Source organism: Rhinopithecus roxellana, chromosome 7, assembly GCF_007565055.1.
Source record: "Rhinopithecus roxellana isolate Shanxi Qingling chromosome 7, ASM756505v1, whole genome shotgun sequence".
In the NCBI taxonomy this organism is placed as follows: Eukaryota; Metazoa; Chordata; class Mammalia; order Primates; family Cercopithecidae; genus Rhinopithecus; species Rhinopithecus roxellana.
The window spans coordinates 1,625,649-1,769,827 of record NC_044555.1 but is presented as its reverse complement, the minus strand read 5'-3'; the positions used below and the strand labels follow the sequence as shown (position 1 = coordinate 1,769,827).

Below are 144,179 nucleotides of genomic sequence, written 5' to 3'. Positions count from 1 at the left end.
AAAAAAAAATGTTACCATGAAGAGAGTATATGGAAGGGAGAAGGGCTTGTTGCATCTACCTGTTTTACTTTGATGATGGCACCCTGTAATAATAGTAATATTGATCACATATTGAAGGCAAGGCACTGTGCTAGACCTCGCACTTACACTATCCGATTTAATAATCACAACAACTCCATGAGGTAGACACTCTCGTTAGCTCCATTTTATAAATGAGAAAACTAAGACCCAGAGGATTTAAGTGACTTGCTCATGATCATCACACAGATGGAATATTGGGATAATGAAAGCACATAACTCATAAGGTTGGTGGACCATGAAATAAAATATTAGAATATTGTAGAAGCTTAATAAATATTAGCCATCAGGATGAGAAAGAAAAAGAGAAGAGAGCTGATCTGTAATGAGAGGAAAGTCCAGTCAATGCACAGAGAAAAGTGAAGATAAAATTCAGGGAGAGAAAAAGAAATATTGGCAATCACACCTCTGGTTCCAAATATTCCTGAGACCCAGGTACATCCTGGAACTATGTGAGCCAATAAATGCTCCTTTCTGATTGAGCTATACTTTGAGTAGTTTTCTGAAGTTCGCAACCAAATCCAAACCGTGCCTTCCCCTTCCTGCTTTCCTACCTGAGTGTAAACTCAATTCCAAAGACCATAGAAACGGCTCACTCAGGCCCGACGCCGTGGCTCATGCCTGTAATCCCAGCACTTTGGGAGGCTGAGGCGGGCAGATCACTTGAGGTCAGGAGTTTGAGACTAGCCTGGCCAACATGGTGAAACCCTGTCTCTACTAAAAATACAACAACTAGCTGGGCGTGGTGGCACACACCTGTAATCCTAGCTATTCAGGAGGCTGAGGCAGAGGAATCGCTTGAACCTGGGAGGCGGAGGTTGCAGTAAACCGAGATTGCCCCACTGCACTCCAGCCTGGGTAACAGAGTGAGACTATGTCTCAAAAAGGAAAAAAAAAAATGGGTCACTCATTTAGGATTTAAATAGAAGAAACTCATTAAATGGGCAAGAAACAAATATGTCTTTAAACCCCTAAGTTTACTTTTGGTATTAACTTGGTGATTATAGGCAAGAAACGTATTCTTTGTAGAGGATCCATCATTGTAAAAACTATTTGCATAAACCAAAACTGGGCAAAATAGATGTTTGAGCTTGGGTTTTCCTAAAAGTAGACCCCATGACAAGGATTTTAATATGAGTTGTTTATTTGGAAAGTGGTCCCAGGAAGCACATGTGAGGAATTGGGAAAAGTGAGAAAAGAAAGAGAAAAAAGCCTACAAAATATGTGTTCATAAGGTTGTCATTATAGGCAATTAGGGCTCAGTCCTGCTGAGAATTATCTGAGATATGTATGGAATGCCCCTCAAAATTGCCCCAGTGCAGGTTGAGGACGCTGAGGAATTTATGCTGCAACTCTTCTCTTCCCTTGCTTGAGAGTTGTCTCCAGGGCCATAAACTACTCTGCAGAAGTTGCGCCTACAGGAAGCTGAGCAAGCTTTTGCAGTGCCAGAGAAAGCCCTTGGCACAAGAGTAGAGATACCCAGATACTTTGCAGTGGGAAGTTGTTAGCTTGCTGGGAGTGTCCATAGCTTCAAGTGACCCAGGCAAGACAAAAAGATCTGGATCAGAATATGAATGGCATCTATTATTTTAGATACCCTCTCTTCCCTAATGGCTCCTGGAACTGTTTCAGTGTCTCCAAGGAAAGCTCTTTCATCCTTCCAAATTTAATTTATCCACATTTACTTATCTTTCTCAATAACTCAGGAAGGCCACAGTTAACTCCCACCCCCATGATTTTCTCCAGTAGACACCACACCTGAATTAGTAGAAAAGTATTTTTCTTTACATTTAAGGTCTTCTGGAGGAAATTTGAGTTTATGGCTTGAAAACTTAAATTTCCATTTCCAGCCATGGTGGAGTAAGTGGGGCTTAACATATTCTCCCACCATAAATAATTACAAAACTGCTCAAAGTATATGAGACAAATTGTAGATGTTGGACAACAGGCAGTACAGGACCATAAGGACGTAAGGATGGGGTGAGTTATACAATCACCCCAGTTTTCTGCTTAGAGACAATTTCCAAACCTTGAATCCCAAGCAGAGCAAGGAGGTGTTGATGAATTGAAGAGATGGCTATCAGTGCTCAGGAAGACTTAGATGACTGGAATTTATAGGATAAAGTACCAGGGAGGAGGGAGATGTGCAGAGAAATAGATCCAAAAATAAACGTAGAGATTCCCTTGAGTCTGTTGCTGAATACTAAGCTGCATGTGCATAGAGTGAACATGCTTGATGTTGGGCAAAAGATAAATTAGAGCTGTAATCTGAACAATCCCCAGAGACCACACAGGACTGTGCATTGGTTGAGTTCTGACTAATCAGAGAAGAAATTTCATGCTGAACATCCAGGCCTTCAGTGAAGAGCTCAGAGGATCACTCTTTATGAGAGAAGCTAAACTAGTCCTGGAGTAAAGGCTAATCTATACCCGCCCTTAAAAAGCTAGGAGAATGGGAAGTTACTGTTTGATGGGTACAGAGTTTTTGATGGAGACAATAAAAATGTTCTGAAATGGATAGTGGTGATGGTTGCACAACATTGTGAATGTACTCAATGCCACTGAATAGCAGACTTAAAAGTAGTTAAAAGGGTAGATTTTATGTTATGTATATTTTGCCACAATAAAAAAAAAAGTATCAGAAAATGAGAGACATGGGAAATACATTGAGAAATTACACAATACATCTGATAGGGTTACAGAAGAAGAAAAAGGGGAAATAACAAAAAGAGTAATATTTGAAGAAAGGTTTTTCCTGTATTAAAGAAGTAATAATTAATAATTGTCCTGTATTAAAGAATTCTCCTTCATTTTTTAAAGTACATCTTAAGCACCAAGCTCAATACATATAAATCCACAGATACATTGTGCTTAAAACTGCAAAACATCAAAAACTAAAAGAAAATCTTGGTTCTTGCCGGGCGCGGTGGCTCAAGCCTGTAATCCCAGCACTTTGGGAGGCCGAGACGGGCGGATCACGAGGTCAGGAGATCGAGACCATCCTGGCTAACACGGTGAAACCCCGTCTCTACTAAAAACTACAAAAAAAACTAGCCGGGCGAGGTGGCGGCGCCTGTAGTCCCAGCTACCCAGGAGGCTGAGACAGGAGAATGGCGTGAACCCGGGAGGCGGAGCTTGCAGTGAGCTGAGATCCGGCCACAGCACTCCAGCCTGGGTGACAGAGCAAGACTCCGTCTCAAAAAAAAAAAAAAAAAAAAAAAAAAAAAAAGAAAATCTTGGTTCTTACTCTCCTACTCAAGTAAAGCTAGATGCTGTAGCAGACAACACTCACATCTCAATGGCTTCACAAAATAAAAGGTGTATTTCTTGTTCATTTCACAGAGCTGTTGAGTACTTAAGAAAAGACTTCCACATGACTTTCCAAAGACCCAGCCTCTTTCTATTTTTCAGTCCTTGTGATCCTTGTGGTCTTCCACTGGAATCACTACATCCAGCCAGGAAACGAGGAAAGAGAGTGTGTGGGTGAGACATACACACCAGGAATATGTACACGATGGAATACTAGTCAGTTATAAAAAGAATGAAATTATGTCTTTTGCAGCAACATAGCTAGAACTAGAAGTCACTATCTTAAGTAAAACAAGCCAGGCATAGAAACACAAATATTATATATTCTCAGTCATAAGATTGTTTAGTGGATGCTAAAAATGTGTTCACATTGATGTAGAGAGTAGAATGATAAACGAAAGAGACTCAGAAGAGTGGGAGGGGGTAGGATGATGAGAGATTGGTTAATGGGTACAATGTACGTTATTTGGATGATGGATATGCTAAAAACCCTGACTTAACCACTACACAATCTATGCATGTAACAAAATTGCATATGTACCCCATAAATTTCTACAAATAAAAAGGAAAAACAAACACACACCAGCTCTCAACTGCCTTATATCAGAAGTGACACATTACTGCCATTTACATTACACTGGCATCAATAGCTGAATAAATAAATGATTTATGGTACGTCAAAAAAGTAGAATATGGTTCAAATATTTAAATTACCCAAAGCTATTAATATATATATGTGTGCACATATAAATCATAAAAACACAATATTAATAGAAAAAAGGAAGTTGCAGGACATGTACTTTATAATGATATTTCAATAAAGCTTTTAAAATGCAAAAACTATCAAATATTATATACATATAATATGCATAATACATTTATGTACATACATGTGTGGAGTGGTATTATATACATATTAAATATATGATTTTGGCAAATCTAACATTTTGGCAAGTTCAGGAAAGTAGTGAAGTGAACCTTAGGAAAGAGAGAGGAATCGGTTGGAGAGGGGTCAATACAGAGGGCTTTGTCTATCTCTGAAATGTTTTATTACTTAACAACTGTAGCAAATATGGCAAAATGTTAACATTTGATAAAGACGAGCATTAGGTACACGAATATTTCTCATTTTATTTTTTGTATCTTTGTGCGTTTGCAATATTTTATAAAATGTTTCTAGCACCTAGAAATCAGTTGATATTTCCTACTATAAATTTCCAGACATGTTCTATGTTCTATGTTGTTTTTAGACGGAGTCTCACTCCATTGCCCAGGCTGGAGTGCAGTGGCACAATCTCGGCTTACTGCAAACTCCGCCTCCTGGGTTCATGCCATTCTCCTGCCTCAGCCTCCCGAGTAGCTGGGACAACAGGCGCCCGCCACCACGCCCGGCTAATTTTTGTATTTTTAGTAGAGATGGGGTTTCACCTTGTTAGCCAGGATGGTCTCAATCTCCTGACCTCATGATCCGCCTGCCTCGGCCTCCCAAAGTGCTGGGATTACAGGCATGAGCCACTGCTCCCAGCTATAATTTTTAACCACTTACGTATTGTCATATATTTCATTGTTCCAGGTAGTATATTGTCATAATCAAAATAATAAATATTATTTTACACATGCCTTTCAATTATATGATTATATTCTTCTAAAACAATTCCTTAAAGTGAAGATGCTTGGATAAAAACGATATGCTTTTTAAAGTCTTGATACATATTGACAAGTTGGCCTTTTAAAAAATGTATTCAATTTTACCGTTTTAAGTGTGTCCAAGATTGTGTTTTTTTATATATATTTTAGTCTTTCCCGGTTTTAATCATCTTTATTTGTAGAGCTTTGAAAACCTGAACATCACAATTGACAGAGGGCAGCCAAGGCTGGTTCTCCATAAGCAGTTGTACGAAGAGAGCTGTATTTGCTTACATGTAAAATTTCTCAACAAACAATATACAATTATAATTTGCACATTGATGAGTGTTAGGAAATGTGACAAATCTTGGGAGAATACTATTCATACCCTTGAGGTCAGCGCCATACATTATAGGTATTTTGTACTCTGTAGACAGTGTACAGTTTTACTTCAACTGTTGACTTGTCGTAAAGTCTAATTACCCTAATTGGATGGGGATATTAAAAGGCTGAGAAAAATAATCAAGAGCAAGGGTTTTCTTTTTTAAATTTCATTGGCAATTTCCTCCTCTTTCCTGAAATTGCCCTGAATACCCAAAGAAAGGAGCTTCCCCTTTCATGTCTAACAACAGACCATTGACAATTAAAATCGTGTTTCAGGTTTTGATAAATGTGGGCCTTGCCCTTCCAGTTTCTGGTTTGACAAGCACCATTGGGATGCAACAAAACAAAACAAAACATAACCTTAACTAGGATAATGTGGTGTCATGTGAAAAGACACAGAGAAGAGGTCACCTTGGAGAAGGTTATTAAAGGTAACCCTTATTACAAACTTATTGCATAAGAATTGCTTAACTAAAGTAATAAGTTTTAAAATATTTTAAGTAAAAAAAAAAAAAGCATATGTAAAACATGTCCTTGTTACATTATACAATTGACCTAAATTAGGCCTCTGTAACCACTAATGAACACAGTTTAGAGGACATTATGAATCCGTATTTTGAATCTGGTGAGTGAGATTGAAACAGCCTGCTCAGATTTCAGCTGACACCCAGAAAGTTTCCTTTACTCATCTTTCATAATCCAAAGCAACTGCTTATAATTTTATAATTTTATTAAGCCTCTTAAATTGCATTCCTGATCAGGCTTTCACATAGTATCATTATTTTTATGGACATTTCTCTAATTCAGCCCAAAGTACAGACCTATTGGTCTGCTGATCAATGAATTTAAATTCAGCGTCTGCTCCTACTTGAAAAACTATATGTGTGAGACTGTGCAGACAATATTTCACATAGGCATGAGCGGCCACTAATATACTCATTTATAATTTTTGCCAATAATCTATTAAGAAATATGAGTCAATTGCAGGTCTAATTGAATTGATTGCTCCTTAACCATTCACTGACAGATATGAATAACAATTCTGTGATCTCAATATGGACCACTTATTATTCATACTTACTAGACCCATAGCCTCAGCACTGTTGTGAGACTTGGGGTCTGTCCTAATGGCCCCCTAACAGATAAATCAAAAAAATTCTAAAAAATTTTAGATACAGGCTCCAGCTTTGTTGTCCAGCCTGGCCCTGAACTCCTGAGTTCAAAGGATCCTCCCTTCTCAGCCTCCAAAGTAGGTGGGACTACAGGCATGAGCCACTGCCCCCAGCCAATCAATGATGGGATTTTTTGTTTTGTTTTTGGCTTAGAACAACACAGATTTATTCTCTTAAAGGTCTGGAGGTCAGACAATCAATGGTTTAAAGTGATGTAATATAAGACTGCATTCTACCTCCCTTCCCTTGCCTCGTATCTTGACTATTTGCAAACCTTTTAGATAACTTAGAATCATACCTTCTCACTTTAACTCCCATTGTAGAATAGAAAGATCAGTATTTTTTTTATCGACATGAACTGGCAGCAATATCAATAGGCAGTTCTGTTATCTAATTATCAGAAATACAGTAAATACTTCTTAAGATCAGTTACTCTAAAACACCACAATTATTTTGGGCAAATAATCCTATTTCATGATTAGGATTGGCTGTGAGTGACAAAACCCCAAAGTAACATTAGCTTAAAGCCAATTGAAGTTTATTTCTCTTTCACCTAAGTGGAGTCCTAAGCAATCTTGAGCTGGCAGGGAGACTATTATCAGGGACCTGTGCTCTGTGTAATTTGCTGTTTGACCATCCTTAAAACAAGCTACCACATTTATGGCTCAAGACAGTTGCTTCAGCTTCAGCTTCAGTCTTCACATCCACTTTCCAGGCAGCAGAAGAATTGAAGGTATTTACTCTCCCCTTTATAATGGCGCTTAAACTTGTAGTCTGTTGACCAGAACTTAGTCAAAAGTTCACCTAACTGCAAATGAGGCTGAGAAATTTAGTCTTTATTTCAGACATCCATGTGCCTCCCTAAAAATTGTTGTAGGTTCTATTAGTAAAGAGGAAGTAGAGAGTAGATATCAATGTACAGTCATGTGACATTTTCGTCAATGATGGGCCACATATTCTACAGTAGTCCCATCAGATTATAATGGAATTGAGAACTTCCTATCACCTGGTGACTTCTCAGCTTTCATAACACATTGCTCATGTATTTGCGGTGATGCTGCTGTAAGCAAACCTGCGTACCAGTCTTATAAAAGCATAGCACATACAATGATGTACAACACGTAACACTTGATAATGATAATAAATGACTATGTAACTGGGTTATGTGCTTACTTGTTATTATTATTTTACAGTGTGTTCTTTCTACTTGTGAAAAAAATAGTCACTGTAAAACAGCCTCAGGAAAGTCCTTCAGGAGGTAGTACAGAAGAAGGCATTGTTATCATAGGGGATGACAGCTCCCTGCATGTTAATTGCCTCTGAAGAATTTCCAGTGGGACAAGATGTGGAGGTGGAAGAGAGTGATATTAATTATCCTGATCCTGTGTAGGCCTAGGTTAATGTGTGTGCTGTGTCTTGGTCTTTAACAAAAAAGTTTAAGAAGTAAAAATTAAAAAAATTTAAAATAGAAATAGCTTGTAGAATAAGGGTATAAAGAAAATATTTTTGCACAGCTGTACAATGTGTTTGTATTTTAAGCTAAGTGTTTTACAAAAGAGTCAAAAAGTTTTTAAAAATTAAGTTTATAAAGTAAAAAATGTTTCATAAATTTAGTGTAGCCTAAGTGTGCAGTATTTATAAAGTCTGTAGTCATGTACGGTGATGTCCTAAACCTTCACATTTCCTCACCACTCACTCACTGTCTCACCCAGAGCAACTCCAGTCCTGCTAGCTCCATTCATGGTAAGTATCCTATACCGGGGTACTATTTTTTATCTTTTATACTGTGTTTCTACTATACCTTTTCTATGTTTAGATACAAAAACACTTACCATTGTGTTATAACTGACTACAGTATTCAGTACAGTCACATGCCATGGAGGTGTGTAGCCTGTGAGCAATAGGCCGTACCATATAACCTAGGTGTGTAGTAGACTGTACTATCTAGGTTTGTGTAAGTACACTAATCACCTTACAACACATTTATCAGAATATGTCCACATTGTTAAGTGACACATGACTGTATAATCTTCAAATACATACATACACACACACACACACACACGTATACACACACCCTCTCTAAGAAAGATAAATCCAAAGTCCTATCCAGTTATTGCATCCACCTCATAGTCTTGGGGATCATATCTGTCTTGGCATAAATTCCATACTATATCTTTTTCCACCACCAACACCTCCAGTGCCACCGGGTGGACTGGATCTGTAGGGCTGATTGCACTGTACCCTGGTCTACATAGCCCTTTCAGGCTCTAGATTCACTCCAAGTTGGTAGTGTTTTGTGTCACCCAGTACATGCCTAAAATGCTATTCCTAGGGATGAAAAGTATTGTCTCCAGAACCCAAAGAGATCACCAGATGTTATGATTTCATTTCTTCTTTGTGGGAGGGATATAAGATGCAACAATTAGTTTGCTTTACGGAGGATGTCCCAGCGTGCCCAAGCACTGGACCCTTAAAAATTTTACTGAAGTATAAAATTCCAGCTGGCCACCTCTTCCTCACTTTTCTCAATCAGCATAATGTCATCAATATAATGGATCAGTGTGATATTCTGTGGGACTGCCCAGATCTCTTTGGTCTATGTTATGACAGAGGACAGGTAAGTTAAGAAAGCCTTGTGGCAAAACTGTGACTGCATAGTTTGTACATTCCAGATAAATGAGAACTGTTTCTGATCCTCTTTCCTGACTGGGATAGAAAAGAAAACACATGCCAAACCAATGACTGCCTATCATTTACCTGAAGCCACATTAATCTGTTCTAACATGGACACCATGTTCGGTCTGGCAGCTGTGGATGGGCTTATTGCTTGGAACAATCTGTGATCATGCCCCAGGATCCATTCAGTTCCTGCAGAGGCCACACTAGCAAATAAAATAATTCATGAGATCTTTTTAGATTCTTAAGGGCAGCACTAATTCTTGCAACCCCCCGGGATGTGATATTATTTTTGAGTTACTGCCTTGGTAGGTTGGGGGTTGGGGTAAGTGATAGAGAAAGAGGTATGTTTCATCCACTTGGCCGTCCCTACTATGATAGCTGTTGGCCCTACACAGGCCAAGTACCCAATGTGGGGGTTAAATCAATTGCCAAGTATATCCATCCCAATTACACAGAGACTAGGAAAATAACCACCAGGTGAGTCAAAAAAATCAGTAAGCTAGACTTTGGCTCCCATATGCCTCCACTCTAACAGGGGGCCACGATGATGCTTAGTGTGTCTAGACCTCAATGTCAACTAGGATCCAATAGTCCTCAAATTGTCTACATATTTCCCTTTCCCCAATGTAACAGTCATCTAAGTTAATAACAGTCCCTTTGGGAAAGGACTGGGGGAATTGTCACACTCTACACTGTCATAGTGTTTCAGTATCCTTCCTCCTGGGGACCTGGAGACCTGGTTCCCTGATCATCTCTTTAGTCAATGGGTTTTGGTCCTAAAATCTGGCTCAGACCCAGGAGGTCTACCAACTTGGAGTGAAATGGGCAATGTGTCAGGATTTTCTATTGAATCGGCACTCTAAGCCTTCTGTGCGTACATTTTTGCATCCTTTTGATTAACCAGCATCCTGGTCGTATGCTCATTGGTTTTGCCCTTAGGGAGCTATAGTTTTTAACCCTCTTCACAGTTCTCTGCTAGTTAAGGCCCTTTGGCAGTCATTTCAGTCTCTCTAGTCATAATGATAATTGCACCCCCATGGCTTCTGGTGATTAAAGCCACCATCACCTGGCCTCTATTGCTTTTGAGTCCCATCATCCCTATTGCTATCAACAAACCAAGTTTTGTGACAGACTCCCTGATTTAACCCAGGCCGGCATGCAGCAGAAGCCACCACTAAATGTCTTAATGATGCTGATGGATGACCATCTCACCAGCACATTTCTGATGGCCTTGGCAAGTAGTGTGTCCTCTGGGCATTTCCATGGGCATAATCCACTGGTGGACCTTTTGGCCTTGCATAATATATGCATTCCTGTCTGCCTACTTATCTCAGACTCTATTCCTTGCTCTACAGTTTGTTATAGCAATTTAGATACTTCAATTTTGCTCAATTTAGGCTGCCACTTTCTCTGGAACCACCCAGCAGTAAATTTACCCCATGCCCGAGGTCCTTGCCAGCATGTCCCAAGAAAGTACCATCAAGTCAATAAACCCTCCCTTATCCAGTCATAGTTTTCAGCCCCATTAATCAATTACCCTCAAAATCCAGCCGATTGGTAAGTACTTCCCCAGCTCTTGTCAGTGCATGCTTAACAGGTCTTGCATGGTCTTACCCCTTTGGGGTAAATTCCCTTTCCTCCCTTATCAGACTCAGCACTTTCCCAATGGAGACATAACATAATCCTAGTTATTGCCATGGCAATCAGGAGATACAGTGGAGACAGATCCTGAGAGCAGCCTCTACAGCCTTGTGGGGAAGAAGATAGTGCTGGTGTATTTTTCTACACTGGAGGGTAAGAGGGAGCATGCTAGCTTGTAATAGGGAAAGGTGGGCCCCTGTGAAGGTTCTCAGAGTTTAAAGAGACTGGGGAGCCAAAATCATCAAGAGCATTCACCCACATGTCCTGATCCCATGTACCAGAGTCCAAGTTTGCCCCAAACAGGGCTCCAACTTTTGTATAATAAACTCCCTCAGCTGAACACTCAATCATTTCTGAAGGTCAATGAATATAACTATTAATTATTGAGTTTTGTCCTCAGCTTTTTCTGCTATCCCACCCCTGGACGTAAGGGCCTCTTTGTAAACTACCAAAGAGGACTTCTTGCCTTCACACCTGTTTTTCAATTATTTACTAAGTTCCCTTAGTATTTCATCATCTCTCTGTAGGGTGTCATTGAATATCAATAACAACCAGGCAATTTCACTGTTCTTATATGTATTACGACCCCACACCTCCACTTCTACCTCCCCACACCATGGAATTTTCAATCCTTACACCAGCCAGAGCATTTCCCTCCATCAGATTTTTTTTCTCAAATCACTACCAGTGGAAGTTATAGCAATTAGACTGCAAGATTAGGCCAGGGTCCATCATGCCTCCCAGCATGGGTTCCTCATTGCCAATCAGGTGGTGAGTGACTCAGTCACAATTCCCCATCTTTTCTCCTGATTTCTCAGACCACTTCCAGTACCAACTGCATCTGTTCAGGTCCCCTGGGAAGTAAATGGTAAGATGGAATGAGGAGTGCAAAAAGTTTGTTGAGGGGTTTAACAGAAAAAAAATGAAGAAGTAGAAAGCAGGATAAACATACAAAGCCTTAAGATGGTGATGCAAATCTGACATCTATCCAAAAAAAAAAAGTGAGAGAGGAAGTAGAAATAGGCAGAGAAAGCCTCAGACTGCAATGCAGATCTGACAAAGACTCAGCCAACCCAGTGGGGAGCTCTGAAAAAAGATTGCCTGTTAATGAAGACCTATGTTCGGCAGAAATGGCCACGTCATTGTGGCCACATTATGCTTGCCCAGGAAGAGCAGGGCCTCACAATTACATGCTGAGGCAGATCCTGAAGACACTGTAGTTGGGGACTGTCAGATAACTGCACTCTGCAGCTGATTAACAAGTTTTCTTCTTTAAAGAAGATGCAAATGGCATACCTTGTTTGCCACAGCAGGCAAAAACAACAGATGTCCACCTCATTTTCATCAGTAGTATGAATCTCTTCTATACTAAACAAATAAGTCACAGAGACTTTAATTCTCATAGTTTATTTTTAAAGATAACTGCTTCACCTACAATCTCCACTGAGAGAAAAGCAGATAAAAAGTATAATCACTACTATTTATTAAACACCTGCTATTTTTAGAGACGAAACAAGGAGGCTGGGATAAATTATCTTTAACCTTTACACTATTCACTGTCCAAGGATAACCTTAATCTTCAAGGGTAGGCCATCCCACACCACTGGCAACACTGAATAGTACAAAAGCTGCCACATTCTGTGACTCAAGTTCACATTTCATCTTCGTCTCCTTTCTCTTAGCATTTTAGTTTTTGAACTCCAAACTTGTGTGTGACTTTGGCTGACACATGTTCTTGGCTTTATCTCTGGGTTTCTTCTCCTTTTGACTCCTCTTTAGATTTGCTACTCCTTTTTACTTTGTTTTCTTTCAAGGTTTCTCATCCCCAGATATGGTGACCTAGGCTCTGGTGCCTGACCCGAGGATCCAAAGGTTTCTACTCCTAGTCACGAGTGTAAAAGTTACCCAACTCCAACTACCCAGGGGTTATCTCTACTTAGTCTCCCATTAGTTGGAGAGTAAGAAACGATAATCAGGCAAGGCAGATATTATTATCTCGATTTTACAGATGAAGAAATTGAGTCCCAGAGAAATTAGGTAATTGTTCAAAAGCTAGTATATTGCATAGTTAGATATCCTAGCTATTGTTAAGATACATATTTAAAACTTGTGAAATAAGGGAGGAAATTGGATTATATGACATTTTAATGTCACCCTGCAGTATTGACAGGATTACCTAAGCATTATTTAATTTTCAAGGGAGATGTATCTGTGGGCAACTTTGCCATTTACTATTAATTAAGGGCTCAGACTCTGTAGTTATATGTTAATTTTTATGTCCAGTAGAAAATATAACCCCAAAGGAACGGTTTCATTGCTGTTTGGATATTAACACATTTTGTCTCTAACTTAGTACATTTATTTCAAAGTGGCTTTCCCCGTGACTATAAATATGCCAGTAGCAAAAATGCTCTTTGAACCACCCCTGGGAGTGGGTACAAAATTGTAATACCTTGGACTGTGAGTATCCTTTGCTGAGAAATTTACTTAAAACTGATCTTGAATTTATGAAATTTGCAAAGCCAGAGCAAAGACAAATGTTAAACCATCCAATTATAACACCTCCTCAACCCAGGGCACACAGAGGACACTCATAGAAGTTAATTTCCACAAAATAGCATTTTGGTTAACTTATCATCTTATTGATTCCCTCATTCATGAATTGAATAAAATCTCTGACATATTTCCATTTTGTATTTGTATGAGAGTCATGTTTTTAACTTTTGAAAATCACTCTTTGGTGCTATAATGTTTGACTTCAAAGCCCTTGGTCTTTTCCTATACTAGATTACCTTTCAAGATGAGCATGCCAATATATATGGGACTAGGAGAAGAGCCATGCTCCCTGAGATTAATTTTCTCTGGAATTGGGAAAGAAATTTTATGCTGTGTCTCTCCTTGTGTTAAGGCTATGCCTCCATCTTGGGCCATGTTTTGGGGAAGAGTTTTCCTCTTGCCAAGACTTCTGGTGAAAGGAACAGCTCAGGTAGATTGACCATGAAATCTGCCTAAAAAAATTATTCCAGAGATTGTTGAAATCTTGAAACAAAGCCTAAGTGCTTGAAACAGAGGCTAAAATTCTTCTTTGAGGGCTCTTTTGCTTTGGGAGGCCTGAATGGACTCTGCATAATGTGAAAAATTGTTTTCATTGTGGGCAGGGTGACATGCTGAGAGTTTACAGTGCTTTAACTCACAGTAATTATTGTTGTCTGGAAAGATGTTAAAGTTCCTTTTACTCCTACCTCAGTGAAAGGCTAGATAAGGCTGAGGTGGGAGGACTGCTTGAGCCCAGGAATTTGAGAACAGCCTGGGCAACATGGTAAAACTCTGTCTCTCTCTCTCTATACACACACACACACAATAAATATATATATACACATACACATATATATACATGTATATACACATATATACATACACACACACACATATATATGTGTATATATATATGTATATGCATGGTGGCACGTGTCTATGGTCCCAGCTACTCAGGAGGCTGAGATAGGAGGATCACTTGAGCCCGGGAGGTCAAAGCTGCAATGAGCCGTGATTGCACTATGACACTCCAGCCTGGGCAACAGAGTGAGACCATATCCCAAAGAAAAAAAGAAAAGAAAAATGAAAGAAAGACATGCTAGATAAGTGATATGAAAAAATACTCTAAAACATAGTTGAGCTCAAAAGCAAATCTGCAGGGGTCAAAGCAGTGAGAAGGAATTGAGGTCAGACGGCTTTTGTAGTATTGGCCCTAGATATGCACCTCAAGGTGCACAGGTTTCTAACATAAGAATAGCACTGGAATTCAGGCTAAAGGAACAAGTCAAACCGGAAAACTGGACCTAGGTTCTCTAAATAAATGTAGGCACTAGGAAGGGGTTTCCCTGTCCTTTGTCAAAGAGTAGAAGTAGAATGCACACAAGTAGTGTACCCACGCTGGGCCATTGGCAAAAATAGAACTACCTGCAAGAAATTGGAACCCTGAATATGATCTCTGCCTGGGAGTGGGTACATATTTGTAATACCTTGGACGGTGAATATCCTTTGCTGAGAAATTTACTTAAAACTGATCTTGAATTTATGAAATTTGCAAGGCCAGAGCAAAGGCAAATGTTAAACCATCCAATTATAACACCTCCTCAACCCAGGACACACAGAGGACTCTCATAGAAGTTAATTTTCATGGAAGATGAGTTCACAGCAAAAAATCACAAAGCACATGAGGATATTTTCTTCCCTGAGTATTAGCAGACGCTGTTAATCAGCGAATCCATTGCAGGGAACCACCAAAGAAATCTAATAGGTGTAGGAGGAACAATCCTTTCCCTTTTCCCTTATTCTTCTTAAAAAAAAAAAAAAAAAAAAAGACAAAAACAAAAAAACCTTTGCATCTTTACAAACATTAAGAAGAATTGTGCCTTAGTTTGATGTAGACTCTGAGATAAGAATTCAAGTACAAGTAGTTCTTTGGGAGGTAAAGAAATCACCTGTGTGTGGGAGTAGGGGTAGGGGGAGTAATGCAGAGAAGGAAAGGCAGATATGTTATTAAGCCAACTACTATGGGCACCTGGAACTTGACCGCACAGGACAACCCCATGGAGGAAAAGTGTAAAATATACACACATCAGAATTATACTACCCAAGGGGTGAAGGATCTGGGGTATTAATAATGAGATATGATTTATAATGGGTGATAATAACTATAATAAGAGTTTTTGGCTGAGGACTGCCCTCAGAGAGTTGATTCCCTGGCACTCCTAATCTGCTGCACCAAAGAGAGTAGTCCTACTGGAGGGAGAAGGGCTTGTAGGTCCAGAGATGCAGGTACTGGCCAGCAGAAATCACAGAGAACACGTTGAAATGATGAAGGTCAAGGGGCCATGGATGGGGCACTGAGAGTGTCTGCTACAAGCAACTTTTGACTGTGTCTCTGCCCTTTCATTCTCTTTGCCATACTCACAGTCCAAGGTATTACAAATTTGTACTCACTCCCAGGCAGAGATCATATTCAGGGTTCCAATTTCTTGCAGGTAGCTCTATTTTTGCCAATGGCCCAGGGTGGGTACACTACTTGTGTGCGTTCTACTTCTACTCTTTGACAAAGGACAGAAAAAAACCCTTCCTAGTTCCCACCTTTATTTAGAGAACCTAAGTGGGGGTAGAGAGAGTGCATGCAGAGAATCGAGCCCCTTCTTAGGAACACATTTATAGGGTTCTTTTTCCCATGAGTCTCCTCTCTGCTAGTCCTGGGAAAACTTTATATAGCTTTAGGCAGCTATGATTGAGCTGGTCTTTTTCCAGATCTTTCTGTGTCTACCCTGAAGCCTTCAGGACCTTGGGTTTTGATACTCAAACTACTCAGGCCCCAAAACCTTTTCTTTCATAAATATAAGTTCCACAAAGAGCTTCAAAAGCCTATTTTGTAGCACAAAAGTAAATGATTCTCTTTTCTTTCTGTTCATTTTAATAAGGGGAGGGCTGTGGGGGTAAAAAGTAATTACCAATAATGAAAAACACATTGGTTTATATTGCAAAATACTATTCTGCTATATCACACATATAGGAAATATGGTATTGCTTTGTTTTCTATAAATCACCTTAAATTCTGTTTTGGGTCTCTATTCCCACTGGGCAGATGATCCCAATCATTACTAGCCTAGCTCCTCTCTCATTGTTATATCAGAATCCAAGAGTCTTACAGAAAAAGGGGAAAGGAAGGGTCCTGTGTAGTAAGGAATTTGGCCTTGCTCAAAGAGTGTTCTGGCCTTTGTCCTGGCTTTTGAAGGTAACCACTAAAGCCTTGGAATTTTTGGAGAAATGGGACTGTCTTTGTTATCCATGGTCAGCCACTTGGACCACACCCAACAGTGCATGCTAAGGGGATGACTCAGGGTGGGGCAAGCCACACTAGATAGTCTTTTGGTGGAGGCTAGACATACCAGAAAGGTTAATTATGTGATGGGGGTGGGAGCTGGAGATTGAATTCAACCACAACTCAAGCCTACACAATGAAGCCCCAATAAAAACTCTGGATATAAAAGCTGAAGTGAGCTTCCTCGGTTGACAGTTTGCACAGAATATTGTTGGCAATCCTTTGTGGGTATTGTTACACATTGATGTCATGAGAGTAATGCATCCTGAGAACAATGGGAGCTTCACATTTGGAATCCTTGGGAATCCTTCCACACTCTGCCCTATGCATCTTTTCCTGATTTTAATATATCCACAGTAGCACTATCTATAATAGTCCCAAAGCAGAAATGATGTTCCTCAAAAATAGAATAGATAAGTAAATTGTGGTTGCTATGGTTTGAATGTCCCCTCCAAAACACAGATTGAAATTTAATTGCTATTATAACACAGGTGGGACTTTTAAGAGGTGATTAGGCCATGAGGGCTCTGCCTTTGTAAACCATAAAGTATCTGAGACAAGTTTCAATCAATTTGGAAGTTTATTTTGCCAAGGTTAAGGGCATACCCATGACACAGCCTCAGGAGGTCTGAGAACATGTGCCCAAGATGGTGGGGTTACAGCTTGATTTTATACATTTTAGGGGGATAGGAGTTACAGGCAGACATCAATCAATGCATGTATAGCTTACTTGGTTTGGTGTGGAAAGGTGAGATAACTTGAAGGGGAGGTGCAGTGGGTGGGGGTGAGGGGGTTCTAGGTCATAAGTAGATTCCAAGATTTTCTGATTGGCAAATGGTTGAGTTCACCTGAAGGCCTGGAATCAATAAAAAGGAATGTCAGGGTTGTGGTAAGGAGTTATGGAGATCAAGGTTCTTATTATGCAGATGAAGCCTCCAGGTAGCAGGCTTCAGAGAGAGAACATGGTAAATGTTTCTTATCAGACTTAAAGAGGTGCCAGACTCTTTTTTAATCTCTCCTGGGTCAGGAAAAGACCTGGAAAGGGAAGGGGACTCTCTACAGAATGTAGATTTTCCCCACAACAGACAGCTTTGCAGAACCATTTTTAAATACGTCAAAGAAATATATTTCAGGGTAAAATACTTTGATTTATTTCAGATCCTCTATCTGTCATGTATGTATCTTATCGCTACAGTCTGTTTGGTCAGTCTCAAGATCTCTGTTTTAATGGTAGCGCTGGTCAGTTGTGCCTCAATTCCAAAGGGAGGAGGGTATAATATGCCTGACCCTCACTTCCCATCATGGCCTGAATTAGATCTTCACATTTACTTTGGAATGTTCTTGGCCAAGGGGGTGGGGGGTGGTCATTTGTAGAGCTTAGAATTTTATTTTGGGTTTATACATCCATGAATGGATTACTGCTGTTATCGTGGAAGTGGGTTAGTTATCATGAGACTGAATTTGTTACAAAAGCAAGTTTGGCCTGATTTCCTTTCTCTCATATGCTTGCTTGCCCTTCTGCCATGATATGACACAGCAAGAAGGCCCTCACCAGAAGCAGCCCCTTAATCTTGGACTTCCAGCCTCCAGAACTGTGAGCCAAACAGACTTGTTTTCTTTATAAATTATCTAGTCTGTGACATTCTATTATAGTAGCAGAAAAGGATTAAGAGTGTGATATGGTCATATAATGGGATATATATAACAATAAGAATTGACCAAACTAGATAACATACAACAACATGGATGAATCTCACAAACATAATGTTGAATGAAAGAAACTGGAAATGAGATTGTAAATTGTATGTTTCCATTGAAATAAATTTTAAAACCAGGTAAAACTAATCTAAAATGTTTTAAGTAAGGATAATGGTTATTCAAGGAGGTGGTGACTAAAAGAAAAGAGGGTTTCAGGGATCCTGAAAATATTCTCTTTCTTGATCTGGATATTATATGTGTGTTTACTTGGTGAAAATTTGTAGAACTGCACACTTACGATTTGTGCATTTTAAATTTGTATGTTATATTTCAATAAGAAATTTACACAAACATGGTATTCCTCTCCCCATTTACCTTTAAGGGCACCTCTCCTCAATGAGCTCAGGGTTTAGAAAAAAATTCAGATGGGAAGGATCTCGTACATGACTTCTGCTTAGGGCAACCAACTTGTCCTGGCTTGCCTGGGACTTTCCTGGTTTCAGTACCGAAAGTCTCATGTGCTAGGAACTGTTCCCCTCTCAAACCCCCCTACAAACCCTGAGCAAACTGGGATAGTTAGTTACCCTATTTCTGCCTACAAATAAAATACAAATTATCCTCTGGGAAGGTGCACAAAAAAAATTACTAACTTTCTGGAATGAAGGAGGAAAAAATAAGAAAAAAGAACATACATTATGATCTCAATACATTATCCTGCCACAATATTTATAGTTTACTCATTATCACAATCAACAAAAGTTCTTTCTGTTTGGGAAATCAAAGACACACTATATTACCTTGAAAAGTCAGAATCTATATTAACCTAAAAGCTCAAGGCACACATGCACGCTCGCGCACGCACAACCATCTGAACCTAGATCCAGAGGGAGATACTCAGTTGGAAAGTTTACTTTCTAAAAGGTCAAATTATTCTCCCTGAAGTTCCTGTAGACAAGTGATTTTAGAGATAGAGGCCCCTTGAGATCTAAAGGAAATGCTATGATAATACAAATAAACCTTCTTGCAACCCAGCTGTGACATTTGATACCAGAGGGAATATGACTGAAAATACACAGTGCCACTCTGACTTTTCTCAAATGAAAAGGGAATTGTCAGAGACAAGTATAACTTGCAAAAACAAAAACCAAAACATGAGAATTCCCATTTATAGTTCAAAGGATGAAGATGCTAAAGGGAGTGGCAATGGTGGGCTGTAGAATAACTACCAAAAAGAAATAAAATATTGAGCTCAACCTTGGCCAAACATTTCCAAAATGGAAAGCGAAAGAGAAGACGACGACCAGTTTAAATTAACTTCCCAGTCAATAAGTCTCTTAAAGTGTTGTTCCTTTAAAGTCTTCTATTACACAGTGATTAAATGTGCTCCTACTCTGATTAAAAACATTTTGTGGGGCTCATTTCTCCTATTCTAGTTCTATAGCACTTAATGTTCCCTCCAAAATTGTTTTGGGGAAAGCAATCTCATGTCAGGGAAATGAATTCCAAAGTGCTTCCCTATAAGGCCTGAAGGAAATTCACACCTTCAGTGCACAACTTGGAAAATAGCAGGCTTTAGATTGCTTTTGGAAGTTCAAAAAATAAATTCAAGAAATCTGATGTTGAGTGAAGTAATCTTTAGACAGTTCACATACACATTTAGTCCTTAGAACTATTATTACCAATATTCTTCAGCAGAATATACTTGTTATCCAAGTGAACTATTTTAACAGCATGTTTTGTAAGCATGAGCTTTTATAAAATATCTCCTTTTCAGAGATGATACTTTAACCTTTTGCCTTTCCAACTTTTGGACACACTATGTATTTAAACAATGAACATGCATAACTTAGATTTAGCCACAGACTAGAAGGGCCCCCTATGCAGCTTTCTGGATCTTTTCTGTCTTGCCTTCTTCCCTCCAGTCCTTTCCCCAATATACATATCTCCCTCCACTGGACAATCCTTCTGGACTCATGACCAATGATGTATGTTGGGACAGCTTGCTTGGCCTTGGGTCCACTTGGGAACAGACCCTTCAAAGCCTCTTTCACACATGGCTCTGTTATTCTTTCCTCCAAATGGATCCTCTAGCAAAAGCCATAGCTTAACACAATTCCAGTGAATACCATTCACGTATATGATAGAGGGATGCCACTCAACTAGAGTTGTGTGATGTCCAGACTCTGTCTCACCCCTCAGTCCTTATTTTTCTTCACCTGAAATAAGTACTGGTCACTTGTTCACATTCCCCCTAAAGCTGTGGTCTCCATGCCTTGTTTACTGTTTACCCTGTGAATGAATAAGATTTTTGATGACACTTTCCAACATATATGCATACCTTTATTTATAAAATATATACATCTGCATATACATACACAGATACAATATATACATACTCACACATTAAAAAAACTTTTAAAAGTTTGTAATACAAACTAAATATGAAAAGAACTTCTGATAATTTTCGAGATCATCAGATTGGATGAAAAAGCAAGACCCAAATATGCTGCTTACAAGAAATCCACTTTGAATTTAAAGATGTAAATAAGGTTAAAAATAAAAGCGTGGGAAAATATATACCACACTAACACTAGTAAAAATAAAGCTGGAGTGGCTATACTAACATGAAAGTAGATTTCAGAGCAAAGAATATAAGGGATACAGATGGTCATTCCATAATGATAAAGGGGTCAATTCATGAGGAGTACATAATAATGCTAAGTATTTATAAACTTAATAACAGAGCTTCAAAATACATGAAACAAAAACTGATAGAACTGAAAGGGGAATAGATAATTCCACATTTACAGTTGGAGATTGAAACAGCCCTCTCAATAATCAATCCAGAGTAAACAGAAAAAACAAGTAAACAGAAAATCAGCAAGTATGTAGGCAACTTGAATAATACTATGAACTAAAGTGACCTAATTAACATTTATAAAACATTCTGTGTACCAAGAGCAGAATACACATTCTTTTCTATTACATATGGAATATTTAGCAAGATAGACCATATTTTGGGCCACAAAGCAAGTCCCAATGAATTTAAAAGGATCCAAATTTTGTGATGTGTTCTATAACCACAATGAAATTAAATTAGAAAACAATAACAGAAACATCTCTGGAAAATCCTCAAATAACAACTTTAAATAACTTACAGATCAAAGGAGAAATTAGAAAGAATTTTTAATTATATAAAAACAAAACTATAACAAATTAAAATTTGTGTGATGTACCTAAAGCAGTGCCTAGAAGAAAAGTTACAGCACTGAACACCTATTCGAGAAAAAAGCAAAGATCTCAAATCAATGATCTCAGCTTGCATGATAAACTAGGAAGTTAAATGGTAACTTAAATGGTATATAAGCCATTGGGATTCCTCTCCCTCTGATTTCCCTTTTTGGAGGTTTTTTGCTCAGAATCTTTTATTTAGAGATGGAGTCTTGCTCTGTCACCCAGGCTGGAGTGCAGTGGCATGATCTTGGCTCACTGATACCTCCACCTCCCAGGTTCAAGCGATCCTCGTGCCTCAGCCTCACCTGGCTAATTTTTGTATTTTTAGTAGAGACGGGGTTTTACCATGTTGGCCAGGCTGGTCTCGAACTCCTGACCTCAAGTAATACACCGGCCTCCCAAAGTGCTGGGATTACAGGGGTAAGCCACCATGCCCAGCCTTACTCATGACCTCTTTCTGTGACTGGTGATGACAAATGGGCCATATTCCTTCTTTTCCTCACTCATTCAGCTAAGAAAAAGACCTCTACTCCTACTTATACCCCTTAGACACTTGAGCAGAAAGTAAGTTTGGGCTCAGGAGAAAGAACACATAGGAAAGGCCCCTTAGGCTAGTTTCCAGTCTAGGCAAAAACAGTGCTCAATACCATACCAATCCAGTCTATGTTACCTGGGCTGAGATGTCCACTTGGAGTTTTGGAGGGCCATCACTAAATACTCACATCATGCTGTCTCCTCTTTAGACTTGAAAAGACCTAATTCTCTTTTGACTACTTTAGTTAAATATTTCCAGTGTATTTTAGAATTATTAAAAGGAAATTCATTGATTTCAATGTATTAATTCAATAAATATTTATTGAGTGTGCACCAAGTACTGTTCTGGGCACCAGGTATGTAGCAGTGAACAAATAGGCAAAATTTCTTATATTTCTATTGGTATAAAAAACTATAGCAATATGCATTTCTCAAAGTCTATTGGCTTTGTCCCAGAACTTCTTAGAATAGCCATTATTCCCATTTTTAAATAAAATTGATATTTAATTTGTATTTTGACAGTGCAAACTAATGAAGGTATTTTTTGTGCTAGAAATGAGGGAATCTGGAGTGCAGTTATCAGATGAAATGAACATCAAGAAAATGACATAATAAATAATATGAACATGCTGAGAAGAGAAGGAAAAATCTCTGTGACAATCATTAAATTTTTATTCTCTTTAAAGGTTTATTTTATAACGTAAGAAGGAAAGAAATATCATGAGGTATTTAGAATATGTTATAAGCTCCAAATCAACATTGAATATTTCTAAAAGGAAACAAAAGAATTTCAGAAGTAACTTCAGCAATCCGACAACCATATTGAAAAAATTATAATAGTGCATGGCTTTTCTCACCTTTATAGCTTTTAAAATCAGCAGGTAGCTGTTTTGTTAGACTTTCAAAATTAAGTTCTTTTTTATTTAGTTTTTGACATGACCCAGAAAGTCAGGATTTGCTAGTTATGAGATAATCTTTAGGCATCTATATCAGTCATATCAAAACTAGCAAAAATTTAGCCACAATTTTTTGTTTTGGTGAGGAGGAGGCTGTCTGGGTTTCCTTTTTACAGTGAGTCCTTTCATGCTGTATTGTATGGCAATCTGAGGGTGCCAGCTTTCTATTTTATTGGCCCCATGCCTTCTGCAAGTTGCTGACTCACTTTATGAAATGAAATTAAGAACCTGTCCAAATCAATAGGCATTTGTGTGAGCATGCAAGTTCTTCCCCAATATCCATTTTCTCTTTCTTCCATGGAAATAGAAATTTTAGCTAGGAACAGTATTAACAAAGGTCAGCAAGATCTTAGAAGATAACTCATGAGCATAGCAAGCAATGGCATTGGGGTAAATGATAAGAAAGATTCCAAATGTTGGAGGAGTGTATGCTGTATCTGAGTACTTCCAACAACATCCTATAGAGTGATGGACCCCGGTGAGAGTTAGACAGAAAGCAACAAAAAATGGAAGGGAACATAGCTCTGTCAAGAGTATGTTCTTTGCCCGTGGCCTGCAATTTCAGAGTCCTACGCGATTGAAAAAGCCATCTGCTTTCTGCAACTTCACAGTAAAGCAGCTTAAAGAGGCTGCAGATAAAGGAAGACTTGGCAGGAAATAATATTGTGGCTCCTCACACATCTTCCTCTTGACCAGTAAATCAGAACCAGAGCAGAGGTAGAGATCATGTTAAGTATGTCAACTTCTCATACAAACCTATTAAGAAGAACCTAAGGAAACAACTATTAAGTTCAATGAGAGGAGGATGAATCAGCACAGAGAACAGTGACAGCAAAAGAATTTACCTGGAAGAGATCTTAGACTATGGTTACTTCTTCTTTTTTTTTTTTTTTTTTTTTTTTTTGAGACGGAGTCTCGTTCTGTAGCCCAGGCTGGAGTGCAGTGGCATGATCTTGGCTCACTGCAAGCTCCACCTCCCAGGTTCATGCCATTCTCCTGCCTCAGCTTCCCGAGTAGCTGGGACTACAGGCACTCGCCACCATGCCCAGCTAATTTTTTGTGTGTGTTTTTAGTAGAGACGGGGTTTCACCATGTTAGCCAGGATGGTCTTGATCTCCTGACCTTGTGATCCACCCGCTTCAGCCTCCCAAAGTGCTGGGATTACAGGCATGAGCCACCGCGCCCGGCCAACTATGGTTACTTCTATATGTAATTGGCAAGTAGCAAATAGACCAGAATCCTATTGAGTAGTAGAGGGAATCCAAAAGCCACAGAAACCAAAAGGCTGGTTTGCAAATGCCTATCATGATTAGAGCCCTCATGTAGTGTTAGGAACCCCCAAACTTCTCAGTAGGAAACAGGCTGTGAAAGCTGAGCAATCCCCAAGAACCACCCACTGCAAATGTGGCCATAATAATCAATGAAAATGAACCTTCCAGAGAGCAGAGACAAGGTCCATAAAGGACAATGGACAAGGAATTTTCTTAAGAGAGCAGACCTAAGGGCTGTCAGATGAGCTAACTAAGAAATTCAATCCAATGTTAGGACAAGGAGCTTTTGCATTTCCAAGCCAGTAGGACTTAATAATTACCATGAACTAATAATGACTGCTGAGTGGTTCCCCTTTTCCCTTTCCAACATCAGTGTTTCTGTTCTTATTACCTTGTTCCTAGTCCACCATTATGTTGTGAATGGGGCACATAACTTGTCTTGCTTTTTATAAATCACAGGATCACAAGGAGACACATTTGAGTCTGATATAGAGGATCACACATCAGCACATCATTCAGAGATCCTGGACTTTGAGATGTATGTGTTAACAGGCTTGTATTTTGGAGTTTTCTTCATTGGTAACTGGTGAGTTTGTTCTATGTGTGGCTGGAAAGTCCAAGATCAAGGAGCTGCCATTTGGTGCCTGGTGAGGGCCTTTTTGCTACATCCTCACATGGCAGAAGAGCAGAAGGGCAAAAAGGACAAACGTTCCCCACTCACATGGCAAAAGAGATAGATAAGCAAAAGCTAGCTAGTTCACTACAGCCCTTTCATAAAGCTGATAATCCCATTCATGAGGGCTCTGTCTTCATGACTTAATCATCTCCTAAAAACTCCACTTCTTAATACTACCACATTGGAGTTTAAGTCCCAACATGAATTTTGAAGGGGACACAAATATCCAAACTATAGCAATGGTACAGGCAGAAGATTGGAGAGACTGGAGAGCAAGAGGGAAGAGTTTGCAGTATTTTTCTCCCTCTTTTTCTGATTCTTAAAGCATCTCTTCCATGGATTTAGCTTTTGCCAAACCAAACCTCCCTTGATGGTCCAAGCTACTACTGGACAATTCTGACCAGGCAGACATAGCCATGGTTCAGGTTCCCTTTAAATTGCCCTGGATTCTGGGATCTGGTAAAACCACCTCCTCCAAATAAATGTTTCCCATCCCTAGGGATGGCAGCATCTTTCTGCTGTTGCCAATCTCAGGGTAGTTTCATCACTGACTTCTCAGCTTCTTCATTATTTGTGAAATCAATTTTCTCTTTAATTTTTCCTTTTTTGACAGTATTACAGTGGTTTCTGTGCTTATTGCTGTACCCTGTCTTAATATACAGACAATATAACCCTCTTAGAAACAAGAGCAATAATGATAGTCATATATGTTGACTCGATTTTTTAATCTGAAAAAAGTGGCTTTGGAAAATAATATAAAAGAAATAAAATATTTGCATAAAGATGTCCATTTTAGCATGACATATAACAGCAGAAAATTGGAAACCACTTAAATGTCCAATATTTTTAAATGGCTTAAAAAATTAAAAAAATTAAATGCTATGGTAACAGATGATTCCCAAATTTCAGTGATTTATCACAGATTTATTTCTCACTCACATTACCTACCCTTTGCAGGTTAGCTATAGCTCTGCTTCATCCTAGGACCCAGTTGGAAGGACCAGTCCCCATGTTGGTCTCATGGCAGTGGACAAAGAGTACGGACAGAATAATAGCTCTTAAAGCTTATGTTCAGATGTGGAATATTTCATTTCTGTACAAATTCCACTGGCCAAAGAAAGTCACATGACCAAGCCTGCTATCAATGGGACAGATACTACTCTTTCAGGGAGGCCCCTCCCCCGGAAGAGGTTCTATAGAGATGGACCCAGAGGAGAAGGGAAGGAAATTTGTTGAAGAATAATAAAACTTACCACATTAATGAAGACTATGAAGAAACATGGAAAATGTTTGATATGAAGAAAAGTAAAGTAAGAATCTACAAAAAGAGTTTACATATACCATCATGGTGAATTCTGGTAACTGTTCACCAAAATCCATTCTAACCTGCTTCCTAGGCATATAAAGTTAGATGTAGTCATATGATTAAGTCCCAGTCAATGAGATATGAGTAGAAGGGATGTTTAATACTACCTGGCCAGGTGCCTCCTTTACACATTTTTTGTCGTCTACTAGCTGATGTCTGTTTGTGGCAATCCAACCTCAACCTTGTAGGTAACAAGCCTATAGAAGTTATAGAGGCACAAAGCAAGAGGACCCTGGGTCCCTAGATCACCATGTGGAGGAGAACACCTGTCAACCTACAATACCTGACCTAGACTGTTATGTTAGGGAGAAATAATTGTGTTCTTTAAGTCACTAAACTTTGAGGATTTATTTTGGGTTCTATTAGCCTACTCTAACTGATACAAGTATTACTGCATTTGTAAAAGTAAATGATCCTGTCACTTCCTTCAATTTAGATGTCATTGTCTCCATGAAGCCTTTCATGGGTCCCTCAGTCCAAATTAGGTATCTCTACTAGGTGCTCCTCATATCTACCCTTATTATACTTTATTGTACTTGTTTGTGTATCCATCCCTTTAAATGGAAAGCTATAACCACAGATCTTTGTTCACTGCTATGATTCTGGCTTCTAGCATAAGACATAACATCACAGAGCCTCCTTATATATTTGCTGAATGAATGAATGAGTAAAAAGGAAAGTAATTGTTTTATAATAATAGAATTACAGACAATTAAATGTAATATTTTAAATAATTATCCACTGACTTTTGACTATAAGTTAATATGCTTTATTTATAATTTTCTAATCAAATATGCCAAATTAAGTATTATCAATGATTATTCCTCAGCATGTCTTTTGGACATTACACACATGAATCATAATACGAACTAGTGGGGTTTTTTCATTTTTTGGAATTTCATTTTGAGACAGGGTCTTGCTCTGTTACCCAGGCTGGAGTGTAGTGGCATGACCATGACTCACTATGGCCTCAGCCTCCCAACCTCAACCTTCCATCTCAGTCACCCAAATAGCTGGGACCACAGGTAAGTGCCGCCATGGCTTCATTTGCTACATTCCATTATGTTTATTTGTTTAAGTGACATTCTTTCTAATAGGCTGCAAATACCTTGAAGCCATGGACTTTGTCTTATTCATCTCGGTATCCTCAGAACATGGCTCAATAAATGTATGTTGAACGATGAATTAATCCCTAAGGCTGTGAATAAATGACACTTACTGTTTCTGGTGTTCCTGGCAGAGAGCTCATTGCATTTGCGAAGGGAAGGGCTGAATTCCCATCTTGGCTGGACCAGTTACCTATTACCTTAGGCAATTCTCTTAACCTCAGTTTTCATCTGTCAAATGTCTCTTTGTACTATTACATGTTTACTATGAAAAGGAAACTCTGTGGTTCAGGAAAACCTCAAAACCGTCAGGAAAAAAAGCTGCTAAAACAAGCTATTTTTTATGTGTATTGAAGGGTAGTCTATAGTCTTCCCAAAAGCCAAGAACACTCTCAGCTACAATATTTTGTAAGCAGTATTAATTCATAAATCACTTACTTTGGGTGGGGAGGGGTTTAAATCCTGCCCCTGTCCACTCACTGTGTCACCTTAGGTTCTCCAGGTGTGTTTCCTTTTGTAGAATCACAATTAATCTAACACATGCTTATTGAGCACTTATGTCTTGCGTATTTATTACATGTTGAGCCCTAAGCAATAGGCAAAAATTGGATTCATTTTATTGAAACACCATAAATATTTTTGGTCACTTTGCTTTCTGTATTAGTCCATTTCCAGGCTGCTAATAAAGAGATACCCAAGACTGAGCAATTTACAAAAGAAAGAGGTTTATTGGACTTACCGGTCCACATCACTATGGAGGCCTCACAATCATGGTGGAAGGTAAAAGGCACATCTCACATGGTGGCGGCAAGAGAGAGAATGAGAGCCAAGCGAAACGGTTTCCCCTTATCAAACCATCAGATCTCGGAAGACTTGTTCACTACCAAGAATACAGTATGGGGGAAACCGCCCCCATGATTCAATGATCTCCCACTGGGTCCCTCCCATAACACGTGGGAATTATAGTAGTACAATTCAAGATGAGATTTGGGTGGGGACATCGAGCCAAACCTTATCACCTTCCCTATACTCAGTCACGATCTTGAGTATTCAAACCATTCATTTCTTAAACTCATTCATTCATGATATATTCATTCAGAATCTTTTCTTTGCAAGTGACAGAAAACATATCTCAAACAGGCTTATGCAAAAGGAAAAGAGATCATGTAACTAATAGTATAGAAGATAGGACTGGTTTTAAGTACTGCCTGATGCAGGAGTACAAATGATATCCCCCAAACCTAGTTCTTCTGTCTCTCTCTTTATCCCTCAGTTCATTACCTTTGGGTTGGTACTGTTCTTTAGACAGAGTCCCCACTATAGTCATGATATAGAACTAATTAATAATTTTATATTCCCTCTTTCAGTGTCTTGGTATAAGAGGGCTCAATTCAGTTGTTTCTTGTGCTTATGATAGGGAAAATTAGAGTAGATTGCTCTTAATTCTTCTAGCAAGCTCAGAAGGCATTCTGACACTTGTTATTTAAGGTGCTGGCCAGTACAGGGGCAAGTACTAAATGAAGGTTAGGTGGGAAGCAGAGTAGGGGGTAGAATATACAGAAAAAACTTAGATTATGAGAAACCCCTTTTCCATTGAGAATCACTAAATCACAAAGTAAAAATCAAGGGGTCTACACAGAACATTAACATAGTTTAAATAGGGTATTTTAGTACAAAGAGCAGATTTGTCTAAATGTGATCCTGAGAACTCATGTTGGGTTACAGGCAAAAAGCTAACTGGAACCAGGGATCTGCCCTTTTACCAAAGAGAAAAGCTGCACCCAATTTCAGCTTCCCATAGGACTTCTTCCCCTCATAGAAGAATTGTAATATCTAATTAACCCCAAGGTCCCAGACAATGCCTATAAACAGTTGGCACTGCAACTTCAGATTGCCTGGCATCAAGCAGCCTGAGTAGTCCATCACTGACAAGGCTCCTCTTAGACTTGCACTATAAGAAGGGAAAGCAAAGGGGCAAGGGATTCTCTCAACTGAACCCAGTGTTACCCTTCAGGCCCAGCAAGGGCTCCCTCTTACCAAGGCTCAATTAGCTATTACTGGCCTGATCTACCAGCAGCGGAGATCAACAGTGAGCCCAGGATACAGCACCATTTCTCAAGGAGACCAGCCACTTTGGCAGATTGATTACTTTGGATCCTTTCCACATGGGGTGTGGGGCATGCAGTTCATTCTTGCCAGAGCTGATTCATACTCTGAATATGAGTTTGGCTTACCTATCCACAGTTTTCCCATGAGCACCACCATTCAGGAGTTTACAAATGGTCATCTAGTAACATGGTATCCCACAAAGTATTGCCTTAAACCAATGGACCCATTTTACTGCAAAGGAGTTGCACATGACAATGAGAACTGCTGGTATCATATACCTCATCATGTAAAAGCAGACAGCCTCATGAAATGGTCCATGAAAGGCCCAACTAACTTTTTAGCTTTTAGACCATACCTTGTGGAGTTGGGAGTGACACCGAATGTCGTTGGTCCCATGAATAGCCTCTATTCTTTTTACCATGAGTGACCCCATGTGAGACCAGAAGAAAAACTGCCCAGCTGAGCCCACCCCAATTTGTTGACCCACAGCATAATGAGCAAATAACATGATTATTATTTTAGACTATTTATGTTTTGAAGTGGTTTGTTGCAGGACAATAGAATATTGATACAACAGGTGAGGCCAAAAATATCTGAAATGGTACATAAAATGTGTCTGATACATGTGAAAAGAATGCATACTAAGTACTATCACATTCCAAAGAGAGCTCCTAGGCACTTCTCTACAGGACTCACCAAGAGGTGACAAAACCGGTTCTATGACCTCGCTCAAACACTTCCTCCAGCCTAAATAAGAGAAGACTACAAGGGAGAAGTTTATTAGTTACTACCTTCGATGGGGTGTTGTAGATTTTCTCTCCCACTGAAAAGGGGGAAGCCAATGAGGAAAATGAGAGTGAGGTGGCCTCTGAGAGCTGATTAAGAATGTCTTCAAGACATATCACCCTCCAGATGCTTGGTCACTGAACTGAAGCTATCTGTAGGTCCAACCCAGAGAGAAAGTTTTAGGGAGAGCCTGCTATGTATCCCTGGAGTTTGGAGGCCCATGTCAGTGTAGACACTGACACTGCCTCTTGTCAGAATTCTAAAGGCAGAAAACTTGCTGGAGCAGCAATGACAAGGCAGCATGTCTGTTGTTCAGTATGGCAAGGACATGTGAACTTCTCATGGATCAGGTGAGTGTCTCAGAAGGCAAAATAGCTTGAGCCATTTGCTTGTGCCTGTCAAAGGGCTTGCCAGTTGTTGAAGTAATACTGGCAGTAAGAAACTATGGGTATTCCACAAGAGACAGGGGCTGAGGAGAAGTTTAAAAGGATTGAGTCCATATTTAAGAAATGTGTAGTGAAGGGGGTCCTGAACAATCATACTCACCCTATGAGAGCCAGCATTCGGATGCCAGTCACATAGAAGGCATTGACAACCAAGAGAGGACTTACAGCAGCACTGAAAAGTAAGAGAGACAAAGGGCTGAGAAGAGAGAGGCTAGATGGAAGAAAGAGCTTCATTTGTGTCCTGACAGGTACTCCTGAATCTTCCGAGTGGGACCCTAAGAAGAAGTCACAGAAGAAATCAACAGAGAGCCAATTTTCAGCATTTGCCATGTCCAGAAAGGACAAAGCCATGTTATGAAAGGATCAGTAAAGCAACACCTTGCCACCTCTATTTCTATCACCCCCAGAGGAGATACAGCTATGGTTAGCAAGATGGGGTAGAAGAAGTAGAAGCCTAAGGGACAGAAAGAGAAGGGTTACACCTGCTTCCTTGACTCGAAGCCCCTCATCGGTGGCAGGATCCAACTGGGAGAGAGGACAAGATATAACTTCAAATAAGGTCCGAGTTTTGATTATTGTATGGGTCTTCTGGTTGTCCCCTCAATGTTTTTTCCAAAGTCATGGAATGTTTACCTAGTTACAGGACTGCTTAGAATAAGATCATGTTTCACAGTCTCCCTTGCAGGTAGATGCAGTAACGTGATTAAGTTCTGACCAATGGGTTGTGAACATAAGTTGATGCTAACAACTTCTGGGTCATGCCCTTAAAGGAAATGGGTAGGCTTTCTCCCCCTTGGTGACTGAAATGTGATGTGGTGCTGAGCCATTCTGGACCATGTAGACTAAGACAACAGTCTAGGAATGGTGGAGCAAGAAGACATAGGGAGACTAAACCATCGCTCAGTTTGTAGAACAGAGCTGCCGTGTTAGTCCACTTTTGCCACGTAATAAGCAAAAATCTCAGTGCCATGCTACAATAAGCATTTATTTCTCACTCATGGTTTTGTGAGTTGGCTGGGGCTGCTCTCCTTGGTCCGAAACCTGAACTTGTTTTCTACAAATGTTTCAGCACATTGGGCCCCACTGTGTGGGGTGTGTGATAGGAGTGAATGAACCCCTTTCTGACCACATCCAGCTTCCAAAATGAGTGGCTCTTGACACTGCAGCTGCTCTACTTCAGGATGTGGGTCAAATTCAGCTCCAGTCCAGCTGTTACATTCTCATCCCCAGGCTAGAGGGAGATTGGAAGCTCCCAGAGGGACAGGAGAACTTCCTTCCCATAGCAGCAGTTGGATCGTTTGCAGTTTGCCCACACTTGCAGAGGCAACGCCTTGAGCCCTACCCAGAGACATAACACCAGCGGATGCTGCTCCTTTCTCAGAGGTCTGAGTTTTACCTCCACAAGGCAACTCCTCTAAACGTATAAATTGTAATAATCCCAACCTCTTCCCTTCCTCCTTCTAGCTCTAGGCATAGTAGCTGCTTCCTGCAGTTGCTACCTCTGTGGTACATTAACAGTTCTCTCTGACCTTATCAGTTGCCTAATAATCAATTCTTGATATTAAATTCCATTGGTTGAAATAATTGGGGTGGTTTGTTTCCTGCTATCACCCCAAGTGATTCACTGGACTAAATCCTATACCTGTTAGACACCTCTCAAGAATTATCTCTTTGGCTGGGCGCGGTGGCTCACCACCTGTAATCCCAGCACTTTGGGAGGCCGAGGCGGGCGGATCACCTGAGGTCAGGAGTTCGAGACCAGTCTGGTCAACATGGTGAAACCCTGTCTCTACCAAAACTAATCAGCTGGACTACAGGTACACACCTGTAGTCCCAGCTACTCAGGAGGCTGAGGCACGAGAATCGCTTGAACCCGGGAGGCGGAGGTTGGAGTGAGCCGAGATCACACTGCTGCACTCCAGCCTGGGCAACAGAGGAAGACTCGGTCTCAAAAAAAAAAGGGATTTCCTCTTTGATGTATTTTATGATATCCTCCCCCCATATCTGTCACTCCTCTCTGTACTCATTTCTATCACAGAACTTACTGTGCTAAAGTGTCATCATTGTTTTTTCTCATTCATCTCCATCCCAGGCCAATAGCTCCCTGAGGTTACTCAGTAGCTGGCACATAGGAAACTGAACAACACACGTTTGAATGAATGAGCAAGAAAAAATAAAATAGGAAAAAGAGTTATTCGTATCAGATGGCTCATGTAGCACCAAAAATGAAAGAGAAAGTTAGATGGTGATGGTGGGAAACAGGACTGTGGCTGCCAGCTGTGAGGCCATCTGCAAGCACACAGCAAGAAGCTCTTGATCAATAATGTGAACTCATAACAGGATGAAGAAGGTGCAGCTGAGGCTTTGCAAAGACTACTCGGTGACAGAACCCATAAGGACAAGCAAAGGGTTGGAAGATTCCCGAGGACGCAAAAGTGTGTTGGCCATTCGGGCTCCTGAGGGATGACCAAGCCTTAAGGGACGCCTCTCACTTGGTGCCTGGTCCTGCCAAGCCCTTTACTGGGTTTCTTGACTGGGTTTCATTACCCCGCCCCGCGCCACTAGTGGAAACAGGTAAAACCTGGAGAACCAGGTCCTACTTTAGGGGCCGTTCCGGGCATGCGTCATTACCCGCGCACGCAGGCGCAGTAACTTCCTCGGTAACTGGTACTGCCCATGTCCGATATGGGAAGTGTTTGCTCAGGCTTCCCTAATTTATCACCTTTCCTTTGGGCCCCCGCCCTCCTGTTCCTGTGGGGGAAGCCTCGCGAGATCGCCCTTGGCCGTACCCAGCGGCGCCATCTTTGTACCTGGCGAACGACGGCGCCCGACGGAAGCCCTGAAGCCAGAGCTTGCTTGCCAAGCTCTCGCTCAGACCGGATCTAGGAAATACGAGGCGGGCCTCGGTGGGAGGGACGCACTGAGGGAGGAGGGAGGAAAGGGGGCGGCGGCGGCGGCGGCTCACACCGGATCCCGGCCCCGCACGGCGCGCACCCTGGGGGTTCGGGCGGGGAAGCGGCGCCGGCCCGGACCCCCCGCGGGAGCAGGCAACGGGCGTGAGGGCGAGGCGGCGGCGGCGGCGACCAGAGAGCAGCAGCCGCCTGGTGAGTGTCCGCGGGGAGGCCCGGCACCTGCCGGAGCTGGGACGTCGGAGGCGCCCCCGGGATCGTCCCAGTGACCCTGTGCCTGAGACGGTGGGCGTGTGCGCAACTGCTGGTGTCCCGGGGACTCAGCTCGGCCCGGGACTGCGGCTGACAGCGGGAACTGCGGGGCTGCGGGAGGTTTGCGCAGGGCCTGGCGCGTCCGCGCCCGCCCCAGACGCCCTGAGAGGCCGAGGGGAGAGGGAGTGGCTGGGGTGGGGTGTCGACTTGATTGGCCTTGGTCCCCCCAACGGAGGGGAAGATGCCCTTCCTCGCCGGACCCTAGGCATTGCGGAGAGTGAGCCTCTGTGGACCGGCTTTAAGCCCCCAGTAAGGTGTTTGAGGATGAGGACTAGCAGCACCAGCGTAGGGGCCGTTGAGGGTGTTGAGAGATGTGAAGGTTAGTAGCAGTATAGTAATAATTGTTGGAGAGGAGGTTTACAGATGGCTGTTGGTAGGTGTTGAGTAAGGAGAAAATATTGCTTTCCTTTAAAGATCACACAAGCAGTCCTCTGAGGTCCAACATCAGATTTCCCCGTTGGAGTTCTGTAGCTTACTACCGTGTGCCAGCTCATAAAGTGCGTAAAATCAGGATTTGAAGGGTGAGGGACAGGTGAGGCATAAAGTAAGCTGCAGTAAAAAAATCTGAAGTTTGTTAATGTGTTAAAATTAACACTGTTAATGTGTTAAAATGTAAAGCCTTCTGTTTCTACTGAAATGTAACTTCCTTGAATTATTTAAGAAAACTTGCCACCTTTGGTCCAGACCGGGCTTGTCAGTTCGGTGTGTTTCTTCAGTGACGTTTGTCAATCAGGCAGTCATTTTGGCATACAGTATATTTACTTCTGGTTTCTAAAAGAACAAGAATGAATGAAAAAAGGGAGCGGTTTGGCAAACTGAGCTTTCTTTGCGCACTTTTTCATTTTGAAAGGATAAGAGAATTTACTTTTTTCTTTGCTTTAGCAATGATTTGCAGTAGTATACAAGAACACGTGGAAGAAGAAAGAAAGGGTTTTTTGAGATGAGAGTTTAATTTTGCACAGTGTTAAATTATAAAGGGCCTCATCACCCATGGTAAATTTTGTGATGGTGTGTTTTTATGAACACCGGAAGAATGCAGGCACATACATATACATGCTTTTTAGTCAGTGTGTGATATGAATCTTTACAACCTTAGGGACAGCCCCCGCCCCCATTTGCTTACAACTGGCTTAATCAAGGGAAAGTTAGACTTCAGTGAAGGTAAATATTAAATGTGTGATTTTCATCTTCACATCTGAAAGAACATAATTTGCATTCAATCACCCTGAATTTTCTTCCATATGTTTATTTGATGGAGTCTTCTCCTCAATTATAGATACCACATTGTGTACAGTTTGTTGGAGCAAACAGAGCTAAAGTCGATTATATTCAGGCACTGGAGATCCTCACAGCCACCCCTTGCTAAAAAGATAATGTTATCCCGATTGCACAGAACAATACTAACCTCGAATATTCTTTGGTGACTTCCCTGAGGAGATTATATAGCCCTTAAATTGCAGAGCTAGAACTCAAACCCATGTAGGTCTGATTCTAGAGCGTGTGTTCTTTCACCGTACTGTGCGTAAGTTTTTGTGCTGACTGATACAAACTTTATGAAAATGGAAATTTGTGTTACAAAGAAACCTTTCAGTTCTGTTGGTAATCTTGAAAGCTTTCAGTGTCCTTGGCTCCAGATAATCTCAAGGTTTTTTTTTTTTTTTTCTTTTCAGATGTGTCCATTTTCTAGCCAGAGGTAATATTTGAGTTAGAAGTCTGCTAATCTGTAAAGATTCCTAATAGCTGGTAGTGACCTATCTGAATTTCAGATATTTTCAGCAACTTTGCCTCTTGCGTCAGCATGCCCAAGATACTTCAAAGAACAAATATTTTGTTTATTCTGGTCCTGAATAGTATTTCAAATTACATTATTAAAATGGCAACTATCTATAGGGATTTGAATTTGCTTTATCAGAGCTTGGAGGTACACATACACACCCCTGCCTTCTCCAGCAAGTGGAGTACTTGACAGCTGATCCTGTTTTTCTTCTCTCTAATAATTTGATACAAAGGTTTTGGACCCTATTCATGATTTGCAGAAAAGACGGCAGCTCTTCTGGGATCCACCATAATCTGCTATGGGGCAAGGGAATGAAAGACCTTAACAGGTTCCCAGGCAGTATCTGAGGTGTTGGTGAAACAGTGTGAACATCTTGCCAGTGGTCACTTTTATCTCCCACTGTCTCTGCTGTTGCATTTCTTATGTGCTGCAGAGCCTGCCATCCTGGCCCTTATCTCTGCTCAAGAGAAGGGCTCCACATCTGAGTAGAGTTGAAGTGGAAGAACAGCCACAGAAATCATAAACAAAGAGAAAAAGATACTAAATATCTGGTACTCATCCTCCACCAAGTCATTTGGTCAGGTTTAGCTGCCTAGTTAATTATCTCTGGCTGAAAGTTCTAGAAAAGTTATGAAATTTGGGATTTGCTGCTTCATCTTTTAAGAAGTACATTGTTCGGGGGCCTTCAGTTAAGTAGTCCTGTCTTCATGGAAACAAAAAGAAGTCTTGTGTTCCTCAGTACACATCAGCATGTGTGTGTATTATGTGGCTTTAGAGACTGTTTTAAATAATCCCTTGGCATCTTGATGGGCAATCTTTGATCTGAATAAGTTTTTAAATATAGTTATACTCCCAAGAAAGAGTTAAATAAAATATACTTCCTTACTTGTGAAAGTAATTACTCATGGTATTTGGGCTGTTTATTAGGGCGAAAAAAATCAACAAATGATAATGTAACTGAATGCTTACCAAGTAAACAAAGCCTTTCTGAAATGATTTATATTGCCACTATATAAAGATAAAACACTGGGAAATTACCTCATATCTACTTATAAGTTTATTTTCATACCTTCTATATAGTAAACCTCAAATTATTACTATGGCCACAAATATTTATTTCTCTAAAAGTGAAATGGACCTGACGAACTATTTGGAACTATCAAACCGAATTAATCCTAAATAAGAACATTTATTATAGTTTAATTCATGGACAGTTCTATTTGTCCAACTCTAACATCCTACTTCCCTCCCTGCTTCAAATTTCTCTCTTTCCGTCCTCTCCTTCTGATGCTGTTCCTGCCATTTACCTGGCACCCTTAGTTTTCCGTTGACATTGAAGTCTTTGATAGGGTGGATACTAACAAGGAAGGCACCAAAACTCCTCCAAGTCCCTTCTCCACATTCCCGTGCTCTAGGAGGTCAAGGGGGATGTGGATAAGACCTCTTAACCCACCCTGTTCTTTCTTGAAAAGGAGAACGAGAATAGCCAGAGTGAGGGAGGCACTGTCAAGATCCTCCAATGGTTTCTCCTCCTCTTCCCTCTCCTTAAGCGTCAAGGAGGAAAGTTGGTAAAAGCCCACGTGCTGCAGGAACAGGCACTGTACACTCATCCTCTTCAGCAGCCCACCATCTTCACACTGTTTCCTCACTCCTTTCAGCTGCCATCTCCCCCTCCATGCTTCTTTCCCAGTTGTTCTTGCCTTCCTCATCCCTGGATCTCCTCCCACCCCAGCTCTGCCTTTTTGCCCTCCTTCATAGTGGAAGCCGAAGTCTGTGGTCCTAGAGAACCTCAGACTTCAGTTGCGGGAGGGAAGATTTCCTTTTTCTACCTCCAGGGCTAAATGGGTCAGGAGTAGTTGCTGTTATCCTAAGTTGGAATGCTAAATTGATTTTCCTGTAGAAACATTGCCCACACAGGTTCTGTGTTTTGTTATACTTCTGTAACCTTTTGGACATTTAGGCTTTTGTGAGCCGGCTTGGAAACCTAGCATATTGATTACTGTCTCTTGGAAAGGCAAAGTCTGAGTTTCAAATAGATGATTTTAAAAATCAGCTTGTGCTCCAGAAATTGTTGAGGGTTGCCTGCTTTTTGTTAATTATTCACTGAAATGGTAGGTATTAATAGTACACCTTTAGCTGTCCGGAATTAGATTTATGTGGATCAGATGACTCTTCTGGGAGATAAACTGATAGGCTTTTTAGATTGTCGATGAAGAATTTCTAAATTTAGGCACATGTTTTGAAATAAAATTTAAGTTAGTCCATCTCAGCCTAATATTGTCATTAAAGCAGGCAGATCTTGAAGTTTTGTTGAAAGAGCATAGTTTTGGTTTTTCATAAAAGGAATATCTCGTTCCCACCATGAATTACTGCTGATTTGAAACTTTTCAAAGGTATTGGATCTCTTGCAGTTATTTTACCCTCGTTTATTTAGTGAGTAAATAACATGGGACAGTGTGTTTGTTTTACTTCAAGATTTTAAAATAAAGAGTGTGTTGAGGTTACATACTGTACCACTGTTTGTGATGTTCAGACAATTAAGTGAGGGATTTGAAGGTGATAAAAACAAAACTAAGTACATTTTAAATTTGTTTTCCATAAATGTGTTCAGTCTTATCTTGGTTGAAGGAAATACTCCTAATAAAAGGCAAGATGGGTTTTTTTTTTAGTTTCCAAACCACTCTTTCGTTTGAAAAATGACTTTCAGTAAGCATGCTCTGTTCATTTTAAGAGTTTACCAAGTTATTTAATTACACACAGAGTGCAGAGGTTAAAAATATGATCTCTAGCGGTAAAATGCTCAAATATTCAGATCTGACACTAACTAGCTCTGTGTTCGTGGGCAAATTACTTAATCTTTGACCTGTTCCCCCATTTTTGAAGTGAGGATAATGTGGTATCTACCTCTTATAAGGATTAAATGAGCCAGAGGATGCATCATATTTAAAACATGCCTAGCAATGGTGAATATTCAAAAAGAGTTAGTTCTTATTATTACATTGTCATCATCATTACTACTATTACTGTTATTACTTTAGCTGCTTTCTAAGATGATACGCCTTCTTCGATGTGGGCATGAAAGATACATTTGTTTACCTGGTAGCAGTTTTTTAATGCAGAGTTTATTTGAGAGGTTCAGGGAGAGAGCAGTATGTTAACTGCTGGATACATCCACAATTGGCCATAGTGCAGGAAATTCATAGAATATTAAGCTTATTTTTTTTTCAGTAACACCATTCCTTTTGTTAGGTATAAAGAACTATGCCTTTTTGATGTTTGAGCAAAACTAGATTATTTGAGTAATTGCAATGTCTTTATTAAAATTCAGTTATCTTGGTATCTACAGGCTAGAGTCTGTGCAGGGGGAGCCTCAATTTCTAAATGATCCATTGGTAAGAGTTTTTTTAAGCAGCACCATTTTCCCACAGAAAAATGTCACATAATAGTGTTCAGATTCCCAAGCCAGCCCAACATATCTGAATTTGAATACTGATAGTATTATAAAAATTAACTTTTATGTATAACAGTGTCTCAGCAGGAACATGCACTGAATACATCAAGTACTGAAAGATTATGACCACAATCTTGCATATATGGCAGTAGGGCTATCTTCCTTTGCAGTTCTAGCAAGGACCGTCAAGCCTTGGGAAGAGAACTCTTTCCTCTGGTAGAGGCCGAGGGTAAGTAGTGGAGACTGGTCTCTAGAAGGCAGTAGCTTTTTTCTGGCTTGGCTCCTCAAAAGGCTGTATAGTATAGTGGTTAAGCACATGGACTGTCCACTCAGAGTGCTTATCTTCAAATCTCTGTTCCATTACTTACAGAACTTCTCATCTGTAAAATGTAGATAAAAGTAGTGCCTCCCTTATGGGGTTCTTCAGAGGATTAAATGTGTTAATATGTGTGTAGCGCTTAAAATAGCACCTGACCCATAAGTGAGTGCATAAGAAATGTTATGTATTTTTTAATTATTAAGCTCTACTGGTCTAGGATCTCTAGAATACCTTCGTCTGCTTGGCTGTCCACTGCCCACATCTTTTGCACTAAACAGGATTATTCTCTTTCCTTTCCACTTTGGAATGGTTTCAGACTTTTCATTCCTGCCTGAAGTATTTTTTAAGGAGTTTTGGGGGATTTATTTTATTTTTTAATGTTGGAGAAATAGCATTTAAAGAGTCCCTTCTGAGAACCCACTCCGTTTCCCCATTTAGGCCTTGTGTTGATGGAGACCATTATTTTAAGAAAGATATTGACTGTGGGCATTTAATTGAGTCAGAATTGAGTTACAAATTTCTCAACTTTTAGTAGTTTTTGCTAAGTCATTTCTTTTTAAATAAGCTTTTTATTTTGCAATAATTTAAGACTTACAATGAAGTTGCAAAGATTGTACAGAATTCCCATATACCCAAGTATATATAACCCTGGTACATTTGTCTCAACTAAGACATTAACGTTGGTACATTATTGTTAGCGAAACCGTAGATTTTACTCGATTTTACCAGAATCTCACTAATGTCCTTTTTCTGTTCCAGAATACCATGTTGCGCTTAGTTATTTTTAATTATTTGTATTTATATCATGGAGACCGCCAGTTCTTCAGTGAATAGATTTCTGTGGCTATAAAACCATTTTCTGTTTTAGTTTGAAGTTTTCTGCACATACTCGACGGCTAGGTGTTTCCTCTAGGGATGGCAAGTCCAGGGATTTATCTTGGCACTGAACTTTATAGGTTGAAATAAAAGGAGAGAGTCCTATTATAGTGGAAAGAACACTATGGTGATGGAGTTTAGGCTAAAGCATTTTTATAATTTAAAACTGTGTTTTCATGGGACTAAATGAGTTTGTTTATGCACTATTCACTTTTGATGGATTTGATTTCAAAATGACGAGTCATTCTTCCTATTAAAAGTGTTAAGCATACTTCTTGGATATAGAAGCTAATTGAAATGAATTGGAGAATTTAATTTTTTAGTACTCATCATAGTTGTGATTGACTTAATAAATTAATATTAAGTTAGTATAATTAAATTTCAGTAATTTAGAACATTTGTTTATATGTGCTTTTAGAAAATCCTTGGTTTCAATTTGTGGTAACAATAGAGTCTTTTTGTTTTTTTCAGGGATACCGTATGTAATAGGTGCCATTGTTACTCTAACTTTTCGCACATGCCTTCAGTTTGATGTCAAAGTCATCATTTAGTGTAAACAGCAAGTTATCTGTTAGGCTGCACATCATGAACTTTACTTTTAGAAAGTCTTATCTTTTATGCCACAGAAATAGCATTTGGCTATTAGTCATGGATGGCAAAGAAATTAATTTTGAGTTGTTTGGATAAAAATGTTTCAGTTGACTATAGTGTGTATTGAGGGACACTGCCAGTAAACAAACTCTCTTGGTAGGTGGAAATCCCCTAGAAGTTACAGAAAATTGGGAGGAGGTTAACTTAATTAAATAACTTGAATTGTTTAGATGTATTCAGAGCATCTTATGACCTTGAACATATCACCCAACTTCAAAGGACCTTGGTTTCTTCATTTGTAAAATTAGGGAGTTTGACTAGATGTATAAATCTAGTTGTTAGTTAACTTCTAAGATGTAAAAACCCTCTTGTTTAACAAAAACCTGCAAGATCAAGTTGCTTATCTGAAATCTTTATGAATCAACACGAGTCACTAAGTCTAGATATAAGTCAGTTTATCAGTTGGGTTCAAATAGTTTCAAACCAATATTACTGTAAGTTTGAGAGTCACTAGTTGGTTTGACATCTCTTATATATTTTTGGTAATTAGTATATTGCCTTTTAAAATTTTGTTATCTGATTTTTGTACTTTACCCTGAAGCAATGAACTTCAAACTTTTTTGTTCTCATATTCCCTAAACAATTGTGAAAAATGTACTCCTTTACACTTAAAACAAACCCAAATAACCTTTTACTGAAGTTTAATATGCAGAAAGTACACAGAAAGTATGGTAGTGAACAACTCAGTGAATTTTCACCAACTGAGCACACTTGTGTACTAGCACCCAGATCAAGAAATTCTTACCACCTTACCCCCCTCCAGCCCCACCCCCGCATATTTTCCTAACTTTTAACACCACAGGTTAGTTTTGCCTACTTTTATACTTTATCTAAATGGACTCTTTTGTCTCTGACTTCCTTTATGCAACATTGTGAATTTGAGATGTATTTATATTGTATGTAGTTACAGACTGTTCATTCTCATTACTGTATACCATTCCACTGTATGAATAGATCATTATATATCATTGTTGATGGATATGTAGGTAGATCTCAGTTTGTGGAGAATGTCTTTGTGACCTTGGAGTAGGCAAAGATTTCTTCAACAGGACTTTTCAAGAGTAATTATTTCTTTTACAGTTTAGATTGGATAAGGAATGGGAGAACTGGTTTATTGAAATATGAGCAGTTAAATTTTTTTTTTTTTAATGTTAATGTATAGTTAAAAATACTCTCTAAATCTCAGGGAGAATGTTAGTATTTTTAACTAAATCTTCCAGGTAACAGGCTTGTGCTTTCATGACTATTTTGAGAGGAATTCCTTCAAAAATGTGTCATGTACTTCCTTGTCTTTTTGACTTGCCGATTTGTAGGAGTTTTTTACTATATGCTGGAAATGAGCCCTTGCTGGTTGTAAATATCTTCTCCCACTGTGTGGCATGCTTTTTCTATTTCATGGTATTCTCATAAGATTACCTTCAAGGTATTCTCTCATCTTCTAGAAGCTTTATTGTTTTGGCTTTCACATATAGATCTAGCATATACCTGAAATTGATTTTGGTATATTGTGTGAGGTAGGGGATAATACTGTTTTTTCTTATATGGATAGCTAATTGTCCCAGCACACTATTTCCCTGCTATTGTCAGGAATCGAATGTCCATATATCTGTGGTTCTGTTTCTGTGCTCTCTGTTCTGTTCCTTTGGTCTGTTTGTCTCTACTTGTACTGATGCCACATAGTTTTATCATAAAACTTGATATCTAGTAGAACAAGTTCTTCCACATTGTCCTTCGAAAGCATCTTCGCTATTCTTGACCCTTCGCACATTTCTTTGGTTTTAGTGTCATCTTGTCATTTTCCACACACACCCACAAAACCTGTTGCTACTCTGATTGGAGCTGCATGGAATCTAGAGAGCAATTTGGGAAGAACTGACATCTTTATCATTTTCTGATTCATGAACATGATACACTACTCCATTTATTTAGGTCTTTAATTTCTTCCAGTAATGGGTGTGATTTTCTCCAGAAGATTGTTCACAACTTTTGAGAGTTTTATTTGTAGATATTTGATATTTTTTGATATTGTAAATGTTTATAGCCATTATTTTGTTTGTTTATATCTTTATAGTGACCTTGTATCTAACAGTTTTGCTAAACTTTTAGTTATATATCTTTAGAGTATGTATTGGATCTTTTACTATGTATTCAGTCTTATCTGCAAATAAAGTCTTGTTTCTTCCTTTCAAAATGTTATACTTTTGTTTCTTATCTTACTGTGCTGGCTAGTATTTCGATTATAATGTTGAAGAGAAGTAGTAATAGTGGCGCTATTGTCTTGTTTCCTTTCTTGAAAGGAAAACTTTGAACATTTCTCCATTAAATATGATGTTTAATTTAATTTTTTTCTAGCTATCATCAGATTAAGGAAGTTTCATTCTGTCCTTAGTTTGTTAGGAGCTTACATCATGAATAGATACTGGATTTTATCAAATGTTTTTCCTACTGTTAATATAACCATAGGATATTCCTCAAGTCACATTATATTGATTGATTTCTTAATGCTAAATAAACTGCATTCCAGAAATAAACCCAGCATGGTCAACATCACATTTTCCTCTAATTTTACTTTGGAATTTTAGATCTTTGTTCGTGAGTAGGGTTGGCCTGAAATTTTGTTTTTCTTGTGCTGTCCTTGTCAGGCTTTAGTAGCCTTGTAAAATGAGCTAAGGAAGATACCTGCTTTTTGATTCTCTGGAAGAGTTTAGGTTAAATTTGGTTTTATTTTTTCTTTAAATGAATGATAGAATTTAGCAGTGAAGCCATTTAGGCCTAGAATTTTCTTTGTGGGAAAGCTTTTAATTACAGATGCAGTTTAAAAAATACTAATAGTATTCTTCAAGTGTTTCTATTTTGCTAATCTCTGCCTTTATATTCATTATATTTTATATACCTTTTTAGGAATTATTTTGCTCTTTTTCTAACTTCTTGAGATGGGTAGGTAGGTGTTTATACCCTTGTTTCCTTCCTGACATACATATTTAAAGCTATACATTTCATTTTCAAGTATTGCTTTACCTGCATCCCATCATTTTTGAGATGTAATATTTTAATTATTTGACAGTATTTTTAAATTCTCACTGTAATTTCTTTTTTGATCCATGGGTTTTTTAAAAGTATATTTCTTAATTTCCAGTAATATGAGAATTTTCTGTGTATTTTTTGTATTTTGTTTCTGGCTTTAACACATTTTCCTTAGAGAATTTTCTTTGAGTGATTTCAATCTTTTAAAATGCCCTGGGACTTACTTTATGGTTCAGCATGAGGTCAGATTTTGCAAATATGTAAGCACTTGAAAAGTATATATTCTGCAGTTATTGGATATAGCATTCTATATATGCCCATTGATCAAGTTTGGTAATCATATTTTATCTCTGTCCCTACTAACTTTTTTGGTCTGCTTATTCTTTTAACTACTGAGAGAGATATCCTTTCTTTCTTTCTTTTTTTTTTTTTTTTTTTTTTTTGAGATGGAGTCTTGCCCTGTTGCCCAGGCTGGAGTGTGCAGTGGTGCAATCTCAGCTCACTGCAACCTCTGCCTCCTGGATTCAAGCAATTCTCCTGCCTCAGCCTCCCACATAGCTGGGACTACAGGCACACACCACCACTCCTGGCTAGTTTTTGTAATTTTTGTATTTTTAGTAGAGACGGGGTTTCACCATGTTGACCAGACTGGTCTCGAACTCCTGACCTCAAGTGATTCACCTGCCTTGGCCTCCCAAAGTGCTGGGATTACAGGCGTGAGCCACCACGCCCAGCCAAGAGATATCTTAAAATTTACCCCTGAGATACTAATGCATGTCTAATTCTCTGAGAAGTTTTGTCAACTTTTGCTTTATATATAATTTGAGTCCATGTTATCAAGTGCATACAAATTTAGTTCTTTATATTGTTCTGGTGAATTAAGCATTTTATCACTATGAAGGGACTCTTTTGAACTCTAGTGATCCTTTTTCTTTGATTCTGTTTTGTCTGAAACGAATACAGCAACACCATCTTTAATATAGCAATACCATCTTTATTTTAGCTAATGTTTGCATGATATATGTTTATCCTTTTACTTTTAACCTTTCTATATTCTCATGTTTTAGATGGGTCTCTTGAAAGCAACATATATTTGTAGATTTATTTTTTAACCCAATCTGATAATCGTTCTTTTTTGAAACATTTGATTCATTTATACTTAATATAATTATTGACATTTTGGGGTTAAGTACAGCATCGCATTTTTATTCTACTAACTCTGTATTTCTTTTTCCCCCTGTATTTTTCTTTTATTTGACTGATTATTTTTATATCGTTTTTCCTTTATTACTTCAGATATCACTTATTCATTTGTATTTTTTGTGATTACCCTAGCATTTATAGCATGTATTCTTCACTTATCAAAGTCTAGTGTTAACTGATACTTCTACCTTCCTTCTAGTTGAAGCAAGAATATTAAAGCACCTTAGTTCCATTTACCTACCTTGTGACATACATATTGTTGTCCTGTAATTTAATTTTCTGTATGTATTTTAAACCTTACAAGACATTATTATTTTATACAGTCAATATTCCTTTAGATTTCACATGCTTATTTGAACTTCATGGGTCTTCATTCCTTTCTCTATCTGTGACCTTCCATCCTGAGGCAGTTTTCTTTTGCTTCATTCGTAGTGAGGGTTTGCTGGAGATGAACTCTGTTTTTATTTGTCTGAGCCTGTATTTTAATTTTTTTCTTGAAGGATATTTTCTCCTATACTAGGTTGGCAGTTGTTTTCTTCATGCTCCTTGGAGATACACAGTCTTTTAGCTGCCATTTTTGTTGTTGAAAATTAAGCTGTCAATCTAACTGTTGCTTCTTTGAAAGTAATCTCCCCACCCCTGCCCCCGCTGCCCCTCCATCAGGATGCTTTAAAACTTTCCTTTGTCTGGTGGGAATTCATTAAAATTGTTACACATGTAGTTTGACAGGTTTCATCATTTTTGGAACATTTATTCAAATATTGCCTCTGCCCCATTCTGTCTCTTTTCCTTCTGAGATTCTGATTAACTCTTGGATATTAGACCTTTCTCACTGTATCTTCCAGGTTTATTACCCTATCTTCATTCTGAGCCTTTTATTTTCCCCGACCTATCTTTTGGTTCACTGTCTCAACGGTGTCTATTGGCTGTTAGACCTGTTTATTGAATTCTTAATTTTGGTTTTTGCATTTCTCAGTAATAAAATTATTCTTTGCTTCTTTTAAAAATCTGCTGTGTAGCCCGGGCAACATGGCAAAACCCCATGTCTACAAAAAAAAAAAAAATACAAAAATGAGCTGGGCATGCTGGTGCATGCCTGTAGTCTCAGCTACTCAGGAGAATGAGGTGGGAAGATCACCTGAGCCCCGGAGGTCAAGGCTGCAGTGAACTGTGATCACGCCACCACATTCTAGCCTGGGTGACAGAGTGAGACCTGGTCTCAAAAACACCCAAATTCTGCTGTGTCACATTTTATGATTTCTGGGTCATTGCTGAGGTTTTTAAGTTTGGCTTTCATCTCCTTGAACATAGCAAGCACAATTTAAAATCCATGTCTGATAATTCCAATACTTGGAGTCCTTCTGAATCTGTTGTGGTCATCTTATCTTGTTTCCTCGTGTACCTGATTGTCTTTAATTGCATGCTGGGCATTGTATTTGAAAAATTATTTGAAAAATCATTTGAGACCAAGGATGATAATTTTTCAGGAAGGAGTACATGTGTGTGTGTACATCTGCTTAAGGGAATCCAGAAAATCCAGAGTTGCTTAATCAAATCTCAGCTTTGGAGACCTTCCTAGGCCAACCAGATGACTCAAGGCCACACTGCATTCAGTGTATGAATTGATTTATTGTGGTTCACCCTTATTTATAAGGTGTAGCCCTTCAGGGTCCCAGCCCGAAAGTGGATGAAGAGGATTTTCCCTTTTGTCCTTCTGTTTTAGCTCTTTGACACTTTTAAGAAAGCCATTTCTTATATTTTAACCAACCCTATTACTTGCCTTCAGATAGGGAGGGGTTTTGTTGGCTCTTTATGGGCAGTATTTTCTTAGAAGTGGCAGAGAGTATCATTTTCTCTAAGACTTCAGACTCAGCCCTAGTTCTGTTTAAGCTTTGTTTTATATAGCTGTACTCACTTGTATAATTATATACATTTTTAAATTGAAAGGTTACATTGTATGTGCGTAAATATAAGTAAATTGTTTACTAAACACTCAACAATATTTTAAGTCTCTTCAACCTTGGTCAGTTGCTAGACCTTGACAATGGACAGGTTTATTTAAATTTCAGCTATGTCTGGAATGACTCAAAATATGAAATCCCTCTTAATTGCTATTGAAATTAGCATGCATAATACCAACAAAAGTTTTTTTCCTGTCATGGAAGAGAATACTTTTCTAGTTACACTTTTGCAATCACAACTTCTGTCTTAGCATACCGATATATAGGTATAATATATATCTGCCTTATGAAATAGGGAAAAAAAAAAAAGGCAGTTCTGCTGAGATTCTTAGATTTCTGCCATATAAGAACCCTCAAACAACCTAATCAGTGAACATTGTGTTTTACAAACTTTTTTCCTTCTATGTAAATTAATAACCCACAGCAGCCTTGTGAGGTAAATATGTGATAGTTAAGTGTGATATTAAGCAAAGGGTTAGGAAACAGGGCCCAAGAGGTTAAGTAACTTGTCTGTAGTCCCACACCTGGTGAATGGCATATGTTCTTTGTCTGTTACTATTACAACATTGTGTTTCAGCTATAATGGCCAGGTAACTCTTGCCTGCAGATTTTCACTGACTTCCCAGTTTTATCATGTTATGCTTTCTTCTTTCTGTAAGTCATATAATATCCTGACCCCATGACTAATGTCCTGAAGATTGAGACAATTAGGAGATTACTCCTTCATATCTCATCCTCACCGCCTCCCACCCCATTTCTAGAACATGGTACCACCAGCTCTGAAATTTGCCAACCTCTCTGCCCTGTAAGAAAGCTTGCTGTGTCACTAGTCCTTTCTCATCCCTACACATACAGTCCCTTTATCTCTTTTTAGACATGCCTCAATTTTTCCAGTTCTAAAAGAGATGCGTCTTTGCTTTCCAGTTCATTTGCCATCTTTCTTGGCACTCAAGGCTTCCTTTGTTGCTTCTCTAGTCACTCTTGATGAAATCCTAACCAGGCTTGTTTGCCTTATCCTTCTGAATCTTAAGAAGGGCAAAAAGCTTATCTGCCTTGTACTTCTTTCCCAGCAATAGAGTCAGTGCTCCTATACTTCTAGTGGTGATTCTGCTTCTGAATCCCCCTCATATCTCATTTTCAAATCATTGTTTTCAGCATCCAGCAACATCCTTGCTACTCACTTATAATGATAACCTTGAACAATTATCTTATGTTAGGCCTGTGAATGTCAAATACCCTTGTTCATTTGTAGGTACTTGACATTTGAACGTTTTATTTGAACATTTCTAAATGTACACAAATGAAAAGTCCAATGAACCTCTGATGCTACAGTTATGTACGTTTTACCATACTAGTTTCATCTCCTTACTCCTCTTTTTTCCAAGAATTTAAGGCATAGCCAAGACATAATTTCACTCCTCAATAATTTAACATCTCTAACACAACACATTTTCTTACATAGCTACAATGTTATTATCTTATACAGCACACCTAATAAGAATTCTTAATAGCATATACAATACAGTTGACCCATGAACAAAGCCAAAATTAGGAGTGCTGACTGCCTGCAGAGCCAAAAATCCACCTGCACTTTTGTTGTTGTTGTTATTTTGAGACAGGGTCTCACTTTGTCCCCCAGGCTGGAGTGCAGTGGCATGATCATGGTTCACTGCAGCCTCAATCCCCTGGGCTCAAGTGATCCTTCCACCTCAGCCTCCTGAATAGCTGGGACCATGAGCATGCACCACCACACCTGACTACTTTTTTATATTGTTTTGTGGAGATACGGTCTCCTCATGTTGCCCAGGCCAGTCTTGAACTCCTGGGATCAAGGGATCCTCCCGCCTTGCCTTCCCAAAGTGCTAGGATTACCGGCGTGAGCTTCTTTTGACTCCCCCAAAACTTAACTACTACTAGCCTACTGTTGAACAGAAGCCTTATCAGTAATATAAACAATTAACACATGTTTTGTATGTTACATAGATTACTGTATTCTTACAATAAAGTAAGCTAGAGAAAAGAAAATGTTAAAAATCATAGAAAAATATCTTTCCTACTCATTAAGTGGAAGTAGATCATCATAAAGGTCTTCATCGTTGTCATTTTCATGTTGAAGAGGCTGAGGAGGTGGAAGAAAAGGAGGGGTTGGTCTTGCTGTCTCAGGCATGGCAGAGGCAGAAAAAGGGGAGGAGGTGGAAGGAGAGGCAGGCACACTTGATGTAACTTTTTTTATTGAAAAAAATCCACATATAAGTAGACCCACATACTTCAAACCTGTGCCGTTCAATGGCCACCTGTACTTAGCCCATCCTTAAATTTCCCTAATTGTCTAAAAAAAATTCTTTTTTTATAGTTGGTTTCTTTGCAACAGGATCTACTCATTGTATTTGGTTATGCCCCTTAAGTCTCTTAATTCTCTTATAATTTATAACAATCCTGTCTGCTTTTTTTCATCCTCAGACTATCCCATTCTGGTGAGGTATTGTTTAACTTGTTTCTTTATCCTCTTATTTCATATGGACTGGAAATTAGATCTATGTACTTAATTAGGTTCAGAATATATTTTCTTGGAGGGCTGGGCAAGAGTGCTTATGGTCATTTCATATTCCATTACATCTGGAGGCATATATTGTCTGGTCATTTCACCTTAAGTGTTGTGAAGGTTCATCAGAGGGTTCAAGTGGTGACAGGTTGATCCCTTTGTGAAGCCCAACCTTTTACCTAATGCTTTTACCATCCATTGATTACCAGTGCTTGAATTTAGTTATGTAATTAAAGGTTGCAAAATTGTGATTGTTCAATTTGGTCACTTCTGCTATTATTAGCTGAAATATTTATATATGGACAAACTGTTTTCTCATTCACAAGAGCTATTTGATTAACCTGAAATATGTAGTCATTTATTGAGTTGTTAAATGTATAGCTCTATTATTTTACTAAGGCTTATGATAACTTGATAACTTGAAGAAGTTAAAGCTATTCCTGAGTGTTAGATTAGTGATTTTTGTGGGTTTGGTCATGGGGAAGGCCTTCCAATCCTGAGTGAACAGTTATAATCCTATTGAGAAGAGGTAAGGTAACAGGGAAAAACAAACAACCAACAAAACAGAAGAAAAGATTGTATACTCTGGTCATTGTTGTGGGCTTGCAGTGCGAGTGTGGTGCTTACTTGGGGTGTGGGAATTTTAAAAAGTTCCTTTACTTTACCAGAGACTAAATCAGACTCACCACGGAGTCCTTTAAATTTTAAAGACCTATGGCCCTAAAAGGGCCTCAGCACAGTTTTGCAATCAAATTCATTTAATTTTAATGACTAGTACATCTTGGGAAGCTGCAGGGACTCCTGATGGTTTTCCAGGGATGCAGCTAAAGCTCTTCTTGCTAGCTTTCTCTGAAGCTAAAATCTCAGGAAAGCTTTGTTCATCCCCTCTGCTGTTGTAAAGCTCTGCCTTAGGCACTCCAGGTGATGAGAGAGGAGCAGGGTGGCTCAGACAGTCAGGAAAACGATCTCTTAGTATCAATTAAACATAAATTTCATTCACTGAAATTTCATGTAGTAAAATGGCTGCCTGCTTTTTCATGACCTTTTATTCATACACTATATCACTCGCTCACACTGTTGTATTTAAAGCTTTCACAGTTTGAATCTTACCTCATTAGCCTTTTATTTTTTAGGATACTGTCTTCAGCCTTTTCTTCAAGTTTCTAACCGTGAATTGTGTTGTGTCAAACTGGATGAATTATCTTAGTTGAATTTTCACCAGTTGAAAATTGGAGGTAAGGAGTATATTTCTTTTTTGAAATTGAATCTATATTACTGTTAACATGTTTACACCCTCCCCTCCATTTATATTCCGTGTCCTTTGTGTATTTAAGAGCAGGGATGACAAAAGATGTCCAAGTGATTTCATGTGCTTAGATTTAGGCCCTAAGTCAAGACCCTAAGAGCAGCAGCTGCTATTGCTACTACTAGTGCTAATACTACTACTACTGCTAGTGGGAGTTACAAATTCTTTGGACAATTCATTTGCTATTAGAAACCTCACCAGAAAATAGAAGGGTAATTTAGCAGTTTATTTTGAATAAAAGGGGCTAATCCTACTCAGGTGCCAGATCCCCAGCATTAGAGCTGGTGGAGATTGAAAGATCTGCCCCAAGAAATAACTAGATGTGTGTGGGATATACAAATCTTCCAACTTCCTAGTTTTTGTAATCTTTCTTATTCTCAAATCCATGTTGAATAACTGAATTAAGCAGATGGTAAATACAGTATTATGAACAAATAAGGGTATACTTTTGTTAGTGGTATTGTAACCATAATTCTTGCTTTGAACCATTGGTAGATCTGTATCAGGAAAGACTACATAACAATATCAGTTGTGATTTCTAGACAGTTTATCTTTCTACCTTATGAAAATGTTCCCACTTTTTTAAACATCTGTTTCCTAGTATAATAACACACATGGGTACGTGCTGTGAATTAAATACTTAGGCAAGATGTTGTGACACCTGTTTAATAATCTTGGCTTTTAACAAGTTTTAAAATCCCTCCAGCCTTTAGTTATCTTCTTGTGTGAACTGTTTGTATTTGGGTTGAGTTCAGGGTTTCTCGGATTTGGCACTATTGGCATCTTGGGCTGGATAATTTTCTGTTGTCAGGGGCTGTCCTGTGCAGTGTAGGATGTTTAGCAGCATCTCTGGACTCTGCCTGTCAGATGTCAATAGCACCTTTCCTCAGTATGACAACCAAAAATATCTTCAGATGTTGCCAAATGTCCCTTGCAGAGCAAAGTCACCCCTGGTTGGGAACTACTGGGTTAGATGATGTGGAGTTTCTTCCAGCTTTATAATTCTATAGTTTTTATTTTAAACAAAAAAACCTATTTTTTGTAATCAAGCTTAAATGTCATCTCTTCCCTGAAGCTTTCCTCAGCTCTCCTTCTCTTTGTTCTACCTTCATTGTTTCTTTTTCTGACTACTAATTATGGAACTCACCCCACCCTGTTATAACTGCCAGTGTGTTTCTCTCACTACGAGGACATGGGTCTTCAGTATTGCCAAGCTTAGATTGTATTAAATGAATGGGCAATGCATTATAAATTGTTTGGTTAATGATTATAAATGGCATTTCTGTTAATCTTTCAAACTCTTCCACTAGGAAATTCCCATAGTTGTGATCTTGGATTTCAGGGTTAATGGGACTGATTATTCATTTTTTAAAAAATCTTTTAAATATATTATAAGGCAGGAGCCTCCTATATGTATGTGAGGATGCTACATGAACACATCTAGGCTGCACTTGAGAGAAATCACACAGAAATTCATAATGTGAAGAGTTAAGTCATTTCAACTTTCATATCTAGAGGGTTTCTCCAGTACCTCCACTTTGCTTCTTAATCAGAAAGCTTCCATCTATCCAGAAAAAGGTAACAAGGAAAGTAGTAATATTTTTCCTTATATAACCTAAAATATATCACCATATTTGAAGTTACTGTTTCTCAAACCCGCAGTAAGAAATACATTTTAATCGTGATCTAGTACATATGCACATACCTGAAACAAGTTTTTTGAATTAGTATTTGCCATTACTGTGTGTGAAACACTTCGATATTTTCTGTTCTTTTTCTTTTCCCCTGATAGTCATCACCTAGTACATTTGTTATACAATTCATTAATAGGTCAAAACCCACCATTTAAAAAACACTGTTCTAAGTAATCTAAGTAATAAAATGTGCAGATGATCTGCCTCTGGCATATGTCACCAATAGGTTGTTCTGTCTTTCTTTTAAAATAACGTCATTTAGGAATTGATGCAACCAAGACCTTAAAACACCTTAACCAGAGCATATTAGATTTCCAGTTATTTTCAAGGCCTATATTTTCTCATTTATATTGAATATTTAGTGTGTACAAGGCACTGGAGCCAAAAGAGCATGTTTGGTTCTTGTTCTCAAGATTTATAGTGAAAAATCCTAGAGGAGACTAAAAAGTTAATATACTAAATGTTGAAAGTGATAATCCACACACGGTGACTTTTATAGGCATTTACGAAAGGGAGAAAACTTTATAGGCATGTAGGAAGGGGTTAACATAAATGTGGGATGGCAAAAAACAAACAAAAGGCCGGGCGCAGTGGCTCACGCCTGTAATCCCAGGGCTTTGGGAGGCCAAGGTGGGCAGATCACCTGAGGTCAGGAGTTTAAGACCAGCCTGGCCAAAATGGTGAAACCCCATCTCTACAAAAATACAAAAATTAGCCAGGCATCATGGAGGGTGCCTGTAATCCCAGCCACTCGGGAGGCTGAGGCAGGAGAATCGCTTGAACCCGGGAGGCGGAGGTTGCAGTGAGTGGAGATCGCACCACTGCACTCCAGCCTGGGCAACAGAGTGAAACTCCGTCTCAAAGGGGAAAAAAAAAAAAAAAATGTGTTGTTGTATCAGAAAGTAGAAAAAATATTACACATGGTAGAAGCAGCATTCATGTCAGTGCACAGTGCTTCTTGCTCATACTTGAAGTTCATTTTTTTTTTTTTTTTGGATAATCAAAGTAACTGAGAAATTAAAAAATAAGAAAGTTTGGTAAACTGCTAAATTAAATATATGATATAAACAGTGTATGTTATTTTAGCTCTACTGTGTTTGTAAAATGAAGTTTACTCAGGAGATCAATTAGAAACTTGTGTGTATGATAGCTCTGATAAAAGCCAATATATGCCCTAAAATGATAATATTAACATTGAATTACTAGGTTTACTGAGAATGCAGATAATCTCTAAATGGGGAGAGTGCTTATCTGTCAAAATAAGTGAATAAGGTTACTATTTCTCTCTCTCTCTCTCTCTCTCTCTCTCTCTATATATATATATATATATATATATATGTAATATATATATATATATATATATGTAGTTTTTCACAGACCAGAAACAGGATTTATAATAGAGGTAGCAGTTTTCAAAAAGTTATATACACTGTATGCTATGCAATTAAAAATCATATAGGCTGGGCATGGTGGCTCACACCTGTAATGCCAACACCTGGGATTACAGGCCCAGGTGGGCGGATTGCTTGAGCCCAGGAGTTTGAGACCAGCTTGGGCAATATGGTGAAACCCTGTCTCTATGAAAAATAAAAAAATTAGCCAGGTGTGGTGGTGCACACCTATAGTCCCAGCCACTTGGGCAGCTGAGATGGGAGGATCACTTGAGCTTGGGAGGTCGAGGCTGCAGTAAGCCGTGAGTTTGCCACTATACTCTAGCCTGTCTCAAAAAAAAAAAAAAAAAAAAAAAATTATATGCACCCTTCATAGGCCTGGGCTTAATCCTCTCTTTTCTAAATAGAATGGAGGCTCAGGATGCTGAGTCAGAACCAGGTGTTGACTTAAGAAAATAAGTAGTGGACTTGTTTTTCTTTTTGAACTTCTGCTGTCTTCTGTGGGATAATGTAGAATTTACTTGCTGTAGAAGATATTTAAAGAAAAGAAGATTCAGCTTGTAAGGATACTTGGGAAAGAGCCAACCTGCCCTGAAAGTGTGGTCTAGCATCCTGTCTGCTGTTACTTTGAGGCACCAGAAGTCTACTAGTTTTTGTTACTTTCTATATTGAGTTGGGAAGTTAGCAAAAAGATAACCATCTTTTCGTTTTCTCAGATTTCTAGACTGCTGAAAAGAAGTTGCTTTCAGAGCTGGAGATGTGAATAAAATTTCTGTGCCAGGGTTGATCAACCATCTTGAGGTATATTTTTTTTTCTATTTTTAAATAACTATATTTTTTAGAACAGTTTTAGTTTTACGGAAAAATTGAGAAGATGGTACAGGGAGTCCCTATATACCCTGCACTCCATTTCCCCTATTATTAACAGCTTACATTAGCATGGTACATTTGTTACAATTAGTGAACCAATATTGAAACATTATTATTAACTGAAGTCTGTACTTTATTCAGATTTCCTTAACTTTTACTGAACATGTTTTTTTCTCTTTCAGGATTCCATCCAGGAAACCCCATCACAGTTGGTTGTTATGTCTCCTTAGACTCCTCTTGGCTGTGACAGTTTCTCAGACTTTTGTTTTTGAGGAGTACTGATGAGGTATTTTGTAGACTATCACTCAATTGGGACGTGTCAGATGGTTTTCTCGTGGGTAGAATGGGGTTATGGGTTTTGAGGAGGAAGACCACAAAGATAAAGTGCCACTCTCACATTCTCATCACACCATGCAAACAGTCCATACTATCAACATGACTTATCACTGTTGATGTTGACCTTGATCACCTGGCTGAGAACGTGTTTGTTAGGTTTCTTCACTGTAATCTTTTTTTTTTTTTTTTTTTAAACACCTCTTTCCTGTATTGTGCTCTTTGGAAAGCAGTCACTGTGTGCAGTCCACACTGAAGAGGTGGGAGGTTATGCTCCACCTCCTTGAGGTGAATTATCTATGTAAATTGTTTGGGATTTCTGCGTGGGAGGCTCCCCCCAACCCTCATTTATTTATCATTCATTCATTTATTCAGTCATTTCTTTATATCAGCATGGGCTCATGGCTATTTATTTTATATGTTGGGTTATAATACAATACTATATTTTGGTGTTCAAAATTTTCCAGCTTTGACCATTGGGAGCTCCTTCAGTTGGCTCCTGTGTCATTTTGACATGCCCTCATCGTCATGGGATTTTGATTTTTTAGTACTTCCTTACTTTCTGGTACTACAAGATGCTCCAGGCTCATCCTATATATTCCCTGCCCCAGTTTTAGAATCATCCATTTCTCCACAGGGCCTTGGTTCCCTTTATTCAAGAGAGAATGCAATTAGAAATCAAGATCTAGATGCTGGGTGTGCTCATTACTCCTGGGGTATTATTGCCTCTGTGTCCTCTCAGCTGAAATTTCTGCGTATGTAGTCTCTATATATTTATGCATATTTATAAATATTCTTGCGTATAAGTTTAATGTGGCAGCTAACAAACATTCTTGGGGGTGTTAAGTTTAAATTAAATATGAATATATTGTTTCTGGAGGCCATATTTAAATTGAAAATGTTTTTGAGGATTATTTTATTTTTTTTTTTTTTTTTTTTTTTTTTTTTTTTTTATTATACTTTAAGTTCTAGGGTACATGTGCATAACGTGCAGGTTTGTTACATATGTATACTTATACCATGTTGGTGTGCTGCACCCATCAACTCGTCAGCACCCATCAATTCATCATTTATATCATGTATAACTCCCCAATGCAATCCCTCCCTCCTCCCCCCTCCCCCCTCCCCCCTCCCCATGATAGACCCCAGTGTGTGATGTTCCCCTTCCCGAGTCCAAGTGATCTCATTGTTCAGTTCCCACCTATGAGTGAGAACATGCGGTGTTTGGTTTTCTCTTCTTGTGATAGTTTGCTAAGAATGATGGTTTCCAGCTGCATCCATGTCCCTACAAAGGACGCAAACTCATCCTTTTTTATGGCTGCATAGTATTCCATGGTGTATATGTGCCACATTTTCTTAATCCAGTCTGTCACAGATGGACATTTGGGTTGATTCCAAGTCTTTGCTATTGTGAATAGTGCCGCAATAAACATACGTGTACATGTGTCTTTGTAGTAGACTAATTTATAATCCTTTGGGTATATACCCAGTAGTGGGATGGCTGGGTCATATGGTACATCTAGTTCTAGATCCTTGAGGAATTGCCATACTCTATTCCATAATGGTTGAACTAGTTTACAATCCCACCAACAGTGTAAAAGTGTTCCTATTTCTCCACATCCTCTCCAACACCTGTTGTTTCCTGACTTCTTAATGATTGCCATTCTAACTGGTGTGAGATGGTATCTCATTGTGGTTTTGATTTGCATTTCTCTGATGGCCAGTGATGATGAGCATTTTTTCATGTGTCTGTTGGCTGTATGAATATCTTCTTTTGAGAAATGTCTGTTCATATCCTTTCCCCACTTTTTGATGGGGTTGTTTGTTTTTTTCTCGTGTATTTGTTTGAGTTCTTTGTAGATTCTGGATATTAGCCCTTTGTCAGATGAGTAGGTTGCAAAAATTTTCTCCCATTCTGTAGGTTGCCTGTTCACTCTGATGGTAGTTTCTTTTGCTGTGCAGAAGCTCTTTAGTTTAATTAGATCCCATTTGTCAATTATGGCTTTTGCTGCCGTTGCTTTTGGTGTTTTAGACATGAAGTCCTTGCCCATGCCTATGTCCTGAATGGTACTACCTAGATTTTCTTCTAGGGTTTTTATGGTATTAGGTCTAACATTTAAGTCTCTAATCCATCTTGAATTAATCTTCGTATAAGGGGTAAGGAAAGGATCCAGTTTCAGCTTTCTACTTATGGCTAGCCAATTTTCCCAGCACCATTTATTAAATAGGGAATCCTTTCCCCATTTCTTGTTTCTCTCAGGTTTGTCAAAGATCAGATGGCTGTAGATGTGCGGTATTATTTCTGAGGACTCTGTTCTGTTCCATTGGTCTATATCTCTGTTTTGGTACCAGTACCATGCTGTTTTGGTTACTGTAGCCTTGTAGTATAGTTTGAAGTCAGGTAGCGTGACGCCTCCAGCTTTGTCCTTTTGACTTAGGATTGTCTTGGCAATGCGGGCTCTTTTTTGGTTCCATATGAACTTTAAAGCAGTTTTTTCCAATTCTGTGAAGAAAGTCATTGGTAGCTTGATGGGGATGGCATTGAATCTATAAATAACCTTGGGGAGTATGGCCATTTTCACGATATTGATTCTTCCTATCCATGAGCATGGTATGTTCTTCCATTTGTTTGTGTCCTCTTTGATTTCACTGAGCAGTGGTTTGTAGTTCTCCTTGAAGAGGTCCTTTACATCCCTTGTAAGCTGGATTCCTAGGTATTTTATTCTCTTTGAAGCAATTGTGAATGGAAGTTCATTCCTGATTTGGCTCTCTGCTTGTCTGTTGCTGGTGTATAAGAATGCTTGTGATTTTTGCACATTAATTTTGTATCCTGAGACTTTGCTGAAGTTGCTTATCAGCTTAAGGAGATTTTGGGCTGAGACGATGGGGTTTTCTAAATATACAATCATGTCATCTGCAAACAGGGACAATTTGACTTCTTCTTTTCCTAACTGGATACCCTTGATTTCTTTCTCTTGCCTGATTGCCCTAGCCAGAACTTCCAACACTATGTTGAATAGGAGTGGTGAGAGAGGGCATCCCTGTCTTGTGCCAGTTTTCAAAGGGAATTTTTCCAGTTTTTGCCCATTCAGTATGATATTAGCTGTGGGTTTGTCATAAATAGCTCTTATTATTTTGAGGTACGTTCCATCAATACCGAATTTATTGAGCGTTTTTAGCATGAAGGGCTGTTGAATTTTGTCAAAAGCCTTTTCTGCATCTATTGAGACAATCATGTGGTTCTTGTCTTTGGTTCTGTTTATATGCTGGATTACGTTTATTGATTTGCGAATGTTGAACCAGCCTTGCATCCCAGGGATGAAGCCCACTTGATCATGGTGGATAAGCTTTTTGATGTGCTGCTGAATCCGGTTTGCCAGTATTTTATTGAGGATTTTTGCATCAATGTTCATCAGGGATATTGGTCTAAAATTCTCTTTTTTTGTTGTGTCTCTGCCAGGCTTTGGTATCAGGATGATGTTGGCCTCATAAAATGAGTTAGGGAGGATTCCCTCTTTTTCTATTGATTGGAATAGTTTCAGAAGGAATGGTACCAGCTCCTCCTTGTACCTCTGGTAGAATTCAGCTGTGAATCCATCTGGTCCTGGACTTTTTTTGGTGGGTAGGCTATTAATTGTTGCCTCAATTTCAGAGCCTGCTATTGGTCTATTCAGGGATTCAACTTCTTCCTGGTTTAGCCTTGGGAGAGTGTAAGTGTCCAGGAAATTATCCATTTCTTCTAGATTTTCTAGTTGATTTGCGTAGAGGCGTTTATAGTATTCTCTGATGGTAGTTTGTATTTCTGTGGGGTCAGTGGTGATATCCCCTTTATCATTTTTTATTGCATCTATTTGATTCCTCTCTCTTTTTTTCTTTATTAGCCTTGCTAGCGGTCTGTCAATTTTGTTGATCTTTTCAAAAAACCAACTCCTGGATTCATTGATTTTTTGGAGGGTTTTTTGTGTCTCTATCTCCTTCAGTTCTGCTCTGATCTTAGTTATTTCTTGCCTTCTGCTAGCTTTTGAATGTGTTTGCTCTTGCCTCTCTAGTTCTTTTAATTGTGATGTTAGAGTGTCAATTTTAGATCTTTCCTGCTTTCTCTTGTGGGCATTTAGTGCTATAAATTTCCCTCTACACACTGCTTTAAATGTGTCCCAGAGATTCTGGTATGTTGTATCTTTGTTCTCATTGGTTTCAAAGAACATCTTTATTTCCGCTTTCATTTCGTTATGTACCCAGTAGTCATTCAGGAGCAGGTTGTTCAGTTTCCATGTAGTTGAGCGGTTTTGATTGAGTTTCTTAGTCCTGAGTTCTAGTTTGATTGCACTGTGGTCTGAGAGACAGTTTGTTATAATTTCTGTTCTTTTACATTTGCTGAGGAGTGCTTTACTTCCAATTATGTGGTCAATTTTGGAATAAGTGCGATGTGGTGCTGAGAAGAATGTATATTCTGTTGATTTGGGGTGGAGAGTTCTATAGATGTCTATTAGGTCCGCTTGGTGCAGAGATGAGTTCAATTCCTGGATATCCTTGTTAACTTTCTGTCTCGTTGATCTGTCTAATGTTGACAGCGGAGTGTTGAAGTCCCCCATTATTATTGTATGGGAGTCTAAGTCTCTTTGTAAGTCTCTAAGGACTTGCTTTATGAATCTGGGTGCTCCTGTATTGGGTGCATATATATTTAGGATAGTTAGCTCTTCCTGTTGAATTGATCCCTTTACCATTATGTAATGGCCTTCTTTGTCTCTTTTGATCTTTGATGGTTTAAAGTCTGTTTTATCAGAGACTAGGATTGCAACCCCTGCTTTTTTTTGTTCTCCATTTGCTTGGTAGATCTTCCTCCATCCCTTTATTTTGAGCCTATGTATGTCTCTGCATGTGAGATGGGTCTCCTGAATACAGCAGACTGATGGGTCTTGACTCTTTATCCAGTTTGCCAGTCTGTGTCTTTTAATTGGAGCATTTAGTCCATTAACATTTAAGGTTAATATTGTTATGTGTGAACTTGATCCTGCCATTATGATATTAACTGGTTATTTTGCTCGTTAGTTGATGCAGTTTCTTCCTAGCCTCAATGGTCTTTACATTTTGCCAAGTTTTTGCGATGGCTGGTACCGGTTGTTCCTTTCCATGTTTAGGGCTTCCTTCAGGGTCTCTTGTAAGGCAGGCCTGGTGGTGACAAAATCTCTAAGCATTTGCTTATCTGTAAAGGATTTTATTTCTCCTTCACTTATGAAACTTAGTTTGGCTGGATATGAAATTCTGGGTTGAAAATTCTTTTCTTTAAGAACGTTGAATATTGGTCCCCACTCTCTTCTGGCTTGTAGAGTTTCTGCCGAGAGATCTGCTGTTAGTCTGATGGGCTTCCCTTTGTGGGTGACCCGACCTTTCTCTCTGGCTGCCCTTAAGATTTTTTCCTTCATTTCAACTTTGGTGAATCTGGCAATTATGTGTCTTGGAGTTGCTCTTCTCGAGGAGTATCTTTGTGGCGTTCTCTGTATTTCCTGAATTTGAATGTTGGCCTGCCCTACTAGGTTGGGGAAGTTCTCCTGGATGATATCCTGAAGAGTGTTTTCCAACTTGGTTCCATTTTCCCCCTCACTTTCAGGCACCCCAATCAGACGTAGATTTGGTCTTTTTACGTAATCCCATACTTCTTGCAGGCTTTGCTCATTTTTTTTTCTTCTTTTTTCTTTTGGTTTCTCTTCTCGCTTCATTTCATTCATTTGATCTTCAATCGCTGATACTCTTTCTTCCAGTTGATCGAGTCGGTTACTGAAGCTTGTGCATTTGTCACGTATTTCTCGTGTCATGGTTTTCATCTCTGTCATTTCGTTTATGATCTTCTCTGCATTAATGAGTCTAGCTGTCAATTCTTCCACTCTTTTTTCAAGATTTTTAGTTTCTTTGCGCTGGGTACGTAATTCCTCCTTTAGCTCTGATAAGTTTGATGGACTGAAGCCTTCTTCTCTCCTCTCGTCCAAGTCATTCTCTGACCAGCTTTGATCCGTTGCTGGTGATGGGCTGCGCTCCTTTGCAGGGGGAGATGCGCTCTTATTTTTTGAATTTCCAGCTTTTCTGCCCTGCTTCTTCCCCATCTTTGTGGTTTTATCTGTCTCTGGTCTTTGATGGTGGTGACGAACTGATGGGGTTTTGGTATAGGTGTCCTTCCTGTTTGATAGTTTTCCTTCTGACAGTCAGAAGGACTCTCTGTTGGTCTGTTGGAGATTGCTTGAGGTCCACTCCAGACCCTGTTTGCCTGGGTATCAGCAGCAGAGGTTGCCGAAGATAGAATATTGCTGAACAGCGAGTGTACCTGTCTGATTCTTCCCTTGGAAGTGTCCTCTCAGGGGTGTACTCCACCCTGTGAGGTGTGGGGTGTCAGACTGCCCCTAGTGGGGGATTTCTCCCAGCTAGGCTACTCAGGGGTCAGGGACACACCTGAGCAGGCAGTCTGTCCGTTCTCAGATCTCAACCTCCGCGTTGGGAGATCCGCGGCTCTCCCCAAAGCTGTCAGACAGAGTCGTTCGCGTCTGCACCGGCTCCCGCTACTTCCCCTGTTGGTCTTCAGCTGTGCGCTGTCCCCAGAGGTGGAGACTACAGAGACAGGCAGGCTTCCTTGAGCTGCTGTGAGCTCCACCCAGTTCGAGCTTCCCAGCGGCTTTGTTTACCTACTTAAGCCTCAGCAATGGCGGGCGCCCCTCCCCCAGCCTCGCTGCTGCCTTGCGGATAGATCGCGGCAGACTGCTGTGTTAGCAGTGAGGGAGGCTTCGTGGGCGTGGGACCCTCCCGGCCAGGTGTGGGATATATTCTCCTGGAATGCCTGTATGCTTACAGCGCAGTATTGGGGTGGGAGTTACCCGATTTTCCAGGTGTTGTGTGTCTCAGTTCCCCTGGCTAGGAAAACGGATCCCCTTCCCCCTTGCGCTTCCAGGTGAGGCGATGCCTCGCCCTGCTTCAGCTCTCGCTGGTCAGGCTGCAGCAGCTGACCAGCACCGATTGTCCGGCACTCCCTAGTGAGATGACCCCAGTACCTCAGTTGAAAATGCAGAAATCACCGGTCTTCTGTGTCGCTCGCGCTGGGAGTTGGAGACTGGAGTTGTTCCTATTCCGCCATCTTGCTCCGCCCCTCGAGGATTATTTTAATATAAATATTTCAGTCTCATAGTATATCTCTTGAGACTATAACAGAATATGAGATAGATGCAGTGAATATGTGACTATTTCAAAATGGTTTCTATTGTAATAAAAATCCTATAGGATGACTGTTTCATAAATTATTTAGAAGGCTTAATTTAGGGGAAATAATAACTATTGTATTCCTCTCTCCCTTGTTATTTGGTAGCACCTTTACATATATGCTTTAAAAATCTTGAAAAATGGAACTCTTGTCTCTGCCAGTAAAATATCATTTGTTATGCCTCAATATCAGCCACTTTTTATTACTGTTTAACTTGAATAATTCACACTCTAGTATAAAAACTCTTCTGTTTTAAAAGCAAGGTTTGGTTTAAACTGTTGTTAAGAGTTATGACATCATCATAGTCTTACCAGGTAGCCAGTAGTATGGAAGAATAATGGTTAAGAGCATAACCTTAAATTTGTATCTTAGTTTTGCTACTGGCTGACTGTGTAACCACAGGCAATTTATTTGCCCTCTCTGAACTTCAAGTTTACTTATTTGTAAAATGTGGATGATAATATTACCCTCTCATGGAAGTATTTTGGGGATTAAATGAGGTAAAGCACTTAGCACAGTACTTGGTACACAGATACGGCTCAATAAATATGATCTAAAATCAAAACCTCCAAAGCAGCAAAAAAATGGGTGAAAGCTTGAAAGCTTTATACTCATATAGGTACTGTGTTTTGTTCAACAATTATTACTGGGCCAGACCAACCAGAAAAATTAATGATTCTTTTATTTTGCAATCCTAAAATTCCTCTCAAGACAAGGCTAACTTTCCTTCAAACTTGGGAAATGCTCACTCACCTCACTACCTTAATATGCTAGCAGTGGCTGTCAGCCCAAGAAAGTGTTGCCTCTCTAGAGGCCACTTGGGGGTGCTACTGAGATTTTATGGGAGGGGCCAGGATGCTAAATACCTTTCATTGCCTGGAATAGTCTTGCATGACAAGGAATTCTTGTGCCCCAAATTATTGTATCAATAGTATGCCGTTGAGACACACTAGAGTACACTGATACTTACTATTGTATCTTTAAACCTTTCTGCAGAACACATTTTGGGTGTCACAAACCCAGGAGATACCTAGATGAGTGAAGCAAGGCCAGGCTGCAGTGCTTGGGACCAGCTAGGGAGTATAGGAACTAGGCAAACTGTCCTTTCTAAAAGGGGAGTGGTACCTTAGCTTCAGCCAGTTGTTGCCTGCAGTTGCTAGATCATGTGATTTTTCAGAGAAAAGCTAGATATGTAAATTTTTATGTGAAATCTCCCAGCTTTTTTTTTTTGAGATGGAGTCTCGCTTGTTGCCCAGGCTGGAGTGCAGTGGCCAGATATCGGCTCACTGCAAGCTCCGCCTCCCGGGTTTATGCCATTCTCCTGCCTCAGCCTCCCGAGTAGCTGGGACTACAGGCGCCCGCCACCTCACCCGGCTAGTTTTTTTTTTTTTTTTTGTATTTTTTAGTAGAGACGGGGTTTCATCGTGTTAGCCAGGATGGTCTCGATCTCCTGACCTTGTGATCTGCCCGTCTCGGCCTCCCAAAGTGCTGGGATTACAAGCTTGAGCCACCGCGCCGGGCCAGTCTCCCAGTTTTAAATGTAGCTCAACTTAAAACAAAACAACACTGCGGCGGCCAAACCAGGCAAATCTGTAGGCTGAATTCATTGCACAGACCATTGGTTTTACTACCTCTGATACAACTGTTTTAGGAAGTGACCTAAAATTCTGACAGAGGTAAAACACTTTGGGCCATAATGGCACCACCCTGTTTATTTGCTGAGCTCAGAAAAAAACTGTGGAAACAAAGCACTAGATGTCGACATCATTTTCTAGAGTGTGGGGAATTGTGGCATTAGAGCAGAGCTCTGGGGGAGCTTCCTCTCTGATTGGGAGGAGCAATTCTGTTGGGAGACATCCTAGCAACTGCTTTTTCAGGAACAGAAACCACTGTGCCTTGTGTTACCAGCAGTCTTGAATTAGGGAGGTAGCTGCACCACTGAAGGAAGCCTCTGATTCCACTGCTAAGCATAGCATCTGGGCCCCATAGTGTATCTTGCCTTTAAGAATCCTCACAAAGCTGACATGCATTAAAGGCTTAAAACTCTGCAGAATCTCTTGGTTCATGTGGCCCCTGAACTGTGTGATGATCATAGGGTTTATGTCTTTAGTATTTCTTCTTTCTTGATCTAGGGTTACCGCCTACACAGCTCCACAATCCACAGCTGTGGCCATCTGGACTTTAGTGGGGGTGTTTCAAGGGTATCCCAGGAGTTTGGTCATGCCTGAGCCTAGCCTGTACAGTTTAGATACTGCTTGAGTCCTCTGTCTGGTTTTAAAGTGACAAATCATTATTCAGCGCTTATTGTATTAAGCCCATTATAATGTTAAGGAAAAAACTCAATGTGTATTTTGCTTAGTAGTTGTTGCCTTCATTGATATATATGGACAAGAATAGATTATATGCTTTGACCTGCATGGTAGCCACATCTGTAATATGATACTATATGACAGTGTTTTCATTTTGTTTTCTATTGGATTAAATACAAAAGTACAGCGTAATACTTTACTGTAAAACTTTGTGTTTTTAAAGGAAACTGACTATATGAGGCCCTTCTTACATCACTGTAAAGAAACACCCAAGGCAGGGTCATTTCTAAAGAAAAGAGGTTTAATTGGTTCAGAATTCTACAGACTGCATAAGCATGGCACCAATATCTGCTCAGCTTCTGGTGAGAGCCCCAGGAAGATTAACAATCATGGCAGATGGTGAAGCAAGAGCAGGCATGTAATATGGCAAGAGCGGGAGCAAGGCGGGTGGGGAAGAGGTCCTAGAGTTTTAAACAATCAGATCTTGAGTGAATGGAACAAGGACTCACCTAGGATGGTGCTAAACCATTCACAAGGGATCTGCCCCTATCATCCAGTCACCTCCCATCAGGCCCCACCTGCAACATTGGGAATCACATTTCAACATGAGATTTGGAGGGGAAAACATCTAAACTGTATCACTGAATTTATTGGCTGGAATATTTTCTATTTGTAAACAGAAAGCCTCCCAGTGAGCAAAATGGAAATTACTTTTTTAAAGTATTTTAACATGATATAGTTATCAAAAAATTAAGTTTGAGTGTTATATATTACAGTGAAATACTAAATGATTATTCATGTCATTTAGTGCTTATGTGAGTGAATGTTTGTACAGGGCAGAGTGCTAACCACTATTAAGATTACATACATAATCCCTTAAGGAGGATATGTGTTTACCAGTTTAGATTCCTATTTGTTGCGAAAAGTCAGTGTATTTATCATCTTTTCAGATGGTAGCCATTTTTATAAGCTGTTGGCTTCCATTTGAAAGATGCTTTCACGTGTTTCTTCAAAGGCAAGTATTTATAACCATTTTTTCAAAAGGCATTTTCTTCTTGTGTGTTTAAATAGCTAACTGACTTGTACAAGAATTTTTTCCTTCCCTCTCAGTCGTCCACCTCACCACACAGCTTTAGCTCCCTATTTGAATGATAAACTTAATGAGGGTGTGCTCCTTAGCCAGTCAAAGAAAGGCACTCATAATTAGAAATGTCTCTGATACCTACTAGTGACACAGTGGAAAGAACACAGACTTTGGAGAAGGCAGGCATGGATTTGAGTCATGATTCTGCTGTATGTTCATTCTTTGAGTTCATTTTCTTATTTGTAAAATGGAGATAATCGTAACTATCTTTGAGGGCATATTATTAGCTACCAATAAATGGTAGCTAATAATAGTGATAAAAATAATGGTAACCTTGGATTCAGTAGCATCTGAGGTTTCTGAAGGCTCTGACAAAGCTAGGTGAGAGCTAACCGCTCTCAAGATCTCTGAAGTATATAGAGCCTATGCTTTTGACACCTGAAGCCTGTCTGTCCTTGTTTTGATCCTTCTTGCCTTTTCTTCTATCTCATAAAAAAGACAATGGTATTGCCCTTGTATTTTAAAGGCTTGTAATTAAGGTTGGGAAATGAATAAAACTGTTTTTGGGAGCCACTGGGAAAGCTGGAGTTAGGCCTTTGGCTGCTTCAGAAGCTTTTTATTGAAGGTTTGATTAAATAGCCATGAAGTGTTCTGAATGTAGTTTAGCACCTCAAATACTGGGATCACTTCCTGTTAGGAAAACTATTATTTCTGTAAATACAAGCAGATTTGATGAGTTAAGGTCATCCCTACCATTAAATTCAGTGAATTCCTTTTTTCTCCCCATTTCTCCTAATAAATATTTATTGAACACCTAGCCTGTGCTAGGCCATGTGCCTACTTGATTGTATACCCTAAAAGGAGATGTTGAATTAAGGAATCTAAGAGTTCTAGGTTGTTGCCTATTATTTAAATGAAGATCCTAAAACCTTAGAGCTGCACTGTCCAGTAAAGTAGCCACTAACTACAGGTGGCTACTGAGCACTGGAAATGGGACCAGTGTGAATTAAGATGTGCTGTAAGTATAAAATATACACTGGATTTCAAAGGTATCATTTGAAATATATATATAAAATAACAATGATTTTATGTAGATTACATTTAAAACAATATTTTTGACATAGGTTAAATGTTACAATTAATTTCACCTGTTTAAACTGGCCACTAGAACATTTCAAATTATACATATGACTCACATATTTTTACTGGACAACGCTGCCTTAGAGCCTCAGTGACTTGGTAAGATTATACATCTAGCTAGGGCTCCTTTGGCCAGTGGAAATTAGAAATTGCTTTACTTTGAAATTGGAAGATAGATAATTCAAACCCCATTCAGAAAAAAGTTAAATTAACACTAAGGACTTTGAAACATTTTAAATCCTGGATGGTTAATCTGGTAGAATCTCTTAGTATTTCAGATTTGGGATTTTCAACAGGGACAAACTGGAAAAATATACCCATTGATTTAGTAGCCTAAACCAATTTTTTTCCCTAAGCGTTCACAAGTTACCCTATATAGGTGACTCCACTCCCTCGATATTTGCTGGGTGGGGGATGGCAGCAGATGGGGGGGACAAGATTCATCTAAAAGGCTTGTCTGTATATTTTTGAGTATGAATATTGTTTTATCCAAATCTATCTTATTAGGTAGATTGATTTAGTATAGTGAAATTGATTCATCATTTAACGATACTTGAGTAGATATGGGGTTGGGCTCTGGAAATACAGTGGTGAACAAGGCACAGACCTTGAGTAGAGCTACAGGCTTTTGTTTGGTTAGCTGGTTTTTGTTTCCATTTTTACTTTTTATTTGGAAATAATTTTAAACTGACAGGAATTATGAGAATAAAAATAGGAGAAAGAACACTGTATACCCTTTACCCAAATTCACCTATTAACATTTTCCTGTTTGCTTTATAGTTGTCTGTGCACACACGTTTGTGCGCATGTACACGTTTGTATGTACACACAGGTACATTTTTTTTCTGAACTATTTGGGAGTAAGTTGCATGCCCTTTACCACTGAATGCTTCATCGTCTAATACCTAAAAATAGGAATATTCTCTTATGTAACCACAGCACAGTTATCAATTCAGTAAACAGGAAATTCAATACATTTATTGACACAGAATACTTCTGATCTATCGTCAACATTTCACTTCGGTCAATAGATCCACTCATTTATTTTATAACAGTTTTCCCTTTTAGTATAGGATCCAATCTAGGATCAGGTAAAAGATTTACTTGTCATGGCTCTCTCTTTTTTAACCTGGGACATTTTTCAAACCTTTGTCTTAAAATGACATTTCCTTCCCCCACCCTTTTTTATAGAAAAACCCAAAATGAGAAATGTTCTATTTCCTCATGATTAGTTTCAGGTTATGCATTCCTGACTGTAATACTATAAAATGATGTGTTCTTCTCATGGTGTCACATCTGGAGGCCTATGCAGTCCATCTGGCCCTCATTGGTGATGTTCATTTTGATCACCCAGTCAAGATGTTGTTCCATTTGTCCACTGTATAATTGAATTTTTCCCCTTTGCAACTAATAAGCTTTGGGTACACAATTATAAAACTGTGTGTACTTCCTACTCTTCATGCAGATTTTCCCCTAGATTTAGCATCCATTGATGATACTTGCTTGAAGCAGTCTCTATGCTATGATGACTGCAAAATGATTTTTCCAGCTCCAGCACTCCTGCATGTTTACCAATTGGCTTTTACTGTAAGCAGGGACTTCCCTTCTCCCCTATTTTTGTATGTATGTATTTAGTTCTCTTTATTGATACGGATGCATGGCTCCCTCTTTTCTACAGGTTTATAACTCATTACTGTCTTCTATTATTTTGGTATTCAAATTGTTGCAAATGTGGCCAGTGAGTGCACCTCTTCAAGTTGACTTCCAGGTCCTTATATGTTCCCATCACTTCTTGAGTACATCCTCACCGTCTGTAATAATGAGCTATATTCCAGGTGGGGCTTCAGGTTTTTTTGTTTTTTTTTTAAATAGGTAAGAGCTTTAGGTGCACAGATGGTTTCAGTATAGTGTGTTTAGTGTTCCTGTGAGGGTAAGCAAAGCCTGCTTTGGCAGCATCATGGAGGGGAGAGGCAAGGCAGCAGGACTAAGACGGGGAGTGTCAGTGGAAGCCTCCTTAGAGGAGATGCCACCATTACTGAGTTGTACAGGATCAATAGGAATAAAGTAAAATATGTAACTAGACTTAACCATACTTTTTTTTTTCTTTTTTAAATAGAAAATGACTGTGGTGCTAGAAGATCATTACTTTTGGAAAGCCAGTTAACATCCATTTCCTAAGAGAAACTTCGCCACCATTTGCTCTGGCATGGCGCAAAGCAGCCCACAGCTTGATATTCAGGTTCTCCATGATCTTCGACAACGTTTCCCTGAAATTCCAGAGGGCGTGGTGTCTCAGTGCATGTTACAGGTAAGTTACCACCAGTGATAGTGATATTAAGTTTTAGTTTTTCCTATTAGAGCTGGTGATGTGTGATGTAATTAGAACCCAGTTATGCTTTCTTTGTGTGTGTGTGTGTGTGTGTGTGTGTGTGTGTGTGGTCGGGGGGAACATTTAGAGCAGGATTTCCCCTCAACCTTGGCACTGTTGACAGTCTATCCTGGATAATTCTCTGTTGTGGGAGTCTGCCTTGTGCATTGTAGAATTACTAAACATTCTAGGCATCCGAGGCCTCTACCCAGTAAATACCAATAGCTTCCCCGCAGTTGTGACAACTGAAAATGTCTTTAGACATTGCCAGATGTCTCATGGGAGGCAAAATCTCCCACCATTGAGAACCACAGATTGGAGAGGAGAGTAAAAGCAGGTAGCAACAAGAAAAGCAGATTCTCCTTATGTTTCACTTTTTGAAGATTTTGGGTTGTACTATCAGTCCCTAAGTCCTTAGAGTTGAATTTTGAATCTCAAATTTATCGTTTTAACTTCTTAGACTATACACTTTTGAGTCTTTTTTTTTTAAAAAGTCTGTAGATAGGCCGGGCGCGGTGGCTCAAGCCTGTAATCCCAGCACTTTGGGAGGCCGAGACGGGTGGATCACGAGGTCAGGAGATCGAGACCATCCTGGCTAACATGGTGAAACCCCGTCTCTACTAAAAAATACAAAAAACTAGCCGGGCGAGGTGGCGGCGCCTGTAGTCCCAGCTGCTCGGGAGGCTGAGTCAGGAGAATGGCGTGAACCCGGGAGGCAGAGCTTGCAGTGAGCTGAGATCCGGTCAATGCACTCCAGCCTGGGCGACAGAGCGAGACTCCGTCTCAAAAAAAAAAAAAAAAAAAAAAAGTCTGTAGATAATCTACTCCTTGTTTTTCTAATGCTAAATCCTTACTGATACCTATTTTAAATGTAAGCCCACTTTAAATGTAAGCCCACTTTCACTCACATTACCTTTGTCTTGCTGTGTGTCTTACATTGAATTACATCTCATCTCTAAGATAGAATGTGTCTTTCCCACTCGGGACAACAGAGAAGTAGGCCTACCACTTCTCCTGTCCCACTGTCCCCTTGTTGTGTTTTATATCATCCTTCACAGGATCGTAGTGTTTTGGGTTATGGCACTTACCTATTTGCTTAACTTTGGGCAGCACTACTTCTACCATGCTCACTGGTCTTCCTCACACACAGTCAGTACTCATGTTCAAACTCTACCTTATGGCAGTGTGAGCAGCTCAGGATATAACCTAAACCTATATACAGGTGTGGTTAATTACAAATAGAGACTTACAGAACAATGATGGTAACAGAGGTGCTTCCTTTGTTTGCAAGCCCTTTACTAGTCTAGAGCTTTGGGCTTATGGTTTTTGTGTTACAGCTTGCATTTGCTTTTTCTCACACACATTCCCAGCCTGAATCTCAGCTCTTTACTTTAGCCCCATTTTGGTTTCTGGTAGAGCAAAGATACTTCCCACCAGAGTGAAACCAAGTAAGGGTGAAGCTTTTAGTTTAAACCACTTCCTAGCAATCACCTTCCTCACCTATCTTAGGGCCCCACCTAGCCCTGACCTTGTTTTATTTCATTTAGCCCTTTATTACCTGCATTTTTCATGACCATTTAACTAAACTGAAGGAATAGAACTTTACATTCAGCTCAGTGAACATTTGTTGATAATTACGCTGTCCTAAGTCTTCCACTTTTTTCTTCCCTTGGGATTAATAAAATATATTGTATGGAGATTTACCACCTACTGGCTCTGGAAAACTGTTTTTCACATTAAAATGTATGAGGCTCAGTAGTTTGCATTTAATGCGCAAGCCTTAGAGCCTCACTCAGGGGTATCATCCTCAATTTAGGATCACTTTTTAGGAATATGATGCTTTTTTGCCTAATTCCTTTCAAAAGTGTTCATTATATGTCTTAAAAATTCTTACCTCTGAAATGATTTTGATTTCTTCTTCATGTTTACTGTTTGATACATTTTTTATCCTTATTATAATCTATTCTGGTAGTTTTCTTTTTAAAATACTCCTGTAAAAATAATACTTTAATATCTTGGTTTTGTGGTTTTTAAATTTTCTTCATAGGAAAATTTACTCAACTTGTCACTATAGACATGCTGACAATTCCAACTTTATATCATTTTGAATTTGGATCCTTTTTGTGACAATACTAAGTAGGCTATCTAACTCAGCGTAGAGAACATGGAATTTCAGGGTTGTTAATAATAAAAATATCAGATGGTAAAGTATCCATGACTACCTTATGTTTAAAAGAAAACTCTCCAGTTTTTGTTTTCCCCTAATCCATAGGTCTATTAAAAAAAAAAAAAGAATACTTTATTTCACCTTCCATATTTTTTTTCCTTCAGATGTCTGTCAGTGACACATTCTAGTTGGCAATCAGTTTGAATCCTTTGGCTCCAAATTTGCTTTTAATATCTTCCCTTCCTTGCTCAATACAATTTTCAAGCAAGGTAAAAATAATTCAGATCTTTGAGTTGTAATGATTTTCTTCTTCAATTAATACATCCTTCTGTAACCCAAAGTATTTTTAGAAGTATTTGAATTTTAAATTTTCTATATTGATAATAATTACTATTTGTTACTATCATCTGGGTAGGATGTTAATGTTTTACAGGCATGATCTCATTTTTTAAAGTATTTGAATTTTAGTATCAAAAACTTTATATAAAGAAAAGGTTAAAAATGATCTATAGAGTTTTAATAAAGCCAATTCATTAAATTTCTAAGAATTCATTTTGCAAAGATTTGCTTGACTTTTTTTTAAACTTCCTAAAGCTCTAGTTTAATAATGTCCTTTTGGCCAAGCATCCTTTCCCTTGAAATTACCATGTGGAAAGAGCACTGGGACTCAGGAGAGTAAGAATCTAGAATTGACTTTCCAGTTAACTAGTTAAGTGCCTATTGTCAAGCCATGTAACTTCCCAGGCATCTGTAACTTCCCAGGCATCTCTTCCTCATCTGTAAATGTGAGTTGCATTGGAGCAGATGAACTTTAATAGGAGTTCTCCCAACTCTAAAATTACAACATTATGGGTCCTGTTTTAGGTTTAACTTCATTTGGTTCTCAGCAGAAGTGAATTATTTCCTTTTGTTTTTATATAAAACGCTCTTCCTAAAATATATAGTAATATCGATGCATGTGCATATCTCTGTGTATATTTATGAACTACAGAGAAAGTCACAATAATTGGGAAACTTTTATGGATTACTTCAAAAGTAGTGGATAATATGTGTCTTACACTAGTAAAATAGTTTGGAATTCTGTATTTCAATAGAAAACTGCTTTTTGATATATTAAAATTTTACAAAGAGGGAACCTTTTATTAGTCTGATTACTGTCAGTTGGAACTTCTAAAGTGTCAGTTTGCTATTACCTTCTTTGTGAGTGTGTAGAACTAAACAATTCAAATCTTTCAGTGATTTTGAAAGTATACCAAGACACCTTTCAGCAGGTAAAAACTTTTGAGACTGTGAGAGTATGAATGAATTTAATTAAGGCAGTCGACACCAGGTTTTTAATTAAATTACCCTAACTCGGGCAAAGTCATAGAGCCATAGTTCAAGTTACGGATTTTTTTAATACTTATTTGTTTTGCTTAAATCTTATATAATGGTTCAGACAGTTGAAGTTATTCAAGGATAAATTTAGGTAAAAGAAAAATGAGGGCTGCTTTAGAATTTTTATTGTTTTAACTCTTGAGGAATTTTATTGTAATTCTTTTTCTCCTTTTGTGGTTTTAGTGCCTTTTAAAAGCTAAAGCATGGTTATTTTTATGTTTTTTATCGATTTAAATATTAATCATGGATATTACTTATACTTATATTGCAGCAATTGTGGTGAATCCGAGATAAGCCCAACATTTTAATTTGTTGAGATGCAACAAGTATAAAATGAGTCCTGGATTTGGAGTCAGAAAACTTGGGGTTGAGTCACAGTGTTCATTAGTAGGTACTTTACATTTCTGTAGCAGTAGCAGTAGTGGTAGTACTAGTAATGTGAGCTAAATGTTTGTAAAATAATATGGATCGTTTGGGATCTCCTTTTCAGGATAGATGACCATGAAGCTTTTTGTGGTTAAGATACTGCTCTCTATTTATTCTGTGACAGTAGTATTTGCATAACTCTCTGGCAAAGCCTGACTTCCACTATTAGGATTTGTTAATGTTGCCAATGTTACTTTTACCATTTTTCTCCCCTAGAATAACAACAATCTTGAAGCCTGTTGCCGAGCCCTTTCCCAGGAGAGTAGCAAATACTTATATATGGAATACCATAGTCCAGATGACAATAGGATGAATAGAAATCGCCTTTTACATATTAACCTGGGTGTCCATTCTCCTAGTAGCTATCACCCAGGAGATGGAGCCCAACTTAATGGTGGTCGAACACTGGTACATAGCTCAAGTGATGGACATATTGATCCACAGCATGCAGCAGGTAAACAGCTGATATGTTTAGTTCAAGAACCACACTCAGCTCCAGCTGTTGTTGCTGCTACTCCCAACTACAATCCATTTTTTATGAATGAACAGAACAGAAGTGCAGCTACTCCTCCTTCACAGCCACCTCAACAGCCATCTTCCATGCAAACAGGAATGAATCCGTCTGCTATGCAAGGGCCTTCACCACCACCGCCACCTCCTTCATACATGCACATACCTCGGTATAGTACAAATCCAATTACTGTTACAGTATCCCAGAACCTCCCTTCTGGACAGACTGTACCAAGAGCTTTACAAATTCTTCCACAAATTCCAAGCAATCTCTATGGATCTCCTGGTTCTATTTATATTAGACAGACATCTCAGAGTTCATCAGGAAGACAAACTCCTCAGAGTACGCCATGGCAGTCCTCACCACAGGGCCCAGTGCCTCACTATAGCCAGCGTCCTTTACCTGTTTATCCACACCAACAGAACTATCAACCTTCTCAGTATTCTCCCAAACAGCAGCAGATCCCTCAGTCTGCTTACCATTCACCACCTCCTTCTCAATGCCCTTCACCCTTCAGCTCTCCACAGCATCAAGTGCAACCTTCCCAGTTGGGCCACATCTTTATGCCACCTAGTCCTTCAACTACTCCACCCCATCCATATCAACAAGGACCTCCTAGCTATCAGAAACAGGGAAGCCATTCAGTAGCCTATCTTCCATATACAGCATCTAGTTTATCCAAAGGTTCCATGAAGAAGATAGAAATTACAGTTGAACCTTCTCAAAGACCTGGGACAACAATTAATAGGAGTCCTTCACCCATCAGTAATCAACCATCTCCACGGAATCAACACTCACTATACACAGCCACCACGCCACCTTCAAGTTCTCCTTCAAGAGGGATATCTAGTCAACCAAAACCTCCGTTTAGTGTTAATCCTGTGTATATTACATACACACAGCCAACTGGACCTTCGTGTACTCCATCACCATCTCCTCGAGTGATACCAAACCCAACTACAGTTTTTAAAATTACCGTAGGCCGAGCAACGACTGAAAATCTTTTAAATTTAGTGGACCAAGAAGAGCGCTCTGCAGCACCAGAACCTATTCAGCCCATTTCAGTGATACCAGGCTCTGGGGGAGAAAAGGGAAGCCATAAATATCAGAGGAGTTCTAGTTCTGGATCAGATGACTATGCCTACACACAAGGTAAACTTTAACCCTTTTATGAAATTTCATTTCTGTGGTGAGGCAGCAATCTCCCATTCAAATATATTAGCTGTTTAGTTTTAATTAAATGTTTAGTATTAAATGTTGGGCAGTAGCATTGCTATTAAGAATAAAGTTAGTGGTTGGGTGTGGTGGCTCACGCCTATAATCCCAGCACTTTGGGAGGCTGAGGCGGGTGGATCACCTGAGGTCAGAAGTTTGAGATCAGCCTGGCCAACATGGAGAAACCCCACCTCTGCTAAAGTGTGGTAGCGCACATCTGTAATCCCAGCTACTCGGGAGGCTAAGGCAGGAGAATCGCTTGAAGCCAGGAGGCAGAGGTTGCAGTGAGCTGAGATCACGCCACTGCACTCCAGCCTGGGCAACAGAGGGAGACTGTGTCTGAAACAAACAAAAAGAATGAAGTTAGTGCTTCAGGGTCATCTATAGACTTTGTTTTAAAACATGAAATTGTAGGCCTAATAAGGCTTAGTTTAGAAAGAATATTCATAGAGCAAAAAAATACAAGTGAAATGGAAATTGTCAAAAGTACAAACTACAGAGTAGGAAAAAAGAGATTCATGGAGAATGGAGTAAAGTTCATCAAATGAAAGAATTTGAATCTTTTCTAAAGAGGATGGCCCAGAGGGCATAATGATATTTACATATAAATAATATATAAGAAGTGGAATTATTGGATTAGCTAATAGTAGACCTAAATTAGATATAGAGTTTTTAAAAAGTCTATTCAGATTGTTTCAAGATACCTGAGAATTTAGTTTTCTTTCAGTATATAAGAAGGGAAGTAATGATTAAGTAGGCCTGGTAGTCAGCCTGTTGAAAACACACACAAGTATAAAGAGAATCTTAGGACAATAGAACCAGAGGGATGTTCAGGTGATGTCACTTTGGTAGCATTCAGAGAGCTAAATTGAAGCAGATATGGAGGCAGCATAGCATTAGAAAGAAATGAGAGTAAATGCCAACCCCCAAGTTGAATGAGTCTTTTATACATTAGTAATACATATCGAAATTTTCCAGTCACTTATTCAGTGTTGTTCTCTGCAATGACGTTATCTATAATGCTATAGCCTTGCTGTTACATCAACGAGCAAGGATGGAGAGGTTAGCAAAGCAATTGAAACTTGAGAAAGAGGAGCTAGAGCAGTTGAAGTCCGAAGTTAACGGTATGGAGCATGACCTGATGCAGAGACGGCTCAGAAGAGTCAGCTGCACCACTGCGATCCCTACGGTAAGTGATCTGTTAGATGTGTTAATAGGTGGGTTGGGATATTGGCTATCAGGTCATTTATTTTTCTTTAGGTTTTATTCCTGGCAGAGTTCTGGGTTTTTTGTTGTTGTTGTTGTTGTTGTTGTTGTTGTTGTTGTTTTTTAAAACAACAGATGAAGGACTTTTGCCTTTAGTAGTTCTTGTCAAAATAATTCATGTATGCAAATTCCATAGGCTCATCAGTATTTTCAAACACTGATGATAATAATCAAGGTATAGCATCTCATTTATTTGTAAATTGCTTTCTGTCAAAATAGAAAAGTGCACACTGACCAAAAATTTGATGAATTATTCTTTGTGTATTCATTTATCATTCTAAGCGTATGATATATATATATTTTTAAACATTTAAAATTTTTTTTGTAAGTACATTAATTCAGATGATTTAGAATAGATCAATATGAGTTTTGGGGAAGTGTTGACTGTAGAATATTTTAAGGCAGCAGTTTTGTTAAGTATAAATAATTGTAGAAACTGAGGTAACAGTATTGAGTGATAGCAGTCTTAAAGGGAACTGCTGTAATGAAAAGATTCAGATAATATATTTTTAACATGTTGGTTAATGTATATGAGTTCTAACGATCCCAAGCAACTGATAATTTTGAAACATGTTTAAAATCTTGTGACTTCACAAGCTATGATCCAACCTATCATTTTACCTTTCAAGATTTAGCAGTTTTGTGCATATAGTTTATGAAATGTGGTACTATGCTAGATGCTTAGTACATACCTACCAGTGGGAAAAACAGATACATCAACAGATAATTATAATACAGTGTGGTAAGTGCTCTATATGTTCATGGGTAATGAGAGAATTCATACATCAACTCGTTTCTGTGCAGATTCAATGCACTTCTCTGCTCTTATATTATCCTCCTGCTGGAATGCCCTTCTAAAAAGCTCTGCACGTGTAAATCTTGTCTGTTCTGTTCTTCAAGGCTCAACTTAACCTCTACTTTTTCCATGAAGCCTTTCCTCATTTTCCTACCCTCTCTAAACTTAGGGCAATCTCTGAGTTTACAGGTTTAGAGAAGTGGGCATATGTCAGGCCTCTTGCAGTCAGCATGTCTGCAGCCACTCCCTCATAGAGAAGTTTCTACTTGAGGTTCTTGGCTTCAAAGGGGATCTGTGAATTCTCTGAAATTATATGCAGAGTTTCATAAGTGTGTCTAATATGGGAAGTGGGTCTATAGCTTTCATCAGATTTTCATAAGATTATTACATTGAAGGAAAAAAAGAGTGAGGAACCACTGCCCTAAACAATAGGCAGAGAGAAAAGGGGAAGGCATTTTAGAAGAGAAAAGAACAGTAATAAGGTAATGAAGGCTTGAAGTCAAGATGGAGAGTGACTTTTAGGAGACAGTGACTACAATTCCCTGGCATAAGCATGAGATTTCTGAAGAGTTAACAGAGGGTAAGTGGGGCTTTGACCTTGAGTGCTAGGTCGAGGTGCTTAAACTTTATTCTGCTGGTAACAGGGAACAAGTGGGAGTTTTTGAGAAAGAGAGTCTTGAGAAATAGGCATATTCACTAATTTAATGACTTTTTTGTAATATCATCTATAGTCCTCAGTATAGTCAATATTAGAAGTGAGGAGGAAGATTTTAACTACTTAAAGCAATGGAAAAACAACAGAGCCATCTTTAATGGAAAGGTGATGTTACTACAAATCAAAATTCTGCCTCATTTTCTCCATTTGAAATCTTAATTGAATCGTCTGATTGTGGAAGATATTGAAGGACATAACCCATATGGGAATCCACCTATGGTGGTTGGGTACTTTGGAAACCTTTAGGTACCTGTAGAGCATAAACAAATTTTCTTAGCATAGTAATTTTCTTTTTTTTTTTTTTTTTTTTTTGAGATGGAGTCTTGCTCTGTTGCCCAGGCTGGAGTGCAGTGGCCGGATCTCAGCTCACTGCAAGCTCCGCCTCCTGGGTTCACGCCATTCTCCTGCCTCAGCCTCCCGAGTAGCTGGGACTACAGGTGCCCGCCACCTAGCCCGGCTAGTTTTTTTTTTTTTTTTTTTTTTTTTTTTTTTTTTGTATTTTTTGGTAGAGACGGGGTTTCACCGTGTTAGCCAGGATGGTCTCAATCTCCTGACCTCGTGATCCACCCGTCTCGGCCTCCCAAAGTGCTGGGATTACAGGCTTGAGCCACCGCACCTGGCCAATTTTCTTTAATCATATACATTTTATTTAGCAACTACTTGCTGTGTGATAATCCCTGCTAAATAAAATATTGTTTTTTTTTTTTGTTGTTTTTCATTGGAAGTGGAGAACTGTCTAATGTAGCATAGGTTAGTACTTAAAAAAAAAAGCCCCAGATTTTATATCAGAGCTCTTATTGATGTATCTTTTTTTCTTTTTTTTTTTTTTTTTTTTTGAGACAGAGAGTCTCACCCTGTCACCCAGGCTGGAGTGCAATGGTACGATCTCGGCTCACTGCAACCTCCATCTCCCAGGTTCAAGTGATTCTCCTGCTTCAGCCTCCCGAGTAGCTGGGATTACAGGTGTGCGCCACCACGCCTGGCTAATTTTTTGTATCTTTAGTAGAGTCGGGGCTTCACCATGTTGGCCAGGCTAGTCTTGAACTCCTGACCTTGTGATCTGCCCGCCTCGGCCTCCCAAAGTGCTGGGATTACAGGCATGAGCCACTGCACCTGGTCCCCAATCTATCTTCTTGAGAAAGGAAAAAGAGAAGTTGGTGAAACTGCTGCCCTGGGCTGTAATTTAGTTTTAAGTTTTATTATAATTTCAAAGATACATAAAATAGTATAATGAACCCCCATGTAGCCATCCCCCAGACTGAGAAATTGGTAGTTCATGTGGGTGCTAACATCTGAGAGATAAGACATTTAAGTGTGTTTCCCATGTGTTTCTGTTGCCAAGCCTAGAGTAAAATGGAGGACAATTGTAGTACACGGCAGAGGGACAGTTGTACGTGGTGGTTGAGACAGTGGGTAGGCTTTCAAGTCAGGTGCCAGTTTGAATCCTACTTCTATTTGTGTCATTCATGTATCCTTGGATAAGTAACTTTCTCTATGCTTGTTATCTATAAAATGTGTGGTATAGTACCCATCTTACGGGATCTTTATTAGGATTATATGAGGTAATATATGTGAAGCAGTTTACACAATGCCCAACAAATAGTAAGTGTTCTTATAAAATATAAGTGTTGGTTGCAAAATACTAGAAAAATTTGCTTGAGGTTTAGACACACAAATCTAAAGCATTTTGTACTTTGACTTCCTTTGAACTTGAGGAACATATATAAGATTATTCTTATGTAGGAAATTAATCAAGAAATAAATCATTTAGTCAGAATGCCCATTTTGCACATCAAAGCTCATTTGAGGAACCATGACATAGTGGAAAGAGAGCCCACATAGGCTTGGGAGTCAGAATTACTCAGGTGCTCACTGGCTATATTTGACTTCTCTGCATCTGATTTTCCCTATCTGTAAAAGAGAATTATAGCAAGTACATTATAATAATTGTCAAGATAAAGAGACAGTGTATGTAATAAGCCTGGCATGAAGTAGGTAATCAGTAGATGGCTAGCCTTATCATTGTCCCACTTGTGTATAGGAATACCCAGTAGAGAATTGATGTTTTTGCTACTAAAGCACACATTGCTACCTTCAAGTTTTCAAACAAATTGCTTATCAGGCATTGTATACAAAATTGATTAGAAAGCTGCTTGCCTAATGATACTGCAGTGCACATTTGTGACCAGCTATGGGGTGGGGGGAGTTGTAGAAACTTAGAATAGCAGTGAAATAATCTTTTTCTAAGGAGAGCAGAAGTACAACATGTAAGATGCATGATGGTGTCATTTCCCTTAATCTGTTATTTGCAAAGCATTGTATTAAATGCTGACGAAGATGTCATCTGTTAGATCTGCATGTGAAATGAGATAGGTATATCTGTGAGTCTATATGTATTTGTGTGTGAGAGAAAATATAAGTACTTTCAGAGTATTGAGATAGAAATGTTAGCTTTTTGCCTATAAAGTTTATAGATGAAACAGTTTCAAGAAGGGGGAAATTTAAGTTTTACTTTGAAAGATAAGATTTTAATATGCAGAAAGCTGCCAGTTGCCCCCTCCCTCAAGTTATTTCCCCCCGTTCTTCCTGTTCTGATTAGGTTTTTGGACTGTCCTACAGCTTTGAGTCCCAGAGGCATAACGGAGGCCAAGCCACAAAAGAACATCAGTGGTCTCTGACGCTGGTCTATGCCAGCTTTGGAAAAAAAGCTTACCGTTTTTTATTTTGAAATGTTAGCTACAAACATCCTGTTATCTTACAGACAACTTTGAATTATACATACCCAATTTTGAAATTCCTTCTCCACAAAAACTACTTTTGACAAATGGCGGTAATTTCTCAGAAACTGCTTTTTCCCCCCCTCAGTTTAATCAGAAGCTATATGAAAAAGGACATAAGAATCTTACTGATAAACCCTTAGTAAGATCGAGTGGTTCTACTATCTTTGGAAATGAGCCTGTTGATGAGAGTATTTTTGTTGTTTCTGAGACAGAGTCTCGCTCTGTTGCTCAGGCTGGAGTGCAGTGGTGCAATCTGGGCTCACTGCAACCTCAACCTCCCAGGTGCAATCAATTCTCCTGCTTCAGCCTCCCGAGTAGCTGGGACTACAGGCATGCGCCACCACGCCCAGCTAATTTTTGTATTTTTGGTAGAGACAGTGTCGCCATGTTGGCCAGGCTGATCTCAAACTCCTGACCTCAAGTGATCCACCTGCCTTGGCCTCCCAAAGTGCTGGGATTATAGGAGTGAGCCACTGCGCCCGGCCTGATGAGAGTATGTTTTTTGTTATGAGCAAATGTGTGGTGGCCGCTTCACTGTTTAGGGCCACTGTGGCTGAAACGTCTCTCTTGTCCCCAACTCCCTAAAACCTATGGAAAAGATCATCCTTTTCAGGTGCTTGACTTTCCCGATAGGTTCTTCCATGTGTTCCTAGGAAGACAGCATCACTGTGTGGAGCCCTTAACTAAATACATTATCTTTAATTTAAATGTTCAAGTATATATTTTAAACTATTTGAATATTGCTTGATAGGCAAAGCACAAAGCATTGTACACATTAGTGTCACATAGTTTTAGCCCATAGGAATTAGAAAAGGCAGTCCATAATAAATATTTCTGAATGACTTTTTTTGTTCCTTTAGCATTCTGTGGAATTGTAGCTATTATATTCTGCCTTTTATCACTTATTTTAAACTTTGATACCTGCTTATTTAATGGGCATTCTCAGTTATTCTGATAATACCTCCTAACATCATATGAATTAAGATATCCTTCCTGCTCATTTTTCTTTCACTGGCATATTAACATTTAGCATTCAGCAAAGTACATGTTTTCAACAGAATAGGATTTTGTTCTGTCTTCCTAGAGTAGCAGATATTTAATTTTTCACTTTATATGTTATAGTTAAAATCACCCTAGTAATTAATAACTGGGCTGTGCTGAAAGCTTCAGTATTTCAGCCTCTAGATTCTAAACTTTGACTTTTTTACTGTACATATATGTACACATGTGTATATATATATACATACACGTGTATATATGTACACATACACGTGTGTATATATGTACACATATACACATGTATGTATAAAATAAATTAAGAATGGCATGGGAAAGCTTTATTGAATGGAAGATTAGAACTCTCTTCACATTTCAGTGCCTCATATGTGCCCCTGAAAGGCCTAAGGAGTGGGCTGTCCTGAAGAGGTGGAGGCAGAAGAAAACAAAGTTGGGGAAAAAATGGAATTCAGTTGTTTCTGAAGTTTTCATGCACTAGAGTAACTGCCTCCTTCAATCTAGAAAAAAAGATGACAAAAATATTTATATATGAATTTATATAGGAGTCTTTTATATAAATCCTGGCTCTACCAATTACTAGCTTTATAACTTTAAGAGAAGTATATAACCTCTCTGTGCCTCGGTTTCCTCATCTACAAATTGGGCACAGTATTAGTACCTACCTTAAAAGATTGTTAAGAAGAAGGAATGAGAGAATTCTGGTAAACACCATACTGTTGTAATTTTTACCAGGCTGGACAAGACTAAGATCATGGACATGACTCGTTTAAAAGGTTGATTCTTACATTTTCCCTTACCATGAAAACATAGAAACAAATTATTCTCAGTGTTCTGTGATTAAAATGGTAGTATCTTGTATGGTAGAACACAGTCCACTGTTGCAGCTCACCACTTTATATGCAGATTTTGTTTATATGTGGCCATTTTGATGTCCCCATTTTACCTGACTATTCCTTTAAAAACATACACATAGGACTTCTTAAACATGCCCTCTTACGGACTAAGGCCATATTCTTGGTAATACCCAATCATTACAATTAACATGAAACGCAGTTCTTAAATGTTGGGCTTGATAATGACTTTCCCACAATTGCTATTTTGGGTCCTTTCTTACTAGCCTGAGGAAATGACAAGATTGAGAAGCATGAACAGACAACTCCAGATAAATGTTGACTGTACACTGAAAGAAGTTGACCTCCTTCAATCTAGAGGTATAGACTTGATTATTTGGTAAACCATAAGTAATAGTGTGGTATTTTAAGCTGCTTAAATAGCAATAACTTTGGTTTTGTAGATTTAAGAGACAGTTTTTATCCATGATAAGATTACAATCCTGGTAAAGAGATCGCCCTGTCCCGTGGTCATGGATCAGATTTGGGGATGAAAAAATAGTTTTACTTTGGCAGTTTCATCAAGTTCTTATCATTTAGACTGTTCTATGTTGTTACTTTGCATTTATCCTTTTTTTGTCATTTACTGTGAATATTTTATAAATTGATGGGTTTTAATTCTAAAACTTTAAGTAGAGTTCATATTATGTGATAGACATCTAAAGTATCTGTAAAAAGGGATCCCAAATCAGAATATCAGATTTCTCAGTTTTAAAATAAACTCTATATGTTATTTTTCATGTTATGTTATGTGAAAACATTCAACTATAATCATAGTTTTAGTTTTTTGGATTTTTTTACAGAAGTATACTACAGCAGAAGCTCTCTTAAACTTTCATTTACCCAACTCACCAGATTAGAGATGGTCTTCATTTTCTGTGCAAAATATACTGACTGATGTCCACAGCTGCTGCATACTTTTGACTAGTAGGCTGCATTCTGGTAGGCCTATGAATATTGCTCCCAGCGGTTGAATTGTCTGCTTACCAAGAGTTGATTCTGTCCCCAAACCTGTTTATACCAGTTATTGTATTTCTGCATTTTAATGTTTCATAAACTGACATGAAGGAGAAAGTTGCTCTTTCTATGAAAGCCAAAGGCAGATCACTCAAAAAATAGGGATTGTGAATTAGATATTGGTGAAAACAACTGAAAAAGGTTAAGGGAGAAAATCATATAAGTCTAAAAGGATTCTGTACTCAAATTGCATTATAAGTGTTCTTAATATCTTTCTTGCTCCATTCTAAAGCAATCAAAATTATAGATTGCTAAAATTATAGTTCAGCAAACTAGGGCCTGTTGCCTGTTTCTGTGAATAAAAGTTTTAGTGGAGCGATAGCCATGCCCATTTGTTTACAGATTGTCTATGGTTGCCTTTAGTGTTTCAACAGCACAGTTGACTGCTTGCAACAGAGACTATATCACAGGTCCACAAAGTCTAAAATATTATCTGGCCCTTCACAGAAAAGGTTTGCCAACCTCTGCTGTAGGTCATCATGGGTGTGGTTTATGTAAGAAATACAATATGGAACCCCAGCCAACAGACACATAAAAATAAGGTCTTCGTCTAACTTCAAAATATAGCTATATACAAGTGTTTTGTTACGTTAAAGTTGACATGTAATTTTTCTTAACGATTCTGTGTATTAATCACCTTTCCTGCCCCCCCATCCCCCACACTTACTTTTCTTGATTATGGCAGCTAAGAGTTTCTACAGTGTTTTAAGAGTATATAATAAAATATCTCATTGCCATTTTTAGCCAAGATTAAACAAACAGTAGGCTGGGCACAATGGCTCATGCATGTATTCCCAGCAGTTTGGGAGGCCAAGGCAAGAGGATCACTTGAGCCTAAGAGTTAAGAGACCAGCCTGGGCAACATAGGGATACCCCATCCCTACAAATAATTTTTTAAAAATTAGCTAGGTGTGGTGGTGTGTGCCTGTGATCCCAGCTACATGGGAGGCTAAGGCAGGAGGATCACCCAAGCCCGGGAGGTCAAGGCTGCAGTGAGCCATGATTGCACCACTGCACTGCAGCCTAGGCACCAGAAAGAGACTTGGTCTAAAAAACAGAGAGAGATTAAAGATTAGTGGCAGGTGAACCCAAAAGACATGGCATTATCTGAACAACAGACAAGAAGCAAATTTGAATGTGAAAATTGAGCAATCTAGTCAGGTACCCTTAAAGTTATTTGCAGAAGCCTAGTCACTCTATAGCCCACTAACTTGAAGCAATCAAAGAATGACTATGCATGATGTAGGGGTTACATAAACTATTGCTACTATATTTTACAAGATTGCATCCATTTTTTCTACTTGTGTGGTCTTTGAAGCAAAACAGTGAAACATTTGGTTAGGATACTTATAGTAAGCCTTTTGTGATCTAGAAATTAGAACATGAGCTGTAACAAGTAATTAAAGAAATACATATGCAGCTTCTTAAAGCATAAAAAGATCCAATTAATACATCAGATAGCACTGTGGCTTTTATGAGCTATCACAGCAATTATTTTCAGAAAATTATCTTAAAACAGCATATTCAAGTGGATAAAACATTTGTGAAAGGGCCTGCAAGGGAAACCACTATTAAGGTTTTATAAGCAAAGAGCTGTGTTTCTTGTCTGCATTGGACAATGAGCTCTTTGGGATACTTAGGCATTTCTAAATCTCTTTTCATAACGAATCTAAATGTATCCATTTTATACTAAATTCTACTCTTCCACGCTGCAGAAAACTTTTTTTACTGAGTTCCCAATCTAAACTTTTAAGCTAGGGAAGGAATCTAAACCTTTTTTGGTGGTGAGGGGGGAAGCAGGGAAATAAGCATTTAGAATAGATGCAAATCAGTGCATGATTTTATGAAAACCAGCTTTTTTTGTGATTTTTGGTAAGGAAAACTTGTTGGGGAAAAAAAAAAGTAGATCTGGAAATCAAGAGATATCATATATTTAAACTATCAGTGTTAGTACCATACAGCATCTTCTATAAATAAGTATGGCTACAGTTAACCGTAATTGTTTAGAACAAGCAGAGCACAATGATAGGTTCACAGAAGTGAAGGCAGCACCCAAAACTGGCACTAGATCAAAACCAACCTTGGAGGAGACACGGCAGGAGATGTGGCTGAAATAGACACTAAGACCAGGGAACGAACATTTGAAGACAGGTGAAAATTTTGTGGCAAGACAAAATTCTCAGGTATTGTTCTATCTATTCTGAAACTGGCACCTTTTATCATTGATAAATCTTTAGGAAACATTTAACATTTAAGATTCTCCTTTTCTTGAAAATAAGAATACATAAACTGTTGATGTTATTTCACATGTATTGAGGTTGTTCAGTAGTCTCAAAATATAACTTGATTAATCCTTGTAAATGTTTATATTTGGCTTCTTCCATAGTTCAATTTATAATGAATTTTTAAGGTAAATTATGAAAAATATGAAAGTAAGCTTTCATTATTTAAGTGTTCTTTCTCATGGTTTGTTCATTAAAAATCAAAACAAGCAGAAAGAGAAAACAGTTCAACCATCCTTTCATTTCTCTTCTTCATTTATCTCCCCAAAGGCCCACATGCCTAATCCTGCCTAAGGAGACTAGCCTTACAATTAGAAAAATATTCCTTTAGGTGTAATACATTGTAGACATACATCTATGTAGTGGTTTTCTTGGGTCTTTTCTCATAGCAATGAAAACACAATTTCATTGGGAGGATAGAATTATGTAATGAGTTCTGAAATCCTGGAAAACATTTTTTCCCTTATGTGTTTTATTTACATATTTTCTTTTAAAAAATCAAATAACAGGAAAAAAGAGTTCTTAAATGCCTGATGAATTTACTTTCTTTATAGGAAACTTTGATCCAAAAGCCATGAATAATTTTTATGACAACATAGAACCTGGCCCAATTGTACCACCCAAGCCATCTAAAAAAGGTGAGTATGAAAAATGTCACAAATATGATAGAAATAAATATCAAAATAATTTGGGATTTCACATTTATATCTGAAGAAATTTCCACTAGAGGTTAACTTATTCAGCATAAAGTTACCATATTTTTATTCTTTTTCGACAGGGTCTCATTCTGCTGCCCACTAGAGTGAAGTGGTGCGATCCTGGCTTATTACAGCCTTGACCTTCTGGGTTCAAGCAATCCTTCTGCCTCAGCCTCCCAAGTAGCTGGGACTGTAGGCACACACCACCATGCCGGGCTATTTTTTTTTATTTTTTGTAGAGATGGGATCTCACCATGTTGCTTACTGGTCTCAACAAATTTACCATATTGGTGTTAATGTGGCAATAATGAAATGTCCCCAAACTTTAGTTTTTAAAAAGTACTGAAATTAGTAACTCTTAGAATGACTGTCAGAGGTAATTTGATGGAATATATAATTTTTACAAACAGAAGTTGAAACACTATATTACATAGTTAACATTATAAATTTACTTAGCATTGTAAAAACTATAACCCTAAAAGATAATTCTCATAAAATAAAGAGGATTTTAAAGGTCTAATGTGAGAACAGAAAGTTAGATTTGCAGTAGACTTAAGATTATTTTTCAGACAACAAAAGAATCCCTGTGTACTCAAAAGGGGAGCATAGCAGTTAGTAGCGACTAGGTGTTTTCCCATCAAGAACAAAAGAAATCCTACATAACCAAGGTCTGAAGGAATCATTTTTGGATAATTGTTACATAGAAATGATTTAAAATTAAAGATATCAAATGTGTTCTTATTTTTATGTACCAAATGTTTAATTGGCATTTCCATATCTTAAAAAATTAATTTTAATTGAACTTACACGTTTAGTCATTTAAGCCAGATGCAGTGGCTCATGCCTGCAATCCCAGCACTTTGGGAGGCCAAGACGGACGGATCACATGAGGCCAGGAGTTTGAGACTAGCCTGGCCAACATGGCAGAACCCCGTCTCTACTAAAAATACAAAAATTAGCCAGGCCTGATAGCACGCGCCTGTAATCCCAGCTACTCAGGTGACTGAGGCATGAGAATCACTTGAACCCGGGAGGCGGAGGTTGCAGTGAGCCGAGATCGTGCCACTGCACTCCAGCCTAGGCGACAGAGACCCTGTCATTTATTCATTCATTCATAAATAGTCATTGAATGTAGATTAACTTTCTGCCTCATTCTTAATATTTTAATTCTTTTTGCCTTAAGCAACTCAAGGTAGATTGATCATGAAGACACAAAGAATAGTGGAGAATGCCTTATTTTTTTAAAAAAATTACCAGAGAGTATAACATTTAACATCTCATCAGACTTACTTTTAATTAAATATATAAATTCTATCTAAATACTACCTGACCTAATTATTTAAATTTTGGTTGAATAGTTTTCTACGTGTATTAAGCTCATTACAGAGTATTTTTTTTTTCATTTATAAGTTGCAACACAGTATCTGTTCTTCTTTTTATTGTTTAATATTACCATGGATGTTTCATCTGATCTACATTTAAAAACAGCCTATTGATTTCTTTTGAGATGGAGACTCACTCCGTCACCTAGGCTGGAATGCAGTGGCGCGATCTCAGCTCACTGCAACCTCCACCTCCCGGGTTAACGCGATTCTCCTGTCTCAGCCTCCCGAGTAGCTGGGATTACCCACCACCATGCCCGGCTAATTTTTGTATTTTTAGTGGAGACGGCGTTTCACCATGGTGGCGAGGCTGGTCTTGAACTCTTGACCTCAAGTGACTCAGCCTCCCAAAGTGCTGGGATTACAGGCGTGAGCCACCGCACCTGGCCAAAAAATGGTTTTATTGATTTCTAAAAATGATACAAAGAATCATCTTAGTGGATGACTGCCAAGTGCCAGATTTGGCACTTTGGCAGCATTATATGCAGTTTCTTGCTGAAAGTCACTGAGGTGTATAGTTATCATTGATCAGTTTAAGTCTTTTGGGTTCATAAAATCAGAATCTTTAAACTTGATTTTGCCTGAATGTCTACTAAAGAAGTATCGCCAGACAAACTTTAGTTCATTGATTCAAGGAGCTGTCTTAGAGGAATTGCCCTATCTAAGGGAGTGCATTGGAAAGTTTTTACCCTGGAAACAGGACCAAGTTGATTGATTAGAAATGGTGGAAAACATATGCACCATGAGCCATTCCTCAGCATAAACTCCCTATAGGTGTGGTGTATTAGTCTGTTTTCACGCTGCTGATAAAGACATACCCAAGACTCGGCAATTTACAAAAGAAAGAGATTTATTGACTTACAATTCCACATGGCTGGGGAGGCCTCACAATCATCGCAGAAGGCAAGGAGGAGCAGGTCACATCTTAAAGAGGGCTTGTGCAGGAAAACTCTCCCTTATAATAACCATCAGATCTCGTGAGACTTACTATCACAAGACCTGCCCCCATGATTCAGTTACCTCCCACCAGGCCCCTCCCACAACACGTGGGAATTCAAGATGAGATTTGGGTGAGGACACAGCCAAACCATATCATGTGGTCTGAGGGACCCACCATAAATAACAGACACTGCCGTTACTCAGGAAATGTCAAGGTTTTGAGCCAGGGACAAAGCCAGACCTCTCTTTGGGCAAGGCAGAATTCTTTCCTATGCAATAAAGCAGTGCTTAGAAGGAAATGTATAGCTTTAAATGTTCATGTAAGACAGGAATATCCAAAATCAATGATCTAAAATTCTACCTTAAGAAACAAGACAAGAACAAAGTAAAAACAAAGTAGAAGAAAGGAAAGATAAGTCAATGAGACAGAAAACAGAAAAAGTTAACAAAGCAAGAGTTTGATCTTTGAAAAGATAAACAAAATCAATAAACTTCAAGGTAGACTGATCTGTAAAAAAAAAAAAGAGAGAACACAAATTACAACAATCAAAAGTGAAAGATGGGTTATCCATTACAATGATAATGATAATAAGGGAAAGTGATGGACATCTTTATGCCAGTAAGCTTGACACCTTAGATAAAGTGGACAAATTTTCTGAACCATATAATCTACCCAGGCTGAAAACAAGACAAAACAGTAAATATTAGTAAGTATGTATGTGTGTGTGTGTGTGTGTGTGTGTGTGTATATTCATATATATATATATATGAAACTGAATTCATATATATATATATGAAACTGAATCTGCTATCAAAATTTTCCCCACAAAGAAAACTCCAGATCCAGACAGATTCACTGGTGAGTAAATCCTACCAAATATTTAAGAAAGTAAAAATACCAATCTTACACAAATGCTTTGAGAAAATACAGGAGGGAATGCATTCCATATTTCCTTTTTGTTTTTTCATTTTCTTTTCATGTTACTGAGAGGAAGTTGCAGAGATTTTCCGTATACCTCCTGCCCCCACAAATTCAAAGCCTGCCCCATTATCAGCATCCTACACCAGAGTGGTGCATTTGTTACCATTGATGAACTTATATTGAGACCTCATAATCACTCAGAGTCCATAGTTTACATTAGGGTTCGCTGTTGGTGTTGTACCCCATCTTTTTTTATGGCTCTAGCAGAACTCTGATTCTAAAACCTGGTAAAGACATTATGTATCTGCCCCTCACAAAAAGAAAACAAAATTTCAGATCCATATCCCTCATGAACATAGAAACAAAAAATCCATAATTCTGTTTTCTATCTCATTGACTTATAGTCACAATATATAAAAAAAGATAATACATCATGATCAAGTTGAGTTTAGCTTAGGAATGTAATCTTGGTATAAGCATTAAAAAACCAACCAGTGTAATTTACCATATTAAACAAAGGGAGAAAAAGCATGTGATCGTTTCATCAGATACAGGAAAAACATTTGACAAAATTCAACAGCCATTCCTGACAGACAAAAACTTTTAACAAATTAAGAATAGAAAAGAACTCTTTCAGTCTCATAAAGGGCATCTTTCAAAAACCTTTAGCTACCATTATTACTTAAATAATGCAATTCTGAACTTACTAACATTGGGAACAAGGCAAGGATGTCTATTCTCACCATCTTTATTCAATGTTGAAACCTGGAGTTCCAAGCCCATGCAGTAAGAGAAAAAAATAAATAAATAAATAAATATTGGAAAAGAAGAAATAAAACTATATATACTACAGATGACATAATTATTTTTAAAATCCTAAGGATACTGAAAAACAACTATTAGAACTAATAAGTGAATTTAACAAGGCCTCAGGATGCAAAGTCTATATATAAACATATTTTTACAATATCAGTAAACACTTAGAAAATAAAATTTAAAAGAGAATTTCATTTACAATGCCATCAAAAACCATGTAACAGTTAGGAATAAATTGATCCAGAGATGTATACATTGAAAACTATAAAACATTGTCAAAGGATATTTAAAAAGACCTAAGTAAATGGAGTGATATACCATGTTCATAACTGACTGAATCAATATTTTTGAGATACCTGTTCTTACAAGGTTGATGTACAGATACAGTGTAAAACCAGTTATAACCCCATTAGGTGGTAGTGCATTTTTAATTAACAGACTGATTATAAAATTCATATGGAAATACAGAATGTCCTAGAACATCCAAAACAATCTTGAAAAAGAGCAGCCAGAAGTCTTAGACTGGCTCAGTGCAATGGCTCACACCTGTAAACCTAGCATTTTGGGAGACCAAGGCAGGAGGATCACTTGAGCTCAGGAGTCCGAGACTAGCCTGGGCAACATAGTGAGACCTCATCTACAAAAACATTTAAAAATTAGCCAGAAATGGTGTAATTAAAAGTGTATTAAAAGTGTATTAGTGTAGAGCTAATTTAAAAATAGCTCACTGCAGCCTCACCTATAGTCCCAGCTATTCTGGTGGCTGAGACAGTAGGATTGCTTGAGCCCAGGAGGTTGAGGCTGCAGTGAGCCGTGATTGCAGCACTATACTCCAGCCTGGGTGACAGAGCAAGACCCTGTCTAAAAAAAAAAAAAAAAAAAAAGTCTTAGACTAACCAGCTTCAGGACTTACTATAAAGCTACAATAACCACAGAGTGATATTGGTATAGGAATAAAGAAATAGATCACTGGAACAGAATAGGGAGCCCAGGTTTACACCCCCCAGTCACACTGTCATTTGATATTTGACAAAAGCACCAAAGCAACCAATAGAGAAAGGAACATTTTTTCAACAGGCAGAGCTGGGAAGAACTAGATAGCCATGTGGAAGAAACACACAGTCTGATCTCTACCTCACATCATACACACAAATTTGAGATAGATCATACACCTAAGTATAAAAGTTAAACTATAAAGCTTCCAAAACAGAATATCTTTGCGATATAGGTATTAAAGTTTTTAGACAGGTTGCAGGAAGCAATAAGAAAACAATTGATAGATTAGTCTTCATTAAAGTTTTACACTTCTGCTCATCAAGTGACACTATTAAGAAAATGAAAAGGCAAACCACAGACTGGGAGAAAATATTTGTAAAATATGTATCTGATGAAGGATGGTATCCAGAGTATATAAAGAATTTCTACAACACAGTAATAAAAAGACAACTCAATAAAAAAAGGTAAAACACTTGAACAGACACTTGACAAAGGAATATATATGAAAGACCATGAAAAAAGAAATATCAAGAAATTTGCTAATGAAATGGATCTGCTGCCAGGATCCTGTCTAGTCAGATTGTGGTTTTCTAGCAATGGTGATGTTCGTGTTAATATGTCATTCTGAGGCCAGCATTGTGGCTCATGCTTGTAGTCCCAGCACTTTGGGAGGCCCAGCAGGGAGGGAGGATCACTTGAGGTCAGGAGTTCGAGACCAGCCTGTCCAACAGGGTGAAACCCCGTGTCTACTAAAGATACCAGAATTGGCTGGGCATGGTGGCGTGCACCTGTAATCCCAGCTACTTGGGAGGCTGCGGCAGAAGAATCACTTGAACCTGGGAGGTGGAGGTTGCACTGAGCCGAGATCGCACCACTGCACTCCAACCTGGGTGACAGAGCGAGATGCTGTCTCCAAAAAAAAAAGTCATTTTGCCTTCTGTCTTTGGGACCAACACCATGTATTCGAGGTGGGAGGTTCCTGTTTGGTATCCTCCTTGGCTGGGAATTGAACAAGGCTTGCATTAATATTCCATGATGTGGTCCCATTAATATCAAGCTTCATCTAGCTCTCTACAGGTACCTTTACACTAAAAAGACTTTGTTTGTTTTTGTTTTGAGACAGGGTCGCTCTGTCGCCCAGGCTGGAGTGCAGTGGCATGATCATAGCTCATTGCAGCCTCGACCTCCCAGGCTCAAGCCATCCTCCTGCCTCAGCCACCCGAGTAGCTGGGACTACAGACGCACACCACCACACCTGGCTAATTTTTGTATTTTTTGTGGAGACAGGGTTTCGCCATATTGCCCAGGCTGGTCTCGAACTCCTGGGCTGAAGCGATCCTGCTGCCTCGGCCTCCCAAAGTGCTGCGATTACAGGCATAAGTCACTGTTCCTGGTCTGAAAGACTCTCTTCTATGGCTCATTTGACTCAAATACAATTTGCTAAAACTGATAGTCCCTTAGAGTTGGTTATAATGGGATTTCGGTTACAATTTCTTAAATATGTATTGAATGCTCAGTGCGTATCTCGATTATGTATTATGTAGATAGATGCTTGATGTTACAAAGGGAAAACATGACTCCTACCCCAAGCAGTTTATACTCTACATATGTACACTTTTAATAAAAAGGAGACTAGGAAGCCATCTCAAACAGTCATCTTCGCTATAAATGAATTTCTATTTTAGAAATAGAATGCCAAATTGTCTTTAACCCGTTTATCTTTTTCTGTTAAAACTTAGAAACAGTAGAACTTGATTAAATTCTATAATTTTTTGGTGAGCCTTTTATCAGATTTATAAAAGCTATTTAGTTTTCTCCATAAAATCAAGTTTGTTGGCCGGGCGCGGTGGCTCAAGCCTGTAATCCCAGCACTTTGGGAGGCCGAGACGGGCGGATCACGAGGTCAGGAGATCGAGACCATCCTGGCTAACCCAGTGAAACCCCGTCTCTACTAAAAAATACAAAAAAACTAGCCGGGCGAGGTGGCGGGCGCCTGTAGTCCCAGCTACTCGGGAGGCTGAGGCAGGAGAATGGCGTAAACCTGGGAGGTGGAGCTTGCAGTGAGCCAAGATCCAGTCACTGCACTCCAGCCTGGGCAACAGAGCGAGACTCCGTCTCCAAAAAAAAAAAAAAAAAAAAAAAAAAAAAAAAAAATCAAGTTTATTTTCCATTAAGCACTTGCAGATTCTCATTTTGTATTTGAAACTAAATTGGCCTTTTCTAAAAGTACATATAGTTTAGCACAGAATGGCTTGCAATACCACTCAAATACAAAAAAAAAAAAAGATAAACCAGTAAAACACAAATTACTGGTAGAATAGGTTTATTGGTTTGAATAAATGTCTTGGAGTTATTACAGATATATACCAGAAATCCAAGTGGAATATAGTTTATCTGAATAGTAAGTGTGATAATTAGAGAAAGAATATGAGGGAGACAGAAGGAGAGAGAAAGAGACAGAGGAACAAGCCTTTTTGGATTGAACTTTGTAGTTAAGCAATACAGTGTGTTCGTGCTCTTCAGCGGGCTTAGAAAGTCTCCCAACCCTTACTAGTAACTCATAACAGTGGCAGATTGGACTTTGTAGTTAAACAATACAGTGTATATGTGTGCTCTTCAGTGGGCTTAAAAAGTTTCCCCAGTCCTCATCAGTAAGCAAGCAAGCACACTGACCTTGGTGTCCCACGATCTGAGCACTGGTCCTGGTCATCTTGGCCACCTAACCTTGTTCAGACTCAATCTGAGCACCACAGAGGGACAATCCCGCCAAGTACTCCAAAGGTTGTAAGAGTTAGTGAGATAAGGTATGTGACTCTGTAGAAGTACTTTGCAAATCTAAGAAACAGAACTTTACCTTATTCTTTGGAGCCTAAGGAGACATTAACTCTGCTTTTGTTTACTTGGACAATGGAGTGTTTAAGTACCTGAGCACCGGGCTTTGGATTCTGGAGCAGTGATTTCCAAAGATGAGTTGTACTGTCAGCTCAGAATTGATTAGAAAATGCAAGATCTTCCTTTGGTTCCTAAGGGCAAATAATATAAAGGGTTGCTTACTAATAAACTATAAATTTATAGAAACAATATTCTAGCAAGATATTAGGATGCCTACAGTTCTTGTCTGTGTTGCAAAGTGTCTGCTGGGCTTCTGCACACATAGGTAACTGGAATTCAGGAAATGATTTGGGAGCACGTGGTTGTCAGTATATAATATTGAGTTGGTTCTGATTTTTCAAGTACTGCTATATTTAAAAAATCCACCAGACACAGTTGCCTGTAATACCAACACTTTGGGAGGCTGAGGTGGGAGGATCACTTGAGGCCAGGAGTTTGAGACCAGCCTGGGCAACATAGTGAGACCCTGTCTCTACAAAAAATAAAATTAAAAAAATTAGCTGGGCGTGGTAGTGGCATGCACCTGTAGTCTTGGCTACTTGGGAGGCTGAGGCAGGAGGATCACTTGAGCCCAGGAGATCAAAGCTGCAGTGAGCCATGACTGTGCCACTGTACTCCAGCCTGGACAGCAGAACAAGACCCTGTCTCAAAAAAAAAAAAAAAATCCTGTCATTTTCATCACATTTCATCATTCTAATAGCCTTACTGTATGGATAGTACCCATAATTTTAAAATAATTTTTAAATAATTATTGCTTAATCAGATAATTGCTAAAGTATATTTTCCCAAATTTTGCTTTCACATTGACATATATTTGCTATCACTGAGTTTGTACCCTTAATCCATTAAAAAGTAGAAAACAGTGAAATAGGGCATTTGTTCTAAGTAATGGGACAAGATGTAATTGGAGAAGATGGAAAAAGTCGTAAGAACCACTGCTCTGTATAGGTTGTAAAAGCAGTATTAAATATGGTACTTGCCCTTGCTAAAAAGGTAACATGAAGTAATAGGAAGGGTAAATGCACTCAGCTGCGTGGGTTGCATGAAAGATCTTGTGAGCCTGTTCACTCTTGGAGTTGAAAGACTGGATCACTTCTTTCTGGCGTTGTTTCTTCTTATGCAGACTCCTCAGACCCCTGCACAATTGAGAGAAAAGCCCGAAGAATTAGCGTGACCTCCAAAGTACAGGCAGACATCCATGACACCCATGCAGCAGCTGCAGATGGTTTGTACTTGTGTGTCCAGAGTTTGTGCAGAATGTCTAAAGACACATGTTAATCTATGTAGAATTATAAGTAAAACCATACCTTTATTTTCTGCTTTAAAAAATTACCGAGTTTCTAAGGCTGTGCTGTCCAATAGAAATATAATGCAAGCCACATATATAATTTAAAATTTTCTAGTAGCAAAGATGAAATTTTAACATTTTATATAATTCATTATATACAAACTATTATTTCAATATGAAATCAATATAAAATTATCAGTGAGATGTTTTACATCCTTTTTATACTAAGTCTTTGAAATCTGGTGTATATTTTACACTTATAGCAACACTGAGTTTTTAGAGCATGTCTATTAAAAACCAACAACAGTAAGATACGAATTTTTTTTAAGTGTTAGGTTTTGGGGCATATTGTTCTTTTAAAAGGTAAAGACAAAAGAGGTCCTTTTCTGAAAATGGCATAGTAGGCCAGGTGTGGTGGCTCACGCCTGTAATCCCAGCACTTTGGGAGGCCGAGAAGGGTGGATCACGAGGTCAGGAGATCAAGACCATCGAGATGGTGAAACCCCGTCTCTACTAAAAATACAAAAAATTAGCCAAGCGTGGTGGCGGGCGCCTGTAGTCCCAGCTACCTGGGAGACTGAGGCAGGAGACTGGCATGAACCCGGGAGGCGGAGCTTGCAGTAAGCCGAGACCGCGCCACTGCACTCCAGCCTGGGCGACTGAGCGAGACTCCGTCTCAAGAAAAAAAAAAAAACAAAATGGCATAGTAAACATTTTTCCTCCAACCGAAGGCTTTATTCCTCCATATGAGACAAAAAAGAAAACTGTATTAAATCTACATGTTTTAGAGTCATGAGCCAAACAAAAGACACAAGGTGGGTGATAATGGCAGTTAAAAAGCAATAGTTGAAGCAAGAGAAACAAGCCCATCTCCTATTTATAGTCATAGGAAGCGACTGAAGAACCCAGTAATTTTCTGTTACATCGTAAGGCTAAGATCACCTTCCTGTTTGAGGCTGAGCATTATCATACCTTGGGGTAAGGTTCAGGGTCTAAAATTCAGTTCTCTTTACCTCTTGGGGAATGTTATGACATTTGTCATATAAGGCAAATTGATAAACCAGAAGTCAGCTTGTTAATTTCCAGTGGAAGATATGCCTAGCCCAAAGTAGTAACTGACAAAGCTTCCCTAGATCTGTTTCTTTTGTTACCTATTTAAAAAGGTGTTGCTTACCTTAGATCTTAATCTCATTTCCAGTTCATAGTGACCATTTCCAGTTACCCTAGATTCCAGGGTGAATTCCATCTGGAGATCTTGAGTCTCCTATTCATTGACCTCAGTCTCAACAGGGACCTAAAAGACAGAAATTACAGGTTAACTCTAGATGCAAAGAGCTTTTTTGAGCACAAAGCCAGAGGGAATAAGGACCTAAGAGGAATGTAAGTTTGGATTTCTTTATCAAATCCTGGGAACCAACATAAGGTTGCCAGGTATGGGCATTTTTAAAAACTGATATATGAAGGATTTTTAATGCCAAAAATGTAGGAAAGAATATGAGAATAAAAGTCTTATATACTGAATGAATTTAGCTTTATGAAAAATGAACTGTAGAATCTTTCTCTTTTCACTGTTCTGGGGAAAACTTTGGTATGAACTGCCACTGCTATTTATGAACCATTAATATAAAATACATGCATATTGTAGAACTTAAGTTGTCATGGAAGAAGGCATGCATTTAGTCAGATGTTTAATATAGTGTGGATAGTATTATACTATAGAGAGGAAAAGTCAAGGTGGGCTGAACGTCAGGGAAAACTTACAGAGGCGACAGAATTTAACATGCTATAAAACGTTTCTCTTTTTTTTTTTTTTTTCATTTGGCTGGAATAAAGCATAACTCTCCACTATTTACAGGTAATGACCTAGGAAGGCAGTCTATTCTGGACATATATCCATCTTCTTATAGCCAAAAAAGAAAAAAAAAAAGTAATTAGAACAAAGTAAAAGATCAACTTTCTGTTCAACTATGCATTTCCAGTAGATATGTTTACTAATTGGCTTACATATTAAAGTAGGCAATTAACTCCCTTGATTTTTGTGGTATTTTTCTTTTCAGTTTGGATTATACTTGGAAAAAGGTTAATCTATTTACCTTCCCCCCCCTTAATCCTAACCTCCCTCAGAGCATCGAACTGGCTCCACACAAAGTCCTCGGACACAACCTCGAGATGAAGACTACGAAGGGGCTCCATGGAATTGTGATAGCTGCACCTTTCTTAACCACCCAGCACTAAATCGCTGTGAGCAGTGCGAGATGCCACGGTACACTTGAATTCAGAAGTCTGCGCCAGGTTGAAAGTGAAACTTTGAGCACCACCAGAAGAAAAGGAAACCTCGGGACTCTATTCATCCACCCAGCCTTTTCATTTTCGATTGCACAGCAGGGAGGACGAATGGCTTTGTGGTCGTTGTGCTCACGAAAGGAAAAATGGGGAGGTCTTTTTTTCTCCTTTCTTAACTCACTACAGAGTGAGAGATAGGAAGGGATACTTGAAACTGGGAAAGGATTCACTCTGTGAAAGAATGTACACACAGAAGTCAAGAGCTCTTCTGTGGTGGAATCCCAATTGTTAAAGTTACTGCTGAGTGGCCCTTATTTTTCAAACTAGAACTTTGAATCATAGTATAAAATGTTACAGTTTATGCAAACTGTGAATTCCCAGAGCAGACTTACCTGGTCACTGCTCTCTGGAAAACCAAGGCTCCCCGTGCTGCTTCCCGTTGCTTCCTACTAAAGAGGACAACAGGAAAAAGCACCTAGAATATTTTTTTGGGGGGGCGGGGGGCAAATTAATTAAGGGTATTTGTAATTGCTGCTTTTTTCAGGGGTAATTTCCAACACACATACATGCACACAAAATGTTTTAAAATGTGATTTGTAGCAGTCAGGAACTAGGCATATCATGCCTTTGTTTAAAAGTACAATCAGAGGTGGTAAGATGCCTTTGGCTTGTACAGCGATTCATCAAGCTCTGTCAACACTGGTAACTAAGACCTACTTAATGCCACATAAGAGATGCATTTTTTAAGTTACTGCATGTTTTTATTAAGGCCACCGGTTTTCAAAATAACAAGTCCTTACAAAGTATGATTTTATAAATGATATTCTCGTAACACTGCGCTTTGCCAGTAGCACAGAGAATGTATGCCAAATGCAAGTCCATTCCAAAATCCATTTGGAAATCTTGAACTCAGCTGTGGTTCTTAAACTTTTGCAGTCCATAGGGCCTTTTTTTTTTCTCCTTCCAATTTTGTGATAAATTCATGATGTTTACAGCACAGATAAAACTTTGTGCCATAATCCTAATTTAGCTAAAAAGAAATCAATATTAACTGTTCAATAAAAACTTACTTGCACATGTTAATAAACCAACGTGAGGGGAATTACAGTTGGCCAATGACAAAGTTGCACACTGCATTATTTGGGAAACGAGAGGGATTGTCAAAAATTATTAAGAGAAAGGTGAATATAGAGGACTTTGAAACAGAACTTTTAAAATTTAACATAACTGTATCTAGAGGTCAGTTGAGTTTCTACAGGCAGTTCAGGTCATTTTAAAGCACTCCTTATTTATGAAATAGAACTTCAGGGTGTGGATAAAGTGAAGAGATATAAAATCATGTGACTCACTAAGGCGCATCACTGGAAACTTAATAGCATGTTTCAGTCTCTGCCATTGCTGGAGTTCCTTCTTAGCTCAGAATTGGAGTTTTGGAATCTTCCCCTCATTTTGGTGAGTATAAACAGCAATAAAGTTAGTAGGCTCTCCCATCCTAAAGGATTTTACCTGAGGATATCATCTTAGGAATATCCATTGACTCTCCCATCAGGTATCTTCCCCAACCCCCTTACACACACCCCCCCCTTCTAATTTAGCAGTAATCTCTGGCAGACCTGGAAAAGCAAGCTGCTCTTAATAGCATAATGAAACCAAAGGCGTAATAACTCATCATAGTTTCCCATCAGAATCATCATTTCACACTCTGCCTACAGCTTTGAAAACATTTTTTCATATGTGAAAAATTCCCCCAAAATATATCCACTTGTCTCCCAAAGGAAGCGTGGTAATTACACTGATAAAACATCTCTCATACAACAACTGTGGCAAAACTGTGAAAATAACGGTGAGAAAGCAGATGGGCTCAAAAGCATGGTCCCCAAAACAATGTTCTTTAAAGGTTTTTGTAACACTGGTCTCTGTCTCCAATAACAGTCTAGCCGTCCTACTGTTCTGTAATATGCCTTTGCCTTTGTATGGTTTCATATCTCTTTAGTGATGGTCAACCCCACTGGTTTTTAAGTTACAATTTAGGGGAAAATATATATATATACTGCTTGGTGTCCTAGCTAAAAGGTTTACCAGTATTCATAGTGATATGCTGAAGTGGAGGCAATTAACTTGGCAGTTGTCAGTTGAGAATGAAAGTAGCATGTCTGAAAACAGTCTGATGCTTTATAAAACCACGTAGATGACTTTAAAACTATTGCATGAAAATACATCAAGGTTAATTAGCTGTTATACAGTAGATGCATGGTTTCAATTCTTTGGTGATATATCTAGTCAATCATTGTTTTCACCTGCCAGGAAAAGAGAGCAAACAGTCTATTGGATAGGTGTAAAGGGTGGGGTAGGCAGTATCAGATTGATTTTAAGGAAGTTTTGTACATGTTAATTTTTAATTGTGCATAAGTTTCATATGCCAGCATAGGCTGTATTCAGTTTTAAAACAGGCAAAATGACTTGACACTGATAAATCTGATATATTTAACTGTGTCCCATATGTATACTGCTTTTTGCCTATGACCAGTTTGAACAAGAATTCACCGAACTTTCAAGGTGCCTTTTCAAAAGGATCTTGTAATCAGTTGGTATGTACAGACAATTGGCATGAAAGTGGTAGGATATAAATCGGATGATGCCTGGCTGCTGAGGTGCCTGTGCTCTCTGGATCAGCTGGTGCACTTCTTGTTTCTTGTAAGAGGTTTGCTTCTTTAAAATGACTAGTTTGATGTATCTGGTAACATACAGACCTGACTATACATTTTACATTATTTCGCTATTTTGTAAACTGGGATTTTAGAAAGCACGTTTGCCATTTTGTTAAAGTACATTGCCCCTTAAATTTTGGAGTAGTTTTTAAAAGTTTAAAATGGTAATAGAGGAGCCAGAAACTTTCTAAGCATTGTAAAATGTTTTGAATTGATATTGACTTTGTTTGGAAGAGAGTAGAGGCAGGGGGTTTTAAAGAAACAAAGAAATGCATTGTAAAAATGTAGTTTTAGAGCAGATTAATAATGATGGTGGGGAAAGTGTTGCTAATTTGTTTATTTCCCTGGAAGAAATGGGAAGTGTGATAAGCAGTTTAATTTTTAAGGAGCTGGTCTCAATTTTAGTATTTTTTAATTATGCAAATAAATCAATGTTTCCTTAAATTTTGTCATTGCTTTGTCACAGTTGTCTAGGGTTCTTATCTAACCTTCTGTGGCAATTCAATTTTATATAGTCTTTTAAGAGGTAATTGTAATGTATTTCTGACAGTATAAACAAAAAGAATATAAGGCATAGACGAATTGTCCTTTAAAAATATCAATGATGTATCCTGGAATGTGAAGATGTCTCTTTAGAGTTAAAAATCGAATTATTTTAATATTGTACCATTGTTAGACCTTGAATGAGTCCATGTTACCATGTGTGTCTGTATATCTGTAGAGAAAGAAAAATGACAACTGAAATGTTACTTTTTAAAATCGGAATAAATTGGGCACTGCCTGTGTTGCGCCACTACTGTATCTTTTCGAAAGAATTAACAGTATTTGCCTATTGTAAAAGTTAATTCTGATGACGCTTTCACATTCACCAGACTTTTTTTCCTGTATTATTTGCATCCCCAAATATTTAATACAAGTAGATTCTGCATGGCTTGGGCATTCAGAGATTAATAGAATGATGACTCAATTTTAATTCTAAAGCCATGAAAAGTTACTTTAAGACTGAACAATTCTGAATTATTTATGATACCAAATGTCCATGTTTCTTTCCCTACTGTAAAAGAATTGATCAGTTTCTTCATTAAAGCAGCAAAAACTTATTAAATCTTGTAAATACCATGTCTCTTTTAGATTTCTGTGTATGCTGTGAATGAAATCATTTTGAGATGAAATTGTACAAAGGCATTTTAAAAGGCTCTGCATGCATCGTACCTCCAAACAGTACATATTCGGAAAGTCAAAGATTCCTGCAAAATAAATAAACTAAAAGCAAACACTACATTCTGCATCTTTTCTGTGTAGTTAGAAATTTACAGTATCAAAGTAGTTCTAGTGTCAGCACTCATATGTCTGGACTGAAATATGCTGTCTCACAAACCTCATCATCACATTTGTCTTCCTTTATTAGAACATATAATGTTAGATTTGGGGTATTAAGTGCACATTACTCCATTTGGAAAAACTGGTAAAATTATACATAAGCAGGTTTTATATAAAAGTTGGAATATGTTAGGAACTTCTTTTCATTCCACTTTAGAATGTTATTTACAAAAGAATACGTAGTTTTCTTTTTTAAAAAATCTTTGTCATTTCAGAGGCAAATCATGTTCTGATATTTTGTTAGGGTCTGTAGTAAACCTTTACAACTTTTACACAGAAATTACCACAAATGAATTATAGTAGGTAACATTTTCAGTGATTAAGCACATTTAAATTCAAAATCATTTCCAGGCTGGGCACGATGGCTTATGCTTGTAATCCCAATGGGATGTCGAGGTGGGAGGAAGGCTTAAGCCCAGAGTTCAAGACCAGTCTGGGCAACATAGTGAAACTATTGTCCATTCAAAAAATATGCAAATTAGCTGGTCACGGTGGCGCAGGCCTGTAGTCCCAGCTACTCGGGAGGCTGAGGTGGGAGGATCGCTTGAGCCCAGGAGGTCAAGGTTGCAGTAAGCCCTGGGTGTGCCACTGCACTTCAGCCCAGGCAACAGAGCGAAACTGTCTCAAAAAGGCATTTCCACTACATTGTTTTAATACATGAAAAATTGCAAACATACGCAAGGAGAGAGATAATGATCCCCCATTTATTACCCAGCTTCCACAATTATCTGTGTATAAGCATTCTTATTTCATCTATGTTTTCATCCCACCTCCCCCTAGATTATGTTGAAACAAATCCCGGACATCATATCAATTCACGGGTAAATAAACTTTCAACATAAGCAAAGTACACTCATCACACCTTACAAAATAATTTAAACACTGAATATCCAGTGGTAAGTTTCTCTAATAGTTTCAAGGATTTTTTAACAAGCTTATCCAAATTAGGGTCTAAATAGAGTACATGAAATTGATTATGTCTTTTAAGTCTATATGCATTCTCATAGTCTCTGTAAGAAGCCCAGTCACGTGTTAACTGGATTTTTTGAGACAAGATCTCACTGTGTCACCCAGCCTGGAGTGCAGTGGCACGATCACAGCTCACTGCAGCCTCCAACTCCTGGGCTCAAGTGATCCTCCTGCCTCAGCCTCCTCAGTAGCTGGGACCACAGGCTTGAGTGGTGTCACCATGCCCAGCTTATTTTTTTTTTTTTTTTGGAGATGGGGCCTTGCTATGTTGTCCAGTCTCGGAATATTTTTATAGGGGAATTCCCTCATCTACTATTGAGTTATCCTTCACCACATCTTATAGTTCAATTATGCATAGAATGTCAAAGATAATTTTTAAGACAACTTTTTAAATAGTGTGTGCAGTATTCCCTTCCCCTTGCTTCCCGCACCCTGGGTTGTCCCTTTCAAACGACTGATTTTTAAATAGAAAAGTACTTCCAATCTGTTTGGTTACCACAACAATGGTTCACTGTGGTGCTCATTTTCAGAGACATATCTGATGTTTTTTTTTTTTTTTTTTTTTTTTTTTTTTTTTTTTTTTTTTTTTGAGACAGGGTTTTACTCTCACCTAGGCTGGAGTACAGTGAGTGGCACGATCTTGGCTCACTGCAGCCTCAAACTCCAAAGCTCAAACGATCCTCCCACCTTAGCCTCCCAAGTAGCTGGGATTACATACGTGTGACACCATGCCCAGTTAACTTTTGTATTTTTAGTAGAAAGAGGGGTTTGCCATATTGCCCAGGCTGGTCTCGAACTCATGAGCTCACGTCATCTGCTCACCTCAGCCTCTCAAAGTGCTGGGATTATAGGTGTGAGTCACTGCACCTGGCCCATAATTAGTCTTTAATCCCACTATCACTATGATGATTTCAGGTATTGCCCAGCTCAGTTTTCCACACAGAAGACTGGAGGACTGTTGTGTAGGAGATGCACAGTGTGTATCCCACCTGCATTCCTCCAAAGACTTCCTGACTTGACTTTGTCCTCTTGACCTTTTTTCTAGAACATTGACCAGGTAATGTTTTATGATGGAGATTTCAAAGATATTAATAGAATATGTGAGTGAGATTTTGTTTTGCAAGTTCCTTATTCTCAGAGCAGTCAAACCATCTCACTTGTCCTGCCTCGTGAACGTTGGTGGGTGTGCTTTTGACCACCCTTTCATAACATGACAGTGATAATATATTGTGTAAGAAAAGTGGTGCCGCCTAGCTCTCTTGAGTTTTGCACTGTGGTGGGAACAAAATGCCAGTTACTACATTTTATATTACTTTGTTTTCTTTTGACTTACTTGTGCATTTATTCCTGGGGACTGAGGCAGTTTTCAGGCAATTCCATTCCCTTGATCAAGAACTGCTAACATTTACAGCAATTTCTAAATCCTATCCCCCAATTCTGTTTTCTTTCAAATAATTTAGTCTGATTTGGATGTGCAAGATTCAAAAAAAGATATATGGAAGGTATTTGGGGTTGGGAGAGGAGAAAATTGGGTTAGCATATGGAAATAGCTTGCATTCTCTATACACTTTGACAGTGAATCAAATGGTCACATGTGGCAGGAAGACTCTGATTTTAAGATTACTATTTGAGATTCTCTTCCCAAATTCCACTGGTGTAACTAACAAAAGCATTTTCAAGGACTAGAGAATAGGCTCTCAGGGTCAGAAATTACAGGAAGCAGATGGGGATGTATGGAGGGCAGTAGCAACCAATGTCAGCCAGCCCACAATTCCAGCCATCAGTGAAAGTCAACCTGCAAATCAAGTCTATGGGACTCCTCAAAAGAACCCATGAAGACCCCCAAACTCTGAGCAGTGGGCAAATGGGAAGGGATCTGTGTGCTGGACATGTAGATTGCAGCATTTGCTTTCTGGCTCACTTGGCACCACAGTTCACTACAGAAAGCATTTAATGGGAGTGGTTTGGCCACCTAGTTAAGGGGCATAAGGCACCAAGTAACTTCAAGCTGCCACAATGAACATAGAGGAAAAGCTTGCTTGGCCCAGCTGAGGATTCCAGGGAGCAGTTTTCAACCCCGCAATGAATATTTAAAACAGCACCCACTGATGCCTGTTACTGAGTGGCTGAAAAGAAAAGCTTAGCAAAGCACTGAACTTCCCCATCTTTCTAATACTTTTAGTAATTTCCAACCAAGAAAAATTAGACTACAGAAGTAGACAAATTTTTGCTTAAGATATTAAAAGAATTAAACAATGTGACCCACATGGTATTTACAATTCTTTAAAAATCAAATGTACATGAAGATGTAGCATTCTGAAAAAAGAATCTCATTCTACAGAAGGGAAAGAGAAAACCTTAATTTCTAAATTGAATTCCAAACAAAATTTACAACCATGTTGTATCTCTCAAAAAGGAACAATCAGATCAAAAAAGGTTTCCTTCAAAGGAAAACTAATTTTTGCTAAAACTCTAAAATACAAATACAGGTAGTGAAGTTCAGAAAACTGAGTCAATAGAAATTCTAGAATTCAGAGGAAAGAGATACTGAGATGAAGAGCTGATATATAGAAGAAATAAATGTGAAACTAGACTCAGGAGATGCAATAAGGAATACCAGAAAAAACAAACACAGCAGATAGGAGAGAAGCAATGAAGATACAAGAAACATGGGACAGGAGGATTGAAAAAATCTTACCTATGAAGGTCAAATAAAGGAACACAATTGTCTGATTTTCACATGCAAAATAGACAAATAGTGAATATTATCAGTTTGGTTAAATCTACTATAATAAAACTTTATACCTCCCAATAACCAACTGTTCTTTCAAATGTCCAAACATTTACCCCTCAAAAAATCAAGAAAACCTCGATTCCTAAAACGGAATTATACAGGCTACATTTTTCTGACTGTAAGGCATCAAATCTAAAAATAACTAAAATCAAGCCACCTGAAAATTAAAAGAAAAAGCTCTTCTAAATAATTCAAAAATGGAATAAAAAATAATTAATGTCAGATTTAGTTCAGGTGACTCCTCAACAAGAGCCTGTGGCAAAGACATTATCTCAAACTAAAAAGATTTTCAGCTCCCAAAGAACAGGAGAAAATCAGAGTGCCATATCCCAGTGATGTTTTATACTGTGCAAATGTTGAATTATTTCTAGATGTAAATGAATTGTCCACACTCATAATAGAAGCTGTTGCACAAATAAATAATTCAGAACTGTAGTTGATGTCACTTGTGGGAAACACATTTCCAACACAAGATGTCTCTATGCAAACTCTAACAATGAAATGAAATCATGTCAAAATTTGCAGCCCAGAACTACTGGGGGGCGGAGCAAGATGGCCGAATAGGAACAGCTCCAGTCTCCAACTCCCAGCGCGAGCGACACAGAAGACCGGTGATTTCTGCATTTTCAACTGAGGTACTGGGGTCATCTCACTAGGGAGTGCCGGACAATCGGTGCTGGTCAGCTGCTGCAGCCTGACCAGCGAGAGCTGAAGCAGGGCGAGGCATCGCCTCACCTGGAAGCGCAAGGGGGAAGGGGATCCGTTTTCCTAGCCAGGGGAACTGAGACACACAACACCTGGAAAATCGGGTAACTCCCACCCCAATACTGCGCTGTAAGCATACAGGCACACCAGAATATATCCCACACCTGGCCGGGAGGGTCCCACGCCCACGAAGCCTCCCTCACTGCTAACACAGCAGTCTGCCGCGATCTATCCGCAAGGCAGCAGCGAGGCTGGGGGAGGGGCGCCCGCCATTGCTGAGGCTTAAGTAGGTAAACAAAGCCGCTGGGAAGCTCGAACTGGGTGGAGTTCACAGCAGCTCAAGGAAGCCTGCCTGTCTCTGTAGTCTCCACCTCTGGGGACAGCGCACAGCTGAAGACCAACAGGGGAAGTAGCAGGAGCCGGTGCAGACGCGAACGACTCTGTCTGACAGCTTTGGGGAGAGCCGTGGATCTCCCAACGCGGAGGTTGAGATCTGAGAACGGACAGACTGCCCGCTCAGGTGTGTCCCTGACCCCTGAGTAGCCTAGCTGGGAGAAATCCCCCACTAGGGGCAGTCTGACACCCCACACCTCACAGGGTGGAGTACACCCCTGAGAGGAAACTTCCAAAGGAAGAATCAGACAGGTACACTCGCTGTTCAGCAATATTCTATCTTCGGCAACCTCTGCTGCTGATACCCAGGCAAACAGGGTCTGGAGTGGACCTCAAGCAATCTCCAACAGACCAACAGACAGTCCTTCTGACTGTCAGAAGGAAAACTATCAAACAGGAAGGACACCTATACCAAAACCGCATCAGTACGTCACCACCATCAAAGACCAGAGACAGATAAAACCACAAAGATGGGGAAGAAGCAGGGCAGAAAAGCTGGAAATTCAAAAAATAAGAGCACATCTCCCCCTGCAAAGGAGCGCAGCCCATCGCCAGCAACGGATCAAAGCTGGTCAGAGAATGACTTGGACGAGAGGAGAGAAGAAGGCTTCAGTCCATCAAACTTCTCAGAGCTAAAGGAGGAATTACGTACCCAGCGCAAAGAAACTAAAAATCTTGAAAAAAGAGTGGAAGAATTGACAGCTAGACTCATTAATGCAGAGAAGATCATAAACGAAATGACAGAGATGAAAACCATGACACGAGAAATACGTGACAAATGCACAAGCTTCAGTAACCAACTCGATCAACTGGAAGAAAGAGTATCAGCGATTGAAGATCAAATGAATGAAATGAAGCGAGAAGAGAAACCAAAAGAAAAAAGAAGAAAAAGAAATGAGCAAAGCCTGCAAGAAGTATGGGATTACGTAAAAAGACCAAATCTATGCCTGATTGGGGTGCCTGAAAGTGAGGGGGAAAATGGAACCAAGTTGGAAAACACTCTTCAGGAAATCATCCAGGAGAACTTCCCCAACCTAGTAGGGCAGGCCAACATTCAAATTCAGGAAATACAGAGAACGCCACAAAGATACTCCTCCAGAAGAGCAACTCCAAGACACATAATTGCCAGATTCACCAAAGTTGAAATGAAGGAAAAAATCTTAAGGGCAGCCAGAGAGAAAGGTCGGGTTACCCACAAAGGGAAGCCCATCAGACTAACAGCAGATCTCTCGGCAGAAACTCTACAAGCCAGAAGAGAGTGGGGGCCAATATTCAACATTCTTAAAGAAAAGAATTTTAAACCCAGAATTTCATATCCAGCCAAACTAAGTTTCATAAGTGAAGGAGAAATAAAATCCTTTACAGATAAGCAAATGCTTAGAGATTTTGTCACCACCAGGCCTGCCTTACAAGAGACCCTGAAGGAAGCCCTAAACATGGAAAGGAACAACCGGTACCAGCCATCGCAAAAACATGCCAAAATGTAAAGACCATCGAGGCTAGGAAGAAACTGCATCAACTAACGAGCAAAATAACCAGTTAATATCTAATGGCAGGATCAAGTTCACACATAACAATATTAACCTTAAATGTTAATGGACTAAATGCTCCAATTAAAAGACACAGACTGGCAAACTGGATAAAGAGTCAAGACCCATCAGTCTGCTGTATTCAGGAGACCCATCTCACATGCAGAGACATACATAGGCTCAAAATAAAGGGATGGAGGAAGATCTACCAAGCAAATGGAGAACACAAAAAAGCAGGGGTTGCAATCCTTGTCTCTGATAAAACAGACTTTAAACCATCAAAGATCAAAAGAGACAAAGAAGGCCATTACATAATGGTAAAGGGATCAATTCAACAGGAAGAGCTAACTCTCCTAAATATATATGCACCCAATACAGGAGCACCCAGATTCATAAAGCAAGTCCTTAGGGACTTACAAAGAGACTTAGACTCCCATACAATAATAATGGGAGACTTCAACACTCCGCTGTCAACATTAGACAGATCAACGAGACAGAAAGTTAACAAGGATATCCAGGAATTGAACTCATCTCTGCACCAAGCGGACCTAATAGACATCTATAGAACTCTCCACCCCAAATCAACAGAATATACATTCTTCTCAGCACCACATCGCACTTATTCCAAAATTGACCACATAATTGGAAGTAAAGCACTCCTCAGCAAATGTAAAAGAACAGAAATTATAACAAACTGTCTCTCAGACCACAGTGCAATCAAACTAGAACTCAGGACTAAGAAACTCAATCAAAACCGCTCAACTACATGGAAACTGAACAACCTGCTCCTGAATGACTACTGGGTACATAACGAAATGAAAGCGGAAATAAAGATGTTCTTTGAAACAAATGAGAACAAAGATACAACATACCAGAATCTCTGGGACACATTTAAAGCAGTGTGTAGAGGGAAATTTATAGCACTAAATGCCCACAAGAGAAAGCAGGAAAGATCTAAAATTGACACTCTAACATCACAATTAAAAGAACTGGAGAGGCAAGAGCAAACACATTCAAAAGCTAGCAGAAGGCAAGAAATAACTAAGATCAGAGCCGAACTGAAGGAGATAGAGACACAAAAAACCCTCCAAAAAATCAATGAATCCAGGAGTTGGTTTTTTGAAAAGATCAACAAAATTGACAGACCGCTAGCAAGGCTAATAAAGAAGAAAAGAGAGAGGAATCAAATAGATGCAATAAAAAATGATAAAGGGGATATCACCACTGACCCCACAGAAATACAAACTACCATCAGAGAATACTATAAACGCCTCTACGCAAATCAACTAGAAAATCTAGAAGAAATGGATAATTTCCTGGACACTTACACTCTCCCAAGGCTAAACCAGGAAGAAGTTGAATCCCTGAATAGACCAATAGCAGGCTCTGAAATTGAGGCAACAATTAATAGCCTACCCACCAAAAAAAGTCCAGGACCAGATGGATTCACAGCTGAATTCTACCAGAGGTACAAGGAGGAGCTGGTACCATTCCTTCTGAAACTATTCCAATCAATAGAAAAAGAGGGAATCCTCCCTAACTCATTTTATGAGGCCAACATCATCCTGATACCAAAGCCTGGCAGAGACACAACAAAAAAAGAGAATTTTAGACCAATATCCCTGATGAACATTGATGCAAAAATTCTCAATAAAATACTGGCAAACCGGATTCAGCAGCACATCAAAAAGCTTATCCACCATGATCAAGTGGGCTTCATCCCTGGGATGCAAGGCTGGTTCAACATTCGCAAATCAATAAACGTAATCCAGCATATAAACAGAACCAAAGACAAGAACCACATGATTGTCTCAATAGATGCAGAAAAGGCTTTTGACAAAATTCAACAGCCCTTCATGCTAAAAACGCTCAATAAATTCGGTATTGATGGAACGTATCTCAAAATAATAAGAGCCATTTATGACAAACCCACAGCTAATATCATACTGAATGGGCAAAAACTGGAAAAATTCCCTTTGAAAACTGGCACAAGACAGGGATGCCCTCTCTCACCACTCCTATTCAACATAGTGTTGGAAGTTCTGGCTAGGGCAATCAGGCAAGAGAAAGAAATCAAGGGTATCCAGTTAGGAAAAGAAGAAGTCAAATTGTCCCTGTTTGCAGATGACATGATTGTATATTTAGAAAACCCCATCGTCTCAGCCCAAAATCTCCTTAAGCTGATAAGCAACTTCAGCAAAGTCTCAGGATACAAAATTAATGTGCAAAAATCACAAGCATTCTTATACACCAGTAACAGACAAGCAGAGAGCCAAATCAGGAATGAACTGCCATTCACAATTGCTTCAAAGAGAATAAAATACCTAGGAATCCAGCTTACAAGGGATGTAAAGGACCTCTTCAAGGAGAACTACAAACCACTGCTCAGTGAAATCAAAGAGGACACAAACAAATGGAAGAACATACCATGCTCATGGATAGGAAGAATCAATATCGTGAAAATGGCCATACTGCCCAAGGTTATTTATAGATTCAATGCCATCCCCATCAAGCTACCAATGAGTTTCTTCACAGAATTGGAAAAAACTGCTTTAAAGTTCATATGGAACCAAAAAAGAGCCCGCATTGCCAAGACAATCCTAAGTCAAAAGGACAAAGCTGGAGGCGTCACGCTACCTGACTTCAAACTATACTACAAGGCTACAGTAACCAAAACAGCATGGTACTGGTACCAAAACAGAGCTATAGACCAATGGAACAGAACAGAGTCCTCAGAAATAATACCGCACATCTACAGCCATCTGATCTTTGACAAACCTGAGAGAAACAAGAAATGGGGAAAGGATTCCCTATTTAATAAATGGTGCTGGGAAAATTGGCTAGCCATAAGTAGAAAGCTGAAACTGGATCCTTTCCTTACCCCTTATACGAAGATTAATTCAAGATGGATTAGAGACTTAAATGTTAGACCTAATACCATAAAAACCCTAGAAGAAAATCTAGGTAGTACCATTCAGGACATAGGCATGGGCAAGGACTTCATGTCTAAAACACCAAAAGCAACGGCAGCAAAAGCCAAAATTGACAAATGGGATCTAATTAAACTAAAGAGCTTTTGCACAGCAAAAGAAACTACCATCAGAGTGAACAGGCAACCTACAGAATGGGAGAAAATTTTTGCAACCTACTCATCTGACAAAGGGCTAATATCCAGAATCTACAAAGAACTCAAACAAATATACGAGAAAAAAACAAACAACCCCATCAAAAAGTGGGGAAAGGATATGAACAGACATTTCTCAAAAGAAGATATTCATACAGCCAACAGACACATGAAAAAATGCTCATCGTCACTCGCCATCAGAGAAATGCAAATCAAAACCACAATGAGATACCATCTCACACCAGTTAGAATGGCAATCATTAAGAAGTCAGGAAACAACAGGTGTTGGAGAGGATGTGGAGAAATAGGAACACTTTTACACTGTTGGTGGGATTGTAAACTAGTTCAACCATTATGGAAAACAGTATGGCAATTCCTCAAGGATCTAGAACTAGATGTACCATATGACCCAGCCATCCCACTACTGGGTATATACCCAAAGGATTATAAATTATTCTACTACAAAGACACATGCACACGTATGTTTATTGCGGCACTATTCACAATAGCAAAGACTTGGAATCAACCCAAATGTCCATCTGTGACAGACTGGATTAAGAAAATGTGGCACATATACACCATGGAATACTATGCAGCCATAAAAAAGGATGAGTTTGCGTCCTTTGTAGGGACATGGATGCAGCTGGAAACCATCATTCTTAGCAAACTATCACAAGAACAGAAAACCAAACACCGCATGTTCTCACTCATAGGTGGGAACTGAACAATGAGATCACTTGGACTCGGGAAGGGGAACATCACGCACTGGGGCCTATCATGGGGAGGGGGGAGGGGGGAGGAGGGAGGGATTGCATTGGGGAGTTATACATGATATAAATGATGAATTGATGGGTGCTGACGAGTTGATGGGTGCAGCACACCAACATGGCATAAGTATACATATGTAACAAACCTGCACGTTATGCACATGTACCCTAGAACTTAAAGTATAATTAAAAAAATAATAATAAATAAATAAAAAAAATAAAATAAAATAAAATAAAATAAAATAAAATAAAATAAAATAAAATAAAAAAAAAAAAATTTGCAGCCCAGCTATAGTCTGAGAGAACACTCGGTCTAATATGGCCAGTGTCAAGAATCCTTATGAACTGGAGAGCCCTGGGGAAAGAGTTGGATCAGAAGTATTCCAAGGCCAAGCTGATGTGTAACATGTGTGAGAAAGTGTTTTTAGAAGCCATCAGCTTAAGAATGCATGTGAGTATACATAAAAGAGTCAAACTCTATATCTGCCACGTCTGTGGAAAGGTATGTATGCATTGTAACTAGCTGAAAATGCATGTAAGAACTCATACGGGTGAGGAGCCTTACGAATGTGAATTATGTGATAAAGGCTTAGCTCAAACATGCCGGGTAATTACCCATAGTCACATGTATCATGGTAAGAAAAAAAAAAAAAACCCTGTAAATGTGATATATGTGATTTACATTTTGCAACTGCTAGCAGTCTCAGTATCACGCAAACACACTGATATGGTTTGGCTCTATATCCCCAACCAAATCTCATGTCAAACTGTAATCCCCATGTGTTGAAGGAGGGGCCTGGTGGGAGGTGATTAGATCATGAGGGCAGATTTCCCCCTTGCTGTTCTCATTTAGTGAGTTCTTAGAGATCTGATGTATTTTAAAAGTGTGTAGCACTTCCCCATTTACTCTCTTCTCTCTCCTGCCACCAAGTAAATAAGGTGCTTGCTTTTCCTTTGCCTTCCGCCATGATTTTAAGTTGCCTGAGGCCTCCCAGCCATGCTTCCTGTTAAGCCTGTGGAACTGTGAGTCAATCAAACCCCTTTCCTTCATAAATTAACCAGTCTCAGGTAGTTCTGTATAGCAGTGTGAAAACAGACTAATACAGACACCTAGTGGAGAGAAGTCATATGTCTAAGAAAGAGGAGTGGACAGAGATTTGCCTAACCTAGCAGCAAACTGACCTGTCAGGTTTGCATGCGTATTCAAGGAAGCCTTACGTGTGTCACACCCAGAAGATGGTATTTCCTGCCCCTAATTCTCTTATCACGCATACTTGAAACAAACAGGTGAAAACATATACAAAGTATTTGTGGGAAAACTTCTATTTCTTCAGAAGTCAAACACTTTGAATCCCATCAATAAGACAGACCATTTATGATGCAAAAATTCTTACAAAGATATTAAAAAATATAAAGAACAAAACAGAAGTTCATTCTGGAACAGACAAAGCTCTAGATTTCAGTATAGAGGATCATATCATGCTTGGAGTGAATAAGATTCCGTACAGAAAAATCCTGCATCAGAAACTATGGATCTGAAAGTTTCTGAAAAGGCTTTAACACTGACTCTTCCTCTTGGGACTAAGGACCTGTTATCAATAATCAGGCTCTTACGACAGATCCTTCTCATGGTTAGCTGGGAGCCAGAGATGATTTTTTCTGCAATAACTTACACTGACTTTGTGAGGAGTATGAAATGACTAAAATATCTGGTAGTAGACATAAATATCTCTTGTAAAAATTTCATTCACCAAAGTAAAAGCACCTCATACCACATCCTATTTCCCCTAATTTATTATTAAATTGATAACAATTGTCTTATGTACGTGATGCTTGGAAATATGTATACATTGTGGAATGGCTAAACTGAGCTAATTAACATATGCATTACCTCACATCATTATTTTTATGGTGAGAACACTTTACATCCACTCTCCCAGCATTTTTCAAGAACACAATATATTGCTTTGTTTTGAGATGGTTGGGGGGGGTGGTCTCACTATGCTGACCAGGCTGGTCTTGAACTCCTGGCCTCAAGTGATCTTTTCACCTCTGCCTCCTAAAGTGCTGGGATTACAGCCATGAGCCACTGCGCCTGGCCAGGAATACAATATATTGTTAACTACAGTCACTAGGTGGTGCAATATACCTCTTGAACTTATTTCTCCTAACTGAAATTTTGCATCCTTTGACCAACATCTCCCCAATCTTCCCACTCCCCGGCCTCTAAATAACCAACATTCTTCTCTTTACTTCTGTGAATTTGCCTTTTTAGCTTCTACATACGAGGGAGATGCAAATCAAAACCACAATGCAATACCACCTTACTCCTGCAAGAATGGCCATACTTCTAGAAATCAAATAATAGATGCAGGCACGGATGTGGTGAAAGGGACACTTTTACACTGCTGGTGGGAGTGTAAACTAGTATAACCATGATGGAAAACAATGTGTAGATTCCTTCAAGAACTAAAAGTAGATCTACCATTGACTCAGCAATCCCACTAGTGGGTATCTACCCAGAGGAAAAGAAGTCATTATGTGAAAAAGATACTTGCACACACATGTTTATAGGAACACAATCTGCAATTCCAAAAATATGGAACCAGCCCAAATGCCCATCAATCAATGAGTGGATAAAGAAACTGTGGTGGATAAAGTAACTGTGGTATATATATATACACACACACACACACACACACACATACACATACACACCATAGAATACTACTCGGCCAAGAAAAGGAACAAAATAATGGTATTCACAGCAACCAGGATGGAATTGGAGACCATTATTCTAAATGAAGTAACTCAGGAATGGAAAACCAAACACCGTATGTTCTCACTCATAATTGGGAGCCAAGCTAAGAGGATGCAAAGGCATAAGAATGAAACAATGGACTTTGGGGACTCAGGGGAAAGGCTGTGAGGGGTGACTACACACTGGATACAGTGTACACTGCTCGTGTGATGGGTGCACCAAAATCTCAGAAATCACCACTAAAGAACTTATCTATGTAACTAAACCTGTTCTCCCAAAATCTATTGAAATAAAAATTTAAAACACACACACACACACACACACAGAGAGAGAGAGAGAGAGAGAGAGAGAGAGGAGAGAGAGAGAGAGAGAGAGAGAGAGAGAGAGAGATTGATTCTAGTGAAAAAGTCCCCCAACTTATGGAAAAAAAAAAAAAAGAGAGAGAACTACCTGAGACCTTACATTCCTAGGATAAATCCCACTTGGTCATGGTGTACAATCTTTTAAATACACTCTTGGACTCAATTTGCTAGTATTTTGTTGAGGATTCTTGCATCTATATTCATAAGGATACTGGTCAGTAATTTCCTTGTGATGTCTTTGTCTGGCTTGGTATCAAGGTAATGCTAGCCTCATAGAATAAGACAGGAGGTGTTCCCTTCAATTCTATTTTTTGGAAGAATGTGAGAAGAATTGGTGTAAATTTGTCTTTAAATGTTTGGTAGAATTGACCACTAAAGCCATGTAGTCCTGGATGTTTCCTTTTTAGAAGGTTTTTGATTACTCATTCAATCTGTTTTAAGTCTAAGACATTACATTTCTTCTTGAGTCCCTTAGGTAACCTGTGTGTTTCTAGGAATTTGTCCATTTCATTTAGGTTATCTAATTTCTTGGTGTGCAATTGTCCATAGTATTCTCTCACAATCCTTTTTATTTCTGTAATATTAATAATAATGTCTCCAACTTCATTTCTGATTTTAGATATTTATATCTCTTTTCCTTGTCAGTCTAGCTTAAGGTTTGTCCATTTTCTTTTCCTTTTCAAAGAACCAACTTTTGTTTTTATTGTCTCTTATTTTTCTATACTCTATTTTAGTTATCTCTGCTCTAACCATTATTTCCTTCCTTCTGCCAGCTTTTGGTTTAATTCACTACTTTTTCTAGTTCCTCGAGGTGTAAAGTTAGCTATTAAGATTTTCGCTGTGTGGTTGTTTTTTTTGTTTTGTTTTCTTTTTGCTACTGTTTCTTGAGACAGAATCTCACTGTCTCCTGGGCTAGAGTGCAGCGGTACCATGTTGGCTCTCACTTTAACCTCCGCCTCCTGGGTTCAAGCAATTCTCATGCCTCCGCCTCTTGAGTAGCTGGAATTACAGGCATGCACCACCACATCTGGCTAATTTTTGTATTTTTAGTAGAGATGGGGTTTCATCATGTTGGCCAGGCTGGTCTTGAACTCATGGCCACAAGCGATCCACCCACCTTGGCCTCTCCAAGTGCTAGGATTACAGGCATGAGCCACCACATTGGGTGAAGTAGTAGCATTTACAGCTATAAATTTTCCTCTGAGGGCGCCTTCACTGCATCCCATAAGTTTTGATATATTGTGATTTACTTTCATTCATCTCTAAGTATTTTCTAACTTTTCTTTTGATTTCTTTTTTGACCCGTTGGTTGTTCTTGTTGTTTAATTTCCACATATGTGGGAATTTTCCAGTTTTCCTTCTTTTATTGATTTCTAATTTTATTCTATTATGGTCAGAGAAGATACCTTGTATGATTTCACTCTTTTTAAATCTATTGAGACTTGTAAAGCCTAATATATGGTCTATCCTGAAGAATGTTCCATGTGCACCGGATAAGAATGTGCATTCTGCTGTTGTTGAATGGAATGTTCTATATATGTCTGTTAGGCTTAGATGGTTTAATGTTTCAGGCCTCTATTTCTTTATTGGTCTTTTGTCTAGATGTTTTATCCAAGATTTGAAGTGTGGTACTGAAGCTTCCAACTATTATTGCATAACTGTGCATTTCGCCCATCAATTCGGTCAGTTTGCATCATATGTTTTGTAATAATGATAGTTTTAAAATAGTAATTATAGCATAATGATAATAATAGCTAACAGCTTTTTAGCAGTTAGGATATGCTAAGCACTATTCTTTGTGCCTTGACTGTAATAACTCATTTAATTTTCACAACTCAATGAGGCAGAGTGCTATTATCATTTACATTTTTAAAATGAGGTGGCTGAATTTGAGAGAAATAAGGAAATCTGTAGAAGATGACAAAGCAAGTAGGTGGTAGGTGGAACAAAGATTTCATAGATAGAATCCTTAACCATTAATAGTCTAGGCTATACCCTAAAACAAAAATAAAACACCGTCATAGGAATTCATATGGCATAAAAAGATGTAGTATATGTGTATGCTTATCCTTGCAGAAATATGGGTATTTTTAAAAAATGAGCTTAACACAAATGGAGGAGTTAATATAGTGTTTCATTCATTGTGCCCATTCAGAAGGTAAACATTTTTTCTTTGTACCTAAATGTTAATCCTGAAAGCAACTCATGTTTACTATTGGAAACTAGCATATCCAAATCTGGGGCCAGGAGTGGTGGCTCATGCCTGTAATCCCAGCACTTTGGGAGGCCACGGTGGGCTGATCACTTGAGGTCAGGACTTTGAGACCTGCCTGGCCAACATGGTGAAACCCCATCTCTACTAAAACTACAAAAATTAGCCAGGTGTAGTGGTGGGCGCCTGTAATCCCAGCTATTTGGGAAGCTGAGGCAGGAGAATAACTTGAACCCGGGAGGCAGAGGTTGCAGCGAGCCGAGATCCTGCCATTGCGCTCTAGCCTGGCTGACAAGAGTGAAACTCAGTCTCAAAAAAAAAGAAAAAACAAAAACAAAAAAACCCCTGCTCTTTGCAACAATGTAGATGGACCTGGAAGGTATTACGTTAAGAGAAATAAGCCAGATACAGAAAGACAAATACTATATGATTTCATTTATATGTGGAATCTAAAAGAGTCAAGCTCATAGAATCAGAGAGTAGATTAGTAGTTGCCAGGGGTAGGGGAACAAGGAAATGGGGAAGTGATGGTTAAAGGGTACAAAGTTTCAGTTATACAAAACTAAGTTTCGGAAATCTATAGAGCACAGTGCTACTGTATTGTGTACTTAACATTTGTTAATGGCAGTTTTTTATTTGTTATCTTTTTGAGATGGAGTCTCACTCTGTCCCACAGGCTGGAGTACAGTGGCACGATCTCAGTTCATTACAACCTCTGTCTCCCAGGTTCAAGAGATTCTCATGCCTCATCCTCCCAGGTAGCTGGGATTACAGGCGTCCGCCACCATGCCCAGCTAATTTTCACATTTTTAGTAGACATGGGGTTTCACCATCTTGGCAAGGCTGATCTCAAACTCCTGACTTCAAGTGATCTGTAGGGCAGATCTTATGTTTTGTTCTTACCACAAAACAAGCAACCAGAAATGGTGGTTCACACCTGTAATCCCAGCACTTTGGGAGGCTGAGGCAGGAGAACAGCTTGAGGCTAGAAGTTCAAGATCAGCCTGGGCAACATAGTAAGATCCTGTCTCTACAAAAAAATTTTTAAACTAGCAAGGTATGGTGGTGTGTGCCTGTAGTCCCATGAACTCAGAAGGGTGAGGCAGGAGAATTCCTTGAGCCCAGGGAGTTTGAGGTTGCAGTGAAGTATGGTTTGCACTACTGCACTCCAGCCTATGTGGCACAGTGAGACCCTGTTTCATAAAACACACACACACACACATACACTAAGAAACTTTTGGATATATTGATGACCTTGACAGTGATGCTTTCACAGGTACATATTTATCCCTAAACTCATCAAGATTAAGTATGTGTAGCTTTTTAGAGTCAATCATACAAAAAAAATAAAGATACTGGGAATCTTAGCTCTTTTAAATCCATCCACATGGATAAGCTGCTTTGTCAAAATATTTATATATATTTCAATTAAGCAGATATCAAATACTGAATCTAATGATTATTTATATTGAAATATTAATGTGTGGGAGTCTCATTAGATTTTAAACTGCCACACAATCTCTTAGAATAGTGCAATTTATTCTACAGAATTGAACATATTATGTGACTTAAGGATTGTCATATTAATTATAGGCAACTGAGTATAGAAGACTTTCAATTACAATTTTGAGGATATATGAAGTTGTGGGGACTCCAGCTTGGTCGGTAACCATCATGCACTATGTTAAATGTAAGGCAGATGGGCCTTACACCATATTCTAACTAATGAATAGTTCTCTCGCATACACGCATTACCACCTTTTACATGACTAACGGTTATTTATCTTAAAAGAGCATATACCACTATTCTTTTTCTATGCAATCTTCCACAGTGGAGGCCAGATGAAATTACACCTCAGATGAAATTACTTGGCCCGTTTGTTTCCTTTGCTACAAACCTGGAATGAACTTAAACCATTTTTACTATCAAGTATCATGGTGTTATGCTAAAGTCATAAAAGATGTTACCACTGGGAGAAGCTGGGTGAAGGGTTCATGGGACTCTATGTACTATGTTTGCTACCTTCTGTGAATCTACAATTATTTTAAAAGATAAAAGTTTAAATATCAAAAGTTTGTAAGGACATCAAGTTATCTTAGGCAACCCAAACCGTTAACCCTGTTCTCAAAAGTGATATGTTGAATATTGCATCCAGACTAGGCCTTCTGGTTTTCACAATGTTGCAGCTACAAACCTTTTTTTTTTTTTTTTTTTTTTTTTTTGAGACGGAGTCTCGCTCTGTCGCCCAGGCTGGAGTGCAGTGGCCAGATCTCAGCTCACTGCAAGCTCCGCCTCCCGGGTTCACGCCATTCTCCTGCCTCAGCCTCCGAGTAGCTGGGACTACAGGCGCCCGCCACCTCGCCCGGCTAGTTTTTTGTATTTTTTAGTAGAGACGGGGTTTCACCGTGTTAGCCAGGATGGTCTCGATCTCCTGACTTCGTGATCCGCCCGTCTCGGCCTCCCAAAGTGCTGGGATTACAGGCTTGAGCCACCGTGCCCGGCCCAAACCTTTATATATATATATATATATATACACACACACACACACACACATATATATACACATACATACACACACACATATATATACACATACATACACACATACACACACAAGCATATATATATATACACACACACATATAAAAGTGCTCTGTAATGCTGACTCTCAACAATCTAAATTAGACCTAAGTGAAACTTGTGTTAATACAATGGAATCATAATCTAATTTCTACTTTGATTTCTAAACCCAATTACAGAGATTTCCTCAACATCATACCAAAAGTAACTATTTCATTACTCCTTTCTGAATCATAGGACTTTCTAAAAACTGTGGCATTAAAACCTGGGTGTGGTGGCTTCTGCCTAGAATCCCAGCTACGTGGGAGGCTGAGGTGGGAGGATTGATTGAGCCCAGGAAGTTGAACCTGCAGTGAGCTGAGAATGCACCAGTGCACTCCAGCCTGAGCGACAGAGTGAGACTCCATCTCTAAAAAAAAACCTACAAATAAAACGATGGAGTTCAAGTTTGCAAGTATTTGTGCTGTTGGGAATATGAATCTTTGCTCATTCTTAGAGAAACATAAAGCACAAGGCAGATGGACCCTGTCTGCTAAGACGTCCACTTTTTCCAGAATTATGTGTGCCCTGATAAAAATTCTTAGAGACAATGCCTCACTTCCCCAATTGGAAATAAATTCTACCACATACCCTCTCCCATGGAGCTCAAATGAATGAAGCAGTGTATGCTGAAGATGTAAAACGGTGTGTATAGACACACATATAGCAAATGCTATTAAGAAATATAGCTTTCTAATGTTACAAAGAAATTATGGCATGTACAGGCAACAGAATATTATTCTACTTTGAAAACAAAGGAAATCCTGCCCTTTGCAACAATATAGATGAACCTGGAGGGTATTAGGTTAAGAGAAATAAGCCAGGCACAGAAAGACAAATACTATATGATTTCATTTATATGCGGAATCAAGAGTCAACTCATAGAGCACAGAGTAGAAGAGCAGTTGCCAGGGGCTAGGGGAACAAGGAAATGGGGAAGTGATGGTTAAAGGGTACAAAGTTTCAGTTATGCAAACTAAGTTTTAGAGGTCTGTAGAGCATAGTGCTAACAATGCTGTATTATATACATAACATTTGTTAACAGTGCAGGTTTCTGTTGTTTTTTGTTTTGTTTTATTTTGAGATGGAATCTTACTCTGTTGTGCAGGCTATAGTACAGTGGTGTGATCTCGGCTCATTACAACCTCTGCCTCCCAGGTTCGAGAGATTCTTGTGCCTCAGCCTCCTAAGTAGCTGGGATTACAGGCACCTGCTACCATGCCCAGCTAATTTTTGTATTTTTAGTCGAGACGGGGTTTCACCATGTTGGCCACGCTGGTGAAGTTTAACCATAAACTTGAACTCCATCATTTTATTTTTAGTTTTTTCTTTTAAGAGATGGGGTCTCACTCTGTCCTTCAGGCTGGAGTGCAGTGGTGCCATCTCAGCTCACTGCAACTTCAACTTCCTGGGCTCAAGCAATCTTCCTACCCCAGCCTCCTGAGTAGCTGGGACTATAGGCAGAAGCCACCATACCCCGGTTTTAATGCCATAGTTTTGAAAACCTCTTATGATTCAGAAGGGAGTAATGAAACACTAATTAAAATGTGTCAGATTTTTTGGGTCTTTTGAGTTGTTTCACCAAAAACATAGGTTTTGAATTTTAAACTATGGGAAAAGTCCATGGTTTTAAAACCACACTAAAAATGATTATGATTGTTTACAAACGAAGGATCAGGCAGGTTTTGGCAGCAGATGAGTTTCCTAACTCTATGAAGTCAGGCATCTCAGCCTCCTGAGTAGCTGGGACTATGGCACATGCTACCACTTCCAGCTAATTTTTTAATTTTTTGTAAGGACAAGGTCTCACTATGTTGCCCAGGCTGGTTTTGAACTCCTCAGCTCAAGTGATCTGCCTGCCTCGGCCTCCCAAAGGGCTGGGATTACAGGCGTGAGCCACTGGACCCACCCTGTAGTGCTTTTTTGTGCTCCTGAGCTCTATGCAACTCTTACAAATGGGTATTTTGACAAAAGCACCTACTGATTTCATTTCTGCTCTGTAAGTCTTCTCTGAGGGAGTCCCACATATCACCTCCAGCAATGGAATGGAAGATGCCTATCTCTGCCTCAGAAACTTGAGATTTTTATACCCGTTTTGAGCAGGTGATCTTTGTCTTTAGTGTGATCTTTAAGGATGTTTGCCTGATGATTGGGCCCCCTCAGATTGCTAGAGTTATACAATTTCAGTTGATGGATGGATTGTTGTTTTATGTCCTGTATTATCTTTAAGCCAATGTGAGCTGCAGATTTTTATTCCCCAATCGAAGGTACAGTCATGCTTTACATGACTAGATCTTGTTCAGACCTCACCCTAGGCCACCTAACTCAGAAGTTAATAGCTGTTGGGACCCAGGAATCAATGTTTTAAAAACTCCCTAATAATTCTGATCTCCAGCCAGGGATTAGAACCACTGGACTAGAGTTGCAAAAGTTTTTACTTTAAAATGTCTGAGGACTAGGATTTTGACCTCCTGATAACACCACCTACTTTATTATTTTTTTATTTATTTATGATAGGGGGTCTCACTCTGTCACCCAGACTAGAGTGCAGTGGTGCAATCTCGGCTCACTGAAATCTCCACTTCCCAGGCTCAAGGGATCCCCCCATCTCAGCCTCCCGAGTAGCTGGGACCACAGGCACGCACCACCAGACTTAACTAATTTTTTGTATTTTTGGTAGAGACAGGGTTTCGCCATGTTGCCCAGGCTGGTCTAGAACTCCTGGGCTCAAGAGAGCCCTTTGCCTCGGCCTTCCAAAGTGCTGGGATTACAGGCATGAGCCACCATGACCAGCCATACACCATCTACTTTGGTGAAATACGTGAGATCCTATGGATGTGAAGCAATTGTCATGAAAATTTGACTTCGCTAAAGTGGGGCTTTTTTTTGAGATTTTTAAGTGTATTTGCATTGAAAGTGAGTCGTAGATTTGGTTGAGTCACATGGTCATCAAAATATATTGGCTTAAAGTACTCTTACATCATTAACCCTTTAAACTTTGATAGCTTTTGTGCTGTTTGTGCTTTTAACACGAGAGATCAAATGAAAAAAAATTCACATACACAGGCTTACTTTTCCGTTTTAACTTTAGAACTCTGGCTTTTTCATAACCAGTTATTTGGACCAGTATAAACACATTACCTTTGGTCAACAGATAGGCTTTCTACTTGGAACATTCTAGGTTTATCTCTCATAAAAAATAAGTGGCTGAGCTTGAACCCAGAAGGCTGAGGTTACAGTCAGCCGAGATTGCGCCATTGCACTCCAGCCTGGGCGACAAGAGCGAGACTCCATCTCAAAAAAAAAAAAAATTAGTGGTTGAGCATTTTTTTTTCTGACATGGAGCTGGGACTTGAATATTCTGGTAAGTAGATTTAAGTCACATCTTTCTACCTAATGCTAGCCCTTGTTTTACACAGTGCTGAGGAACAATTTAAGACAAAAAAAAGCCTCATGTCTCCAAATGAGGTTTTTCCTATACATATATACAGTTGTACATACCGCCTGGCAAATAATGGGAGCTGCATAAAGACTTGATTGAGGCTGGGTGCAGTGGCTCACATCTGTAATCCCAGCAGTTTGGGAGGACGAGGCAGGTAGATCACTTGAGCTCACGAATTTGAGACTAGCCTGGGCAACACAGCGAAACCCTATCTCTACAAAATTTAGCCGGGCATGGTGGTATACACCTGTGGTCTCAGTTACTTGGGAGGCTGAGGTGGGAGGATGGCTTGAGCCCAGGAGGCAGACGTTGTAGTGAACCGAGATTGTGCCACTGCATTCCAGCCTGGGTGACAGAGCCAGACCTTGTCTCAAAAGAAGAAGAAAAAACAAAGACTCGATTGAATGAATGTCTGGTATACTTGGGTCAATAAGTCAAGAAGATTGTTGGGGGTGGGGATGGGGAGCTGACAATAGTCATATTTCATGAATGAAAGGTAGCACTACTGAGATATTTTGTCACAAAGGAAAGAGAAGCTTAATACAGCCAGCCAGTCTCAGTGGAGGATTGAGAGGCAGTGATGGTTCTGATCCCAGTATGAGGACAACACAGGTTGTCCAACAGTGCCAGAGCAGCCCTGGCCCGGGCCACTACGGAAGTGTGCTATGCCCTTGGGGCGAAGCCTGCATGCAGGAACCCCATTCTGCAGTGTTCCCAGGCCCAAGTACCCCGTTCTAGGATCATTCTATTAACACTACTGAGAAAGACGGAGGGGGTGCCCGATGCTCTCTTATTTTTAAAGGGGTGTGTGTAAATGGTGAAGAAACTTTGAAATCATCACAGATGGACATGAAGGCACAGATGTGAACTTCAGCTTGGGGGACAGAGAGGTTTAGCAGTGGGATCCCAGCTTATCTGGCCATGGTAACTCTTTATCCACCAGAACTGTGGACACAGGTAAAGGATCTTGAGAATTCCCAGAAATACTTGGTCTGGTATAGCCCTTAATTGTCCTTCAGGATTCATTTTCCACATCTTCCCTTTAGTACTAGAAACCTCTGAGTTCTAGTTTACAGAACATAAGAGTATGGCTTCTGTTTGTGATCTATATGTGAGTTTCCATTATTTTATTCTCCACATGATTACAACTTAGACCAGAATCCCTACCATTTTCTCATGCCAGGGACTTTAATTACTAATAATTTATGCTGCAAAACTAAAGAGTTTAATATTCAAGAGATACTTGAAAATAAACATGTAAATTAAAATGAAAAAATTAAATGGAAAAACTGGAGAGAGAGCAACAGATGAGTTACTTCAATGAGAGAGGATAAGAATCTATTTCCTTATTTAAGTTACTGATATATAGAAGTACACACATCTTCAATGTACAGCCTGAAAATTTTTACATATATAGACACCCATGTACTCAACCAGATCAAGATATGGAATATTTCAGGCATCTCAGAGGCTCTTTTGCTACCCATCTGAGTTAGATCTACAGAAAGGGTAACCATTGCTTTATTACCAATCAGTTTTGCTCACTTTGAACTTGATATACAGTTTGTATTTTTTGGTGAAGAGGAAAAATTTTAACTAAGATTGCTGTAGCTCAGAGAATATTTGATGGTGGGATTCAGGAAAAAAAAAAAATCATAGAGTATAAGGAAGACCCATTCCAAGTCATAATCATTCTAGAAGTGCTCTCTTCCTACCAAAAATGCCAGGGTGAGCTATAAAATCCTTCTCATAGCAGCTAAGGAAGACACTCTGCTTTTTTAAAAAGGAGGATTTAGTCTTGGATATTGGAGTCTCATTAGGGACAGTAAATGTTTACCATTTCAGTGTCACATGGATCATTATGCTGAGGCAAAAGGAACAATAAAATCTACAGTAATTAAAAGACAGTTGCTGCGGTGTGTGAAGGGAGACTGAGAGCCTTTTACAGTCAGGGTGTCCACCCTACACTGACAAGTCCCGAGAGTTTAAAACAGTGCTTGGCATAGTCTAAGCATTCAATAAATATCTACTGAAAGAATGTTGAATTAATGAATAATGAATAAATTTGAAGGAAAATTTCTGAAATATTTATCAGGTTATTTTTCTACCACCCAGAAAGTAGTAATAAATTGAAGAATAATAGTACTTGTTTTTGTGAACCTTCAACATTTCTCTTCAAAAATATCCCAGTTTTAATTCTCTCTCAAGCAAATAACAATAAAACAATATGAGCATTATTCCCTAAGCAATTTTTTTTTTTTTTTGAGACAGGGTCTGGGTCTGGCTCTGTTGCCCAGGCTGGAATGCAGCTGTGCAATCACAGCTCACTGCAGCCTCAAACTCCTGGGCTCAATCCTCCTACCTCAGCCTCCCAAGCAGGTAGAATTATAGGTGCACACCACCATGGCCAGCTAGGGTTTTCTGTCTTTAATTTTTTATTTTTGCAGAGGCAGATCTCACTATGTTGCCCAGGCTGGTCTGGAACTCCTGGCTCAAGCAATCCTCCTGCCTCAGCCTCCCAAAGTGCTGGGATTATAGGCCTGAGCCATTGCACCTGGTCCATAAACAGTTTTGAAAGATCTAACAGCCCATCTGTTTGTTGCTTCATTTTTTTCTGTTGGTACTAGGGCAGGCTTTCCTTGATAAAATGTTAACCAATATTATGTATTAAATGGCTAAATGTGGATGGCATCTCAACATGCAAGTATCTTAGATAAAAAATAGAATTGTTCTACAATTTTTTGTTCTCTAAGCAGCACAGATAAATTCTTATCAGTCATGAATTAATTAACAACAGGGAAGCCAAATGTGGTGGCTTACACATGTACCCTCAGAACTTTGGGTGGCCAAGGCACAAGAATCACTTGAGTCTAGGAGTTTGAGGCCACCCTTGGCAACATAGTGGGACCCTGTCTCTACAAAAAATTTTAAAATTCACTGGGTGTGGTGGCATGCAACTGTAGCCCCGGCTACTTAAGGGGCTGAGGTGGAGGAATTGCTCGGGTTCAGGAGGCTCAGCTGCAGTGAGCCATGATGACACCACCCAGGCACTCCAGCCTGGGTGATAGAATGAGATGCAAGGCAAGGGCAAGGGCAAGGCAAAGGCAAAGGCAAGGGTAAGGGCAAAGGCAAGGGCAAAGGCAGAACCAGGCAATGCAAGGCACAAGGCAAGGCAAGGCAAGGCACGAGGCAAGGCAAGGCAGGGCAAGACACGAGGCGAGGCAAGGCAAGGCAGAAGGCAAGGCAAGGCATGAGGCAAGGCAAGGCATGAGGCGAGGCGAGGCAAGGCATGAGGCAAGGCAAGGCACAAAGCAAGGCAATGCAATGCAAGGCACAAGTCAAGGCGAGACAAGGGACAAGGGATGTCAAGGCAAGCCAAGGGACAAGGAAAGGCAAGGCACAAGGCAAGGCAAGGCAAGGCAAGGCAAGGCCATGACAAGACAAGGCAAAGAAGAAGGCAAGGCAAGGCAAGGCATAATGGAAACCTAGGCAAGGCAAGTCAAGGCAAGGTACAAGGCAAGGCAAGGCACAAAGGAAGGCTAGGTAAGGCAATGCAAGGCACAAGGCATGGCAAGGCAAGGCAAAGCAAAGCACAAGGCAAGGCAAGGCAAGACCAGGCAAGGCAAGGCATGGCACAAGGGAAGGCAACGCAAGGCACGTCCCAACGCAAGGCACAATGCAAAGTTAGGCGAGGCAAGGTACAATGCAAGGCAAGACACAAAGAAAAACTAGGCAAGGCAATGCAAGGCACAAGTCAAGGCAAGGCAAGGAACAAGGGAAGGCAAGGCAAGGCAGAAGGCAAAGCACAAGAAAAGGCAAGGCAAGGCAAATCCAAAGGCAATGCAAGGCAAAGCTCAAAACGAGGCAAGGCCAGGCAAACCATGACACAAGGCAAAGCAAGGCAAAGCACAAGGCAAGGCAAAGCACGAGGCAAGGCAAGGCAAGATACCAGGCAAGGTAAGGCAAGACACAGGGCGAGGCAAGGCAAGGCAAGCACCAAGGCAAGGCAAGGCAAGGCACAAAGCAAGGCAAGAGAAGGCAAGGCACAAGGCAAGGCAAGGAATGGGACAAGGTAGGCGAGGCAAGGAAAGGCAAGGCAGAAGGAAAGGCAATGGAAGGCAAGGCCAAGGCAACGCAAGTCAAGGCAGAAGGCAGGGCATGGCCAGGAAAAGCAAAGAACAAAACAAGGCAAGGCAAAACACATGGCAAGGCAACACAAGGCAAGGCGCAAGGCAACGCAAGGCACATGGCAAGGCAAGGCATGACAAAACACAAGGCAAATCAAAGCAAGGCATAAGGCAAGGCAAGACGAGGCACAAGGGAAGGCAAGGTACAAGGCAGATCAAGGCAAGGCACAAGGCAGATCAAGGCAAGGCACAAGGCAGATCAAGGCAAGGCACAAGGCAGATCAAGGCAAGGCACAAGGCAGATCAAGGCAAGGCACAAGGCAGATCAAGGCAAGGCACAAGGCAGATCAAGGCAAGGCACAAGGCAAAGCAATGCAAGGCAAGGCAGAAGGCATGGCAAGGCAAAAAAACAAGTCATGACACAAGGCAAGGCAAGGCAAGGCATAAGGCAAGGCTCCAAAGAAGGCAATTCCAAGGCAAGGCAAGGAGATTCAAGGGCACAAGGCAAGGCAAGGCAAGGCAACACAAAGCAAGGCCCAAGGCAAGTCAGGCAAAGTTCAAGACAAAACGAGGCAAGGCAAAGCAAGGTACAAAGCAAGGCAAAGCGAGGCACAAGGCAAGGCAAGGTAGAAGGCAAGGCAAGGCAAGGCAAGGTAGAAGGTAAGGCAAGGCAAGGTAGAAGGCAGGGCAAGGGAAGGTACAAAGCAAGGCAAGGCACAAGGCAAGGGAAGGGAAGGCACAAGGCAAGTCAAGGGAAAGCATGAGGAAAGGTAAGGCAAGGCACAAGGCAAGGCAAGAGAAGGCACAAGGAAAAGAAAGGCAAGGCGCAAGGCAAGGCACAGCAAGGCAAGGCACAAGGCAAGGAAAGGCAAGGTACAAGGCAAAAAAAAGGCAAAAAAAAAGGCAAGGTGCAAGGCAAGGCAAGTCAAGGCAAGGGAGAAGGCAGAAGGCAAGGCAAAGCACAATGCAAGATAAGGCAAGGCAAGTCACAAGGTAAGGAAAGCCTAGGCACAAGGCAACGCAAGGCAAAGCACATGGCAAGGCAAGGCACAGGGCAAAGCAAGGCACAAGGCAAGGAAAGGCACAACGCAAGGCAAGGCACAAGGCAATGCAAGGCATAAGGCAAGGCAAGGCAAAACACAATGCAAGGTAAGATGAGGCAAGTTATAAGGCTAGGAAAAGCTAAACACAAGGCAAGGCAAGGCAATGCAAAGTAAAATGCAAGGCAAGGCAAAAGAGGCAAGAAACAAGGAAAGGCAAGCCAAGACACAAGGCAAGGCAAGAAAGGCAAGGCTCAGGAAAGGTAAGGCAAGGCAAGCCAAGACACAAGGCAAGGCATCACAAGGCAAGTCAAGGTGCAAGGCAAAGCAAGGTACAAGGGAAGGCAAGGCAAAAAGCAAGGCAAGGAACAAGGCAAAACAAGAAACAAGGCAAGGCAATAAAGGCAAGTCTAGGCAGGGTCAAGCAAGGAAAAAACAAGGCAAGGCACGTGACAAAATGAAGCAAAGGAAGTCAAGGCAAGGCACAAGGAAAGGCAAGCTAAGGCAAAACTCAAGGGAAGGCAAGGCAAAGCACAAGACAAGGTAAGGCACAAAGCAAGGCAAAGCTAGGCACAGGGCAAGGCACAATGCAAGGCAACACAAGGCAAGGTGCAAGGTAATGCAAAGCAAAGCAAAAAGAGGCAAGGAAAGTGACAAGGCAAGGCATACCAAGTCACAAGGCAATGTGACCTAAGAAAAGGCACAAGCAAGGCAAGGCACAAGGCAAGAAAAAGCAAGTCAAGGCACAAGACAAAGGCAAGACACAAGGTAAGGCAAGGAAAGGCAAGACACAAGGTAAGGCAAGGAAAGGCAAGGCACAAGGCAAGGCAATGTAAGGCACAAGGTAGGGTAACTCCAGGAAATGTGCAAGACAAGGCAAGGCACAAGGCAAGGCAAGGCATAAGGGAAGACAATGCAAGGCAAGGCAAGGCAGAAGTCAAGGCAAGCCACAAGGCAAAGCAATGCAAAGCAATGCACAAGGCAAGGCAAGTCAAAGCACAAGGCAAGGCAAGGCCAGGCACAAGGCAGGGAAAAGCAAAAAACAAGGCATGATGCAAGGCAAGGCAAGACACAAGGCAAGGCAAGGCAAAAGGCAAGGAATAAGGCAGAGCAAGGCAAGGTAGAATGCAAGGCCAGGGAAGCCAAGGCAATAGGCAACGCAAAGCAAGGCACAAGTTGAGGCAATACAAGGCACAAGGCAAGGCAAGGCACAAGTTGAGGCAATACAAGGCACAAGGCAAAGCAAGGCACAAGTTGAGGCAATACAAGGCACAAGGCAAGGCAAGGCAAGGCACAAGGCAAGGCAAACCATAAGGCAAAGCAAGGCACAAGGCAAGGCAAGTGAAGAGAAGGGACAAAGGAAGGCAAAGCAAGGCAAGGTAAGGAAAGGCAAGGAAAAAGGCAAGGCCAGGCATGGTGCACAGCAAGGCCAAGCAAGGCAACTCAAGGCAAGGCACAAGGAAGGGCACACCAAGACAAGGCACAAGGGAAAGGAAGGCAAGTCAAGCCAAGGCACAAGGCAAATGTAGAAAAGGCAAGGCAAGGAAGGCAGAAAACAAGACAAGGCAAGGCACGAGGCTAGGCAAGGTATAAGGCAAAACAAAAGGCAATGCAAGGAGGGAAACAAGGCAAGGCATGAAAAGGCACAAGGCAAGGCACAAGGCAAGGCGAGGCAAGGTGCGAGGCAAGGTGCAAGGCAAGGTGAGGCAAACTGCAAGGCAAGGCAAGGCAAAGCACAAGGCAAGGCAAAGAAAAGCACAAACCAAGGCAGGGCAAGTCAAGGCACAAGGCAAGGCAAGGCAAAACAAAGCAAGGCAAGGCACAAGACAAGGCAAGACAAACACACAAGGCAAGGCAAGGCACAAACAAGGCAAGGCAAGGAAAGGTAACACACAAGGCAAGGCAAAACAAGGCAAGGAACAAAGCAAGGCAAGAGACAAGGCACAAGGCAAGGCAGAGCAAGGCAAGGTACAAGGCAAAGCAAGACAACGCACAAGGCAAAGCAAGGCAAGGCAGAGCAAGGCAAGGTACAAGGCAAAGCAAGACAAGGTACAAGGCAAAGCAAGGCAAGGCAAGGCACAAGGCAAGACCAAGGCAAGGCACAAGGCAAGACCAAGGCAAGGCAAGGAAAAAGGCAAGTCCAGGCAAGGCACAAGGCAAGACAAGAAAAGACAAAAGGCAAGGAAAGGCAAAGCACAAAATAAGGCAATGAAAGACAAGGCAAAAAGCAAAGCAAGGCAACGCCCAAGCAAGGCAACACAAGGCAAGGCAAGGAGCAAGACAAGGCAAGATGAGGCACGGCAAGGCAAGATGAGGCACAGCAAGGCAAGACGAGGCACGGCAAGGCAAGACGAGGCATGGCAAGGCAAGACGAGGCAAGACAAGACACTAGGAAAGGTTAGGCAAGGTTAGGCACAAAGCAAGGTAAGGCACAAGCAAGGCAAGGCACAAGGCAAGGCAAGGCAAGACACAAGGCAAGGTGGAAGGAAAGGCAAGATTGAGCACAAAGAAAGGCAAGGCAAGGCACAAGGCAATTCAATGCAAAGCAAAGGCAAGGCAATGCAATGCAAAGCAAAGGCAAGGCAAGTCATGGCAAGGCACAAGTCAAGGCACGGCAAGGCACAAGTCAAGGCATGGCAATGCAAAACACAGTACAAGTCAAGGCACAAAGAAAGTCTAGGGAAGGCATAAGGCAAGGAAAGGCAAGGGAACACTCAAGGCAAGACAAGGCAGAAGGCATTGCAAGGCAAGGCAAAAGGCAAGGTAAGGCAAGGCAGAAAACAAGGCATAAGGCAAAACAAGGCACGAGGCATGGCAAGGCAAAGTGCAAGGCAAGGGAAGATACAAGGCAAGGCAGGGGAGAAACGAGGCAAGGAAAGGCCCAAGGCAAGGCAGGTCTAGGCACAAGGCATGGCAAGGCACAGCAAGGCACAATGCAAGACAAGGCAAGGCAAGTCACAGGGTAAGAAAAGGCTAGGCATAAGGCAAGGCAAGTCAATTCAAGGCATAAGGCAAGGGAAAGCAAGGCAAGAAAGGCAAGACACTACAAAAGGCATGGCCATCCTGGCTAACACAGTGAAACCCTATCTCTACTAAAAAATACATGAAAATTAGCAGGGCATGGTGGCAGGCACCTGTAGTCCCAGCTACATGGGAGGCTGAGGCAGGAGAATGGTGTGAACCTGGGAGGTAGAGCTTGCAGGTGAGCCAAGATCGCGCCACTGCACTCCAGCCTGGGTGACAGAGCAAGACTTCGTCTCAAAACAAACAAATAAAACAAAACAAAACAAAACCACACACGGCAAGACAAGGCACAAGGTAAGGCACAAGGCAGGTCAAGGTAAGGCAAGGCATTGCAAGGAAAGGTAAGGCAAGGAACAAGGCAAGGCAAGGCAAGGGAAAGCAAGGCAAAGGGCAAGGCCAGGCACAGAACACAGCAAGGCAAGTCAAGGAAGGGCACAAGGAAAGTCAAGCCAAGGCAAGGCACAAGGCAAAACAAGGCACAAAGCAACGCAAAATAAGGCACAAGGCAAGGCAAAAAGCAAGGCAAGGCTAGGCAAAGCCAGGCAAAGCAAAGCAAGGCAAAGCCAGGCAAAGCAAAGCAAGTCAAGGCAAGACACAAGGGAAGGCAAGACACAAAGCCAGGCAAACAAGGCAAAAGACACAAGGCAAGGAAATGCAAGGCAAGGTGAGGCAGGGCAAGGCAAGGCGAGGCAAAGCAAAAGTCAAGGCAAGGCAAAAGAAAGGCAAAGCACAAGGCGCGGCAAAGCCAGGCAAGGCAAAGCCAATGCAAAGCAATACACAAGGCAAGGAAAAACAAGGTAAGGTACAAGGCAAGGCAAGGCAAGAGAGAAAGCAATGCAAGGCAAGAAACAAGACAAGGCAAGGCAGGAGGCAATGCAAGGCAAGGATAACGTACAAGACAAGGCAAAGCAAGGCACAAAGGAAGGCATCACAATTCAGAAGGCAAATCAAGGCAAGAAACAAGCAGAGACGAGGCAAGGCACAAGGTAAAGCACTACAAGACAAGGTAAATCATAAGCCAAGGCCAGGCAAGGCAATGCACAGCACAAGCAAGGCAAGGGACAAGGCAAAGCACAAGGCAAGACAAGGCACAAGGCAAGGCAAGGCAAGGAACAAGGCAAGGCAAAGTAAGGCACAAAGCAAGGTAAGGCAAAGCACAAGGCAAGGCAAGGCAAGGCAGAAGGCATTACAATTCAGAAGGCAAGTCGAGACAAGGAACAAGCCAAGGCAAGGAAAGTCGCAAGGCAAGGCAAGCCAAGGCAAGGCAAGGCAAGGACAAGCCAAGGCAAGGCAAGGAACAAGGCAAGGCACAAGGCAAGGCAAGGTGAGGCTCCATGCAAAGCAACACAAGGAGCAAGGCAAGGCTAGGTTAGGCAAGGCACAAGGCAAGGCAAGGCTAGGCACAAGGGAAGGCAAGGCAAGGCAAAGCATAGGCAAGGCAAGTCAAGGCACAAGGCCAGCTATGACAAGGCACAAGCAGGGCAAGGTAAGGTGAGGCACAAGGGAAGGCAAGTCAAGCCAAGGCACAAGGCAAGTGTAGCAAAGGCATAAGAAAAGGCAAGGTAAGGAAAACACAAAACAAGACAAGGCAAGGCACAAGGCAAGGCAAGGCAAGGAGAAAAACAAGTCATGCCATGGCAAGGCACAAGGCAAGGCAAGGCAAGGAGAAAAACAAGTCATGCCATGGCAAGGCACAAGGCAAGGCAAGGCAAGGAGAAAAACAAGTCATGCCATGGAAAGGCACAAGGCAAGGCAAGGCAAGGCATGGAAAAGCAGAAACCAAGGCAAGACAAATCAAGGCACAAGGCAAAGGCAAGGCAAGGCAAGGCAAGAGGCAAAACAAAGCAAGGCAAGGCACAAGTCAACACAAGGTAACACAAACGCACAAGGCAAGGCAAGGCACAAGGTAAGGCAGGGCAAGGCAAAAGGCAAGGCAAGGGAAGGGATGGTAAGGCACAGGGCAAGGCAAGGCAAGGCAAAGCAAGGCAGGGCACAAGGCAAGATAAGGCACAAGGCAAGGCACAAGGCAAGGCAAGGTACAAGGCAAGGGAAAGCACAAACCAAGGCAAGGCAGAAGCCAAGGCAAAGCAAGGCAAGGCACGAGGCAAATCAAGGCAAAGCAAGGCAAGGTTAGGCACAAGGCAAGGCAAGGCACTAGGCAAGGCAACAGGCAAGGTATGACAAGACACATGGCACAAGGCAATTTAAAGCAAGGAACAAGTTGAGGAAAGTCAAGGCACAAGGCAAGGCAAGGCAAGGCACAAAGCAAGGCAAGGGAAAGCACAAACCAAGGCAAGGGAAGTCAAGGCAAGGCAGAAGCCAAAGCAAAGCAAGGCAAGGCACAAAGCAAATCAAGGCAAGGCACAAGGCAAGGCAAGGCAAGATTAGGCACAAGGCAAGGCAAGGCAAGGCACTAGGCAAGGCACAGGCAAGGTATGACAAGACACATGTCACAAGGCAATTTAAAGCAAGGAACAAGCCAAGGAAAGTCAAGGCGCAAGGTAAGGCATAAGATAAGTCCAGGCAAGGCGCAAGGCAAGGCAAAGCAACGCACGAGGGTAGGCAAAGCAAGGTAAGGCAAAGCACAAGATAAGGCAGGGCAAAACACAAGATAAGGCACAGCAAGCCAAGGCAAAACAAGGCACAAGCAAGGCAAGGCAAGGAAAGTCACAAGACAAGGCAAAACACAAAGCAAGGCAAGGTGAAAGATAAATCAAGGTTGGGAATAAGGCAAGGCACAAGACAAGGTAAGGAAGGCACAAGACAAGGTAATGCAAAGCAAAGGCAAGTCATGACAAGGGGCAAGGCAAAACAAGGTACAAGACAAGGAAAAGCACAAAGAAAGGCTAGGCAAGGCAAGGCACAAAGCAAGGAAAGGCAGGGCAACACTCAAGGCAAGACAAGGCACAAGGCATGGCAAGGCAGAAGGCAAGACACAAAGCAAAACAAAACACAAGAAATGGCAAGGCAAGGCACAAGACAAGCCAAGGCACAGGACAAGGAAAGGCATGGAAAGGAACAAAACAAGGCAAGGCACAAGGCACAAGGCAAGGCAAGGTAAGGCAAGGTAAGGCAAGGCAAGGCCAAGACAAGGCAAGACACAAGGCAAGACAAGAGAAGGCAAAGCACAAGGCAAAACAAGGGAAGGCACAAGGCAAGTCAAGGCACAAGACAAGAGAAGGAAGTCACAAGAAAAGGCAAGGCACAAGACAAGGCAAGGCGAGGCACAAAGCAAGTTGAAGCAAGGCAAGGCATAAGTCAAGGAAAGGCCAGGCAAGGCAAGGCCATGGCAAGGCAAGGCACAAGGCAAGGCTAGGCACAAGGCAAGGGAAGGCAAGGGACAAGGCAAGCCAATGCATAAGGCAAAATATGATGAGGCATAAGGCAAAACAAGGCAAGGCACAAGCCAAGGCAAAGTATAAAACATGGCAAGGCAAGACAAGGCACAAGGCAAGGCAAAGCAAGGCTCAAGGCAAGACAAGGCATAAGGCAATGTATGAAAAGGCACAAGCCAAGTCAAGGCAAGGCACAATCCAATGAAAGTCAAGGCACAAAGCAAGGCAAGGCGAGGCATAAAGGAAGGTCAGGCAAGGCAAGCCACATGGGAAGGAAAGGCACAGCAAGCCAAGGCACAAGGCAAGGCAAGGCAAGGCAAAAGAAGGGAAGGCACAAGGCAAGGAAAAGCAAGGCACAAGGCAAGGCAAGGTAAAGCAAGGATAGGCAATGCAAAAGGCAAGGCAAGGCACAAAGCAAAGGCAAGGTACAAGGCAAGGCAAGAAAAGGCACAAGGCACAAGGCAAGGGAAGGCACAAGGCAACACACGCAAGGCAAGGCAAGGCAAGGCACAAGGCACAAAGCAAGGCAAGGCAAGGTGCAAGGCAAGGTAAGGCAAGGCAAGGCACAAGGCAAGACAAGGGAAGGCAAGGCAAAAGGCAAGTCGAGGCAAGGCACAAGGCAAGGTAAAAGGCAAGGCAATACAAGACACAAGACAAAGCAAGGCAAGGCAAGGCCAAAGGCAATGCAATGCAAGTTACAAGGCAAGGCCAGGCAAGGAAAGGCACAAAACAAGGCAAGGCAAACACAAGGCAACACAAGGCATGACACAATGTAAGGTAGGGCACGTCCCAAGGCAATGCAAGTCAAGGTGTAATGCACAAGGCAAGTCAAGGGAAGGGACAAGGCAAGGCCAAAGCAAAGGGCAAGGCAAGGCACAAGCCATGACAAGGCAAGGCAACGCAAGGCAAGACACAAGGCAAGGAAAGGCAAGACCCAGGCCAAGGCCAGACAAGGCACAAGGCAAGGCCAGACAAGGCACAAGGCAAGGCAAGGCAAGGCAAAGCGCAAGGCAAGGCAAGGCAAGGCAAAGCGCAAGGCAAGGCAAGGCAAGGCAAAAGGCAAGGCAAGACAAGGCAGGAGGCAAGGCAAGGTACAAAGCTAGGCAAGATAAGGCACAAGGCAAGACAAGACAAAACACGAGGCGAGGCAACGCAAGGTACAAGGCTAGGCAAGGCAATGCACAAGGCAACGTATGACAAGAACATGGCACAAGGCAATTAAAGCAAGGCACAAGCCAAGGAAAGGCAAGGCACAAGGCAAGGCAAAAGGCAAGGCACAAGGCAAGTCCAGGCAAGGCAAAGCAAGGCACAAGCATAGGCAAGGCAAAGAAAGGCACAAGGCAAGGAAAGGCAAAGCCCAAGATAAGGCACAAGGCAAGGTAAGGCACAAGCAAGGCAAGGCAAGGAAAGGCAAAACACAAAGCAAGGGGAGGCAAGGCCAAAAGCAAGGCAAGGGTGGGCACAAGGTAAGGCAAGGCAAAGCAAAGACAAGGCAAGTCATGGCAACGCCTTGCCTTCACTTGCCTTGCCTTGTGACTTTCCGTGCCTTGCCTTGGTTTGTGCTTTTCCTTGCCTTGTCTTGTGTCTTGCATTTCATTGCCTGGCACCTTGCCTTGCCTTGTGCCTTGCCTTGGGTTGCCTGGTGCCTTACCATGCCTTGCCTTGCCTTCTTCCTTGGCTTGCCTTGGCTTTTGCTTTGTCTTGCCTCGACTTGCATTTTGCCATGAGTTGGCTTGCCTTGTCTTGCCTCGTGCCTTGCCTCCACTTGTGCCTTTTGTTGCCTTGCCTCCACTTGTGCCTTTTGTTGCCTTGCCTCCACTTTTGCCTTTTGTTGCCTTGCCTTGTGCCTCCCTTTGCTTTGCCTAGTGCCTTGCCTTGCGTTGCCTTGCCTTGTGCCTTGTTTTGCCTTGCCTTGTGCTTTTCTTGCCTTTTGCCTTGCCTTCCTGTGGGTTGCCTTTTGCCTTGCTTTGGCCTTGCCTTGCCTAGCTGTCTATTGCCTTGTGCCTTGCCTTGTGGCTTGTCTTGCCTTGCTTTGGGCTTTGCCTTGTGTTGCTTTGTGTCTTGCCTTGCCTTGACTTTTGCCTTGCCTTGCATTGCCTTGCCTTGGGTCTTGCCTTGCCTTGTGCCTTGCTCTGCCTTGTCTTTCCTTGCTCCTTGCCTTGTGCCTTACCTTGTGCCTTGTCTTGCCTTGCCTAGTCTTACCTTGCTTTGTTTCGATTTTTGCCTTACCTTGACTTGCCTTGTGCCTTGCCTTGTGCTTTTTCCTGCCTTGCCCTACCCTTGTGACTTGCCTTGCCTTGTGTCTTGCCATGTCTTGCCTTGTTTTCCTCCTTGCCTTGCCTTTTACCTTTCCTAGCCTTGCCTTGTGCCTTTCTTGCTTTGCCTTTGCTTATGACTTGCCTATACTTGCCTTGTGCCTTGGCTTAACATGCCTTCCCTTCCCTTGCCTTTTTTGGCTTGACTGGTGTCTTGTCATACCTTGCCATGTGCCTAGTCTTGCCTTGTGCCTTGCCTTGTTCCTTCCCTTGCCTTGCCTTAAGCCTTGAGTTGTGCCTTTCCTTGTGCCTTGCCTAGCCTTGGATTGTGCCTTGCCTTGTGCTTGCTTTGATTTGCCTTCTGAATTGTAATGCCTTGCCTTGTGCCTTGCCTTGTCCCTAGCACTGTTTTGCCTTGCCTCATGCCTTGCCTGGCCTTGGCTTGTGGCTGGCCTTGCCTTGCCATAGCTTGTGCCTTGCCTTCTGAATTGTAATGCTTTGCCTTGTGTCTTGCCTTGGCTTGTCTTGTACCTTGCCTTGCAAATTAGGCAAGGCAAGGCACAAAGCCAGGCAAGGCACAAGGAAAGGCAAGGCACAAGGCAAGTCCAGGCAAGGCACCAGGCAAGGCAAAGCAAGGCGCAAGGGCAGGCAAGGCAAGGTAAGTCAAGACACAAAGCAAGGAAAGACAAAGCACAAGACAAGGCATGCCAAGGAAAGGCACAAGGCAAAGCAAGGCAAGGCACAAGGCAAAGCAAGGCAAGGCAAGGCAAAACACAAGTCAAGACAAGGTAATGCCAAAGGCAATGCAAGGGTGGGTGCAAGGCAAGGCACATGGCAAGGCAAAGCAAAGGCAAGGCAAGTCATGGCAAGGCACAGGGCAAGGCAAGGCAAGGTGCAAGGCAAGGAAAGGCACAAAGGCAGGTGAGACAAAGAACAAGCACGGCAAGGCAAAACACGGCAAGGCACAAGGCAACAAAAGGGGGAGAACAAAACAAGGTGAGGCAAGGAAAAAGTCAAGGCAAGGAAAGACACTAGGCAACACAAGGCGAAGCACCAAGCAAGGCAAAGCAAGGCAAGGCAAGGCACAAGGCAAGGCAAATCAAAGCACAAAGCAGGGCAACTCAAGGCACAAGGAAAGGCAAGGGAAGGCAAGGCCAAAGTCAATGCACAGCAAGGCATAAGGCATGGCAAGGCCAAGCAAGGAAAGGCAAGAAAAGGCAAGGCAAGGCACAAGCCAAGGCCATGCAAGGAAAGGCACAAGGCAAGGAGAGGCAAGGCACAAGGCAAGGCCCAAGGCAAGGCAAGGCACAAGGCAAGGCAAGGCACAAGGCAAGGCAAGGCACAAAACAAGCAAGGCACAAGCAAGGCAAGGCACAAGGAAAGGCAAGGCAACACAAGGCATGGCAAGGCAAGGCAAGTTACAAGACAAGGCAAGGCACACACTAAGGCAATGCAAGGCAATGCACAAGGCAAGGGAAGGGAAGGCACAAGTCAAGGCAAGGCAAGGTGCAAGGCAAGGCAAGGCAAAGCACAAGGCAAGGGACAAGGCAAGACAAGGCAAGGCGCAAGGCAAGGCACAAGGCAAGGCAAGGCAAGGCAAGGCAAGGCAAGTCACAAGGCAAGGCAAGGCAAGGCAAGACCAAGGCAAGACCAAGGCAAGGCAAGGCAAGGCAAGACCAAGGCAAGGCAAGGCCATCAAAAGGCAAGTGAAGGGAAGGCAAGGCACAAGGCAAGGCAAGGCAAGGCACCAGGCAATGCAAGGCTAAGCAAGGCACAAAGCAAGGCAAGTCAAGGCAAAGGCAAGTCAAGGCAAGGCACAAGGAAATGGCAAGGCAAAGCAAAAAGCAATGCAACGCAAGGTAAGACACAAGGCAAGGCAAATCATAAGACAAAATATGACAAGGCATAAGGCAAGGCACAAGCCAAGGCAAGGAGTAAGGCACAGCAAGGCACAGGGTAAGGCCAGGAAAGCATAAGGCAAGGAAACGCAAGTCACAAGGCAAGGCAAGGCAAGCCAAGGCAAGCCAAGGCATGAGGCGAGGCAAGGCAAGGCAAGGCAAGGCAAGGCAAGGCAAGGCACAAGGCAAGGTAAGAAAAGGCACAAGGCAAATCAGGCAAGGCACAAGGCAAGGCAAGGCAAAGCACAATGCAAAAAAAAAAAAAAAAAAAAGGCACAATGTAAGGAAAGGAAAGGCAAAGCCAAGGTGAGGCAAAGCATACAGCAAGGCAAGGCAAGGCAAGGCAAAGCACGACAAGGCCAGGCTAAGGCAAGGCATAAGGCAAGGCAAGTAAAGAGAAAAGGCCAAGTCCAGGTAAGGCACAACACAAGGCAAGGCAAGACAAGTCAAAACGTAAGGCAAGGCAAAGCACAAAATAAGGCAATGAAAGGCAAGGCAAAAGGCAAAGCAAGGCAACGCCCAAGCAAGGCAATGCATGGCAAGGCACAAGGCGAAACACAAGGCAAGGCAAAAGGCAACGCAAGGCTCGGCACTAGGCAAGGCAAGGCACAAGGCAATATAAGGCAAAACAAAAGGCAAGACAAGGCAAGGAAAGGGAAGGCAAAAGGCAAGGCAAGGAAAAAGGCATGGTGCAAAGCAAGGCATATGGAGAGGTGAAGCCAGGCAAGGCAAAGCCAATGCAAGGCAATACACAAGGCAAGGCAAGGCACAAGGCAAAGCAACACAAGTCAAGGCAAGGCAAGGCACAAAGCACAGCAAGGCAAAAGAAGACAAGGCATGGTAAGGCAAGGCACAAGGCAAGGCAAGGCATAAGCCAACGCAAGGCAAGGCACAAGGCAAGGCGAATCAAGGTACAATGCAAGGCAAGAGAAGGCACAAGGCAAGGCAATGCAAGGCAAAAGGCAAGGCAAGACTGAAGGCAAGCAAGGCAAGGCTCAAGGCAAGGCAAGGCAAAAGGCAAGGCAAGGAAAGGCAACGCATGGCAAGGCTCAAGGCAAGGCAAGGCAAGGCAAGAGAAGGCAAGGCAAGGCTCAAGGGAAGACAAGGCTTAAGGCAAGTTGAGGCTCAAGGCAAGGCAAGGCTCAAGGCAAGGCAAGGCAAGGCTCAATACAAGGCAAGGCTCAAGGCAAGGCAAGGCAAGGCAAAGATCAAGGAAAGGCAAGCTGCAAGGCAAGGCAATGCTCAAGGCAACACAAGGCGAAAGGCAAGGCAAGGCAAGGCAAGTCAAGGCAATGCTCAAGGCAAGGCAAGGCAAGACTCAAGGCAAGGCTCAAGGCAAGGCAAGGGTGAAGGCTGAAGGCAAGGCTGAAGGCTGAAGGCAAGGGAAGGCTGAAAGCAAGGCTGAAGGCTGAAGGCAAGGCAAGGCTGAAGGCAAGGCAAGGCAAGAGAAGGCAAGAGAAGGCAAGGCTCAAGGGAAAGCAAGGCTCAAGGCAAGGTAAGGCTCAAGGCAAGGCAAGGCTCAAGGCAAGGCAAGCCTCAAGGCAAGGCAAGGCAAGGCTCAAGGCAAGGCAAGGCTCAATACAAGGCAAGGCTCAAGGCAAGGCAAAGCTCAAGGAAAGGCAAGGCGCAAGGCAAGGCAAGGCAAAGCTCAAGGCAAGGCAAGGCGCAAGGCAAGGCAAGGCAACGCTCAAGGCAAGGCAAGGCGAAAGGCAAGGCAAGGCAAGGCAAGACTCAAGGCAAGGCAAGGCTCAAGGCAAGGCAAGGCTCAAGGCAAGGCGAGGATTAAGGCAAGGCAAGGCTCGGCAACACAAAACTCAAGGCAAGGCAAGGTAAGGCTCAAGGCAAGGCAAGGCTCAAGGCAAGGCAAGGCAAGGGGCAAGGCAAGGCAAGGCAAGGCAAGGCGCAAGGCAAGGCAAGGCAAGACTAGGCAAGGCAAGGCAAGGCAAGACTAGGCAAGGCAAGGCAAGGCTGAAGGCAAGGCAAGGCAAGGCAAGGCAAGGCAAGGCAACACAAGGCTCAAGGCAAGGCTGAAGGCAAGGCAAGGCTCGGCAAGGCAACGCAAGGCAAGAATCAAGGCAAGACAAGCCTCAAGGCAAGGCAAAGCAAGGCTGAAGGTAAAGCTGAAGGCAAGGCAAGGGTGAAGGCTGAAGGCAAGGCTGAAGGCTGAAGGCAAGGCAAGGCTGAAGGCAAATCTGAAGGCTGAAGGCAAGGCAAGGCTGAAAGCAAGGCTGAAGGCTGAAGGCAAGGCAAGGCTGAAGGCAAGGGAAGGCTGAAGGCAAGGGAAGGCTGAAGGCTGAAGGCAAGGCAAGGCTGAAGGCAAGGGAAGGCTGAAGGCAAGGGAAGGCTGAAGGCTGAAGGCTGAAGTCAAGGCTGAAGGCAAGGCAAGGCTGTAGGCTAAAGGCCAGGCTGAAGGCAAGGCAAGGCAAGGCTGAAGACTGAACGCAAGGCTGAAGGCAAGGCAAGGCTGAAGGCTGAAGGTAAGGGAAGGCTGAAGGCTGAAGGCAAGGCAAGGCTGAAGGCAAGGCAAGGCTGAAGGCAAGGCTGAAGGCAAGGTAAGGCTGAAGGCAAGGCTGAAGGCAACGCAAGGCTGAAGGCAAGGCTGAAGGTAAGGCAAGGCTGAAAACAAGGCAAGGCTGAAGGGAAGACAAGGCTGAAGGCAAGGCTTAAGGTAAGGCAAGGCTGAAGGCAAGACTGAAGGCAAGGCAAGGCTGAAGGCAAGGCAAGGCTGAAGGCAAGGCTGAAGACTGAAGGCAAGGCAAGGCTGAAGCCAAGGATGAAGGCTGAAGGCAAGGCTGAAGGCAAGGCTGAAGGCCAGGCTGAAGGCAAGGCAAGGCTGTAGGCTGAAGGCCAGGCTGAAGGCAAGGCAAGGCTGAAGACTGAACGCAAGGCTGAAGGCAAGGCAAGGCTGAAGAGTGAAGGCAAGGCTGAAGGCAAGGGAAGGCTGAAGGCTGAAGGCAAGGCTGAAGGCAAGGCTGAAGGCAAGGCAAGGCTGAAGGCAAGGCTGAAGGCTGAAGGCAAGGCAAGGCTGAAGGCAAGGCTGAAGGCTGAAGGCAAGGCAAGGCTGAAGGCAAGGCAAGGCTGTAGGCTGAAGGCCAGGCTGAAGGCAAGGCAAGGCTGTAGGCTGAAGGCCAGGCTGAAGGCAAGGCAAGGCTGAAGACTGAACGCAAGGCTGAAGGCAAGGCAAGGCTGAAGAGTGAAGGCAAGGCTGAAGGCAAGGGAAGGCTGAAGGCAAGACTGAAGGCAACGCAAGGCTGAAGGCAAGGTAAGCCTGAAGGCAAGGTAAGGCTGAAGGCAAGGCTGAAGGCAAGGTAAGGCTGAAGTCAAGGCTGAAGGCAAGGCAAGGCTCAAGGCAAGGCAAGGCTCAAGGCAAGGCAAAGCAAGGCTGAAGGCAAGGCAAGGGTGAAGGCAAGACTGAAGGCAACGCAAGGCTGAAGGCAAGGCAAGGCTGAAGGCAAGGTAAGGCTGAAGGCAAGGCTGAAGGCAAGGCAAGGCTGAAGGCAAGGCTGAAGGCAAGGTAAGGCTGAAGGCAAGGTAAGGCTGAAGGCAAGGTAAGGCTGAAGTCAAGGCTGAAGGCAAGGCAAGGCTCAAGGCAAGGCAAAGCAAGGCTGAAGGCAAGGCAAGGGTGAAGGCAAGGTAAGGCTGAAGGCAAGGCTGAAGGCAAGGCAAGGCTCAAGGCAAGGCAAGGCTGAAGGCAAGGCTGAAGGCAAGGCAAGTCTGAAGGCAAGTCTGAAGGCAAGGCTGAAGGCAAGGCTGAAGGTAAGGCAAGGCTGAAGGCAAGGCTGAAGGCAAGGCTGAAGGTAAGGCAAGGCTGAAGGCAAGGCTGAAGGCAAGGCTGAAGGCAAGGCTGAAGGCAAGGCAAGGCTGAAGGCAAGGCAAGGCTGAAGGCAAGGTAAGGCTGAAGGCAAGGCAAGGCTGAAGGCAAGGCAAGGCTGAAGGCAAGGCTGAAGGTAAGGCAAGGCTGAAAACAAGGCAAGACTGAAGGCAAGGCTGAAGGTAAGGCAAGGCTGAAAACAAGGCAAGGCTGAAGGCAAGGCTGAAGGTAAGGCAAGGCTGAAAACAAGGCAAGGCTGAAGGTAAGGCTAAAGGCTGAAGGCAAGGGTGAAGGTAAGGCAAGGCTGAAGGCAAGGGTGAAGGCAAGGCTGAAGGCTGAAGGCAAGGGTGAAGGCAAGGCAAGGCTCAAGGCAAGGCAAGGCTGAAGGCAAGGCAAGGCTGAAAACAAGGCAAGGCTGAAGGCAAGGCAAGGCTGAAGGCAAGGCTGAAGGTAAGGCAAGGCTGAAAACAAGGCAAGGCTGAAGGCAAGGCTGAAGGTAAGGCAAGGCTGAAAACAAGGCAAGGCTGAAGGCAAGGCAAGGCTGA

General features: G+C 40.6%; 1 protein-coding gene across 6 annotated transcripts; it reads left to right on the top strand.

Annotated features, from left to right (window-relative positions):
- Positions 1–33,772: 33,772 nt before the first annotated feature.
- Positions 33,773–102,365, top strand: TAB3 (TGF-beta activated kinase 1 (MAP3K7) binding protein 3). 6 transcript variants are annotated; one of them, XM_030934111.1, is made up of 11 exons: positions 33,773–34,047; positions 51,102–51,203; positions 55,076–55,160; positions 55,412–55,515; positions 69,452–69,643; positions 73,890–75,336; positions 76,428–76,588; positions 83,091–83,184; positions 86,717–86,800; positions 95,931–96,032; positions 98,220–102,365. In XM_030934111.1, exons 5-11 carry the CDS (start codon positions 69,542–69,544, stop codon positions 98,366–98,368), a joined length of 2,139 nt encoding a protein of 712 aa, XP_030789971.1. In that variant the 5' UTR covers positions 33,773–34,047; positions 51,102–51,203; positions 55,076–55,160; positions 55,412–55,515; positions 69,452–69,541; the 3' UTR covers positions 98,369–102,365. The 6 variants fall into 6 exon arrangements, 3 of the variants coding, with proteins under 3 accessions (XP_030789971.1, XP_030789972.1, XP_030789973.1); XM_030934112.1 differs by lacking the exon at positions 95,931–96,032; XM_030934113.1 differs by lacking the exons at positions 95,931–96,032; positions 98,220–102,365 and adding an exon at positions 86,941–86,985.
- Positions 102,366–144,179: the final 41,814 nt, after the last annotated feature.

Coding starts and splice junctions, on each gene's coding strand:
- TAB3 (XM_030934111.1), top strand. CDS start 69,542: ATGGCGCAAAGCAGCCCACAGCTTGATATTCAGGTTCTCCATGATCTT. Junction 69,644..73,889: donor TGTCTCAGTGCATGTTACAG/GTAAGTTACCAC, acceptor TTTCTCCCCTAG/AATAACAACAATCTTGAAGC. Junction 75,337..76,427: donor TGACTATGCCTACACACAAG/GTAAACTTTAAC, acceptor ATAATGCTATAG/CCTTGCTGTTACATCAACGA.